The 144,179-nt window shown below is 41.5% G+C and overlaps 5 protein-coding genes across 8 annotated transcripts; 3 read left to right on the top strand and 2 right to left on the bottom strand.

Moving 5' to 3' along the window:
* Positions 1–31,812: 31,812 nt before the first annotated feature.
* On the bottom strand, positions 31,813–49,105 carry dnajc21 (DnaJ heat shock protein family (Hsp40) member C21). Of its 3 annotated transcripts, none has more exons than XM_015942877.3 (12): positions 48,803–49,105; positions 46,703–46,796; positions 46,499–46,622; positions 42,233–42,364; positions 41,776–42,080; positions 41,464–41,633; positions 37,500–37,593; positions 37,014–37,193; positions 36,865–36,934; positions 36,624–36,754; positions 32,641–32,722; positions 31,813–32,535 (listed from the first exon to the last, which is right to left on the bottom strand). In XM_015942877.3, the coding sequence occupies exons 1-12, from the start codon at positions 48,897–48,899 to the stop codon at positions 32,374–32,376; spliced, it is 1,641 nt and encodes a 546-aa protein (XP_015798363.3). In that variant the 5' UTR covers positions 48,900–49,105; the 3' UTR covers positions 31,813–32,373. The 3 variants fall into 3 exon arrangements, with proteins under 3 accessions (XP_015798363.3, XP_015798362.3, XP_015798364.3); XM_015942876.3 differs by having other exon boundaries at positions 32,214–32,535; positions 32,641–32,725; XM_015942878.3 differs by having other exon boundaries at positions 32,214–32,535; positions 32,641–32,725; positions 36,865–36,913.
* A 4,593-nt stretch (positions 49,106–53,698) lies between these two features.
* Positions 53,699–58,576, top strand: bxdc2 (brix domain containing 2). Its single transcript, XM_015942873.3, has 10 exons — positions 53,699–53,888; positions 54,628–54,739; positions 54,846–54,889; positions 54,970–55,040; positions 55,115–55,164; positions 55,247–55,320; positions 55,421–55,471; positions 56,402–56,503; positions 56,630–56,758; positions 58,091–58,576. The coding sequence occupies exons 1-10, from the start codon at positions 53,739–53,741 to the stop codon at positions 58,337–58,339; spliced, it is 1,032 nt and encodes a 343-aa protein (XP_015798359.1). The 5' UTR covers positions 53,699–53,738; the 3' UTR covers positions 58,340–58,576.
* rad1 (RAD1 homolog (S. pombe)) lies at positions 58,481–61,877 on the bottom strand. 2 transcript variants are annotated; one of them, XM_015942874.3, is made up of 7 exons: positions 61,788–61,877; positions 60,925–61,126; positions 60,697–60,805; positions 60,457–60,614; positions 60,216–60,316; positions 59,955–60,053; positions 58,481–59,091 (listed from the first exon to the last, which is right to left on the bottom strand). In XM_015942874.3, the coding sequence occupies exons 2-7, from the start codon at positions 61,117–61,119 to the stop codon at positions 58,911–58,913; spliced, it is 843 nt and encodes a 280-aa protein (XP_015798360.3). In that variant the 5' UTR covers positions 61,120–61,126; positions 61,788–61,877; the 3' UTR covers positions 58,481–58,910. The 2 variants fall into 2 exon arrangements, with proteins under 2 accessions (XP_015798360.3, XP_054600396.2); XM_054744421.2 differs by having other exon boundaries at positions 61,801–61,872.
* On the top strand, positions 61,860–65,534 carry LOC107374693 (UPF0729 protein C18orf32 homolog). Its single transcript, XM_015942875.3, has 3 exons — positions 61,860–62,001; positions 63,949–64,146; positions 65,404–65,534. The coding sequence occupies exons 2-3, from the start codon at positions 63,967–63,969 to the stop codon at positions 65,464–65,466; spliced, it is 243 nt and encodes an 80-aa protein (XP_015798361.1). The 5' UTR covers positions 61,860–62,001; positions 63,949–63,966; the 3' UTR covers positions 65,467–65,534.
* Positions 65,535–68,909: 3,375 nt separating this feature from the next.
* On the top strand, positions 68,910–138,790 carry dym (dymeclin). The gene is made up of 17 exons (XM_015942872.3): positions 68,910–69,112; positions 69,790–69,995; positions 72,889–72,941; positions 73,093–73,186; positions 74,539–74,675; positions 75,049–75,121; positions 78,319–78,444; positions 80,671–80,807; positions 95,755–95,940; positions 96,054–96,232; positions 97,228–97,353; positions 97,483–97,596; positions 97,718–97,812; positions 101,643–101,742; positions 119,194–119,376; positions 128,370–128,483; positions 138,432–138,790. The coding sequence occupies exons 2-17, from the start codon at positions 69,856–69,858 to the stop codon at positions 138,579–138,581; spliced, it is 2,007 nt and encodes a 668-aa protein (XP_015798358.3). The 5' UTR covers positions 68,910–69,112; positions 69,790–69,855; the 3' UTR covers positions 138,582–138,790.
* Positions 138,791–144,179: the final 5,389 nt, after the last annotated feature.

Raw genomic sequence — 144,179 nt, 5'->3', positions numbered from 1 at the left:
CAAAAATCCAAGAATCAAAACCTTGGGAATATCAAAAAACAAGAGACCTAGAGAAATTCCAAATACCTAGAGAGGGTGCGAGACAACGCTGACACAAACAATGGACCAACAACCACACTGTGATGCAGACAGGGTTATATACACAACGGCTGTGTAATTAGGGAATTGTGCACAGGTGAGACTAATAAACACAGGAGGAGCACAACGGAGCAGGGGAGGAAAACCAGACCTAAAAATGGGGAAGGGAGCAAAACGAACTAGAGGGAGAAAACAGACTAGATAATACACTTAACAGAAGACTAATGATAAAAAGTGTCTAAGGAAAAACGTAAGGGAAATCTAGAGAGCCTGGAGGGGGTTGGGGACACACAGGGATGCTGAAACCTGGGGGAAACACCTAAGGGGATAAAACCTGGAGTGGCCTGGGGAACACAAGGAGGCACATGAGGAGGGATGCAGACAAGGAGACACATGAGGAACACAAGGAGACACATGAGGGAAACCTAGAGAGGGATGGAGAACACAAGGAGACACGTGAGGGAGACGCAGACCATGACATGCTTGTGCTGTCCCCATCCTCATATGAAGGCTAAAGGGAGACTTTAGCCTTTATCAAAGATTGTTTTAAATAGCAATAAAAACACAAAACTACTTATTCTGCTGGTGTCCAGAAAGATTAAAAGGAACATTTTTTCAGTGCAGAATAGTTTAAATGTGAGCCTTTCCTCCTTTGCCTATGTAACCACATTGTAATTCCCCACCTAACTAAACACAAACACCCTCCACAATGAACCGGTCCCACACACCTCCCCTATTGCAATAGTTCTTCCAAGAGCAAGGTGGACATTTATTTATATGTATGCATATTAATTTTCTGTTTTTATTATCATATTAATACATAGAAAATGTTCTTTTAATACTTTGCTAATAAATCTCCAGGCCAATGACACTCATCCAGCTCTCATAGTCCAGGGTCAGACCTGCCTCCTCTGAGACCTTGAGCAGGCGAGAACCAACCAATAACCTGAGCTCGAATCGTACCGGGGTCGTCTGTCCACCCACTGTCTTTAGAAGAAAAGGCTGGCGGGTGTGTGTGTGTGTGTGTGCGTGCGTGCGTGCGTGCGTGCGTGTGTATGCGTGTGTGTGTGTGTGTGTGTGTGTGTGTGTGTGTGTGTGTGTGTGTGTGTGTGTGTGGTTGTGGTGAGGGTGTTCATACCTACAGTAGAAGGTAACAGGAGTGCAGTTTACTCATCTGATGAATTGCAAGTTAACATGGAGATCCAATGCTATTATTTTAATGGTAATATACGGTTTAATGGTAATGGTAATATATTGAAACGACAAAATTATTAAATCTGCAACAATTTTACAGATGCTATAACCCAGAAATCATTCTTCAAATACAGCCTGACAGATCTCCCAGACACCTTAATGCAGTTTTAACCCAGAGAAATACAAGAAGATAGTGATGAAACATACAGTGGGATTTACTCTGCAGGCCTTTGTGTCCACTCAACTAGCTCATTTATTTAGGCTGCAAAAAGACTGAAATGTTTATTTTTACAACTTCATTTACAGAAACTCACTTTTCATTTTCAAACACAAGGATGACCCGAGGCAGGGATAAAGTGGAGATCCAATACGCTGAGAGCAACTAAAGCTTTTTCATTTGCACTCATGTTTTATAGAGTTTACACTGAATATTTCAACAAATCTAGTCTAGGTAGTTTACCTAAAACCTAAAAGAAGTCAAATATACTAAACAAAAATCTATAGTAAGGTTTCCTGGGAGTTGTTGAGCATGAAAACCTGGAAGCTGCTGCAACATCTTAGTTATGACTCTGAGAACGTTCGTTGCAGAAGACCTGAGACGTCTGAATGATTCATGATTAGGCATCAGAGTAGAACTGAATTTCAGCTCTGACCCTTTTTGGTGTTTCATTACCCGAACTCAACCAGAAGACTTTTGTGCTGACACCAGAGCTGCATTTAGCTGGTCTTTTCTGGAGGTAAGGAGCTACAACAAAACAAAAATATTCATAATTCATAATTTCCCTCTGGGATTAATAAAGTGAATTTGAATTTGCGTAAATACCAGTAAACACACAAAACATCTCCATATCCTGCAGAGTCTTGTTGATCTGTTCCTCAGCCAGCTGAATGGTGCTCTCTGTAACAACTTTTAGATTTTTTAGCGTGATGTTGTTGACCGGTTAAACGTAGACAAACCTCCATGTAGAGTCAGGTCTGATTATTCCCTCCTTTCTCAATAAGTACTGAATATATGTTTTTCAGAAAAAAATGTTTGTTCGTTTTTATAAAGAGGTAAGTGAAGAAGAGGCAGGATTTCAAATGCTGAACAGAACCCTCCAGAATTGAATGAGTGATCAGAGAGATCGATATGTTTCATTTTTACTGGCTTTAGAAAGAAGCAAAGGCAGCACCGACCTTTAATGTAATTTTCTCTAATTCTTTTTCTCTGGTTGTATCAGGGTCTCATTTTCCTACAATCATCTTTCATTGCTGCAATCAGCATCTCTGTGGGAGTAATGACATTATTAATAATGCTTCTTTTTACTATGAGTTTAATAATAACTTCCTGTTGAATCAGATGGGCATTGATGGAAAAGAAACAAAGTTATAAATATATATTGATGTTTATAAGCTGATTTCTGATTATATCTCATCCGAACAATAATGTGGAAAAAATATTATCGCTACAAAGGAAACATAATAAACGATTTCTTTTGTAAGCTGCATCTGTGTTTGGAACATGTTTGCAGGGTTATCCTTGAAATGTGAAACCGTGGGGAAGAAAGCCATTTCATTAAATGCTATACACATATGTAAATTGGGCACTGATGTGGTAGATCTCTGTTGCTTTGGTGTTCAGGGCCTGTTCCTCTGCAGCCATGATGAGTGCCTCTGTATGCTATATGCTGCACATGACAGATGGATATATATAAATATATATATATATATATATATATATATATATATATATATATATATATATAGGAACAATACCAGAGGTTTATTTTAAACTAAAATCTTCAAGAACTAGAGAACATAACTCAAGAAACTGGCATTGAAATATACATTTTCAATATAAATATAGATTTTATTTTAGAATATGCAATAAAAAAAGAAATATCAAGAGATTAAAAAAAAGATTATGTCATTGAAAGTTTTCAAAGAAGAAAGTCCAAAAAATGCAATAGACACCATGCAGGGATTGATTTGTTTAGTCTGCTGAGATCTGTGTGTCTTTGGTTTTGACTTTCTCTTCTGGTTCTGGAGCACGTATTAAAAAGAAGTGAATGGGGAGCCTGTTACGTGCATATACATCGGGACCACGTCCGATTAAAGTTCTTTTCTTATTCCGTTTATTATGTGTCATGGATTTAAAATATGATGTCTGTGGATTTTAAAGAGACATTTTGATACGAAGAAAGCGCTTATTTTCGAATGGCAGCAAAAGTTATTTTAGATCTTTGTGATAAGATGTAACGGACTACAAATGTTCGTCTCACGAAATTTATGTCATCAAACCAGATACAGTGAAGAAGAAAATGGCTCTGAGTTTAGCGAGCTTCACATCCTTTTTCCAGGATGACAGAAGGAGCATTAAATGTGGGGGAAACCGCTATAAATCTAACCACGTGGTAAGTAGCAGCTATAATGAGGGAGAAGCGATTCTGCTGTCATGCAACGTTAGCCTAGTGAACTAGACCAAATTCTTACTTTGCAAATAATAAATAATACATTTATTTAGTCTGGCTTGCCAGGCTAATGCAACGTCTGATTAATTCCGAATTACAAACTCTGGTTCAGAATCTCACACAGATCGGTTGGCTTAATGACAAATAGGACAGAAGCTTCAGAAAGTACTGAAAGGTGGATACTGAAGGCTCAGACCCATACAGTCTTCAACACTTGATCATGTTCAGTTACATGCACAACCATTATTGGCTTTGCTTTCAAGAGGAAACCTAAGAACATTTTAGTGGTGCTCAAAGGCCCAAGGCTTAGACAAAGCCTTAAGACTTTAAAGAAATGCCTGTGTGCGCCTTGAATTTTAAGTGGATTTTCAAGTTTGTTGTTTTGCATTGATTCAAATTCTACTCCAATAAAAACGAAGAAATAATCCTTTTAGGAAATAGTTAATAGAGATTAAAAAACACACAAAATATTTGAACTATCCTTTTTTATATCAAATTCTGCTGTGTGAAAGCTTAATTAGTTAACTGCTTAAAACGTTCATAAAGCTTCGGTTGTTTCTTGTCTCCGTTATGGAGGTCGCCGGCAGACTCTTGGCCTTACATACAAATGCTCCTTTGTAACAAGTTTGAACGCACGTATAAATCTGAAGGAAATAAAATGCTTTGAAGAAACAAAAGTGTTGTTAAACAGAATGAATTCAGTAAAACTTAGTAATTAAACATGAGCTCAATGCAGGGTTCTCTAAACATCCTCATATTCATTCTGAGTCATAATCGTCTTTTTGTTTTGTGCATGTAAAAGGTCAGAGATGTTAAACTTTACAGCCTCTCCCATAGAAACGTTTCTAACAAATTCCCTGAACTGTTTTGTTCTTGTTGTATTGCTCCGCGTTATCTGTATTTTACATGCATCATAAAATCAAGATAAAGGTCCTTGAAACTTTGGGTATTTACAGCCAGTTAAGCTGAAAACAGTTTTTTTATGTATTTTTCTGTATATTCTGGTAAAAAAAAAAAAAATAATAATAAGATGTACACAAAGATCCTTTAGGATAATTTTATGTGGAGTTTTGTATTTGAAGTCAAAGTGAGGCTCAGCTTAAAACTTTCATAACCATTTAGCAAAGTGAGCTTGTTTACACCATTTGACTTGGCAGAAACCAGCTGCACTCTGAGCCTTCGAATGACAGATGAAGGAACTAGCTCAGCAATGAAAAAACATCAGTGAACTTCATTAATGGGGCCATATCACAAAAAAATCAAAGTTATGGATTTACAGAGAATGGTCCGAAAAAGGGAAAACATCCAGTGAGCGTCAGTTCTGTGGGCGAAATGTCTTGTTGATGCCAGAGGTAGGAGGAGAATGGCCAGACTGGTTTGAGTTTGACCACAGTATTCCCTTCTTCTGATGTCTTCTTCCAGCAGGATAATGCTCCATGTCATAAAGATTGACTCATCTCAGACTGGTTTCTAGAACATGATAATTGGTTCAATGCACTCAAAAGGCCTCCACAGTCACCAGATCTCAATCCAATAGAGCATCTTTGGGATGTGGTGGAACGGGAGATTCATACCGTGGATGTGCATCCGACAAATCTGCAGCAACTGCGTGATGCTATCGTATCCATATGGACCAAAATCTGAGCAATGTTTCCAGTACCTTGTTGAATTTTAAGCACGAAGGATGAAGGTAATTCTGAAGGTAAAGGGGGATCCAACCTGGCACTAGCAAGGTGTACCCAATAAAGTGGCCAGTGAGAGTAAATATATTGGGACGGCAGTAGCTCAGGCAATGAGCGAGTTGTACAGTAATTGTAAGGTTGCAGGTTCAATCCCGACTCTGGGCCAGAGAATGCTGCTGTTGTGTCCTTGGGCAAGACACATAACCCACCTGACCTGCTGGTGGTGGTCCGAAGGACCAGTGGTGCCAGAGTTCAGCAGCCTCGCCTCTGTCAGTGCGCCCCAGGGAAGCTGTGGCTACGTAGTAGCTCATCCCCACCAGCGTGTTAATGCGTGTGTGAATGACTAATTGTGTTGTGAAGCGCCTTGGGGGGGTTGTAAAACCCTAAGAAGGCGCTGTACAAATGCAGGCCCTTTACCTGTCACGGTTTGCCTCTGCAGTAACCCATTTGCAGGAATAAAGATCCTTTATCCAGAGTTCAAAAAAGATTTAATAAACAAAACTTCCTCCACTGACTGTGGGAACCAAAAACCAAAACCAAACTCAATCCATACAAGTACAACTCAGCAAAGACAACTCCACACTGATGACTGGCAGCAGTGGCCTGAAATAGGGTGAGGGCAATCAAGATGATGTGGTTCAGCTGCAGCACTCCAGGAGGTTCACAGGGAAGGGGAGGATTCCTGAGAGGAGCTGCAGCTGACCTGAACAAAAACAACAGAGAAAAAGTTAAACACAAACACAAAAAGGGGCGAATCATAACATAACCCCCCTCACAAAGTCCGGCTCCCAGACAGACGTCTCGGCTGGGTGGGGTGTTCCCGGTGAAACTGATCGATCAGATCACGGCTGAGGATGTGGCGTTCTGGGACCCATTGCCTGTCCGCCGGGCCGTAACCCACCCAGTCCACGAGGTATTGGACACCCCTGCCCACTCTCCTCGAGGCCAAGAGCTTATTCACGCTGTAGACAGGACCGCCATCCACAATGCGGGGAGCTGGAGGGACCGCAGGTGGCGTCTGCAGGGGACAGAGTTTCTCAGGCTTCAGCTTGCTCACATGGAACACAGGGTGGACTCCCAGTGCCCGAGGGAGCTCCAACCTGACAGCTACTGGGTTGATGACCTTGGTGATGGGGAAGGGTCCGATGAATCGGGGCCGCATCTTCCTGGCACCCCCCTTCAGTGGCAGATCAGCCGAAGAGAGCCAAACCCTGTCACCCACCTTGTACTCCGGAGCAGCAGACCTCCGGCGGTTAGCCACGGAGGTGAACCGTTCCTGGTTCCGAACCAGTCGGGAATGGTACTCAGTCCATGTACGACGGCAGCGCCTCACGAATGCTGCAGGACCGGAGGTGGAAGCCGACCTCTCCTGATGGGGGAAGAGAGGCGGTTGGTACCCGTAGGCAGCCTGGAAGGGGGAGAAGCCAGTAGAATTAACCAGGGTGTTGTGCGAATACTCAGCCCAGGGGAGTTGAGAGGACCAAGTCTGGGGGTTCTTCAGGCACATAGCACGCAGGGTGGTCTCCAGATCCTGGTTAAAGCGCTCTACTTGACCATTTGTCTGAGGGTGGAAACCAGAGCTCAGACTGACCGTTATTCCAAGGAGTCTGCAGAACTCCTTCCAAAAAGCTGCAACAAACTGGGGTCCTCGATCCGAGGTGATGTTCTCCGGAAGTCCGTGCAGCCGAAAAACATGCCGCACCACCACCTCCGCCAGTTGCTGAGCCGATGGCAATCTCTGCAGGGGTATAGCATGCACCATCTTTGAGAACCTGTCCACTACAGTCAGGATCACAGTCTTACCCTTAGAGTTGGGTAGTCCAGTGATGAAGTCCATTGCAATGTGGGACCAAGGTCTGGAGGGAACAGGTAGAGGTTGCAGGAGTCCAGCCGGAAGAGTTCTGGGTGACTTGACGCTGGCACACACTGGGCAAGAGGAGACAAAAGCTCGAACGTCAGACGACACCGTAGGCCACCAGAACCGCTGCGCTACCAGGAAGGCAGTCCTGGTTACCCCAGGATGGCAGGCCAGGCGTGATGAATGCCCCCATTTCAACACCGCCGGGCGAAAACCTGGGGGAACAAACAAACAGTGCGGGGGGCATCCAGACGGAATGGTAGTGGGGTCTCGGACTGCAGCATTGATCCTGCGCTCCAAGGACCAACGAGAGACCCCAAGGACCAAGTTGGGCGGCACGATGAACGTGGACACTGACTCCAAAGCCTCACCCTCCTGCTGGTACTGGCGGGACAGGGCATCAGGTTTAATGTTCTTACTGCCCGGACGGAAGGAGAGGTTGAAGTTAAACCTGTCAAAAAACAGAGCCCACCGTGCTTGGCGGGGGTTAAGGCGCTTGGCAGTCCGTACATACTCCAAGTTCTTATGGTCGGTCCACACCAAAAACGGCTGCTCAGCACCCTCCAACCAGTGGCGCCATTCTTCGAGTGCTAGCTTAACAGCTAGCAACTCTCTGTTCCCTATGTCGTAATTTCTCTCTGCAGGAGTGAGCTTGCAGGAGAAATACGCGCAGGGATGTACTTTATTATCAGATGCTCTCTGTGACAGCACAGCACCCACCCCTGACTCAGACGCATCAACCTCCACAATGAATTGCTTGGAGGTGTCAGGCTGGGTCAGGATAGGGGCCGCAGAGAACCGTCTTTTGAGCTTGGCAAAGGCCATGTCGGCAGCAGTGTCCCAGACAAAACGTACCTTAGCCGAGGTGAGTCTGTGGAGGGGTGCAGCCACGCCACTGAAACCTCTGATGAAGCGCCTGTAGAAGTTGGCGAACCCCAGGAAGCGTTGAAGCTGCTTCCGACCAGTAGGTGTAGGCCACTCGAGAACCGCTTTGACCTTGTCATAGTCCATCTGTACCTCTCCAGGCGTGATCACATGCCCCAAGAACTTAGTCTTGGTGGTGTGAAACTCACACTTTTCAGCCTTACAGAAGAGCTGGTTCTCAAGTAGGCGCTGCAGAACGGCCCTGACGTGCTGCACATGTGTTTTACGGTCTGGGGAGAAAATTTAAATATCATCCAGATAGACGTACACAAATCTGTTAATCATGTCCTTCAACACATCATTAATAAAACACTGAAAAACAGCTGGTGCGTTTGTCAGTCCAAAAGGCATCACCAGGTATTCAAAATGGCCGCACGGGGTGTTGAAGGCAGTTTTCCACTCATCCCCCTCCCGTATGCGCACCAGATGATAAGCGTTCCGTAGATCCAGCTTAGTGAACACCCGAGCCCCTCTAATCTGGTCAAAGGCAGACTGCAAGAGAGGCAGGGGGTAAGTGTTACGAACCGTGACGCTATTCAGACCCCTGTAGTCAATACACGGCCGTAAACCCCCATCCTTCTTGCCCACAAAGAAAAACCCTGCCCCCGCAGGTGATGAGGATGGCCGAATAATGCCTGCCTGTAAGCCCTCCTGAATGTATTCCTCCATGGCTGTTGTCTCAGGGATGGACAGAGGATAGAGACGGCCTTTAGGAGGTTGAGCACCAGGAAGGAGGTCCACAGCACAGTCGTAAGGACGGTGAGGGGGCAGGTTCTTAGCATGAACCTTACTGAACACCGCAGCCAAGTCTGTATATTCGGGGGGAACATTACTGATGTCAGGTGGTTCCAAGGGAGGCTGGCTAGAAACAGGGCGAACAGGAGCAGCAGACAAACAGTTCAATAAACAAAAAGGACTCCACGTCAACACGCGGCCAGAAACCCAGTCAATATGGGGACAGTGTTTGCTTAGCCAGGGGTAACCCAGGATCACATGAGGCACTAAAGAGTCAACCACAAAAAAACACATCCGCTCTGTGTGGTTCCCAGAGACCGTCACAGTGACAGGAACAGTGCGTGCAGTCACCTTGTGGATAAGGGAACCATTTACAGCATGGATGGACAATGCAGGAAACACCTCCTCGACTGGAATCAAAAGTTCGCTTACCACTGCCTGGGACATCAGATCCCCATCAGAGCCGGAGTCAATAAGGGTGTCATATTCACCGTGTTTCGTCCCATATGTCAACCGCACACTGGTGGGCGGTCGTGAGGGCGGAGAAAAGGATGACACCCGACCCGCTAGCTGCATGGGCTCCGAGGGCGGGGCGTCACTGCCCAGGTGAGAAACACTCACAGAAATCGGGTGAGGACAAGGTGAAGAAGTCAGTGGGCGGAGTTCATCATGAAGGCGCTCCATCCTCCGCCGATCGATGCGTACAGCCAGATCGATAAGATCCTCCAGCTCCTCAGGAACCTCCCTCGCGGCTAGCTCGTCCTTGAGCTCGCTGGAGAGCCCCTGAAGGAAGACGTCGACCAGTGCATCATCAGGCCAGCGGGAGCTTGCCGCCAGCGTCCGGAACTGTACTGCATAGGACGCCACGCTGTCATCTCCTTGTTTGAGCCGGAGCAGCTCAGAAGCAGCCGCGCGGTGCGGTGTTGAGGGATCAAACACCACGAGGAGTTGAGTGGAAAAGGCCCGGAAGGAACGAACCACCTCCGCTCCACGATCCCACTCAGCCAGCCCCCACCTCTTGGCTCTGCCCGTCAGGAAACTCAAGGCAAAAGCCACCTTGCTCTGCTCCGAGGGGAATTCGCTTGGATTAAAGTCAAAATGGAGCCGGCAGGAGGTGAGGAATGGTCGACAATCCTCTGCGGTACCAGAAAAAGTTTCAGGACGACCCAAACGAACCTGTCGAGGGGGAGCAGGCGCTTGCTCCAGTCTGGCTACACGTCCATGCAACTGCTGCAACCCTGACATGCAGCTGCGGAGCTCCTGGGTCAGAACAGGAAGGCTGGCTTCTCCTGCAGCACCCTCACCAGAGGCAGGTAAGGAAGGGTCTTGTCTCTGGGTTCTTCCTGCTGGGTCAGACATCTTGGTGGAGTTGTAATGTCACGGTTTGCCTCTGCAGTAACCCATTTGCAGGAATAAAGATCCTTTATCCAGAGTTCAAAAAAGATTTAATAAACAAAACTTCCTCCACTGACTGTGGGAACCAAAAACCAAAACCAAACTCAATCCATACAAGTACAACTCAGCAAAGACAACTCCACACTGATGACTGGCAGCAGTGGCCTGAAATAGGGTGAGGGCAATCAAGATGATGTGGTTCAGCTGCAGCACTCCAGGAGGTTCACAGGGAAGGGGAGGATTCCTGAGAGGAGCTGCAGCTGACCTGAACAAAAACAACAGAGAAAAAGTTAAACACAAACACAAAAAGGGGCGAATCATAACATTACCATGTTGTGGAGATTGAAGAAAAATTTATTAAGTGGTTCTTTTTCCTCGGAGGACTAAATGCCATTCCAAAAGCTTTTTGTCGTCCATGACTTCAAATGGTGTTTTTTATTTTTATTTTTTGGGTACTCTGGTAGTTTGTCCTATAGGTGAAGTGGTAGCAGCTGGCTGTTTCTCCTTCTCTGATATTAATCAGCGATAAACTTCTCAGACCACTGCTGTTCTGTTGCCAAATGCACAAGTGCGTAATGAGTGGACGACCCAGGGAAGTGTGGTGGTTTGGTGAGACCAAAAACCAGACTTTCAGTCCGAGCCGTGTTATGTTATGCCCTGAGAACCACTTAGTTCAATTTTCTTTAATTTAAACAACATATTTATAGCTATACTGTTAGACTGTTGTTGAGAGACATGAAACAAAAAGCTATAGCTTGCTTTCGAGATTTGCTATTGGAACTTTAAATATCAACTTTTGTCATTTGTAATACATTTGCAGTGGTCTCTAGTAGGAATGAATACCTTGTAAGTTGTAGTCTGTGTAAAAAAGCTCCAGTATACCTGTTTCAGGAAGTAGAAGTGAGCCAAATCAGAGTTGGCTTCAGATGTGAACTTTTATTTCCATATATTTGGACATCTTGCCTCTGACTGGATAACAGCAATGAGCCTCTACCACTGACTTCATTTGCTCTGCAACATTGATATTTTATTGCCATAAACAACACAAGCCTGAAGGAGTTATGCTGTGTGGTGGAGTTGCTAATGCTAATGGTTAGCTTCTACTAGCTGAGACCCTCTGCTGTTTTCTGCACGCTAGACCAGGGATTCCCCAAGTGTGGTGCGCGCACCCCTGGGGGTGCGCAAGCTGCCGCTAGGGGGTGCGCGAGGTGAAAAGTGTAATGGCTGTGGAGCTCAGAGAAGTCTGTCATATGTCACCATTAGCGTAGCCAGAAACTCATTTGTGGGCGGGCCTAAGAAAAAGTAGGTGGGCCCAATAAATGTAATTGAAAACAAGTATATTTTGCTTGTGTATGTGTGTGTGTGTGTCCTCCGCATGTGCCCTAGCTTCATAATAATAATGCGCCGAGCTTCAGCGCTCTGGCCTGCGCACGCCGATATGTTCCGTATTTGATCATTTTTATCGGTGTTGGAGAAATCTGAAGGTGGTGAGTCATTCTGGCAGATTGTAATTAACACCCTGTCTCATGCAGGTGTTCTGACGTTGTAAACCTCACACACAGAACATTATGGATGTAACAAAATAAATGAAATGATTCCCATCTGAGCATTTTAGCATTATTATATTATTATGTTAGCACACTGACTGTGGGGCAGCATTCTAAACGTGTCAGGCTATTAACAGCGCGCTGGAGAGCTGAAGTTCAGAGTGCGTCTGTCAGAGGTCAGACGCGTTCCAGCGGAACCACGGCTCACGGGTGCACATGTGAGCACATCTGGGCTGGGCAGAAGTAGTTTTACAACATTGGTTTAAATAGTGCCAATAACGAGACGCGGTGACTGGAGCGGCTCATGGAGCTGTCCCACACACACACACATACACACACACACACACACACACACACACACACACACACACATACTGATTCAACAAGCGCACGCTGCGCTGTGCCGTCAGACTGAAGGCAGAGATGAGCGCTGCCTCCTCCGTGATAAAAACTTTTAAGAGGTTTTATAACATTTTTCATTCAAGATCAAATTAAGATATTAGCTTCTATTTTGGGATGACGTATGAAATTCGAGTCCGCTCCAGCCAGTGATTCCTCATGAACCTGACCACGACTCATGTTACTGCAGCATTTGTTATTCCAGTCTGCGTGGCAGCGGATCGCTGATTCAGCCACACCATAAAACAGCAATAAGTCGGTCTGAGGCAAAAGTGAACCTCATGGCTATATCTTTTCCATATTTTCCCCTATCGACATTTGATTACGCACAAGTAGGTGATCAGCTCAGGTTTACGCAGAACAGAAGGAAGGAGAGCGCTCTGGCCACAGGGTAAACGTTCCTAAAGAAAACCGTTAGACTGCATTGTTTATGTGCTACCTGGGCACTCTAAATATTGATTAAAAATTAAATCAAAGGAAATTGTAATGGTATTGAATGTTTATAAATTACTATTTCAAAAATACATAATACATAAACATAAAAATGAAAGTGATGGGGAAAAAGGTCGATCATATTTTTTTAACCCTGTCTGTCGAGTGACTGTTTAGCGTGACGTCTGATATATATATTTATATATATGGCTATAGGGATATATATATATATATATATATATATATATATATATATATATATATATATATATATATATATATATAGCCATGTCCTGATGTGGGGCTGGGGGGTGCATTGACATGGTCGGGACACAGAAGGGGGTGCGCGGCTAAATAAGTTTGGGAACCACTGCGCTAGACCAACAACAACCTTTCCCGTTACCAGTCAAGATGGTCCATGAATGTTAAGTGACATGGATCTGTCAGGATTTTCAATTCCCGGAGTTTCTCTATCTATTTCTATCAGAAGCTAATGTAGGAGACTATTTTAATGTTCAGTCTGCATGACAAACTCATAGTGACTGATTATTTTCAGAAATCAAAATTAAAAAAGGTTTTTCAGTGAAGCTGACCTTTAAACCTGCAACTTTCTTGTGGAGGGGCTACAGTGCTACTGCGCCACCCTGCAGCCAACTTCTTACATATTTTTCTTACTTTTTGAAGCTGACGCAGGTTGACACCCGAGGAAACACAGCTATAATACTGGGGAAGTCACATAGAGAATAAATGAATGCCTGAATCACCTTCAGAGCTAATAAGTCTAGCTGAGATGAAATAAAATTAGTCTCCACTTCCTAATCAAATGTGCAATTATTCTGTCTCAGTTTTATTTCAGAGAGAAGTTTCTGGAAATCATAATGATAATCGTCTTTGGTCTCATGGGTCATGGCACTGGACAATCCACAGGGGACGTGTGCAGGTTTGTGTGGAGCACCCATTCAGGTACTGAAGTCTTATAAAGATGAGAGATCATGCAGTTTAGTTTTCACATGCTCAGGTTTACTGCTTGTGTTAATTAAGATGGGATCATGGGAAATTAAATGTTTCTTTCTTTTTACACGGGGAAGGTGGGGCTACGCAGTACCCCTAAAACCTACATCAGAGGCCATGATGAAGTCCATCCAAAAGTTAATCTCTGATATGTTCTCAGATGCAATTCAGTCAGGGACTGAACTGCTTATTAAAGAACTTTAAATGCAAGAAATCAGAGAGAATTTTGAAGGAATAAGAAGATATTTTGGGGAATTCTAAGGACATGTTTTAATTCCTGACAAATGAAAACCTGGATTTAAAAAATGTCCAGCGGGTGAAACCCTTTTTGAGACTTTGTCATTGTTTATTACACACATATCTTCTTTTTGGTTACATGTTTATTTAATGTAATGTCCACATCTCAGTAATTTTTAGTTTCAGAGGGTTACGTAAATACCGTAGCTTTTATGATAAAACACGAAGGACCTCTAGACATTAGTGGACCATCAAACATATCTCTACACAGCCATCAAATAGGTTTGAGTGAGTGGGCATTTGACTGAAGGCTGATTTGTGTTATGTTGTACATGACTGACATCTCCCACTTTTGCACCTGCTGAGAGGCATTTATGTGACAGCAAGACTCTTGTTTGATGTATTTAAAAACAATATGCAATACAATAGATGTGAGGAATAGAATATGGCTGGGGTTTTAATTTGAGACCAATGAGTGAAGAAATCTGCATGTTTATTAATGATTCTTTCAGAATTTCATGCATATACTGCAACGCCCCTTATTTATCTAATCTAATTATTCAAAATTTCAAATATTTAATTACACTTAAACAGAAGAGTTACAAAACATTCACCCCAGTCATGACTGTAAGTCTATTAAACCTAAAATATAAATTTTAAACAGGCTGTAAATATCTTTGTTTCTGCTGGGAAGTTGGCATTTTTAACATAAGCGTCAATAAGAATCTGCTCGTGTCTGGTGCCACTGCCAGCTCCTAGTGGATGTTGTTGCAAATGCAAATTTGTCACTTCCATGTTTGTTCAGGTCTGGGTCTGTAGGGTTCCCCCTTGGGTGAGACAGACGTCTTCGGGCCGACCCACGTTATCAAGGTTTTTAGACAATGTCGAGAGGACCACTTAGTTTATTTTCTCCACAATATATTTATAACTATACTATGTTGCAATGTTGTTAAGAGGCATGAAAAAAAGTTTAGAACTCGCGTCTTTAGCAGATTTGTAATTATAGCTTTACATGTCTTGCCCAAGGACACTACAATTGCAACAGTGGGCTGGGCTTGAACCTGCAATTCTCTAGTTATGGGGTGGGCGCTTAACTCCTCTGTCATCGTCGCCCCATCCTGCAAGACTGACACCAGTGGTTAACGGCAAAAGATTTGAGCAAAGATGTTGCTAAGTTTTAGACACATGATTTATAATTTGGGGATGAATATTTGGTATTAAAACCACAAACATTTAGTTTAACATCTGTAGAAAAGATGGAGTTATAGCCATTCTGTAACTACAGAAAAAGACTATGAAAGAATAACTGTGGTTGAACAGGTTTGGTTTCTTTATTTCTCCTTTATTTGTCATTGTCATAAAAGTACAGCAAAAAGGAAGGGCCCTACAGTCGGTGGCTCATCCATTTACTAATACAATATTAATAATAAAATACACAAATAAAAACTAAAAAATTTGATAATTAAAGCAGTAATAAATACTTAAAAACAATAATGAAACACAAAACCACACATATTCCAACCGAATTTCACATGATCCGTTCATTTCTAGCAGCATTTAGGCATGTTACTGCAGTAAGCTGTGTTTGATGTGTCCACATGTCAAAAGTCGATACGTTTCGAGATTTTTGGACATTTAGTTAAACTTCAGAATAATTTGCTGACTCATACCTTTTTTGTGTTTGCTATGGTCCATTGATTGTGATGACCATTTTGTTTTGGGTTTATGCCAGAGCTAATCAGAGGCAGATATGCATCCATTTCCTGTGGTTCAGGAGATATTTTGCTGCACACATACATCTTTTGTATGTTCGTTCTGTTCGTTCAAGTGAAGAGAGATAATTTCCAAGTGAAAAATGCTGAGGGCAGTTACAAAGCTTCCCAGGAGTGAACGTCCCACATAGTTTAACCTGAAGTCAGATCATGAGAGGTATTATCATAAATCAAACTCGACTTTACAAGCCTTAGTTATCGTGTTGAAAATCCATTAGAAATTCATGAGTGACAAAGTCAGGCTTGTGCTGGAGTGTTGACACTCTCACACCCGACAAGCTAAATATCTGATACTGAAATGTTAATTAGGACATATTTGATAAATTGTCATGAGCTGGGGTGAGTACTCCTTCTCACCAACCTATCTCTGAGTGTGTGTTTGCAGGAGAGGGAGCTACAGCTGCACCTGGTCAGCAATCAGCAGGTCTACTGTTTAAGATGGATGGATAACACAGCTCGACGCCGGATGGTTGCTACTGTTTGGTAGTGTCCAGCCCTCGTCTTGACATCAGGTCTTTTGGATACTCTCGTACTCTTTGGATTTGTGTGATTTTGTATTTTTGCTCACTCACCTCAGGTCTTGACACATCAGGATTTTTCTCACCACAACTCCATAGGACTCCGGATTCGCTCTGCTACGTTCGTCCATTCATCCTGACTGACCCGCTCTCTCTCTCGCTCACTCCCATGCTCCCTCTCCAGCTCTGGAACTCCCTTTGGATACACCCGGCTCACTACCTTCCCCTCAGCCCTATTCCCACACAACCCAGTAAGGCTTTACTCTGCCCCTTCCAGTTTAGACTTACTCCTCAGGACTCACCTCATTCTGCTCTCCCCTCCAGATTCCCGTTCCCGTTCCGCTGGAAATTCCAGTGCGCCTTTAGTTCTCGTTTTCAAAATAAAATCTTATTTTTTCTCATCCTTCTGTGTCTCAGGTTTGATTCAGCATGTCTTGGGTTAGACACCTCCCCCCAGAACATGGCATAAATGTTATGGCATGGTTATTTGAACACTGGATTTCATTCTGTCTTGATAAGTGAAATATGTATGTATAACCGAGAGCTACTTTCTGGTAACTACAGAAGTAGCTCAGGAGGCAGAGCGGGTTGTCCAGCAATCGGAAGGTTGCAGGTTTGATCCCGGCTCCCATCAGAGAATGCTGCTGTTGGGTCCTTGGGCAAGACACTAAAGTCACCTTGCCTGCTGGTGGTGGTTAGCAGGGCTGGTGGCACCAGTGTATGGTAGGTCTCGCCTCTGTCACTGCATCCCAGGGAAGCTGTGGCTACATCGTAGCTCATCTCCACCAGAGTATGAATGAGTGAGTGACTGATTGTGTTGTGAAGCGCCTTGGGGGTTGTAGAAGATGTGCGAATGCAGGCCATTTACCATTACTAGAAATAAATTTCACAGAACAACACAGTCCCTCGGAGAAAAAGTCTGGAACACTTCAGTACTTTAGGAAGGATGTTGTCCTCCCATCTCATGAATGGAGGTTTGACCCTTCACTCCTAAGTCTCCATAGTGTTTTTTGGCCAAAACAATTGACCACAAATGACCTAAAATGTCTCGTAATGTTTTGAACAAGACTTTTCAGTCATATCTTTGCTGAACAAAAAGAAAACATTAAAGAAGAATGTTAAAGCCATCATGGTCCAGGATGCACTGAGAATACCCAGACTAGGAATGATTGCCAGATAGATCCACAGTTTGCTGTCCTTGTCCTCTTCCTTGTTTGTCTGCAAACCCCAGCTCCACAGCGCACCAGACAGTCACTTTGTTCAAAGGACAGTTTCCAGTCATAAAAGCTACTCTTTATTAGAGGCCTGTAACGTTAGGTTATTTGTTTCCTAGCCTTTCGAAGGAGTGTGTGTGTGTGTGTGTGTGTGTGTGTGTGTGTGTGTGTGTGTGTGTGTGTGTGTGTGTGTGTGTGTGTGTGTGTGCATGTGGGGGTCTTGTTCTGTGTGAAAACGAAGCAGTACAAGTGATAATGTGAAAAAAGTGATTTCATAATTTTATCTTTCTCAGCAGCAGCACTGCAGGTGCTCTCCATGTCCAAAATGTGTGTAAGCAAGGTCCTTAGTCAACTTAAAGTTGCACACATTTTTCTGAAAAGTTTTCTTTCATAAATCCCAAAGTTTGCGTGGAAAATTGCTTATGCAGTTTTCCGACCCCGTTTTGTGCGTAAGCAAGCTTGATAAATGAGGCCCCAGGAACCCTTTACAGGCCTTTTGGATAAATTAGCTGATTAGAGAGACACTTTAAGCCCAGAATTGAATTAGATCTTAAATTTGGGGTTTTCATAAACTGTAAGCCATAATCATCACAGTTATAACTGTAGGGTTAAATATTGTTGCTTTTAAGCTTAATGTATTACCTTTACTTATTAAAGATGTGATATTCTATATAAATGTCATGGTCTGCGTCTGCGTCTCCCACATGTGTCTCCTTGTGTTCTCCATCCCCCTCTAGGATCCCCTTGTGTGTCTCCTTGTGTTCCTCATGTTTCCCCTTGTTTGCAGCCCTTAGGTCATGTTATTTTCCCCTCCTCAGCTCACTTTCCTCTCCCTGATTAGTAAATTGATTTCACTAGGTTTCTCTCCCCACACACCTGCAGCTCATCTCCCAATCATCCTGCCCCAGTGTATTTAGCTCTGGCTGCGTCCCAGTGTGGTGTTGGTTAATTGTTTCATGTCAGTGTTGTTTGGTCCTCCCCCCATAGGTCGCTAGGATTTTTGGCTTCGGCCCTACTAGGTTTTTGTTGGCCCTGCCCTCCTAGAAATGTTTGGCTTTGTGCCCTATTTGGTTTTTTTTTTTTTTTTTTTGGACTCATCATCTTAATAAAGATGTCTAATGTTACATCCTCTTCTGCTCCGAGTCGTTCTGAGTATCTGCATTTTGGGTCCTACTCCTCCTCCTCCAACCCTCAGCATGACAATAAATATAGAATATCAACCTGCTTGGTCTTTGGATGTTTAATCCGAAGATTCTAGGATTCTTTGCTTTTTCAGGGATCAAACACACTTCGTATCAGTTCAGACAGAGTCAAGTTTATAAAAAGTAAGAATTTTTTTCTAAACAATTAAAAACATGACAAGTTAACTAAGACGACTGTGATGGATGAATCTAAGTGGATGGGATGTGATGTATGGTGATTGAATGGTGTGTGTTCATCAGAACCTTGTATCTAGAAGAACCGAGTTCTGGGTGTGAAATTAATTTGGTTTGCATTAAACTATGAAGTTGGTTCTTCTCAAAACAGCATCAGACACAATCATGTGTCTACCTCACCCTTTCTTTTGAGACCCTCTTTGCGGATCCGGAGGTCAGGAAGGTCGGATGACCTCTGGGCACCGAGGTTCAGTAGATTAACCGCAGCACCGACGCTCCAGTCCAGAGATGTCGCCAGGCACACGGGTCGGAACTAGTTTGCGTCTGGAGCAACTGTTTCTGAATAGCTGAAGGAGCCGTTTTGCTGTGTCAGCTGTAGGCAGCTTTTAGCTTGTCGATAGCTTGCCAAGAGATGCGGTGGTTATAGAGTTTCCTCTGGTGGGCAGTCCGGAGTTCTGCTCAAACTAACAGAATGCTGAATCTCACAGAATGCTTAAAACAAGTGACCCTGTTTTAATATTCTCATATTATGATTTACTTGGCCAAGCGGGGCGTGCCATGTTAAGAGGTGTTAACAAAGAAACCTCAGAACATCACGCCTTTTTTCAGCTACAGGATGCTCTGATTTGTGGGTAAGAAAATATCTATGTGCAGTGATGTTAACTTTAATTTATATATTGTGTGTGAGGGTAGATAATGATTCACTTGTTTAATCAAACATTACTATCATAATATCAAAATGCTTCATTGTAATAATAAAATTCATTTCAACCACAGTAATTTAAGCACAGATTAATCAAAACATTTCATTAGTATTCATATAACACTTGTTAATTCAACCATATTATTATTTAATGATTAACTCATATGAGCTGAAAATGTTCACTTTATTCAGAGGCATGAGGAATCCTGTAGAAGCGATAAGGGAAGCTTAGGCCCTGAAACGGGAACAGTTTGTTGACAATATGTTATCATGTGTTCAGAGCTGCCGAATCTTCTGGGCTTGCTGGAAGATAGAATGTAAAATCCACCTTAGAGAAAGGAATTTATGTCTGCAGATGACCGGTGGCATGTAGGTCAATATGTAGGTGAAAACTGACCATTTCCAGACGTTACATAACAAATAAAGGCTTGAAATATCTAACTTTGCATGTAATAAATTTATCGCATAGATTAGATTCACCTTTTTAAGTTGAATTACTGAAATGAATTAACTTTTGAATGCTATTCTAATTTTTCCCCAGTTTCCTCAGTATGTTTCAAGATGAGTCTGACCATATCTAGAGGCAGCTCGTGCTGCTCTACCTTTTCCACAAGCTCCAACGCTACCAGAAAAGTGACATTCCATATCCTAGATGCTACTTTTTGTCCACATTCCACAATCCACATTCTCCTCCTGCAGATGGTGGGTCTACAGGTCTTTGAGCCCATGCAACTAATGTGAGCTGGGCCCCTTGGAGAAAAGCCTCACCAACAGGTGCTTGTACATGGGCCTCTGACCCTTGGCCCCAGGTGTCCCTCTGGGCTGGGTACTCGGATACTCTGTCGACACACCCATGAAGGGTCTTCTAAACTGGTCTCACCTTTTACCAGTTTACTATGAAAGGTGCTACCAGGGGCAAAGTACTTCAGACAACATAGCTCATTCAAGGTTTAAACTATAATTTCAGAAATGAGCTCAATTTTTATAACTACAAACGTCACAGTCACAACGACCTTGTATGAAGTAGTTTGATGCTGCTGGTGAGGTTCACTTTTTGTTGCTGTTTCTTTCAATCTGTGCTGTTCAGTATCTTCTTTTCACCACTCTACTGCTCTCATTCAAAACTTCTCAATAGTTCAGCATTTTCTGACCAGGTGTTTTAGCTGCAGCCAAGTTTTTTGTGTGTGTTTGTGTTCATCTTGACACCTTTGGTGAAAGGCCTGCATTTGTATAGTGCTTTATCTTCTGGTTGTCCGTCATGACTCGCACTCATGGAGAGGCATCTTTCTAGTATTACCTCTGGAACAGGCTGCAGGAGGACCTCAGGGCCACAGAGAACATTCACGTTTTCAAGGGCAGGCTCAAGACCCACCTTTTTAACTTAGCTTTAAACTGATTATTATTTTTCATAGTCTGTTTTAATTGCTTGCATAATTTTACCTGATTACATTTTATCAGAGTTTTTATATTTATGTCTATGTTTTTATATTATTTTCTATATAATTTACTCATTACTGTTTATTTCACTAATTATCTTATTTAATATTTTGATTTATTTTAATCTTTCCAGTGTTTCCTCTGTGGGAGCCTCTACCTCGGGGGTGGCGGTGGTGGCCTGGGTGCTCTTCTGGGTGGCCCCTGGGTGGAGGTGGCGATCTCAGACCTAAGTAGTTTGGGCACCCTGTGTCGGCACAAAGGCTGCTGCGTTTCTGCTGCTGTCGAGATAGATGGCACTCCTCGTGGCGTCTCCTTATCCTAGCTGGAACATCTGAGCTCAGCTGAGTGTTATGTTCTTAATTGTGTATGTGTGTGTGTGTGTGTGCGTGTTTGGGAGAGGGGTTTGGGGAAGGGGGCCATATTAGTTTTATTGCTTTTTTTATCGGGGGAAAATTATATGAATGTGGGAATGCAAGGTCATCTTATTCTGTAAAGCACTCCGAGTCACATTTTATGTATGAAAAGCACTTTATAAATAAAGTTTTTATTGATAAAGTTAACAGCTGAAATAACAGGAAATAATGCAACTGGAGAGTAGTGGTAGAAGGAGGTAGCAGAGGGTGGAAAGTGGTTGATTTGTCTTCCAGCAGTCTAAAGCCTAAATGCGACAGAGGCAGTCCAGTTTTCCGGTGGCTTACGGGCTGACTGGCACTGGGGTTAACCATTGCTAAATAAAAAAGATTTATCTATTACTTTATTATTATTTCCTCTCATATTTACACATTTCTGGCTGCGCAGTGCTTAGAGCTGTTGCCTTGCAGCGAGTGTGTCCTGGGTTCGCTTCCCAGCCTGAGGTCTTTCTGCATGGAGTTTGCGTGTTCTCCCTGTGCATGCATGGGTTCTCTCCGGGTACTCCGGCTTCCTCCCACAGTCCAAAAACATGACTGTTAGGTTAATTAGTCTGTCTAAATTGTCCTTAGGTGTGTGTGCGTGTGTGTGTGCGTGTGCGTGTGTGTGTGTGTGTGTGTGTGTGTGTGTGCGTGTGTGTGTGTGTGTGTGTGTGTGTGTGTGTGTGTGTGTGTGCATGATTGTTTGTCCAGTGTGCCTCTGTGTTGCCCTGCGATGGACTGGCTCTCTGTCCAGGGTGTACCCCGCCTGATTGGCCATTGACCCCAGGAGATAGGCACCAGAACCTCCCCACCACCACCACCACCACCTGACAACGACACAACAGTGACAATTTTAGGCAGAAAATTTAAATTTTAACTAAAATGCACTAAAGTGCAAAACCATTGCCTACACATGTCGGCAACACGATTAGACACGCATTTACAAAGTTTATCAGAAAAAATTTGTTGATTTGGAGGTGACTTGCTCTTTAAGTTCGCATGTCTTTTTAAAGTCTGTAGATTTGTGTGTGAGATCTATGTGTAAATGTAGATTTGTTTACCTTTGAATTTCTAGCTGTCATTTTCCTTCTGACTTCTTTTAAAATGTCTTTAAGATTTTTCTGTTTTCTAAGTGAAAGTAGATTTACAACTAGACAGTTATATAATACATACGCTTTTAGACATCAAATCTGATTTCAAGAGGACTAAGAGAGTACTTTGTCTGGATTCATTAAAAACTCTTTTTGTTACCATTGCTGAATAGAGCTTGTTGAGGGGAGTACAGTACATTTACAATAACCCTGCACATTTTAGCTATAGTTCACTAATAGCTGAAAATCCTTTGTATCTAACCCTGGAATTCAGTTCCTTACAGCTTCTTGTGGCCTTGCAAACATCTAAATGCAGTCTCTCTTAAGCCATTAAACATAAGTGGTTAGTTGCTTGGACACAGACAGATCTTCAGCATTTTTCTTCTTGATTTTTTTGCTTGATACAATAGATTATAGATAAGATTGGACATGGCAGTGGATTTGTGGCCTACAATTATTAAGATGCTACATTGTTTTTAAAATTTCATTTAGCAAACATTTATTTTACAGCCCAGCGAGGATTGGATGTAGCAATACATGAACCCATTAAAAATATAAAAATCCATGTAGGAAAAGGACGACATGGACACGAAATTAGTTTATACAGTCACAATAATAAACTCCTCACAGTGTGGCTGGATAACGTGACTTGGTTTTGTGCTTTTATGCTACTTTTACATTTTGTATGTTGCTTTTATCTCCTTTTTATTGCCATCTGTTTTTTGTGTATTTTATGTTCAGCACCTTGGGCTCCCGCAAAGGCAGTGGAAGGTGCAATAAATAAAGATTGATTGATTGATTCAATAAATTAAATAAAGATTGATTGATTGAACATTGTTTGTCTTGTTGCAGGAAACCTGTGTTTGTGTGACATTTTGGAGCTAAAGTGCTAGTTGTGTTACTTGCTCCTTCTCAGCATCAGGTACACACACATTACAGCACTAATTATAGATTAGTGCAAACACACTTATTAAGCACAGCAGGATTAAGCAATTAATACTTTATTAGTGTTTCATCACACTGGACAAACTTATGCAGACAGCAGAAAGTGACATGTTTCTATTTTCTCTGAGTGAGCTGTATGTCTGCCTGTCGTGGCGGCAACCCCCGAATCAGCTGGTGGACACCAACAGTTACGGATGCTGTCAAGCTGAAGAAAGAGTCCTATCGGGTCTTTTTAGCCTATGGGACTCCAGAGGCAGCTGATAGGTACCGGAAGTCCAAGCGGAATGTGGCTCGGGTGGTCATGGAGGAAAAAACTTGGGCGTGGTGGGAGCAGTTCGGTGGGACCATGGAGAAAGACTTCCGTATGGCTTCGAGGAGATTCTGGTCCAACATCCAGCATCTCGGGCAAAGCATTGCACTACCAACACTGTTTACAGTGGGAACGGTGTGCTGGAACTTGTGGATCGGTGGACATACAGTGTATCCGGAAAGTATTCATAGCGCTTCACTTATTCCACTTTTTTGTTTGTTACAGCCTCATTTCAAAATTGATTAAATTCATTTAGCCCATAAAATTCAACACACAACACCCCATAATGATAAAGTGAAAAAAATGTCTTTGAAGTTGTTGCAAATGTATTAAAAATAAAAAACTTGAGAAATCACAGGAACATAAGTATTCACAGCCTTTACTCAGTACTTTGTTGATGCATGAACGGCAGAATTCAAAGGAAAACTCAGATTCCTTAAAAATGAAAAATAATGTTTCAGGAAAACTTTTTGCACAAAGTTGGATCTTCCTTTTGTTCCTAAACAGCAGCTTGAATAGTGTTGAGAAGCTGCATTCAAAGAAAACTTTGATATTTCAAAGAAAAATGTTTGAAGAGCTTAAAGGATGTAACAAATAAAAGCAAAGGTCAACAGAACGCACAAATAACAAAAACATTTACTCTATTCAGAGCTCAACATTTTTACCATCTGGTGTTCATCTCACAAAAGATGCCATCTCGTTTTCTACTGTCCAAACCTGTTCGCCTTAAATCAGTTATTTTCTTTTTGAAGCAGATCCTCGCTGACATGTTTGTTTTTTATCAGAATTGCATATTTCATAATCCTCCTCAGCCATTATTAATAAAAGTTTCTGTTGCCATTCGATGTCCTTGACAAATTTCTGACTGAATAAAGAAAAAAAACTACTTAATTCAATTCAATTCAATTCAAAAATACCTTATTAATCCCAGAGGGAAATTGATTGCTACTAGTAGCTCTAAATGATAATAATAATCAAAACATCAAAGAGTTGTTGTATATTACAATGGCTGTTGGCAGGAAGGATCTCCAGTAGCGGTCCGTGTTGCAGCGAAACTGAAGAAACCTCTGACTGAAGACACTCTTCCGTTGTCGGACAGTCTTGTGAAGAGAATGTTCAGGGTTGTCCATAATTTTCATGATTCTCTGGAGAATCCTTCTTTGCATTATCTCCTCCAGTGGTTCCACAGTCGTCCCCAGAACAGAACCAGCCTTTTTTATTAGGCTGTTGAGCCTTTTCAGGTCCCTGCTTCTGATGCTGCTACCCCAACAGGCGATGGCTGAAGATATTACACTCTCAACAACAGACTTGTAGAAGATCTGCAGCATTTTGCTACAGACACTGAAGGACCTAAGCGTCCTCAAGAAGTGCAGTCTGCTGTGTCCCTTCTTGTAAACGGCTTCGCTGTTCTTTCTCCAGTCCAGTCTGTTGTCCAGGTGAACTCCAAGGTATTTGTATTCCTCAACCACCTCCACTTCTTCTCCCATGATGTAAACGGTGTTTGACTCCACCCTGTTTCTTCTGAAGTCTAAAATCATCTCCTTTGTTTTGTTCACGTTCAAGGTCAGATGATTGTTTCCACACCATGCCACAAAGCGCTCCACCAGCTCTCTGTACTCAGCTTCCTGTCCATCTCTGATACACCCGACAACTGCAGAGTCATCTGAGTATTTCTGTAGATGACAGGTCTCTGATTTGTACTGGAAGTCTGAGGTGTACAGGGTGAAAAGGAATGGTGAGAGTACAGTCCCCTGTGGTGCTCCAGTGTCACTGATCGCCTGGTTTGATGTGCAGTTCTTCAGCCTCACAAACTGTGGTCTGTTTGTCAGGTAGTCTTTAATCCAGGCGATAGTTGAGGCCCCCACCTGTGTCTTCTGGAGTTTCTGGCAAAGTACATCAGGCTGGATTGTGTTAAATGCACTGGAGAAATCAAAGAACATGACCCTCACAGTGCTGCCTGCTTTGTCCAGATGACAGTGGATTGGTTGAAGCAGCTGGATGATGGCATCTTCAACTCCAACTCCAAGGCGATAAGCAAACTGCAGCGGATCCTGATATATTCTAGTTTGCTTATTCAGGTGGACCAACAAGAGTCTCTCCAGGACCTTCATGATGTGGGATGTCAGGGCAACCAGTCTGTAGTCGTCATTGACTGATGGGCGAGTTTTCTTTGGAACTGGAACAAGGCAGGATGTCTTCCACAGGACTGGAACCTTCTCCTGGGCCAGGCTGAGGTTGAAGAGGTGCTTCAGAATCCCATAGAGCTGCTCTGCACAGGCCTTCAGTACTCTGGGGCTGACACCATCTGGACCTGCAGCCTTGTTCCTGTTCAGTCCCTCCAGCTGACTCTTCACCTGACTTCTAGAGACAGATAGGTGGGAGGGGGAGGTAAATGGGGCAGCAGCATCTCCTGACTTGGTTGAAGACAGATTTATAGAACCAGAAGAGTCCATGACTGTGTTAGAGGACAAAAGAGTTGGCATGTGACAGGAAAATGTTGGATAAGAGGAGGGTGGGATGTCTGATTGGCTGGGGACAGGCGAGGAGGATGCTGGGTTTGTTCCTGAACTGAACCTATTGAAGAACTTGTTCCGTTCATTGGCTGTGTTCAGGCTGCCATCTGTGTAATCCTTCCTCTGCTTGAAGCCTGTGATATTCTTCATCCCTGACCAGACATCTCTGATATTGTTCCTCTGTAGTTTGTTCTCCAGCTTCTTCCTGTATGCCTCCTTGCTGTCTCTGATCTTGATCTTCAAATGCTTCTGTATACTCCTCAATAATTCCCTGTCTCCCTCCTTGAAGGCTCTTTTTTCTCATTTAGCAGAATCTTCGGTTCACTGATGATCCAGGGTTTGTTGTTAACGAAGCATCTCACTGTTCTGGTGGGTATGATGTTGTCCACACAGAAGTTTATATAGTCAGTGACACATCCATTGATGTCCTCTTCATATCCTTGGCAGAGAGTCATCCAATCTGTGGTCTCAAAACAACTCTGCAGGGCTTCTTCAGTGTCCTGTGACCATTTTCTCACAGTTCTTCTTGTCACAGGTTGCCTCTGAACAAGTGGTTTGTATTCTGAGCAGAGAAAAACAAGATTATGATCTGATTGTCCCAGATGAGGTCTTGTTTTGGACATGAATGCATTCTTTACATTTGCATAACACAAATCCAATGTCTTGTTTTCTCTGGTGGAGCAGCTGACAAACTGTTGAAATGTTGGAAGTGTAGCAGAGAGCGAGACATGATTAAAATCAACAGATATAGCCACAAATGCATTGGGGTGCTGGGTTTGTAGCTTAGTGACAACGGAACTGATGGCATCACATGCACTTTCAGCAATGGCTGAAGGTGGGATATAAATGGTTGCCAAGAAAACACTGGTGAACTCTCTTGGCAAATAACTTAAGCTGTTTATCTTTCCTGTTGCACATTAAAAAATAGAGAAAGTTTGAAGCAGAAGTTTTTTTAAGTATTCTTTGTCAAAATAACAGACCGAAACCCAGAGAAATGTATTACCTTCACCAAAAAATGATCAAAAAGCTAACTTTGTTTGAAAGTTGTTTAAAACTTTTTTCATCACGTTGTCGGCCTTGTTGCCTAGCACATCCTCTTCTGTGGATTTTATTATTCATTATTTTTTAATAAGCTATTGAATGAGAAAATAAAAAACACCCCCAGGGGCCAATGTTACATTTCAACATCTCCTCCATCCCAGCTTCCTTTTGAGTTTTGCAGTAAAAAATTACTTTACAAAAAATCATTTATTTTTTAATTATATATATATTTCTTTATTTTTTTAAAGGTCTTATTCAACAATTCTTGATAATTCAAAGCTTCCGGCTTTGATGAGGACAGGGGTCTTTAGGATAGTAATTCCTGTCAAAGAAAAGAGAAGAGAAGGCATTTGGCCTTTGACACGGGTAATGTGAAATCTGATTGCACATGTAAAGTGGGAAATTAAAATAATGGTCAATGGCAAAGATTCACCCTGAAAAAGTTATTTCTAAGCTCCTGGATAAAAAAAATTACAGAATTTTTATATCAGACAAAGATAACCTTAACCTGAATAAGGCTGTTTTCACAAAATGATGAAATTCTTTTAAATGAAAAAAAAAAACCAACAACAACCGTGTTTGTTTGAAAAAGTAAATGCTTCCAAAATCTAAAAACAATACTGGCGCTGTGCTCTAGTTGTTTTGGGTTCTTTTTTTGAATATCAGGCCATGATATATTGCTTTTTGAGATCGTCTAGCCTACTTTTAAAGGATTTCTTAATTCTACAGGTCTGGTAGTAATCAGGTCTGACTGTGTTAGGGCTGCTCGATTATGGCAAAAACAATAATCACGATTATTGGGACTAAAATTGAGATCACGATTATTTAGGACGATTTTTCTATTTATGTTGATTTTATTTGTTTTTATTCAGTCATAAAATTGCTCAGGACACAATCAGGACAAAAGTAAATAAGAAACAAGATGATCACTAAAATAACTCCTGATTCCCAGTATAAAAAGACAAATATACTTATAGCTCATAGTCTATGACCCAAGGGCTATAGACCTTGGTTTAACTCATTTAAATCTAACTAGTACAGACCCAAATACCAATATCTTTCAAATACTGACAGCAAGAATTACACAGTGGCATTTATAACAAATAAATGCAAATAAATTGATGTTCACAAAATGTTGCATAACATTTATTGAGTCGTGTCAAGGTGCTGTAGGAGACTGCACTAGCACCTTGTCCTCAGAGAGATTAGTTATTAGTTATCAGCGTGAGGAAGTTATTTCTACCTTATTTATAAACTATTTATTTACAGGTCCATCAGTTAATGTAATAATTGTCCCAACCACAGCTGTACCCCCCACCCCCCAACCTGGTCTCACAGCAATCGGGGCAAGCTGCACGCATGTTTAGCGCGCCGCACGCGCACATTTAGCCATTTTTATCGGCTCAGGAGTCCGCAGGTACGGTGTGTGTCACTCACCCTGGTTACTCCAACAGGGAGCCGGCTCCGAGAGCTGTTTCTTTAGTGACTGACACATCACTACATCATTCCCTTTCCTAATGTCCTGAAGAACGGTCCGGAGTGCAGGCGGAGTGTTTAGCTAACCTGCAGGAAACGTCGACGACAGTTATCCAGAAAGTAGCTAAGGGTTACCAGAGATGGTTCTGAGATGTTCGCTTGGTACTTTTAAGATTTAAAAAGTCAAGAAGGGGGTCTGAGAAGCTGCTAGAAATAGCGTCAAAGTCGCCAAGTTGGCAACACTGTGGAGGAGCGCTTCATTTGTAACTCAGGGCAGTGCAACTGGGAGGAGCAAATAATCGGCTTGTTTTGTTTTTTATAATCATTCAAAACTCAGATCGTAATCGTGATTAAAATTCGATTAATTGAGCAGCCCTAGACTGTGTTCAGTAAAACTGAACATCTGCTCTGTCTTCTCGATCCCCAGTGAGTCGTGGTGGGTGGCTGCTTATACCGAGCCAGGATCCTCTGAGTCTGGAGGTTTCTTCCTGTTAAAAAGGAGTTTTCCTCTCCACTGTCGCTAAATTATTGCTTAGTATGAGGATTGCTGTAAAGTCACTGACTAGCGACTTGATGCAATTTGCTGGGTTCCTTATATAGGAAACTTTTCTGACTGGCTTAATGAACTGACATGTATTGGAATGTTTACTATGTGAAGTGCCTTGAGACGACTCTTGTCGTGATTTGGCGTTATATCAATAAACTTGAATTGAATTGAACTGAACCAATGAGGTGGTTTACCTTGGTAATTCATGGTTTGTAAAGAGTAAATTTTTTTTCACACATCCACATTGGTTTTTGAAAGCTTGATTTGGAAAGAAAAAGGTGGAAGAAGTAGTTTTTTTATACTGCAGCACATCTCAAATTATAAATCACAAGGCACTTCAGAATTGCAATAAACATCTTAAAAATAATTTTAAAAGGATAAAAAAAACATGAAGATAAAAGAAAAAACCTGGGGCCCAAAAAATTACAGAAAGAACCAACACCGGCATGAAAAGATGCCAGTGAGGAAAAAGAGGAAAGATAAGGGTGGGCAATGAAAGGGGATGTATCATTTGTGTTGTGGAGCTATGTGTTTATGTATTTAGCACATGCTTCTGTCCAAAGCAACTTACAGGTGATAATGAAGCCAGCAGGTTGCCCTTGAGTCCAACAACAAACACTATTCAGTCAATCCTAGGTGGCAGCGAAGCAGCATAATTAATCATAGAGGGAAACAAACATGGAGTGTGCAGTAGAGTGGGGGACGGGTGCAGGGAGCTGGGTCTTTAGGAGTCAGAGGTGTACCCAGGGAGTGGCCAAGGGTAGCACATGCCACCCTTGGAATCTGATTGGCCACCATAGATACCAACACACCAATTTACCTTTAAATAGGCTTTTCATTGTCCACAAAAGGCTTGGGGGTAAAACAAAAGAAGCATAACCATTGGTGCCACCCATGCACAAAGTTGTGCCTCACCTGAGCCACCCCATTTTAAAAGATCTGGGCACGCCACTGCCAGGAGTTTCTTGAAAATCGACAAGGAAGCTGCTGTTCTGGTAGTGTTTGGTAGGTCATTCCACATCTGTGGAACGAAGAGTCTGGATTGTCCTGAGTATGGTGTAGGCACTGCTAGCCAAGGATCCTTCGATGACCGGAGCGGCCGGACGTAAGCCTTTGCAAGAGGATTGATTCGAGTATCATTCAACCTTGCGCTACAATGGACTATTGATGTAGCCTGTTGTAGCATTAGCAAGGGTGTGCTAGCATTTCGAGTGTTGGACTCCTGCCGATTGTTGGGGTTTCCCTCCTTGAAGACTGTAGATTTGATTAATATGAGTGATCAGCAGCTTCTGGTGAGGACATAAGCCCAGAAACTAAACATGAACTTGAAATGACCAGAACCCAGCTCTCCAGACATCACATACAAAACTCGCTTTCTGTTTCTTGTTAGTGTGTCGATCAGGCGCGACCTTTGGGCCAGCCACACACAGGTCCATCTTTCTCTCGTCTGAGCCCGATTCAATCTGCCCACTTAATTTAATTATTGTAAAATTATCAGGAGAAACCTAGAAGGTTTGCTCATTTATTTTGTGCATTTTCTCAGGAAAATAAACGCGTATCTCGCTCATTGCCTGAGGCTTGACAGCTCTACATCCGGGTGGGATTCTGGGCTCAAGTCTGTCAGGTCAGTTTGGGTTAGAGTTGAATTTTTGAACCTGTTGAGAACCCTCATCCACGTAGACATATCTGCACGTGTGCAGAGCAAAGCAGGGTATTTTCGGAGGTTCTGAGTTTTGGATCTGTTGCTCAGATTTTGTCCCCGTTATTGGTGATGCTGCAGCTGGGTTAAACATAAACAAATGCCTCATTTTCCACCATAAAACTCCACAATATTGAAGAGAATAAATGCGGTCGGGCTGGCATGTTGATACTGACATGAATTCACCTGCAACCAAATCTTTTATAGCTACTGCACCCAGTACTGGTCACATTCTAATGTCAGCAAAGTTTACTGAACACGCTTAATTTTACTTACTGGGATATTTATTATTCTTTTTTTGCACAAAACTGAGTTCTGCCCCCATCTGACTCTCCTTCCTAGGCCAATGTGGATTGAGTGAATGACCTGATGTGTTGTTGTGAAGCACCTTGGGAGGCTGCAGAACCCAGAGGGTGCTGTATCAACAAGCTCCCTAAACTTACCACCTTAACTTGGTGGAGAACTAGGAGTCACCTTATTCGGGGGCATTTTGCCAGATCTGCAATTGCAAATTGGTCCTAGGTGAAGAGTGAGAGAAAGGAAAATTCAAAATACCTTTTTATGAGTACCAGAGCATCTGGCATGGGGGAAGCTACCTTCCAGGGTCCTACCCTGGACACAGACCTGGGGTGGGGACCTGTGTGCGAGCGCCTGGTGGCCAGGCTTTTGTCTACAAGGCCTGCCTGGTTCCAGCCTGAACCGGTAACATGGCTTTGTCCACCTTAGGACCCACCACCTGCAGGAGGAACATCAAAGGTTGCAGACCAAGGCACAGGCCCACTGTCAACTTCACAGAATCTACATATGAAGCATGCTTGTTAAATAATTTCATAGAAATATTCTGAATTTTATAAAATCTTCATTTATTCTTCTACAGTGACTCAGTCACTCAGCACACCGAACAATCAATGTTAAGACGAGGATAGCATTTCTGAATGAACGAGTTTTGCAGTCACACCACACCGAACACATCGGCTCACTTTGGGTTTGACAAACAGCTCATGACTCAACAAGTTCCATCATTTCCATGGTTACTGTTTCAACAATAAAAACATAATATAGGAGCAGAGGGTTTCCTACAGACACACCGAAATAACTTAAGCCATCTTTGTTGGATGGCTCTCATCATCCAAGGACATGGCTCCAAGGTTGTATAGATACCATAAATATCAGTGTGATGGCTTATTTTTATTATAGTAATAAAAATAAACTATCACATGTCTGACAAAAGGGATAATCCTTTCACTTGGTTGATCATTTATTCCACAGAAAAGAGCTGAAGAGCTGCTCTTTTTACACATTTCAGTCTGTTAAAAAAATCCCTCTCCTGCAGGAATCCTCAAAGCAATGCTTCCCTTTTTCCTGCAGAGTCCAACTCTTCAGGCTTAGACGAAGTTTTGTTATCTGTTCTTCTTCTTCTCTTTTTTGTTTTTGCTCGTGGAGCTGTGAGAAGCGCTTGAATAGAGCGCTGTGGCGTGACCGCTGGTCTTCAGGTGGTCAAACAGCTTGTTTCGGGTGGGAAACTCAAAGTCACAGGTAACGCAGCGAAGGTTTGCCTCCTTCTAGAAGTGGAAATGGGAAGGTGTCATTCAACAGGAGGAGAGATGCAGAAAAGGGCAAATTATTAGAAGTAATTGTACGGTATGGGCTCTTTTTGTTGTACAGACCTCTGGAATCTGTTCAGTGTGTGGCTTGGCGCTCTTCGGTTTATCTTTTCCTCCTCCTTTCTTTCCTGTCGTCTTTCCGGAGCTGCTGAGAGGATCCAAAAGTTAAACCGCTAATCGCACCGAATACACCAAACATCAGGAATGAACCAAGCAAGCCTCTCGAGTCCTTCTACTCTCCATCATTATTCAGAATAATGAGCAGACTTTAGTAACCGTCTGCTTCCGGTTTGTTTTTTACTTGCTGCTTTGCTCTAATTCACATTTTTCTTTTTAATATCAAGAATCAAACATCAGCATTTGGCGTTTTTAAAAATAAAGGTTGCACAGCCCAATTTTTTATCTTCCTCTTTGTTGGGAAACAGGATCTTATCTTGGAATGGCATTTGATTTTTACTTCTCAGGATCATTTCACTCAAATAAAAAAAGCCAAAGCCCTAAAAGCATGTATGGACAGGAGCATGCAACCACAGGTGATTTCACTCAGAGCACACGCTCTCCATCAGAGATAACCATCACTGGTATGTCAACAAGACAGAGCAACAGCTCTGCAGGTGTTCAAACTGCCAGACGAAGAGCCTCGAGAGCCCCGTGCTAAAAGTTACACAACATGGAAGCTTAGAATCAAAAATGTGCAAAGAAGAAATGCCTGATTCAAAAGGAAATGGAGTTTCAGTCGTATTCTGTGTTGCAACACAGCCTTCAGCTGTGTGCACTGGTGGTCTGTGTTCATGACCCATGTCAAAGTTTCTGTGCTGGCGAGAGTGACACCAAGTGTGCCGGGGCTGTTACAGAAAACAATGGATATGAACTAGATTTTGGCGACTAGCGCTCCATATGGCCTCAGGTCCTGTAGGACGCACGACATCACAACTGATAAACGATCACAGTCATGCAAATTTCTTTGACAGATAACAGCTACACAGGAGCACAATGATCCTCAACCAAGGGGCCATTTTGGTCTGCATTTTTTGAAGGAGTGACTAAATTGCAGTTCCACCCTCATCCGCTAGGGGCTGGCACCAGAAGTGAGCAAATCTTCAATAACTCCCATGTTAACTCATTAACTGCCAATGACAACTAAAGTCATCATTTGCGATGGAACATTGCTGTTCCACCGAGGTGAAAGATCTACGAGTCCGCCGTTGTCGATGCTCGCAGCTCTGTGTCGACACAGCGCTGGCAGCTGAATTCACACTCACGTCTACAGTCGAGTGCAACGACAATGGCGGACTTGCAGATCTTTGGCCGTGGTGGACCAGCAAAGCCCAATATCCTCGGACAGCTTACCTAGTTATGATTTCATCACTAAGCAGGCCAGAGGTGCCTTTACTTCGGAGTCACTCTACAGCGTTTTTCTTGCTAAAAATGCCCGTAAAAACTCTTAGCTTTAGGTTAGAATGCAGCTAATGTCCCATTGATCTCAGCTCGTGGAGCATCAGCTAATGTAAAAGGCCAGGGCGCCCAGCTACGATCGCAGCGGTCTGAGGCTCTGCTTGTAATTGAACAGTTCCAGTCCATATTACATCTCCACAGGCGACCAGCATGACTACAGCCTCACAAGGAAGCCAGTCGGCCATGCGGGTGGGATACCCCGGTCCCCTCCTTAGCTTCTTGGGTTAGCTAAGTTAGCTAGTAGCTACATTGGTTCATTTGTTCCAAATGTAAGAGCCCCACCCTCAGCTCTGTTTCTTTTCCCGATTTTCTGGGCGTGACGAGTCATGTGAGACGGTCAAGAAAAATCGAAGGTGGGAACCTCCCATTTTTGGCTTCAACCTGCCCCCCGCAGAGCAATGAGATGTTATGTCCATCCTATGTCAATGTTCTCAACTAGAAAACTGAGGAAAACTCCCTTCAGCCTGGGAGTGATGGCTTAAGTGGTCGACTTTAATATCTTGCTCATGAGCATTGGAAGCATGGAGGGAGAGACGGACAGACTGATTATGGTTTTCCTCTGCAGTAATGAGGATGGCGCTTCAGTCCATCATGGAAGAGAAGAACCTGAGCCCCCCAAAAAATCTTCCATTAACTGGCTCATCTTTGTTCTTACCCTAAGATGAGATTTTGAGTTTGACTGAAAAAACGAGACCCTGGTTTCAAGTGGTTGACTTGAGCTTCCTCTACACGGTTCAGCCATGGAGATAAGGTGAGGAAGATCAGAGAAGAGCTGCTCTGGTTTCAAACACAGGGAAACCCGTGAACTGGATATTTTGGCATCACTTCTGAACAGAGCAGCTATCTGGCGACTCCATGTCTCCGCAATATTTATCATTTTTAAGCCGGAATTTAACTTGAAAACTCAGGTCAGAAACTTCCAAGTCACATCCAGTTATCATGAGATCTTGTGATGATAAAAGTGATAAAAACTGCTGACACCTAGCAGTCGGAGTTTGAATTGCACCAAGCAAAAGACATTCGTTAAATGCTTGCATGTAAATTAAACATAAAAAATAAAAAATAAATCAATGCACTGCTTTTAAATATTGATTCTGTATCACGACACAAAATATTGCAACATTTCATGGTACCAACATTTTCTTACCCACCCAATTAGGACTCAATTTATCCAGACCCCTGGGAGGACTCGGGCTAGTTTCTCTTTCTTGCTTTCAGCACCCCCGTTAAAAATTCTCTGTGGTTAAACTGAAAATGAAACTTATCTCCTCGCTGTGCTTTTGTCTTTTTAACACCTTAATCTACCAGCTGAAACGTCTCCCCAGCCTTCCTTAGTGCCTACAGGAGTGATTCATCACTAAATTAAACAAATCATCTATACTCAACAAAAATATAAAAGCAACACTTTTATTTCTGCTCCGATTTTTCATGGGATGGACTTAAAGATCTAAAATTCATTCCAGATACACAATATTACCATTTCTCTCAAACATTGTTCACAAATCAGTCTAAATGTGTGATACTTGTGGCATCTGTGGCATTTTGCTGTGAGACAAAACTGCACATTCCAGGGTGGCCTTTTATTGTGGGCAGTATATGGTACACCTGTGAACTACTCATGATGTCGGATCAGCATCTTGATGTGGCACACCTGTGAGGTGGGATGGATTATCTCAGCAAAGCAGAAGTGCTCACTATCACACATTTAGACTGATTTGTGAACAATGTTTGAGAGAAATGGTAATATTGTGTATCTGGAATGAATTTTAGATCTTTAAGTCCATCTCATGAAAAATCGGAGCAGAAACAATGGTGTTGCGTTTATATTATTGTTGAGTATAAGTTCATGATCTCAAACATGCAGGAAACGCGCTGGAACCAGACTGCAGTGCTAGGTATGTCAGCTCAATTTTTTTCTAAGTCCACAAGTGGCCAGTCTGAAGTTGCGATATTCTGGCCACGGAGAGCGGTGGGGGTCTGAGTGACTGTTCATTAAACTTGTTAAGAGTATTTTAAGCACATACTGGCTCAAGAAAATGATTTAAAAATATGAAAAATTAGCAAAGACTGCCTTTAATTACTCTAAGAAGAAATTTGCACCCACACAATGATTTTGTCCTTTTGGAAACTCCCTTATTAATGCTGTGTGTAATTTACAGCAGGCAGCTCAGTGAGATGGCAGCTTAAGACAGACACTTCCAGTCTCTCTGATTTGTTTCCAAGTTTAAAATTTGGAGTTCAAAGTTTAAAGGTGACCACAAAATTATTCAACAATTAAACTATTACCCACAGGAAAAATTTTAAGACTTAGAAGCAACAAAAAACCAAAATGTTTTTTTTTTTTGGTGGTCTGGCTAGTTTTGATCAACTCAGATGATTTTCATTTCCTGATTAGTTTCATAACACCACCATACCTGCTGAGCAGCACAAGACACGAGTGACAAAAGCATCCTCGTGGCGACTAAATGATCACTGCTGCAAAAGAAACCTAAAACTAACATGTTCAGAAGCTCAGTCTAAAAATCCATAGCTAAAGAATCTGAGGAGGTTTTCTTGCTCTCCACTTGGTCAGAGGACACCGCTGAACTGACCTTTTGACCTCCACAGAAGGGAAATCCTCGTTTTTCTCAGGCTCTGCCGGTTTTTCTGATTTTTCAGGAAGATCTTCCTCACAGGAGGCCTGTGCAGGTTTCTCCTCATCATTCTCCTCTGCAGCACTTTGCTTTAGAAGAAGAGAGAGCAGAGAAGTTCATGAAGCTTTCGCCTCAGCAGACTGATGCTAGACTAAGGCCAGAACCGCTGAAACAGAGAGGAGAGGAAAAGGATGCTTACTTGTGCTACTTTTTGTTGTTTCTTTTTCCGCTTTTGTTTTTTCGAGAGCCTGAGGAAGTCGAGTGAAAAACTAAATTACATCAAATAACAGGTTGAGTCACCAAACTTAAACTACCTTAACAACTAGGTGTGTTTTAGTTTTATTTTACTTTTGCCTTGGCCTTTCTTCCTCCTCCTCTTCATCATCTTCCTCCTCCAGCTCATTTTCATTCTCGCCGTCCTCCTTTCCATCCACATTCAAGCCGAGCGAGTTCTCTTCTTCCTCCAGTTGTTGCCGTAGCAAGACCACCATCTCTCGGTGCCTTTTGGACTTCTCGTGGTTTTTCATACTGTGGCGAGGAAACAAAAGGAGCTTTATAATGTGGGTCAGGAGTGACGTTCAAATGAGTCACAGGCTAATAAATTGGGAAAAATGTTAATATATTTACATTGACACATTAGAAAATTAAAAATTATGTTTTGTACACAGATTTGGTTTTACAACCTATAAAAAGCTGGATTTAATCCTCTGAAACAGTTAGTTTAGTAACCTTAGTTACTTAATCTCACTGAAATGATTCATTTATTCATCGGCTGAATTAGCGTGCAGGTCCACAGAACAACAACAATCGAAGGGCCAGAGTGTGTGTACTCACGCCTTTTCTGATTTAAAGGATTTGTCACAAGCTGGGCAGTAGAGATCATCATAACACTCAGTTGTCAGGTCGCCTCCGTTGAGCTGCTCCGCGTCTGAGGATGAATATTCATGACCGAGAGAAAAGTACAAGAACTCAGTTAAGTATTCATTTGATTTCAAGCTTGAGGTTACAGTGATTGGTGAATGAAAAAAAAAGAAAAGGAAGCAGGCAAATGATCCATTTCAATGATGTTTTATGAGCGGTGGTGTGTTTCCCCTACAGAGACGCTCCATTATGCTCAGACTTCCCTTATTTGTTTGTTGTGTTTGTTTCTAGTGCCACAGCGTTTGGACAAAGGGTGTGTGGACACACTGGTCTAAGGCAGTAATCAGGTCCAGTCATCGTCTCTTCCCTGTCTGAATGGCACAAACGCATTCAGCTCAATAACCAGAAGAGGAACCGTCACATAAACTCATCTCATCCCTCATGTGGACGTTAGAGTAGAACTGCACCCTCATTTCTCTGATTTACCTTTTTTCCCACAGCTCATAAAAAGCCTCAGCAACTCAAAATGACGCCACTTGCAATGAGGAGCAGAGCAACCTGGGATGGATTTATACTCAATCCAGCAGGTTAGAGGGAGACTGACGCAGTCCGCGTGCTCAGAAAATCCCTGCTAGGAACGTAAAGAAGTTAAAAATCTGAGCATCTTCCACATTCTTTTGTTTGTTTATTTACTCTGCAGTAAATGCAGCCTTGGGAAAGGTCAAAAGTCCACCTATTTGTTTTATATAGAAAATGTGCCTTTTGTCCTGAAACACCATCAGGGAACCCTTGAATAAAGTAATCAACGTGTGTAAGCAGGAAAACTGTCTATAAAGCAGTCGTCGGCGGCGGCCCATTAACCTCCACCTACACCTTTTGGAAAAGTCCAGAAAATCAAAGCATGTGATTTTGAGGAAACATACAAAAAATAAACATTCTGCATTAATTTCCACATAGATGATAATGGAAGAATGAGAAAGTGGAGGAGTTTAAGTATCTTGGGGTTTTGTTCACGAGTGAGGGGAAAACGTAGAGTGAGATCGACAGGCGGATTGGTGCTGCGTCTGCAGCGATGCAGGCGTAGTACCGATCTGTCGTGGTGAAGAGAGAGCTGAGCCGAAGGGCAAAGCTCTCATTTTACTGGTTGATCTATGTTCCTACCCTCACCTATGGTCACGAGCTTTGGGTAGTGACCGAAAGAACGAGATCGCGGATACAAGCAGCCGAAATGCGTTTTCTCTGCAGGGTGACTGGGCTCTCCCTTAGAGGTAGGGTGAGAAGCTTGGTCATCCCGGAGGGGCTCGGAGTAGACCCGCAGCTCCTCCACGTCGAGAAGAGCCAGTTGAGGTGGCTCGGGCATCTAGTTAGGATGCCTCCGTCGTGAGGTTTTCTGGGCACGTCCAACCGGGAGAAGACCTAAAGGTAGACCCAGGACACGCTGGAGGGTCTATGTCTCTCGGCTGGCCAGGGAACACCATGGTATTCTACCGGAGGAGCTGGCCCAAGTGGCTGGGAAGAGGGAAGTCTGGGCCTGTCTGCTCAGACCGCTGCGCCCACGAACCGACTCCGAATAAACAGCTGAAAATGGATGGAAGGATGATGGAGGAATGAGAAAGCCCAGCCATGTTTGTAGCTCTCCAGCTCAGACAGGCCTCTCTAGAACCAGTTTAAACAGCTGGACGTTACATGACTGAACTCACGCTTCAATCTGTTCTGGAGTTTTACACGAGTGCAGTCCGAGTTAGGGCTGCTCGATTATGGCAAAAATAATAATCACGATTATGATGACTGAAATTGAGATCACGATTATTTAGGACGATTTTTCAATTTATGTTGATTTTATTTGTTTTTATTCAGTCATAAAACTGCTCAGGGCACAATCAGGACAAAAATAAGAAACAAGATGATCACTAAAATAACTCCTGATTCCCAGTATAAAAAGACCAATATACTTATAGCTCATAGTTTATGACCCAAGGGCTATAGACCTTGGTTTAACTCATTTAAGTCTAACCAGTACAGACCCAAATACCAATATCTTGCAAATACTGACAGCAAGAATTATACAGTGGCATTTATAACAAATAAATGCAAATAAATTGATGTTCACAAAATGTTGCGTAACATTTACTGAGTCGTGTCAAGGTGCTGTAGGAGCGTGCACTAGCACCGTGTCCTCAGAGAGATTAGTTATTAATTATCAGCGTGAGGAACTTATTTCTACCTTATTTATAAACTATTTACAAGTCCATCAGTTAATGTAATAATTGTCCCAACCACAGCTGCACCCCCCACCCCCCAACCCGGTCTCACAGCAATCGGGGCAAGCTGTACGTGTGTTTAGCACGCTGCACGCGCACATTTAGCTGTTTTTAGTGGCTCAGGAGTCCGCAGGTGCGGTGTGTGTGTCACTCACTCTGGTTACTCCAACAGGGAGCCGGCTCCGAGAGCTGTTTCTTTAGCGACCGACACATCACTGCATCATTCCCTTTCCTAATGTTGTGAAGAACGGTCCGGAGCACAGGCGGAGTGTTTAGCTAACTTGCAGGAAATGTCGACGACAGTTATCCAGAAAGTAGCCAAGCGTTACCAGAGATGTTTCTGAGATGTTCGCCAGGTACTTTTAGGATTAAAAAGTCAAGAAGGGGGTCTGAAATAGCGTCAAAGTCGCTAAGTTGGCAACACTGTGGAGGAGCGCTTCATTTGTAACTCAGGGCAGCGCAAGCGGGAGGAGCAAATAATCGGCTTGTTTTGTTTTTTATAATCGTCCAAAACTCAGATCGTAATCGTGATTAAAATTCGATTAATTGAGCAGCCCTAGTCCGAGTATTATGGGTTTTTACAGCAAAATGTTCAGCTGGGTGTGATGACTAAATGAAGCCTTTAACTGTGTTACCCGTCACCTCGCTAACTCAGAAGACCTGAAACACACCAACACTGACACTTTTCCTCGTCATCACTTTGAAGAAAGTTCCATCGTTTAAAACGACAATAAAGCCGATCAGGGTGTTAGAAAGTTTCCAGCTGCTCTACTTGTGAACACGGAAGCGCCTTCTTTTTTATTCCTTTTAATTAGGGATAGACGATATATCAGCATCAACGTCAGTATCCACTGATGTTGGTTCTTTTTTAAAACATCAGTCTGATATGTAAAATTGGGCAAGTAACAATGGAAATTTATTTGAGTTTTGTTTTCATTTGCATGTGTTTGAGGGACGTTTGTGGGGGTGGAGGGGTAGGTGTAGGTGGTGTGGTTGCTTTTACACAGAGGTGATGTACGAACATACATAATATTGGTTAATATCAGTTATCACCATAACAACATTAGTGTCCACATCGGTGCATCCCTAGTTTTAGTCTCCTTTAAAGCATCAGGAGCTTTTAAATGTGCTATAGACATCAAACTGGATTGGAAACAAATAAAGAGACGTTTGAAACGTCGTGTTAAATTAGTTTTTTAAAGACTGTATAAAAGATGGTGGTTAAAGAGCAAGTCACCCCCTACCAGAGTATTACTCCACTCCCACTTCCAGTTTGAAAAATGCAACAAATGCTGTTGCCTAGCAGACCAAGAGGGCGGAGCCACTAACAAATACACACACACACAGGCTCACAACAACATTGTGACATCATACGGTACCAGCTAACGATCTAGGGTACCTTTTAGCCAATAGCGATGGCAGATTTCAATTCAAATGCAGTGCAGAGTTTTTACCTGACAACGGCACAACACTGCCAGTTTTTGGCAGAAATTTTAAATTTTAACTAAAATGCAGTAAAGTGTACTCAACTATTGAGTACACGTGTCTGCAACACAATTAGACACGCATTTATATAGTTTATCAGTAAAAAAAAAAAGTTGATTTGGGGGTGACTTGCTCTTTAACGTTTGGTCCGTTGAATGCAAATACAGATGAAGCTTTGTTTTGTCTTTTACCTCCTCCCCCTTCGCTGTTTTTCTCCTGCGAGTCGACTTCCACCTCTTCCTCGTCTTCGCTCTCAGACGCATCTCCAAACTCCTCTCCATACTGAGCTTCGATCTGCTGCAGCTCCTTCTCCAGTTCAGACATGGCAGCCCAGCTCTGCTCCTTGTAGTCCTCTGCCAGTCTGGGATAGAAAATATTCCTTGACAGAGTCCGCACCACCCGCTGGCTTTCACCCTACACCTTTAAACTAATCATCTTAAGCTGAGAAACAATGGTAAAAATAAAAACCTAGCCTCTACCCCAACACTTAGCTCCAAACTCACTTTGCGTTTTTGAGCTTCTGCTGCCGCCTCATTTCCTCCATCTTCTTGATCTTCTCTGCATTCTGCTCCTCCACGAGCTTCCTGTGGGCCTGCACGCGGCGGTCGCGCTTACGGACAAAAGCCACCAGTTGTCGCACGAGGTCGTTGCGCTCTCTGCGACCCTTTTCTCTGGTCTTCTTGTTCTCCTTCTCCATGGCCCTTTTCTCCCAGCGGTTGGAGGCTTGTCTCGTGTCATATTCCTCCTTCCATGCAAAGTTTTTGCGTGTGCAGAAGCTCTGCCAGTGGGCGTAAAACTCATGCACGACCTGCAAAACAGACACAGGTATTAGTGAAAAAAATACAATATGTTGGCCTGATGGCAGTTTTTAAATGTCACTAAGTTACAGACTTCTATCAAGAGTTCATGAATCATCAGTGCAACGTGGAGACAGACGTTTTAAGTGTGGCCGTAGCTTACTGTATCGTAATCACTCCGAGAGTCTCCAAAGGGAGGAAACTCCTCTTCCTCTTCCTCGTTGTCCATCCTGCTGTGCTCCATCTCCTCCTTAACAATGGACTCGAAAAGATTCCTGTACACTGTGTAAAAGCCCTGGGGAGAGAAAATGAAAGGAACAGTAAATTAGAAAATCAGTGTTCTGAGAGGCACCAAGTATTTCCTTTCCCACAGTTTAATGGCGCTGCCAGCCTAAACAGCGGCTGATGCCGATGGAGCTGAGCGAACAGACCAGGGCCACCGCTTCGGTCAGACAGCATCAAATCAAAAACACAGATAAGCATCGTTTACATCTGAGAGAGAATTTTAAAAATTGTTTCAATTTGCTACATTTTCATCTTTGTTTTCTAACTCCTGAGGCTATGACTGAATGACCTAGTAAAGAAGGGGAGACGTGGGTGATTGCTGTTCTTAGTGTGTTCTTCCCGTGCCTCTGTGGATTTTCTCTAAACGTTCCTGCTTCCTCTCATGACAACAACAAAAGCAGGTGTGAGTGTGTTGTTGGTATTTGTCTCCGTGTTCAGACTAGCACCTTCTGTCCAAGAGGGGACTGAACAAGAAAGATGAACCATTTTACAACCCGACATAAGACTTGCCTCCCCCTGCTGGCCATTGTGCAGAATGCAGGTTGATTGCACTCCCATGTGCTAAATCAGGGGGTCACAACCTGGTGCCCCCTGGAGCCTTCTGAGGTGCCCACAGGCTTTTTCTCCAAATAGAACAAGTCTAAGATGAAATAAAAATGTTCTGCTGCCAACTTTTAATCACAAATGCATTCATTTAAATGTAAAAGCTGAAATATGTTTAGTTTAACTCTATCTTAGGTCAAAGGTCACTACTGTATCAACCTGGTTGCGTGGCTCAGTACCCATGAAGTAGCTCTCAGCTTCACAAACGTTGGTGACCCCTGAGCTAAACCCGACCAGACCTGGAAGCACATGAAAGGCTCGTGGCCTTCCTGTTGTATCTGCATCCCTTCCACATCCTCAGCATGGAGTTATATTTAGGTTTAGCTCTTCTGTAGCTGGATTTCATCCAGTTCAACACGAGCAGCTAAAAACAGCTTTCTAACTCATCAGCTGATGCTTTAACTGACTTTTGGCGCTCTGTTGATACGATTTTTATTCTCTTCCTTGTGCGGTGTTCTGACCAGGACAGATTTGTTCATACAGACGCGTGTCACAGCTCTGGCTACTGACACTCAGTAACTCTGTAACACCAACCAAAAACATTCAGCAGGTAACGGTTCATTTTTGGTGCTTTCCCAATAAAACATCGCTGCTGATGGGCCACACAGCTCCGTTCCTTCCACTGCTGTGTGTCCCGTGACTGGGGTCAGGCACGCTTGCGCACGCACACACACACACACACACACACACACACACACACACACACACACAGGCCGCCTCTCATTCACAACTCCTCTACGTTTTGGCTTCATCTGGTGAATGTAAACAACAACACAGCTAATGGAAACACCTGTGATGGGATTTGTGTTTCTAAATATAGAAAGACCAGAAATGTAATAAAGCACCTCGTCGTTCACAGCATCGACTTGGGAGATGAAGCTGAAGCATTCATCCTCTTCAATAGGGCTGGTCAATAAATCGAAAATAATAATAATAATAATACATTTTATTTGTAATCGCCTTTCAAGACTCTCAAGGTCACTGAACATAAAACATGAACACAAGTACCAGTTTAAAAACAATGCAAACAAATCAATTAAGAGATACAAGCAATACACATAAACAACTGAGCAAAACCTAAAATAAATAAGAGCAGGTTAAAAGTAAGGACAGATATAACAAAAAATAAATTATTTTTCGAATATTTATCGTTACCGATTGTTAATAAAAAAAAAATTAAAAGCCGTGTGTAGGTTGGCAGCCAGAAGCTGTACCACCTTGAGTCACGTAAATATGTGACTCATCATAATACACGTGACAGCCCCATCTAGTGGACACCTTTTGTTTCTGCACATACCTGTAGTTATCATCCATTTATTGTTATTAAGGAGAAATCCTCAATATATCGTGATACTGATTTTAGTCGCCCAGCCCTAGCTTCAACTGAAAAAAAAAGGCAGAGCCGAGTCAATGACCTTCCACCTCCGCTCCATCAGCAACACTGGAGAGGTCACTGGAGAGGTCACGCTCATTTTTTCTAAACTAAAATAGCTAGGTCTCGTGTTTACAATGTAAACAGTTGATTGCTCTTGTTTGTACAGATTTTTTAATTGATTCATTTGGTTTATTTGGAACATTTCAGACATTTAGAGGAGATGTTTCATATTTCTTGCACCAAATAACTGATAATAGTTTACACTTAAGCTTCATTCGGTTTATTTTGCACTAAAAAAAAATACAACTTTTTGATTTTTTTCGCACAAATATTTCAACTTTGTGTCTTATTCTTGCTCTAGGAATAAAAAGTTTTGTTAAATGATTATTTACTGTTTGCAACTAAAGTTTGTTGTGTTTGTGTTTTTTGTTTATTAATCTAAGCAAACACACAACAAACTTTAGCTGCAAACAGTAAAGTTTATTGTTTTAATGTTCTTTTTTTGTTTATTAATCTAAGCATTTAGGTACTTTTTTCATCTTACAATAAGTATTAAAAGTAGAATTACAATAAAAAGTATCGTTCAGAAGCCGGTACCGACACACAGCCCTGTTGTTATCTTTATCTGGAAGAGTTCCTGTTAGTTCAGCATTTAAGACTAAGTCAAATTTGCATCAGTCAAACTTTTTTGTTTTTCACCAACAAACTGAAGCAAAAAGCAATTACCGTAAATCCTCTAATATTGGCCTGTATTCAAAAAATGGCCGGGTATCATATTTTGGCCGGTGTCGGAGTCGGCGGAGGTGAATAATGGCCGGTTTTTTATTGTGGCCGGGTGGAATGTGGTAACAAGCAAGTAGGAGGGCGGTTGTGTCATTGTCTCACTTTTGATTTGCCAGTGATAGACTGCGAGGGTAACTTTAACCATGCGGAGATGAAGAGGAGGTGAAAATTTGATATCAAGTTCAAAGAGAACGTGCTGATTATGCTGCAGAACTTTCTGGGGAGCAGTAGGGGTTGTATGAACTAGTCACTAGTCGACTTCACCGCTCTATAGTGACTTTTTATGCCTGTCATCGACTAGTCACTGTCACGTGATAATGACCAGCAAGATGCAGTCCTCGGAAAAGACAGCAGCCTGCTGTCAGCAGGTGACAAACTCCTGCACGTCGGGAGGCGACGCGCTGTGCCAGAGCGTCGGTACTGACACCCGCCGTAAAACGGACATTTAACCAAATTGTGACCTTTACCCTCTTGCAATTTAACCTTCCCCTCACCCCCATCCTAACCTTAACCAGCTTGCGCATGCAAAGCTCTGATAGTTGACGCGCTCCAGACATCTGCGTCCTGAGCACGGCCACAGTAACATTATCAAATCAGGTGTCGCCACCTCAAAAACTAATTTAACACGCGATTGTTCATGTCGGCTCATTTCCTTTAATGTTTTCGGTCTTTTATTCTTTTATTTGTGCCTGATGCGTTTCGCTGCTGTGGAGCGGGGCGCATCACCTGTTTTGTTCTCGGTGATGCACCTAACTGATGCGGCCGGGAGCACTCCGCTGTTTTTGAGGTCGGTAGATCTTTTAGAACTGCAGTTCAAAGGTAACTCATGAGGTGAATATATATGAACCCAGGTAGCAGTTTCTCTTTAGGATTGAGAGGAGATGCAGGAAGATAATAAAGAGACAGGACAGAAAAATAGTCAAATAAAAACAAGTTAGTTTTTGTACCTGGTGGTTGCAACAAACAGACACCATTGAAGGTAATCAGAAGTGAGGAACAGAAAATGAAATAATTATTTTAACGTTTAGAGCAGCAGGAACTCCGAGAGGCTGCAGGCGCATCAGTGAGTTTGCGGCCGCTGCGCGGGGGGAGGGGAGAGAGGGCTGAAGCAGAAACTACCGTTGTTAAAAGAAATGAGTTTAACTTTGAAAATGTGGGCGCAATTTTAATTGTCAAAAACTCCAGCGAACCATTAGTTCATTTTGCTCAAATAGAAATTGAGGCCTGCCTCTAATTCTGGCCCTCCTTCCAATAAAGGCCTGGAGCTTGATGAGCTTGAGTGAAATACAGGCCCGGGCCTGTATTAGAGGATTTACGGTAAGCAGGTAAAACCTAACAAATACCCAGACGGAAAAAAACATCTTAAAAACTACTTCCACAAACCTTGTCATCATCTCCGTATCCAGAGTAGCAGGTGACCGTGAAGTACTGCAGAAGGTCGATGCTGTCGTCTTCATAATCCCCACTCAGGCCTCCTTTCAGCAGCGCCTCCCTGTGATTGTCATACCTGTCACACAGAAAACATCGATATAACTTAGAGAGCGCTGCTGATTAATGCCATTTCATCTAGAGGAGACGTGGACGCACCAGGCTCTCTCCTGCGGATCACTGAGGACATCGTAAGCTGCTTGAATCAGCTTAAACTGCTCCGCCGCCTCCTCGGCATTCTCTAGGTTTTTATCTGAGAATCAAAGAAAGAGAGGACACTAACGTAAGCAGGGAAACACAAAGCTCCGATCGATCAAAAACCCCTCAGAATGACGAAGAATCTAACACATAGCTACTACTAATATGGCTCTGGAGCCACAACGGCTCCTAATACTTATGGCTAAAAATTATTAAAAACTAACTCATGGTTTATATACAGATATAATTTTAAAAATGCAGAATTAAGCAGCTTTTTCTTTTGTTATATAATAGTTGCATTCAATTTCTATACAAAAAAATAAGCTAAAAGTAAAATTTTTTAGATCCTTTTTTTTTTTTACATCATCCATCCATCCATTCTCTTTCGCTAATTCGGGTTCGGGTTGCGGGGTTGGCAGCCTAAGCAGACAGGCCCAGACTTCCCTCTCCCCAGCCACTTGGGCCAGCTCCTCTGTGAGAATCCCAAGGCGTTCCCCGGCCATCCGAGAGGCATAGTCCCTCCAGCGTGTCCTGGGTCTTCCTTTAGGTCTCCTCCCAGTTGGACGTGCCTGGAAAACCTCACCAGGGAAACGTTCATGAGGCATCCTAATCAGATGCCCGAGCCACCTCCACTGGCTCCTCTCGACGTGGAGAAGCAGCAGATCTATTCCGAGCCCCTCCCGGATGACCGAGCTTCTCACCCTATCTCTAAGGGAGAGCCCAGCCACCCTGCGGAGAAAACTATTTTCTGCTGCTTGTATCCCTGATCTCGCTCTTTCGGTCACTACCCAAAGCTCATGACCATAGATGAGGGTTGGAACATTTTACATTGCTTTCTGAAAATATGAACATCCCAAAAAAATCCAGTCATTTAGCAAATGTTTTATCTTAAAAAAAATACTATAAAAATAAATAGCAATTAGAAACAAAACTGTGTTTAAGAATCATGATAAATCCATTACATCAGATATTTATGGAAGAGGGGCAAAAATGTCTGACTTTTTTCTTAGATTTTTTATATTATTGCTATAATTTCTAATACTTCAGACAGAGAAAAAATAACATTTTTAATCTCTTTGTAGATACTTCTCAAAAATTATCATTTTCCCACAAGGTCCTGTAACAGCTGCAGCTCTAAAGATGTATTCTGGTGGACTGAGGGGGGCAGACCACTGGTTTAGATCGTTACCGCTCGGTAGTTTTATTCAGCCTAGCTCAGCTGTCTGCAACATTAAAAAAACATCTCTCCTACAAAATAAAACCATTTTAAGCCACAAAATGTATGTTGCTCATATATTTAATAAAAAGGAGTAAAGCAAATCCTCTGATAAAAGATATTTGACTTATTTACTAAAACAGTTTATATATTAAGCTTCATTTGTTGGGCCTTTATTTGAATTTCTCTTTGTTGTGAGACTAACTAACTTGATTAATGTACTGTAAAATCTATAAAGATGTGCAAAAACCTCAGCTTTTACAGCAATTTGCCTCCAATGTGTAGAAACACTGTAAAATTAAAGTCTGCATGAAGACAAAAATGCTGTTAAATAAAAGGTAAAACACAAAATTGGGAAACCAAATTGTGGAACTGAATAGCTGTGAGGCTGTGTGAAGAATCAGTTAACAATAAATCTCAGGAAGACTATTTTCTATTAAAAACACTGAGCTCACACAATCAGTCTCCTTATTTTATTCTACCCTGAAACAAACATCCATGTATAGTTTGTAATAAATTTGGATTGAAAACATTCTAAAACTCCTTTTTAAGTTGTCTAGCTAAATTTAAATAAGTTCCAGGTTCATTTTGATTGAATTTACATCATTAAAAGACAAATGAGAGAAAGAGCAGCAAAAATATGTGGAAATCAAAGAGAAGACTAAATCAACAATAAAAAGCAGATTCTCGATCATCAGGTTTCCACAACGTTTCACATGAACAAACAAACCCCAGTAACAGTAATCAGTTAGTACAGAAATCAGTTAGTACAGAAATCTGTAACAATATTCCTGACACTCCGCTGTGCCTGAAGCCCACATGCTTAAGCTTGAACAACCACTCACCTGGGTGCCATTTCAGGGCTAATTTTCTATACGCTTTCTTCAGGTCATCATCTCCTGCGTCCCGTTTCACACCCAGCACTTCATAGTGACAATGCATCCTTTCACACCTACAGGGACTAAAAACTCAAATGTCACGTTTTCCCAGGCGAGGCTAGTTAGCGTTTAGCAGCTAACAACCAGGTAGTATCTCTTCTACGTTATAGAAACAGAATGACGTATTGTATTTTAATGCCCATAGCGTCATATTAGAGGTTTACATTTATAAATATATGTATGTATCTTATTCACTCAAAAATGACTATAAATACGGATAACTGCTATGAAATGTGGCTAGTAGAGCCGGCGCCGCTAAGTCTCGCGAGACTTCCTCTTGACAAATCAAATTCGGCCAACTTCGGAGTTGTCTTTTGTTGCCCTCTAGTGGTAAGATTTGGCCATCACATACATTTAGATTATGATACTTTTTTCCCGAAAATCCTGAATAAAATGTAATGTTTATAGGAAAACATTTAAACTTTGTAAACACTATCAAGAAGATGCCAGTTTACATGACATTCCAAACCAAGCAAATTTATAATCCATCTTCTTTTTCTTCAATAATCTATTAGATTAGTCGCTTCATTGGCTCCTTTACTTCACTAAACTGGTATTGGCAACATTTAGATTTTATAAATCATCACAATAATAGCTTAATTGTTTTGTTGTTGTTGTTCATCATTGATTTCTTAAAATAGAGGGGAAGTAATATCCAACACAGTATCACCCAGACTGTTGTTAAAATTTATTAGAGTGCAAACACTGCTTTGACGTTACCGTTTTAAGTTAGGAGATATTAACTGAAATCTTATCTCCTGAATCTGATGGTTTTCAGGTGGAGAGTGAGCTTCAATTGTGGAGGAGGATGCCGGTCAGACCTGGCAGGCCCAAACATATGTGAGGGTCAGCTGGGAACGTCTGGCAGAGTCTCCTGTCAGAAGAAGTTTCAATTCCCACCTCAGACAGAACTTCCAAAATGTTTCGGGGGAGAAGGGGGACACTGAGTCCGAGTGGCCCATGTTCCGTGCTTCCATTGTCGAGGCGGCCGACCTGAGCTGTGGCTGCAGGGTCACCAGTGCCTGTCGTGGTGGCAGTCCCTGAACCCGCTGGTGGACACCGACAGGGATGCCATCAATCTGGAGAAAGAGTCCTATCGGGTCGTTTTGACCTGTGGGACTCCAGAGGCAGCTGAGGGGTACTGGCAAGCCAAGCGGAATACGGCCCTGGTGGTCACAAAAACCCGGGCATGGGAGGAGTTCAGTGAAACCTTGGGACAAGACTTCCATACGGCTTTGAGGAGATTCTGGTCCAACATCCGGCACCTCAGGAGAAGAAAGCAGTGCACTACCAACACTGTTTATGGTGGGGACGGTGTGTTGCTGACCTCGACTCCGGACGTTGTGGATTGGTGGGAGGAGTACTTCTAAGACCTCCTCATTCCCATGTCTTCCAGTGAGAAAGCTGAGTCTGGGGACTTTTGTTGGGCTCTAATCTCTGGTGCTGAGGTCACTGAGGTTGTCAAAAAGCTCCTCTGTGGCAAGGCTCCAGGGGTGGATGAGATTCGACCAGAGTTCTTTAAAGCTCTGAGGCCTCATTTATCAAGCTTGCTTACGCACAAAACAGGGTTGGAAAACTGCGTAAGCAACTTTCTACACAAACTTTGGGATTTATGAAAGAAAACTTTGCAGAAAAATGTGCGCAACTTTAAGTTGACTAAGGACCTTGCTTACACACATTTTGGACATGGAGAGCACCTGCAGTGCTGCTGCTGAGAAGGATACAATTATGAAATCCTGGAGCATGATCACTTGTACTGCTTCGTTTTCACACAGAACAAACCCCCCCCCCACACACACACACGCACGCGTACACACATACACACACACACACACACAGGCGTACACACACACACACAGCCTGAAGCGCAGAATATGGAATGCTGAATATCAGTAGGGGGACAGACTGAGACAGAATGTCATGCTTCTGTGACAATGTGAGTGTCCTGTCACTGTGACCCGATTAATCATGCGCTCTGGCTACTTGTACAAGGGAGATCTCTGTTTGGGTGACTGGTTAGCACGCATGACTTTCACCCAGGAGTTTGGGGATTGAATCCTGATTGGACCATTTTTTATATCCGCCACAGATCTCTCTGAAGAATTCACAACATTGACGGCTTCAGCAACGTTGTGCCACTCCGTGGATTTTCTCTTATTTGTTTTGCAAAAGCCCTTCCTTTCATTTCGCCACCTCATCCACAAGTACCTCAATTTCTGCTTCTGTAAAATTGTGCATCCTTGATCTGCCTTGATCTACGGTCGCCATGTCATTGGCGGAGCGCTGCAACAGCCGGCTTACGTATATGCATGAGATCCACAAGGCACTTTGCATTGACAATTTATGGCAGTAAGTGGGCGTGGTGAGGGTGGGATGTGACTAAAATGCAGCTGAGAAACATTCTCATTAGTCTCCGATTTATGAAGCGGAGATTGCGTGAAGGCCCCCGGGTCGACCCAGGACACGTTGGAGAGGTTACATCTCCAATCTGGTCCGGGAACGCCTTGGGGTCCTGCTGGAGGAGCTGGTGGAGAAGGCCGGGGAGAGGACAGTCTGGAGCTCCGTAGTTGGGATGCTGCCCCCGCGACCCGTACCCGGATAAGCGGAGGAAGACGGCGATGATGACGACGACGACGACGAGATTGCGTGCAGCTGTGCGTTCTCCATGTTTGATAGATCACAAACCTACTTGGCGTAAGTACTTTTTTTTTTTGCTGAGCTTAAGTATGGTTTTAGTAAGGATTCTACGCAATGTTTGATAAATGAGACCCCTGGATGTTGTAGGGCTGTGTTGGCTGACACGGCTCTGCAATATCGCATGGACAATGTGGGCAGTTCCACTGGATTGACAGACCGGGGTGGGGGGGTCCCCCTATTTAAAAAGAGGGGCTGTAGGGTGTGTTCCAACTACAGAGGGATCACACTCCTGAGCCTCCATGGTAAGGTCTATTCTGTGGTTCTGGAGAGGAGGGTGTGGCATATTGTTGATCCTCTGATTCAGGAGGAGCAATGTGGTTTTCGTCCTGACCCTGAAACATTTGGACCAACTCTATACCCTAAGAGGGGTCGTGGATTTTGCCCAACCAATCTACATGTGTGTTGTGGATTTAGAGAAGGCTATCAACCTCGCCCTCTGGGGGGCTCTGGGGGTACTCTGGGAGTATGGGGTACCAGGCCCTTGATATGGGCTGTTAGGTCCCTGTATGACTGGTGCCAGAGCTTAGTCCGCACTGCCGGCAGTAAGTTTGGATTGTTCTCGGTGAGAGTTGGACTCCGCCAAGGCTGCCCGTTGTCACCGATTCTATTCATAACTTTTATGGACAAGATTTCTAGGTGCAGCTAAGATGGTAGCCTAGGGATTGACTTTCTGCTTTTTGCAGATGATGTGGTCCTGTTGGCTTCATCAGAACGTGATCTTCAGCTCTCACTGGAGCAGGTCACAGCTGAGTGAAGCAGCTGGGATGAGAGTTGGCTCATCTGATCCAAGAACATGGTCTTGAGTCGGAAAAGGGTGGAATGCCTTCTTCGGGTCAGGGATGAGGCCTGCCCCAAGTGGAGAAGTTTAAGTATCTCGGGATCTTGTTCACTAGTGAAGGAAGAATGGAGCACGAGATCAACCTACACCTTTTGGAAAAGTCCAATAAATCAAATCATGCAGCTAGATCAGGATTAGTGTGGCAGCTGTATTTTGTATGGTATGGAGGAAATATACAAAAAATAAACAATCTGCATTTATTTCCACATAGATGATAATGACAGAATGAGAAAGCGGAGGAGTTTAATTATCTTGGGGTCTTGTTCATGAGTGAGGGAAAAATTGAGCGTGAGATCAACTGGCGGATTGCTGTTGCGTCTGCAGTATTGCGGGCATTGTACCAATCTGCTGTGGTGAAGAGAGAGCTGGGCCGGAAGGCAAAGCTCTCGATTTACCGGTCGATCTACTTTCCAACCCTCACCTATGGTAGTGACTGAAAGAATGAGATCGCGGACACAAGCGGCTGAAAGGAGTTTTCTCCGCAGGGTGTCTGGGCTCTCTTTGAGACAGGATGAGAAGCGCAGTCATCCGGGAGGGGCTCAGAGTAGACCTGCTGCTCCTCCACATTGAGAGGAGCCAGTTGAGGTGGCTCGGGCATCTAGTTAGGATGTCTAATGGATGCTGGTGAGGTTTTCTGGGCACGTTCAACCGGGAGAAGACCTAAAGAAAGACCCAGGACACGCTGGAGGGACCATGTCTCATGGCTGGCCAGGGAACGCCTTAGGATTCCCCCAGAGGAGCTGGCCCAAGTGACTGGGAAGAGGGAAGTCTTGGCCTCCATGCTTAGGCTGCTGTCCCTGTGACCCGACCCTGGATAAGCTGGTGAAAATGGATGGATTGTCTCCTGAATCAATTTACAAACATTTATCAGTTCATGAAAAGCAATAAAATAAAATAAGCACTGCCATATTGTGCTGCAGATTGTGGAGTTAACTTTGCACCAGTTGTTTTTGACTGATATTTAATAAAATGAATGCTATTTTTAAAAGAAACGGCATGACATTTCACAAAGAAGAAATGGGATAGCTGAAAAGTAAAAAAAAAAAATACAACAAAAACCATGAAAAATGCATGTACAGCTGCAGGAGTAAATTTTTATGTTTGGGTGTGAGCAAATGATTTCATTAAATCAATACGGTTGGCATTTTTCTATATAACTTCTAATATTTTTCTGACTAATTTACATTTATGCCGTTCACTCTGCTCTGAACGCAATTTCTGTTGCAGTACCGCCTCGGGCCACTGGGAGTTCATCTCTGGGTGAACTTGCTGGACATTGTGTGGTTCTCGCGAGATTTGCATGGAAACATGGCAGCATCCAAAAGAAAACGTGGAGGACAGGGTCCCGTCAACAAGAAGGCTAAAAAGGGTAAATTTGTTGTAGACCAAAGAGAAAGTCAAGCTGAAGCTGAACCAGAGACGAAAAATGAAGTCACAGTCCCAGCACCGGTCTCAATGGTAAGTGTTGGGGTATGTTAGCTTGTTAGCCTGCAGTCTGCTAGTGAACACACGGACCTAAAGGTTCGTTTTTACTCGTTCTAAATTGTTTAACTACATAATTATTTTATACAAAAGTGAGTAAAGGTCAGTAAGGTCTACTAATGCTTCGCTAGCAGTCACATATTTGTGTTTAAAGGTGTTGAGTGTTAATTTAGAATGGACTGTTGATCCCACAATGGGGAAATTCACTTGCTACAGCTGCACAAACTCTTAATAACTCGAAGAAAAATAACAAAGGTGTATGTCTTTACGCATAGGCAGTAAGCTGTTATTGTAACCTTCGACCACTAAAAACTACAATTAAAAATGAAACTTGGGTTCCAGAACTATGCAGCATACTGTAAGGGACACAGTCATGCTATGTAAATCCACACACTGAATATTTTATGTGGAGCTAGGCTTTTCTTAAGTTACCAGTTGTATTAATCTGACATGTCATATTTTGTTTTCCTTTTGTTTTTGATTTCTTTAATTTCCACTCATTTGCTCCAGCCCATGAACACAATAGACAGTCAGACAAATAAGTTATTCAAGTGATTTTCTAATCTTTACCCTTTTGACAAAAGATGAAAAACCCATGAATTCTTCAGTTACTTTTATTGGTATTCAGATATTTAAAAAGCCTCAAGGGTGCCTAACAAGGTGTTTCACTTGGGTATTTATCCAATGCTATGATGTCATCATTACTTGTGAACAGGGCAAATGGACCAACAAGGAAAGAGTTCTAATCTTCTCCTCTAGAGGAATCAACTTCAGAACAAGACACTTGATGCAGGACCTGAGGACCATGATGCCTCATGCGAAAGCAGGTTGGTATGCAAATACGACCTTCTCAGCTCGATCTGCACTGACGACCAGAGTTAACCCTCTCCATGTTGAGCTGAACCCAAGTGACCAGACTATTTTTCTATCTAGATACAAAAATGGACCGGAAGGACAAGTTGTTTGTCATCAATGAGGTGAGTTTGCTTTAGAGTTTAGGACGTTTTGCACCATCGTATATTTTAAAGCAGTGTTTGAGATCAGTGTTGTTTTGCAGGTGTGTGAGATGAAAAACTGCAACAAGTGCCTGTTTTTTGAGGCTAAGAAAAAGCAGGACCTCTACATGTGGTGAGAGTTTGATCCACGCAGATTGTTAGCCTAGAATGCTGTCAGGTAAATGTAATGATGTTCTTTCTCTAAAGGATCTCGAACTGCCCGCACGGACCTTCAGCAAAGTTTTTGGTTCAGAACAGTAAGTTGCTTCTGTCTTATAAGTCTTGGGCACAGGTACCTGCTTTGCAAAGCATCAATAATTTATTCCATCGTCTTTACAGTTCATACACTGGCTGAACTCAAAATGACAGGAAACTGCCTGAAAGGATCCAGACCACTGCTATCGTTTGATCCTGTGAGTATCGAGCATCCTTAAGTGTTAAATGAATTTGCTCGTTTGCTGGATAAATGTTTTAGTCGACGCTCCAGAAGTATGAGTTTTATTTCTCGTGCAGAAATTTGACACGGAGCCCCACTACGCTGTACTTAAAGAGCTCTTCATTCAGGTATGTATTCATAGTGAAAATGGGGGGCTGCACATCATGCAAAATTCATAGCATTTTAAAATATACAAATCAAATCAAACTTTATTTATATAGCACTTTTCATGCATAGGATGCAACACAAAGTGCTTAACAGCTTAAAATGACCCATATAACCCACATTCCCTCCCTTTCCCACACTTAAAACAATTTTCACCCCAAATCCGCAAACCATTCCCAGGCGCGCACACACACATTAAGACACACACGCACACTCTCGTACACATAACACATTAAAAGACCACAGTAAACACTAGGCTGAGCTCAGATTGGACAGGTAATGAAAGACACGCCATCAAGGGAGCCATCTGCCTCGACAGCAGCAGATCGACGGCAGCAGCCAAGACACCAATCCAGGGCGCCCTGGGAGGGAGGGTGGCAACCCCCCACATTTACCTGGGCACTACCCAAGGAGCACCCCCAGCCACTGCCACCGGTCCCAAGGCAGAGGGCTCCACAGAGGAATCACTGGAAGGATTAAAATATGTGACGTAAAATAACAAGAATACAAGCGCAACAACAAGCTAATATGGAAAATATGTAAAATGTATGATGTAAAATATCCAATAAAATGTGATTATACAAATAAAACATAAATGTGTAACACAACAGTAATTAAAATAGGTAAAACAAGCAATGCAATAAATAGTAATCAGTTAAAAGCTAAACTAAAAAGGTGGGTCTTGAGCCTGTTCTTAACAACATGAATGTTCTCTGCAGCCCTGAGATCCTCCGGCAGCCCGTTCCAGAGGCGAGGGCTGTAAAAACTAAAACTAAACCTACCATTTAATGTAAAATTTAGCTAAATTTTGACGTTGCATTATCTGCAGCTTAAGCAAAAAATTAAGGCTGTAAAACATTGACTCGTGCATTCATTAAACTTCCTCCTTCTAGACGTTTTCTACTCCACGTTACCACCCTAGGAGTCAGCCATTTGTGGACCACGTCTTCACCTTCACCATTGTAGACAACAGGATTTGGTTTAGAAACTACCAGGTAACGTTTTACTGGGTCAAGGCTGCAGATTTAAGTTTCAGTACATTTTTTTTAGCTTCGTAAAGGCAATGATTTAAGTGTTCTAAATTTATTAATCATTTTTGCATCATTTCTTTCCCTGCTCAGATAATTGAGGAGAATGCCGCTCTGGTGGAGATCGGACCTCGATTTGTTCTCAACCTCATGAAAGTCTTTCAGGGAAGTTTTGGAGGACCCACGCTCTACGAAAACCCCGTCTTCCAGTCTCCTAACTTGGTAAAATCCTCCACACATTTATAAGATACATTTGAACTAGTCATGCTTAACTCATTCACTGCCAATGACGACTAAAGTCGTCATTTGCATCTTTTTACTGTGTGGGCGTCGGAACGAGCCCCCGCACCGTGACAACAAACATCCCAGCTCTAAAGCTGATCTTCATCCTTGTACGTCACGTGATCAGGAAGCAGAAAATCCATGTGTTAGGAGATCGTTTCGGGCCGCTGCTGTAAAAAAAAGTGAGGCGCAAACCGGAAAAGCTTCTGCCGATCACAATTCGACAACGGATTATGAAAGATAACGCTCAAAACGCGCTGATTCTCCCTGATTTAAGAGGTGAGTCTCCTCTTTGTTTTGTCAGTTTTGGCATCGACATCATCCTTGTGCGCAACGTTCTGTAACACTTTACAGCAGGAGTAGGGAACCCTGGTCCATTGAGGGCTGCTATCCAGCATATTTTGGTTTCAGCCCAGCATCATCACACCTGATTTCAATCAGCAGGTAACTAACAAGCTTCTGCAGAGCTTGATGAGCTGCTGAGCAGGTGAATCAACCACTGAATCATAAGTGTTTGTGCAAAGACATGCAGGATACCGGCCCTCGAGGACCAGGGTTCCCCACTCCTGCTTTGCAGGGTATCCGCAGAGTCTTGAAAAGTATTTAAAGGTGATAAATCAATTTTGGTAAAAGTAAGACCCTTAAAAAGTCTTATCACGGCTTTATAAAGTCTTAAATTTTGAATTTTTTTCTGAATTAACCGTCCAACAGTTTGAATCCCTAAAACATTGTAAAAGCGTGTGCGTTTAGTCATTTTTATTTAAAAAACGAACAGGGTATTGTGGGTGCTGTAGTAATTTTCCTCTCTGAGCACCAGGGTGGGCGGGGCGAAGGTTTAAAACCACAATGTACGCTCTGGTGTTCCCGGTGCGCATTACAGACGCACCGAAATGTTAAAAGTATCACTGATCACTGTGAATGGATACACCTTGAAATGGCGGTGAGGTATTAAAAAATACTGAGAAGGTCTTCAAAAAGTCTTGAAAAGGTAACCAAGATTCCTGCATATACCCTGCTTTAAAAAAAAACAGTGAAAAGCGCTGGCAACGAAGGGCTTTTCTGATCAGGTAACAGCTGGCAGTGAGTGAGTTAATGCCTCTGACATCTGGCTCTTCTGAGTTAGTAGTATCCATGATGTTGTTGTCTGCTGTCTGTGATTTTGCATTGGACAAGCACAGCTGTTTTTCATACTTAAGTATATTTATGGTGACCAAGTCAAAAATAACAGCAGAATTCAGCCATAATGGCAATCCTTTTGTTTTCTACCTACAGCACAGACAGCAGCTCCGCCTGGCTGCAGCAGCCAAAGTGCGCGAGAAGCAGGCGGTGAAGGACTTGCAGAAAGTCAAGAGGACCATGGCGAAGGAAACCCTGGACAAGGACGTCACGGACGACGTCTTCCTCACACCGGCCGAGAAGAAGCCTGTCCACATTCAGACAGAAGCGCCAGAGCCAAAAGTGGTGAAAAAGAACAAACACAAAGCTTTCAAAAGGCAAAGGATGCAGCGGCTACGCAGATAGACTGGATTCGTCTGAGTGGATGATGTCATGCTTTTCTCTTTTGTGTAATGCAAGTCTGGTTTTCAGCACGCAGTCTTCTGTTAATGCTCGTTAAAAGTTGTGGACTGACTTTGTGACGTAAATGCTGATGAAAGCTGGACACACGGCTGACCTGCTTTAATAACAAACAACTTTTTAAATAAAAACAGTTTCAGTTCAGTTTTTGTAATAAGAATAAAACTGTTCAACATATAACAACAGATGTGAACGTTTCTTAACATTCAACATAGAATTCTCTACTGTAACTGAATTGTCTAAATAAACTGACAACATCGACAGCGCAGGCATTTTGGTAAAATGAAAAATTTCTTTTCCCCAGAAATCAAACATCTTTTCCTCGTTTTGCTGTTAAAATAAATCTAGTTCCTTTATGAACTTGATGCTGACATAAGTTACCAAGTCAATCTGCTAACAGCTTTCAGGTATTAACTACCAACAGGAAAATATGATGAATCTAGACTCAATTTTTCTTTCCTGCAATCATCTGTGGTCCATTTTAACTTGATGGTGAAAAGCAGCTGAAATGAGGCTCCTACGAATCCTCCTCCACCTCCTCATCAGGGCAGCAGAAATACTCCACGAAGCAGATCTGTCCGTCATCGTTCCTGACGAGGTACTGCAGAGAGAGGAACCCCCTGCTGTCTGTCCTCACAGAGACTTTACAGGACAAAGTCAAGGCTTTGGTGGACGGCTTAAGCAAGGACATCTTGTATCTGCCACAGGAGGAGGAACATAGAGCAAGAAAACGTAACCAGATTTTTGTTGTCACACACAGATGCATGAAAGCAGCAAAGAAAGACAATGAACGTGGCTCTGCTGCAGCCACCATAAGGAAGCAGGAACTCTACAGGGTCTAATATCAGGAGCTGAGTAACATGGAAACGAACTTCCTCCTAAAGTGATGTGACAGTTTTTTTTTTCTTTTTTACGTGAAACAGTGATGTCTGATCCTGGTGCTGGACGGCCACCATCCTGCATGCTTCAGAGGCTTCTGCCTTACCACACCTGATTTTAATCGGGTGACTTACACCGGGTGTGGAACGGATGTAATCTGGTTTCCACACAGCCGCTGTACGGACCAAGTACACCAACAGCAGAACACCTCTGGAAATTTGCTCCAGCGAGAGCACCAAACCTCACGTAAGAAATCTGACACAATACATTCAAATGTATACCTGTAAATTTAACACGAGCTATTCTATACTGTGTACTGGTTTTCCTGTTGATAATAATAAAAACGCCATAAAACAATGCAACACACATTTTATTTTAAAATATACCAGATGCACTTTGTTCACCAACGTCTCACTTCCTGTCTGGCTAATGTAATTTCTTTAACTTCATGAAAATCTGTGTCATCTGGAAATAACTCCGTATCAGGATCTGGGTGGATCTGTAAATTTCCTGACAGGAATGCGTACAGCTCCCGTTCTGCACTCAGAGTAAATGAAGGATTAGTCATTCAACTAAGTGTGTTGGAGCTGGAAACAACTAAAACATGCTGGATAGTGTCTCACATGCACCGTGAGACACCACTGATGTAATAAAAGCACTTTTACAGCCTGACTGCGCTCACCTGTTGGTTTGTGTCTCCTTGCACCGGAACAGCTCCATCATATCTGAATCCTTAGAATAATCATAATGGGCACTTCCAGAACTCCCAAATGTAGACAGCCTGAAAAGTTGGACAAAAACAGATCATCCATTAGACAGAAAGAGGCATCTGTGATAAATGAAACTCAAGAGTCTAGTAGGGGCAAGGATGGAAGATGTGGATGGAATGCTGGCAAAAGATTGCTCCAGGAAGTAAATACTGAGTATAATTTGGACAGTCTACCTGAAGTACGGTTGGCTGGGGGACATGGTGATCTGCAGCATCTCACTGGTCAGATCCAGCTCAGAAAAGGCTTCCTTCAAACTCTCCGACTGCAGGATCACCTTTAAAATTACACCAGATTAAAAATGCTTTAGTGTTTTTACAGGTGTGATTTAATGAAGGATAGCACATTTCTTTACATAATGACTAATATATTATTTTCTTTATCTTATTTTTCAACAGATTTCACAGAGGATTGAACCTTGTTCGTGACATTGCTGCTGCAAAAATCAAAATCGATCGGTTCTTCTGGTTCTTCAGTGTTAATCTTGCAGACTGTGACTACACCACCCTCCTCCAGGAATAATGTCAGGGGGTATCCGTACCCTTTGTAACACATCCGCAAGGCTGTTGAAATTCCTGCAATTTTATAAAATGGTTAAATAAACATTTAAAACTGTACATCAGGTGTTTGGAATAGAGTTTCAGTTTCTGATTTGACCTGCTGAAGTGCTTCCCCCAAAGATGTTCAGGCAGTCGAGCAGAACTGTGAGGTTAACTTGGAAAGTGATCAAATCTTCTTTTATGGTGAACTCTTGGAAAATGTCTGCCTAAAGAGATACAACTTTTGTTTAGGGTTTCAAGCAAACTGTCATTTATTTGGGATTCATTCTAAAAGTAAAGATTTCTTTTAAAAATATACTAACTTTTTAAAAAGCACCAAACACACCTGAATGAAAGCATTTGCCTGCACACATTTGCAGTCCTCGACGGTGACTTTCAGGCCGTTGGGTGTTGTGGTGAAAACAGCATGGTCCTTAAAGCTGATCGCTTTCAGTAAATTGGAGAGATTGCGGGCATTATCTAAACTGGTCACTAAAATGTATTGCTCATCTTCACCTTGAGATTGTGTGGACAGAGGCATTGCAGAACTGAAATAAAAAGATAAGAGTTCAAAAAAACAGTTATATTATCATAAAATTATATTTTATTTATCAGAACTTGCCATGTCAACAAGCAAAAACAGGCCAGGCCATGCTACTTTCAGGACAGCAGGGGACACACACAGCTAATGTTACAGTTTGCAGGTGTTTTGCACCAGATTGTTTTTGTGTCTCCTGTGATGTCTGGTCATTTAGGGACACAAGTCATAATATTTTAATTTTCTTTGACTCTGTATTTTGTTCTGAATGTAGTATCTTTATAATAATTTGCCCATCTTATGTTTTTGAGTGTTTTTCTTTCAGCTGAGTCTTGTAAAGGAATACAGCTGAAAGAAAAACAAATTCCTGCCACTCTACTGTCTTTTGGCGTTTCCTGGCAGGTCTTTTCCATGTAAATACATAAACAGTTTTTTACATCGCGAATCAAAATGCAGACAAGTAACATGTAGGTTTCACTTCAAGTGTGTTAATTCCTGGGTGCTTTACAAAAGCATCTACGCACATAGAACGTAGCTAGCCGAGCAACAACAAAATTAACACGGAAGCTGTAAATAAAAGAGACGCTGCGACTTCCGGTAGATGTTTTTCACTATTAAGAGTTTTCCGTAAATGACATTTAAAACTATTACCAAAGATGTAAGTCACTCACAAAAATTAGATACCAAAGCAGATGGGGCGCTTTGAAGAAAAGCGCCGAGCTTCGAACAACTTCCGCTACGTCATCTACTTCCCCGGAAGTGGCATTAATGTTGGTTGGTACGTCTTGTTCCAGAGCTTTCGGAGTAAGGAAATAATCGGGAAAGGCAACATTCGCTAAGAAATTACGTGACAACACGGTTGTTTTGTCCGCTTGGTATCTTGAGGTAATATTTTGTAAATTAAATGTATTTGTCATAGTGATATTGCCGTGTAATATTTAGGTTTCTTATGTTTGCCGGTTAGCAAACGTTAACCGGAAGTTAGTGGTGGCTAATCAGTCTCAGGGCTGTATGTGTGTAATGGAAAACACTGACTTAACCCTAAATTAGTTGTTTAGTTGAATAGGTATAACTGATTATTTTGGTCTGGTTTTAGAAAATGATTGTCTGGTGGTTAAAGATTGTGCGCATGTCAGAAACTTACATGTGACTTTGCATTCTGCTCTTACTGTTACAAACATACATGTAACAAACCTAAAACTGCATAGAGGTTTATTTTTATTAGTATTTGTTTATTTTAGCCACATTGAATTGAAAGTTTCCCAGTATTTCAGTCTCAGTTGGTTTAATTTCAGGTATGTTCTGCAGATTTGTTGATAAAGTTTGCATCTTGGGAGTTTTGGTGATCCTTTATCTGAGCCCTATACCTACCCATTTGGAACTATAACATTTCACAAAGTGAACTAAAAGATATTTGAACAATGTAAAAAACAAAATAAATAAGTACAAATGAAGCACCCAGATTAAATGAGTTGGTACATTTAGAAAAAGCACCAGGTGAGTTTCAGTGGTGACATGATATTATAGTCGGTCAAAACGATGAATGAAAGTCAATGTACACAGCTATCTAGAACTTAACACAGCTGTTTGGGATCGCAATGTGTAGGATTGTGGTCAGCAAAGTGGTTATGGGCAGATACACGACATTTGAAGTCTACAGGTCAGAAGAAAATGAAGGAATAGTTTTATATAGCACCTCTCAAGATAAAAATCTTGATGCGTTTCACAAGAAAAAAAATAAAAAGATTTAAAAATATAGAAATGTGGACAAAAAAATGTGATTTCAAAACTATGAGGAAAAAGAAAATGAATAAGAAAGAGGTAATCAGTGGATCCCAGGAAAGGCAGAATTGGTAGAAAAAGTTGACTGAGGAGAAGGTAGTGATGAAGAATCAGCCCAAGGTCACGCCAAAGCAGCCTGAACAAATGCGTTTTCAGCTGCTGCTTAAATGAGACCACTTAGTCCACTGATCTCAGGCTCAGGGAGAGAGAGTTCCAGAGTCTGGGGGCCACAGCAGCAAATGATCTGTCACCTTTGGTCTTTAGCCTGGTGTGTTGCACAACCAGTAGGCTTTGGTCGCTGGACCTCAGGGACCTGCTGGGGGTGTAGGGAGCCTCCCCCAAACAAAGTTTTCCTCACCAATGGGGGATCAAAAGGCATTTTCACATCTGGCCCAGCCTTGCCCGGTCCTGGTTAGGTCGGCCCACCCCTGCGCAGCCAGGTTTTGTACACACCATAATGTCTGTGGTCCACGCAGCCTTCTCAGGAATGCGGATGCCTCCAAGCATATGGGCGGTGCAAAAGACTTGCGGAAAAGTCTGTGGCGTCATCCTTAAATTAATAAACAAAAGCGGCTGTGAGCAGTGTCGTTTTCAGGGACACTCTCACTGAGACTGCTGTGTGCTCCTTAAAGCAGTTTGTCCTCACATTGCTGGAGTGGTGATTCTGAGCTTCAGTTAGAGAAGAAACTACCACAATACCGGCTGATAATGAATTGTACATGCGAGAAGCTGCTGCTGGCTGATTCTACTCGGTCGGTTGTTGGGGTGTTGAGTCGGGTCTGCACGAAGCTGACCGCTGGGGAGCAGGTCAATAAAATCCGGTCAGCTGAGCACAGAAAACACATACATTAGCCAGATGTGAACCCACTTAGCTACCAGGGCTGGGCTGGAGAGAACAGCAGTCTCAGACAACTTGGTTTAGCCATTCTATGTGTGGACTGCCATTATCTCAAGAACAGGAAGAGCTGCATTTTTTTTTACTGATAACTGTTGTATATTTTTGTCATAAATTGTGCTTTCTTCCTTTGCTTCATGTTTCTTTCATGTTAGCCTGTCTGAGCCACAGCCATGGTGTGCATTCCCTGCATTGTGATACCTGTCCTGTTGTGGGTCTACAAGAGGTTCCTAGAACCCATCATTTATCCTTTCATTTCACCCATCATTAACACCTTCTGGACCAAAAGAGCAGTGCAGGATACAAGCACCAGTGACCAGAAAGCCAATGAAAAAAGTAATGGAGCTTGCAAGGTAAGCTAATAGCAAATAATTTTCATTGACATTTTGATTAAAAAACAGAGCTTTTGTAAGGTGCACACTTTAGGACATCCTCAGGTCTCAGGAGAACTCTGTCTGACATCAAATCTAATAGTTTCAGACATCAGACCATAGAGGAAAAAAGCATCAGCGTTCTTTCAAAAAATATCAGACTTCAAACTAAACATCATCAGAAAAAAAGGTTTCAGGAAAAACTGTAATTTTCTTTAGCCAGTATGTGCTAAAACAACCCTTTCCTGGGTTAATGAAAGGCCACCCAGCCCCTATCACCCCCTGTGGCCAGAATATTCCACTTGCAACTTCAGACTGGCGGGCCACTTTCTTAGGTCCTAGAGAAAATGGAACTGACATACCTGGCGCTGCAATCTGGTTCCAGCATGTTTTTAATCATGAACGCATCTGATATGTTTGATTTAATGATGAATCACTCCTGTAGGAACGCGTAGGAAGGCTGGGAGACATTTCAGCTGTTAGATTAAGGAACGAACATGGAGGAGATAGCTTTTGTTTTCTGTTCTACAAACGGACACGAGGGGGTGCTAAAAGCGAGGAAAAACTGCCTTGTTCCTCTTTAAGGGACAAAGTGAGACATTGATGCACTGTAGCAGATTATAGCTAGACTGCTAGTTTCCATATGTAGTCCCGATAGCAACAAATACTTAAACAAACGAAACAAAAACTTAAATAATAATAAAATAAAGCTTTCTCAAAAATCTATCGTGGTGCTGTTTTGAAGCCTGCGCATTATTTCGGGAGCAAAAACTGTGATGGGAACATCTCCTAGTGTTTGGAAAAGATCTGACGAGTTTTTAAATGAAAGCTGATTCTTTTTGTCTCTATGGTCTGACAATGTTTTCCTAGAACTGAGGATGTTCCAAAAGGTATTCCAATGGGTTTGGCTCTGAATTAGATTTGGGAAAATGATGGATTACATTCAGCTGTGTTTTCCAAACCAGAATTGTTTAGCGTAGTTTTCTTTAAACATCTTTGGTGTGTCCTTGCTGTATTGAAATTCTAAACGAAACGTTGCAGGTAAATAAAACCTTTCTGTGTTTTAAAAAGAACTAAAAGATGGAATCAGCAATGTTTAGGTTGTTTTAATTTTTTTCTCATGAAATACATCATCTTATGACTGTAACAGAATATGCATTTTAATACTGACACAATAGCATAAAGGTGTATAGTTGTTGGTAAATCTAACCCATTTGTGTGTTTTTTCTTGTCTTTCAGCCTGAAAGCAACGGTGAAATGGCTGTAAATGGAGCTACTATAGCAGCAAAGAAAACGGACTGAATGTTACAAACGCTTTAATCTCTGTAAATATTTCCATCATGAAATAAAAAATTAGTAGTTTTTTTAAAGCTTCTTTGCAGAGTATTTCTCTTATCTGATGGCACCATCTAGTGGCTGACAAGCATATCACACAAAAACTCTTGCTGTTTAAGATGGCGACTTCACGTTTCTGTTTATAAATGTGCTTCTGTAGCCGACAGAGCCAAAACACGCTGTTTTACGAGTAACATTCTCATGTCATGTTGTGTTCTCATATATTTATATTTTAGAGACTTACTTGTCCGTGAAAAGTTCATCAACTCTGCATCAGCCAAGGTATTCCTTAAATTTGAAGCAAGTAAGAGGTAGTCTAACGCTATTGGTTATTTCTGGTCAGCGCTCGGTTTCCTATTGCACAGAGCTCTGCGGGGCAGGGGGCGTGCTTAGCAAAAAAAAAAAGACGTATTGCTTACATTTTATCACAGTACATGATGAGATAATCACTTTTACGGATTTCTGAAAAATCATACATCATTTCTGAAAGGGGAAAACTCTGGAAAGCTGCTTTAAGCCAAGTTGTTTTCATAACAAAGTTTAATACATGTTTCAATTTTTTTACTTGTATTTGTATGATTCCTATCAGATTAATTTATTGCATTACTGTTGTCTTACTTAAAAACATTAACGGCTTTAATGAAACAATGTCAAAAGCTTCAAATAAATTAATTCTATTTCTGTTCTATTGAGACACTTTAGTGTGCGCCTCCAGAGAAAAATAACTTGTGGTCCTCCTAAAGGCAAAAATACTCCTTTAAAAAAAAAGAAGGTACAAAATATATCTTAATTCAAATTCTGTTAGTGATTTTTCATGAATAATTGGTAAAATTCCAATATAAAGTTTTATTTAAGATTGTAGTTTTAATGTCAGTTTCTAATGAATGTGATTTAAAAATCAGTCTGGAGTTCTGTCACTTTTGTCCTCTGATCCTAGATAAACATATTTACAGATTTTATGGATGAAACAAAGTTAATAAACATACATTGATTGTGTCTGCCACTTGGTGTCTCATGTCCAACTTGGTGTTTTACTACAGTTTTAGGCCTCATCTCCTGAAGACTGATTCATAACTTGCATTTAGGTCCTGTGCTCTTATAATTTTAAGTTGTGTGTACTTTATTCGTTGTGTTGCGGATGAAGGAAAGAAACGATGGATAAAAGAATGTACACCTTTAACTTACCAGAATAAAAATACTCTGGAAGGGAAGGTTTTGTCGCCTAAATATCTGCGATCCAAGTGAGCTGGCGAAACTTTGTGTCAGATACTTGGTGCACGTGGTTCTGCCTCCAAGCAGGAAAACAGTGAAAGGTTAGCTTGTTTTCCACCTTTTCCCCTGGCGATCACGTGTTGCACCCCACAACACAGCAACAATTCACCATGGTTGTGTAATATACTCAAATGAGTAGATTAAGCTGCGAGAACGAGACTGACGAGCTGTTTACAGAAGTAACGATGAACAAATAATGACTTGTCAGTGATGACGATCACAAGCCCCTAAAGGCAGGGCCAGTCTACGTAAATATGTCTGTGGCCGTAGGGCCCGAACACTCCAGCCCCAAGCCCAACCAACACATTAGGATAGCACACATGACTTTACATTTATTATTTTATTGGACAGCAACCAGCACCAATTCACATTCCAGATATCTAGCTACCTAAAGTGGACTTTTCAACAATAAAGGATTTAAACAATTTCGCAGAACAAAATGGGGCAACAAAGGTGCATTTTGTTCTGCAGTTTGTTCTTTATCTAAATAAACTTTTAATATATACTTGCAATCTGTCATTTTATTTGATTGATATCCAAATACTCTATAAGGGATTCATGTGTATTATTGAGGTCAACTGGATTAAGTTTAACCTTAAAGGCATGGAGTGCACTGTAATTGGCAATTATGATTTTTGGTTTAAATTTTGTCAAACATTAAAACAAAAGATGTTCCATCCAGTAACCCCAAAAATCTACGGAGCACACATAGTTTGGGGGGGGGGGGGGTCTAATTATTTAATTTTTGATTTATTTTTTTATTTATTAAAAAAAAATCTCAATACAGTATTGAGTTTGTCCTTAAATGTGATTTTAAAATAGAAAAACTGCCAATTTTTTAAAGTTGTCCTTTCACAAACAAGTTCTGTTATGCTCAAAACTCACAGTTTTACACCTCATCAAACATCAATATAGTATAAGAGATGTGTTCTGTGTAATGGTAAATCTCTACAGCACTGGGTGGATAAAGGGTCAGTTTTTCACATTTGAGATAATAAGGGAAACTGGTTGACATATGATATTGACAGCAAAAAAACTGAATCTAAAAATATGTGTAAGTCGATTCCCCAGCCAGTCAACGCTCTTAAGGAATATTTATCTCCACCCAACCTACCATCACTTAATATCACGGAACATGACTTTAAGAAAGAAATATCAAATAAAACTTTACGTAATAATTTGAATATTAATTTATACCCAGAACGTTTAAACATAAATTCTATTCTTCAGAAATTCTCTGAAGCAGAGGTTACAAAATGGAGAACCCAATATTTAAAATTCCCAGTAAGTTCGAAGGTAAAAAAAAAAACATTTTAAAGTTTTGAATGGGATATATCCATCCAGTGAATTGCTTAGAATAATGTTTAACATTGACTATAACAACTGCATCTTTTGTGACTTTAATGTTGAAACCACAAACCATATTTTATTTCACTGCATTTATACAAATATGTTTTAGGACTGGCTTTATTCTTAAATCTAGCTGCAAGACTCTTTCACTCTGGACAGCATCATATATGGAATCAACCTAAAGGAGTTACAAGCAGACTATGTTGTTAATGTACTAAAACTACTTTCAAAATATTGTATTCACTGCTCAAGGTGGAGGAAAGAAAAGCCTTTGTTCTCCGTATTTAAAAAGCAACTGATAGAAAACTATTTAACTGCTCTATATTACACAAAGAACAACAAAGCAGTGTTACTTCTGAATGCATTTGTTAACCTGAGAATATTTGAAGACCTCTAAGCTAATTATGCAAATATATGAATGGGGCTGACCCCTGTCCCCTGTACTCTAATGCTTAGACAATGAATGTATAAATGGGTATGCTTTAAAGTCTGTAATGTTGAAAATGTTCAATAAAATTTTTTACAAATGGTTATGGGGAAAATGCTGTTCAGCGCATGCGCACTGTTGCAATGTTTTGTGATACGCATGCGCATCAGTGCTGCTAGTTAGGTATGCTTTTTTTTGTCCGTAGTTTTGTTTGAACGCTAAATAAACAGGAAATATCTCTTCGTGGTGCACCAAAGCAGGACTGAACAGTACAGGCTTCGGGTTTTTATTTTCTTTTTAGGTCAACTCCACTCACAAATGCGCAACAACGTCACGTGTTCAGCGTGTCATCACTACGCAATGGATGGCGACGTGTAAAACATGATGGAGGAAAGGAGTATGTAGAGTAAACTTAGCTGGCTGAATTGAACCCGTTTCATTTATTTGCATCTTTTTGGGGGTTAAAATCGACAAAAACCTAAATAAACGCTACATTTGTGGGGAAATAGTCGCCTGTTGACGGTGCTGTGAACCAACGGAAACTACGAGAAGCTTAAATGACAGGTAAGTCAAATAGTCAGCTGATCGAAAACAAGCTGTGAAGGTGTTAGCATGTGTCTGGGTAAGAAGTAGTTAGCCTCCGGTTAACAGGCATTCCTACTGAATTTGAAATATGCTTTAATAAACGGTACAGCATTCTGGAGACAATCGGCTGACTGCCAAATTTGAATCAGAACGTGGATCACGTCATATTGGCTCAGATGTCATACTACGAGCAAAATAAATAAATAAACACCCTAGATGTTATGTTTCTGCTTGCTCCATCGTTGCGTAAAGGTCCCGTTAGTATGATTAAAGTAAGCTGTTTCCCTAGTTCACATAACGACCCCTGTTTGCAGAAGGTGTGTTATTTAAAGAAGAGGCCTCACATCCTGGTTGATATTAGGCTGTCCTGTTGTGAGCACTGCCATTTTATGAATGAACACCTACATTTCTTTCATAGAGTAAGCTCAAACATGAACACAAAGATAATTCTTAGGTTTCTAAAACCCAGAATGATTACTTTACTTTACTTTTTACACCCTTGAATTTAAGTGAGGAAGAGTAAAACACATTTAAAAATCACATTCTGGTTTCAAGGCTCTCATTAAGTCATGCACAAACTCTGAAGTTTGAATCAAGCCAATTCATTTGAAGGTAATTCACAATGTCACTGATTAATGTGTGTTCTCTGTACCAAGATTTGGTATAGGTCCAGTGAATCAGGAATGAGAAGTGGCAGTTCTGGCTGAAACGAGCCAGGAAATATGGGAGCCAACACCAGCCACGCCAGTGATCTGTCTGAGAACACCAGCCTGAAGGCCTTGGTGGGAACAGAGTCTATAACTGAAAACGACCCCTTCTGGAATCAGCTTATTTCCTTCACTTTCATCAGTCCTACTAACAGGTAAACCAACAATAGTAATGGTTATCTCAAATGCATTGCTTAAAAGTTGCAGCTTAAAAGTTTTAACCCTATTATTACATCTTTCACGCTACATTTTTCTGCATTTTTCTCGTAACGTTCAGTTCAACACCTGAACGTGAACGTTAAAGATACCTGATTAGTTCTGCTATTATTTATGTGGCGTTTCACTTCATTAAAATTAAATCAGTCATGTGGAAGTTATCAGTTACCCTTTTCTTTCAATGTAATTTTATGTTTTTCACAGGGATTTTAAAGCACCTGAAGATTTAGTAACTATGCATTTACTCACCCTGCATGTTAATTTGCATACTCAATAACTATTTAAATAGTTTACACAGCACAGACTACCAGAATCATGAATTAAAGCAACTTAAAAGAAAAACACAAGACCTTCCCCTGGAATTCACTAGATGTCAGTAAAAAATGGTAAATGGTATCTAATTACTTTTAAACAAACTCCTCTGGAGTGTTTTTTTTACCATCAGTCAAAGTGGAGGTGCTATTTTATCCCCAGAAAGAGTAAGAGCATTGTGCAGCAGCTAAGTACCAGGATGTGTTCCTGCACTCTGTGATGTATTAAAGTACTTATTCCGTCTATTTTTATATGAGCTACACTTTGAGTAAAAATGGCCAGTCTAGCTCCAAAAGGTAAAGGGTTAAGCTAAACGGCTAACAAAGAGAAAAGCTGTCCAAGTGTAAGATTTCTGTTTTAAATGTCAAATGTAAAAATGAAAAGACCCATTGATTAGTGAAGTCTCTGAGTTAGAAACTTGATGTTTTAGAGGACCTTAAATCTCCTGCAAATGCTTTTAGTTGTAGTAAGTGGCTAGTGAGTTCAGAAAGTGTAAGGGACACCTAATTCACTCTTCTGGTTTACAGCTCATCACGTTTTCAGTCGTGAGTTCAGAACTGGGGTCTTGACTCTTGAGTGAAAAGTGAGAACAGCCTTTAAGTCTTCTGACTAGACTAGAGCTTTGCTGAGTACTGATTTAACAGGGTTATTGTCCTGGTTGTATGAGGACTGTTAACGTGTAGATATTTCGTATATAAAAATGAGAAACCACTACATTGCATATTTCATTATATACTACATTATATGCACGAGAGATGGTTCTTTGTTAGGGGTGCTGTTAAGCATGCAATGCTGGGCACCCATTTATTATCAAACGTTCTTAGAAACTGGTCTATGTTCCATCATATGAATAAAATTATACATACGGCCAAAGTCCTTTTTTATGAACCAAGTAGTGTCGTACGCGCGTTCCTCTGAAATCGACCGTTGATAAATCCCACACGGGCATACCCAGGTCCTCGTGGCTGTTCAGTCATTTGCATACAGAAATTACTCCAATGAACCATATTTGGTCACACCACGTCCCCTAAATTTCATGTGGGAAAATGTGTGCCGAAGCTGAGGAGAACCAAAAATTGTTGTTCTGTCCTCTCAGCTCAACGGTAACCAGTAAAAGAAAGAATGTTGCCGGAGAGAAAGTGTCAGAGGTCCATGTTAGAAATTACGAAAAATTGGTTCTACGTCAAACTGAATACGAAAAAATATTAAAGTTGTCAATAAATTAAAATGGACTGGAATCAGATTCACATGGTTTGCCTGTTTCAAGGGGGGCCTAAATCATGGCATAGCTCCTCAGGAAGTGGTATCTGCTCAGGAGCTCTGTTTTCCCACCAAGCAGATCAGTGCACTCGCGAAAGACGCGTTCCCTCCAGGGTGCATTCTCCACCAAATCCTCCAATAACACAAGTTCGGCCATGCTACAATTTAAAATTCCTGTATATTACAGGTGATTTTATGTAACAAATCAGTTTATCCACAGACATAATTACTCATTGGTTAAAAATTATTTGTGGATAAGCAACACTCTGGAATACTGCACCCTTCAGTATGGTGGTTCCATCGTTTTACCACTAGATTTATTTATTTCCCTTTATTTAACCAGACAAGTTGAGAACTCATTCTCATTTACGACGGCAGTCTGGCCAAGAGGCAGCAGCAACAGACAAAGAATTAGCTTTTCACCAAGAACAACAGATAGACAAGATAAAAATAAACAAGATAAAAATCAGACATTTAGACAAATGACTGTTCTCATATAAAATATGTACAAGCAACCAAAACAGACTTAAAACAATCTAAGACCTCAGAAGCAGGTGCAGTGATCAGAAACTATTGATTGCAATGAATTAGTGAAGGTAGATAATGGAATGTATGTAGTGAGCTTCAATTATTTTTGCAGCTCATTCCAGTCGATGGAAGCAGCAAACTGGAATGAGGAGCGGCCAAAGGAGGTGCAAGCTTTAGGAATAACCATAGAGATTAACACATGAAATACACACAGATCTGTGCATTATGGGCCGTCAAGATTCTTTGCACAAACTAGCTCATTCCAGAAGTGAGATGGACACCATGAGGACTGCCTCTTGTCTTGCATCCTGTTTGTGCTGCACATGGACAGAATCTTAGGGCAAAGTCTTGACCAAGAAGCTGTCTGGTTTAGAAAACCCTCTTTTGGACCTCCTCGGACCATGACCTTCAGTGTTTAGTTTGTGGTAGCTTGGATTAAAAGGAGGAAGGTGGCACCCCCCCCCCCCCCCCCCCCCCCCCCAGCTGTGAGCGAGTCTTTGCCAAACTGTGAGGAGTTGAAATATTTTGGTATCTTGGTCACCACTGGGACAGAGCGAGGAATGGACCAAGGGATTTGGGCTTCTTCCATCATGTTGATGTCATCGAGCTGTAGATGAAGCAGCTGAAATGGGGATCTTCTGAGGGATACCCATCTGGCTTTTATTCCTTTCTGTGGTTCTTTTGCACATCAGTGATTAAAATAATAATAATTTATTTTTGTCTGTTTCACAGTGCTGACTCCAAGTTACTAGAAGAGGCTGTCATTCCCCTGGCCAAGGCTTTCAGTATGTTGGTTATTTCCTTCAAAATTTGTCTCTTAGTTATTGTATAATCATGATTACAATTATTTGCTGCTAAAAATACCCCTTTGAGAATTCTGTTTTTTTTTTATCTTGATTACAATTTAATCTTTCAATTTTTTATTTGTTTCTCAAGTTGAAAACAATCCTAGAACGGGGAACTTTGGTGCTCTTGTGAGGATTTTTCTGGGAAGAACCAAAGAACTGAAAATTTCTACAGAATGTAAAGAGTGAGTATATTGCATAGTACAAAGAAATCGCTAAATTTAAATGTAAATATCTAGTTTTCTTTCGATCAGTTTCATGTGAGCACAAAATCACTTTTCGTATCTTAGAGACAGTATGTAGTTTTTACTATTAATCTCTGGAAATATCCATCAAAATGTTGAAAATGCAATGATGACCAGATGTGGAGAAATATTGGCCGCTTCGTAACATAACTATAAAAATTGGGTCTAAAATACATAAGTCTTGTTGCCAGGACACAACAGTTCTGTTGCAAATGCCATCCTCATCCTCCCTTACTCGGTAGAACGGGCTTTCTGCTGTACTTGCCTAGAGCGTACTTGTCAAGTACACAAAAACATACTAGTGTCCTTGTGTATTCAGAAACGACCTACATTTTTCCTTCATCAAAAAAATAAATCTTGATTACTTTTTATCCATCTAACAAAGACAACCAACATGGCAGCTGACTACCATCCCTTAGAATGGGAACTTGCGTCACTTGTGTTGTGTAAAGATTTTATCTGGATCATCAGGGATAGGGACTGTGGTGTTCATGGCTTTCTGTTGAGAGCGATTTACGCATGCGCACTTTTATTTAGGTGATCATTATAAAACAAACACTGCTGGGCTGACCCCATATCCAGATCTTCATGAGAATTTAACCTACTGAGCTTGACAGTTATCTTTTTAACAAAAACATTGTTTTAATTTAGTTTCACATATAACCACAAAATGTTTACATGACTTGATTATTCAATTATTCTTATTTATTTATTTAGTTATAGCCATCCATGACTATGCTTGACTTGTATTCGGACATAAACCTAGATATACTTACACCAATGCTTGGTGACGGAATAGATTTTTCTGTAATTTTACTCTAAAACAACAGATTCTGTTTCATGGATTATTTTAAGTGCTCGTAGAGCTCCACAGCATCATCTGGTGGGGCCTGGCTCCAAATGCAGACACGTCTCATGTACATAGTTTGAAAACTTCTTATACCGAAGAAGCACAAACGAGGTAGGACTTTAGTTGTAAATCTTAGTAAAAGCTGCTTCTTTATGTTCTTTTCAGTCACCTAGCATCTCCAATTTCTTAGCTTATTGACCTAATTGGTTCCGAACAACCACTTCATCATTAGCTGAGCTTGTTTGCAAACATTCCACATTTCAGGTCAAAGAATAGAAATGATCACTGAAACCTGTTTTTTTTAAATACTATTTCAGGTTAAATAAGATATAATAGTACTTTTACAGTGTTTTAGTGCAAACACAAACATCACACACACTCAAGGCCAGTTTTTAGCAGCAGAGTGTTTTTGATTTTTCTGCTTTTGTTTCTTTTCCTCCAGTCAGTTATTCATCTGGCAGGCCCACAACGCTCTGTTCATGATTCGCTGTTTGCTCAAGGTGTTCATCAGAGAGCTGAGTGAGGAGGAGCTGCACCAACAGTTCTGCTACCAGGAGAGGGCGCCAGGCTGCTGTGAAGGTGAGCTGGTGTGTGTCTGTCAGGCTCAGCCAGGCCTCAGTTAGAAATTTCTGACTGAAGATTTCAAACATCTGAGGGTCTTTGTTTTATTGAGGTAATTCAGAACATTTTTGTATACTGCTGGACTAAATCTTTTTCTTACCACAATGAATAACATTTAAAAGCATTGTTTTACCTGCTTAAAAATGTTCTGATAAAAATTTCAGATCACTCTCGTTTCTCTGCCAATGGGAATGTTAATCAGCTAATGAGGACATTATGTAATTATTAGATAGCGCATAGCTTCTTAACTAAGGTCATTTACTATTGCTCTTGTGAAGAGTTACCATGAAAAATGTGTCTGGTATAAAAGCTGCCCCTTTCACACCTGTAGAAACTGGGAGCGAGGACCTCCTAGAAGAGCTGTTGTTGAACCTTGTTCACCTGATTGTTGAAGTGCCCCTGCTGTAAGTACCTGCAGTGTCTGTGTTTGTGCTGAGGTGAATGTGACTGAATTTTAAACACCCCTCGCTCTCTTTTACTGAAATCACACTTGCTTGTTTTGTTGCTTTTTTAGTGGGTTTAAGCCATACTGTTGTCAAAGGTTACCAATAAAGTAAATTGAAGTTTTTTACCCAACACCCCCATTTTGTTGTGTTTGAATTCTAGCAGTTGAATCAACAGGATTTCCTGTTTGATTCTCTCATCTGAGGAGCTTTATATAATAAAGCTTCTATAGCAAATCTGGAAAACCAAATTGGCTTCAAACATTTTCATGCCTCTTAACCTTCAGAGTATAGTAATAAATATATTGTGGGTGTAAAATAAATAAAATAAAGTGGTTATCTCGCATTTGTCTAAAAACCTCCACCAATAACATGGTGCAGCCCTTGGGCCATCCGGTTGTCTGTCTCGCTGAACCGCCACACTTCCCTGGGTCCTCCATTTTTACACACTTGCGTATTTAGCAACAGACCACTGGTGTCAGAGGTTAACCGCTCAATAACATCATAGAAGAAGAAACAGCTGGCTGCTATAGGACAAACTACCAGAGTCCGTCTCCCCCCCCCAAAAAAGAAAAAAAAAAAACACGAGGGGCGACGGTGGCACAGGAGTTAAGTGCTCACCCCGTAATCGGATGGTTGCAGGTTCAAGCCCTGCTCAGTTTGTCGCTGTCTGCTTAACCCACCTTGCCTGCTGGTGGTGGTAGGAGGGACCGGTGGCGCCTGCGTACGTCAGCCTCGTCTCCGTCAGTGCGCTCCAGGGCAGTTAATGTAGCTAGTCTCCACCAGGGTGTGAATGTGTGTGTGAATGACTGATTGTGTTGTAAAGTACTTTGGGGGGTTATATCAAATACGGGCCGTTTACCATTTGAAGTAGCAGAAAGCAAAAGATGTTAGAACATAAAAAGTGGCGACTGATGTTTAGCACTATCTCGTTTCCTCTGGCAATGTGGGTCTCCAGTTCCTGCAGCAGCGTTTCAGGGAAGATGCCTTGGGGAGGGGTGAGTTTTCCGTGACCGTGTTTGCATTCAAAACCTAGCTTGTTCTGTAAATTCTCTATAGCGGCTTTAAGAATCAACCAAAAGGTCTTCAAGAGTCACCGACCTCTAGTTTAAATTCCTTGTCTTTACGTTGTCTGTACCTTGGATGCCAGTGGTCAGCTAACAAAAAGCAGTCTCCAAAGTCAGAATTCTCACCCGCTTTGATCTCAGAATTTAAAACTGCTGCTTTGAGCATGACTAGTCTTAATGGTTGCATTAATAAAGTTTTTATTTATATTTTTTTAAGTATTCATGTCAGTTTGTATTTCATACAATCGGTCGCAAGCATAGTCTGTAAAACCTTCATTTGTTACAGGGTTTGAATGTATAAAGAGCAAATAAAAAAATCCTGTTGATCTGCTGGTGTTGCTAGCTGCAATTTGTCTGATCACTGAGCACAACATGGAGCAGGTCCCACTGGATTCCCAGCCTTTGACTAGAGAACTGTTAAGCCAGGAGTGGCATCATTCCCAGTTTCTGGTTCAGAGTTGTGGGTTAAAGGAAATGGATCATTCCACATTTGCTTCTTAATTTACTACTCAAGAAAGATGGAAAAGATGCCAATGGGTTAAACATACAGAGAAGTTAAAGTGTACTAGGTCTTTATGTGTAGGAAATAAGAAATTATAACACTGAGTGGTACACACCCTAACACTGAATTAATGAGGAAAATGTGGGTGTGGGGCTGATCAGCTGAGGAATTATCTGACTGACCGCCTGTTAGCATGAAAAATCCTTTGGATTCTACTCAGGCTTGCAGTGTGGAACGGTGTCAGACAAGTTCATGTAAACTAACTGACATTTGCTGCTTTGTCCCCCTTTTCCTGTCTGTTTCATATGTCTGGACGGTGTCATTTTTGACATTCTCTTCTGTCTACTAAAGTCTACACTATTTTTCTTCCATCTTCTTCATGTTTTTCTCTTTCCTGCGGACATCAAAACCTGGCTATTGTCTAAATGCATTCGCATTCCAACATTATTCATTGTTTCAAGCTTGAAGCCTCCCTGTTTTTTTTCCTTAACCTCTTTGTAGCTGGAAGCCCATTTCCTCTGTACGTGCTCCTGCTTTGGGAATCTGGCCACTCTTGGCGTAGCTTCCACAAACCTCAAGCAGACATTTGCACCTTTTGTGTCTTTGTTTCACATGAAAGATCAGTGCTTATTTTTTCAGTCACAGGTGTAGGTCTGCAAAAACCTATCTAGTGGGCGTCTGGTTGACAGAAAAATGTTCTGCCAGTTTATTTATTTTTAAACGTTTTTAACTGGATTGTTGGGAAGTTTGCATTTCAAGGGCAAAGAAATGTTTATATATTTTTTAAAATTTTTCCAAATTTATTTGGTTCTATTAGGAGGGATATATCTCTGAGATGAGCAAAAAAGAAAATGCTAATTTAATACCAGAAATGGAGACTGGTGTTTAGTACTTAAAAAACTAGAAACAATTATTTGTAGTCAATTTTACATTTATTTTAATTTTTATTTTGTTAAAGGACAAGTGTTTTTATCTTTGTGTTAGACATTAGGTAGACATTTTAGTATAAAATATTGAATACTTAAAGTAAAAAAATAATACATTTTCTATTAGTGATGCACCGATATGAAATTTTCTTGGCCGATACCGATATCAAGATCACTGTTATGGCCGATAACCGATATTTGCCGATACCGATATACTGACATTAATGCTTCTAAAATCAGCAGATTTTGTATAGAATGAAAATTATTAAAGCTGAATTTGTTATTATGTACACACAACACACACATTTACTGAAACAGGCAAACAAAGGGAGATGAAATGGAAAAAATATTGGTTGTTAATATCTGCCTGGTTTTATTTGTCGAACCGATACCGATATGTTGAAAAATGACTAACATCGGCCGATACCGATATTGATGCCGATATATTGTCCATCCCTGTTTTCTATTCTAAGCTAAGTGTTTGTATGTAGGTTTGAAAGTCACATCGTGGTGTCACTGTCCACGTTGCAGTTCATTTGTTTCCAGGAATAAAGTCATTTATACACCAGTACAGATGAGACATGGCAGAATAAATTCTCTTTAAAAAACTAATGATTAATGATAATTGATCTAATGGAAATATTGACTCAACTTTTCCTGCAGAGATATCACCTACAGCATCCTGTTCGAAGCAGTGACCACGTTGCTGGTCTTCTTCTCCAATCAGCTCCTCCACAAAGACATCCTCAGGGATGGATTAATCTGCCAGCACATCATGAAGGGACGATGGTGAGAAAACACACTCGGTCATTGTCATTTAACCTGAAGGGGGTCCTAAGATTTAAAAACCACATTCATGTTAATTTAGCGCACTAAAAGCCTGCACCGTCTTTGACTTGCTTTCCTGTATAAATGAATAATGTTGTTATGGCTACGGAGACACGATTCATTCACAGAAAAGCTCGTTTAACACATCACAAGCTTCGACACGCCACCTTGCATTGCATGTGCCAACCCACCTCTGTGTCAGAGTACATAAAGGTTGGTGGCAGTTATGCTAACTTTGCTCCTGCTAACACTAGCCTGAGCTACTGCCAGCGCTAGCTTCAGCTACTGCTAACTGCTAAGAATGTTGGAGTACCGCCCATGTCCCAGGATGTACTGGGAACATCCAGATTTTGAATGACTGCCAGATAGATCCACATCTTGCGGTTATTGTATTCCTGTTCAATATATCGTCTAGCCCGACACTCACTTCAGCCCCCTTCCACGAAAGCACCCAGAACACAGAGTTACTACCTGACATAGAGCCCTCTGGGGAAAATTGGCCAATATGCATGCAGCTCATTTAATATTCCTTTTCTGGCTGAGTGGGCGGGGAAAGTCTGCTTTTTCATGGAAGGGCTTTATTATGCACCATTAATCAGGGCCCCTGGGACGTTGTGAGCCAACAAATTTAAAATGCTATATAGGAGCTCAAAGAACAGTTTCCAACTGTATAAAATCCTTTTTGTTGGACATATTTTATTCTAAATACAACGGAGAGCCCCAATTAAACACTGGAAGAATTGCTTACAATCAGAAAACCCCAGCGCTTGTGTTTTAAAAATGATGTTCCACTTTCCGATTGTGCTGATGGGTTTTATTTTGAGAGGGTGCTCGCTGCAGAACTACAAAGGCGGAGCTGCACCATAAGGTGGAGCTGCACCAGAGTCAGCCCCGCCCATTCACGCAAACTCAGCCTAGCCCACTGACTTCCGTTTTTGTTTTCAACTTTATCGCAAACTGACCTGACCCACATGAATTACGGCTGTTACTAGTTTACAGTCGTTAATGCTATTTTCTATGCTCCAATTAAACAAGATAAATATAACTTGCTACATGACAAAGTCTGAATATATCCCGAAATAAAAAGGTTTCTCTTAGCGAATATCTGCCCACAGCCGCTCTAACAAAACTTCTGTACAACAGCATGTACCACCACCATGTGGTTTCTGGTAGTCCAGTGGCAAGATTGTCTAACCTAAGTTTTGCTTTCTCCTCAGCTGATGCTGGTTCGATTCTCGGTGGGGTCGGCAACAATCTATTTAGCCAGCTGAAACATTTAATTTGTTCATATTTTAGTTCTAATGTTCATTTTCAGAAAAATATTTATGTCTCTACAAGTTCTTTGAATTTGGTCGTTCCTAAACAGCATTTTAGTTGAAACTCTGCTCACAGATGGACTCACACTGGCTAAATAAACGAATGAATAAATAAAAAAACACATTAGTCATTATATGTTAAATGGCATACCAATAAATTGTTGTAAACATAGTACTGCCAAGTGTAGCTAGAAATGAGGAAAAGAGATTATAGAATATTTCCACTGCTGGGATGCAAACCTGCACAAAACTGCATGTCAACCTGACACCATCACCACTACACCACCACATTTGATAAAAACTTAGGTGGCGTTACATTTGATTATGCTATTCGGTGTGTCTTTGTAGATGGGATGTACGATTTTTCTGGCGGTGTCTCAGTAGAAGTCATTTCAGAAATATTTTGTCAGAAAATTCACAGAATATCCAGATTTGAGAACCAAGACCAGACCCGCTTCGGGGGAGGAGACCAAATTGAAGCTGAGATGGGAAGAAAATGCATGAATGAGGCCAAAAATGGCTTTGGCGTGTTTCTTATGAGGAAATGACAATATAACATGATTAAAAGTTCAAAAAGTTAGATTTTTAAATATATGGAACCTTTACAAAAACTGTTCAATTCACTTCTCAACTCCATCCTCAATCTTGCATTTTTTAGCTATAACACCCTCTTTGGTTCCAGAATGCTATAAAGTCTGACAACTGGAAGGAATTGGACTGACTCTGATAGAATGGGCGGGGCTGACTCTGGTGCAGCTCCACCTTCTGGTGCAGCTCCGCCTTTGTGGTTCTGCAGCGAGCACCACTTGTTTATTTTGGTATTCTACTGACAAAAATATTTACCCATTTTAATTTGGCTCTTGGTCCACAGTTTATGCTTGACAAGTCGACTGGTGAAGACCCTGCTCTACAATTTCATCAGACAGGAGAAGTGTCCTCCAGCAACCCACATTTTTGAGCCCAAAGCTGAGGGGGGTCTGCTTTACGGCCTTGCATCTGGGGTGGCAAGTAAGAGAACTCACCTGAACACATATAAACCAGAGAAAAGAATAAAGAGCTTTTTGTCAAATTTGCAAACTTCCATCTTAATGTGGTATTTGAATTACAACTCAATTCAATTCAAAAATACTTTATTAATCCCAGAGGGAAATTGATTGCTGTAGTAGCTCAGATCAATCGTATTAAATTGAAAAATTAAAAGGGAAACATTTTTCTCTCCTTCCTTTACTTTATTTAAAAACATAAAATTATTAGAAAACAGTTCAATAGTGTGCAAAACAACATGCTATCTCCTCAACTGGATTTTCCTACGCGTAACTGGACGCCTTTTCAGCCCCCTTCCCGAGGCGAACAGGGCCGACGCACCCACTGCCAGCACACGAGAGCAAACTGCTGAGCAAACGGCCTCGAATGACCGTTTGCTCAGCAGATACCTCGCTGTGCGCGCCTGATTTTCACTGAGTTTTCTGCCTCACGAGACGCTGAGGTGAATATCTCACCAGTTAGATATTTTCCGCCTCACGGGGGGGTAAAAACTCGCCGTGTGCGCACTACTGAGCTGCTGGCTGAGCTGAAATATTGTATTAGCCAATCAAAGCGCGTTCTCCGCTCACATGACCCCAAGATGGCAGCCCCCTGTCTGCATGTCAGAAAATAAACAAAATGGAGACAGAGCTGGAAACGGAAGAAATGCCTCTACTTTTTTTGTTGATGAAGCGTCGCCCTCACCGGCGTTAGGAAAGTTTGTGTACGGTGGCTGGAAAGAAGGGCCAGGCAAGGAGTTTAGGCCAATCTACTCCAAGAGATGCGCCTGGAAGACCCAGAATCCTTCCGACAGTACCGCCACCTGGATCCTTCGAGAGGTTAGTGGAAACAGTGGGCCCATCGATCCGCAAGGTACTATTTTGTTTATTTTTCCTGACAAGCACACAGGGCATCTGAATACATCTTGGGGTCATGTGAGCAGTTATGTTGTTGTTGCAGATGCTAAGTCAACACTGTTCTTGTGCTGTTTGTGGGCTTCTGTCCTCATGATTATATTTTTGGTATTAGAGTTGGAATAGACTTTATTGAACCCACAGTAGGGAAATGCACTTGCTATAGCAGCACATACACTTAGAGATAAGAAAGAAGAAAAACAATAAGATTACAGGCAAACGCATAAAGGCAATAGTCCATTGAAATGTGTTACTAGCAGAGGTTTTTAGACAAATGTGAGAGAACCACTTTATTAATGTTTTATTTTTGTCTCCACAATATATTTATATCTATATTACAATGTTGTTAAAGTGACAGTGTGTAGTTTCCCTGGCGATAGGGGGCAGTATATACCTAAATGATTGCAAGCAAGCATTACTTTTGTGTTCAAGTAAGACCTTACCAACTGATGGCCATTAGGGTAAAAAATGCCTGGGAGTGCAACCTCCAGCAAAGTAACAAGAACATCAGATTCCCTTTCATCACTGGCAATAAGTGAAGAGGTAAATGTGTAAAACAACAATGTTTATTAATGCCGAAAGAGGCATGAAATAATGTTTTAAGCAAATTTTTTTCCAAATTTGACATTGCAGCTTTAATGCTTCTCTAAAAATCTGTGTTTATTTTATATTGTTTTTGTACAATGCACTACTTCATTCAGAAGCTAACTCGCAAACAAAAATCTGATCTCTTTAGATCTAAATTGTGATAAATTAAATTAGGCTGATGAAGTGGACAGAAAAGTGAAGAGGAATGATGATGAGTCACAAATAAACTGAGCTGTTTGTGTTGGAGGCTGGTGAAGCTTTTGTGTGTTTGTTTGAGTGTGAGAATAGGGCTGGGTTTCCCCTGTGGATAAATGCTTTTTGTTGGTTGTTGGTGGCAGATTTCTATCAGTGAGCAATCACCATTCAGCCCAGTCAGTCTGTCTGTGGCCACTGATCGGCTTGATGAGTTATGGTCTCCCGTCCTGTTCTGTAATCCCCTAGAGCCTGTTTGTCTGCAGCCGCCTCCCTTACACACACACACACACACACACACACACACACACACACACACACACACACACACACACACACACACACACACACACACACGCACTGTTGAACAACGACCTCAACAGCAACTCTTGATTTCTTTCTTTGTCCCAAAGCTGTATAAATGACATAATCCACAACAAATTAATGCAAACATTGGATCTGTTTATGCAAAGGTCTGGATCACTGAGAAACTGTAATTTTTGTTCTGTTTGAAATACGATCGGTCACTCTGAGTTGCACATGCATGCTGCACAAATAAAATAGTTTTTTACCCCATCACCTACATTAGCTGCAGAAAGGGAATAGACGGGAAATTGATTGTGTCATAAAAAGCCGGTCTCTTGCACGGCACAACTTTGCTTGCAACCCTCAACTGGAAGGCTGTGTTGATTCTGTGGCCAGGAGAGCGCAGAGTGCATGAATGCTAGCAGAAGCTCACCTTTAGCATTAGCAACTCCACAACATGGTGGAACACGTTCAGACTTGTGTTATTTTTGGCGATAACACATCAACGAACAAAGGCAGTGGAAGAGTCACATTTCTGTTGGCCAATCAAAGCTGATATGTCATGAATATTGAGTAAGACTTGTAGTCTTGTTGTTTTCTGCCCTTGCTTCTCTGACTCACTTCTGCCTACTCAAACAGGAGCGCTGGAGCTCATTCATACCAGAGACCACAGCAAATTTATCCCTAACCCTAACCCATGAAGCAGTGGATGAATTCAACAAATATTTTGTAAACATAGGATCTAAATTGGAGGAAAAAATAATAGTTGATGAGATACAAACGGATGCCACAGAGTATGTTGAAAGAAATAAAAAGTCTGTTTTTTTAAGAGCAGTTGATGAGAAGGAGATTTATGAGATAGTTAGAAATATGAAGAATAAAACCAGTACAGACTGGAACGATATTGACATGAAAACACTGAAATATGTGATTGAGGGCATTGTAAAACCATTAACACACATTTGTAATCTTTCTTTTCAAAAGGGGTTTTTTCCAAATAACATGAAAGTAGCAAGGGTAATTCCTATTTACAAGACAGGAGATAAGCATCAATTTACAAATTATAGACCTGTGTCAATACTATCACAATTTTCCAAAATATTAGAAAAACTGTTTGTTAAAAGATTCGATAATTTTGTTGATCAATGTGAGTTGCTGACGGAATGCCAGTATGGCTTCAGGAATAATAGGTCAACAGTCCAGGCACTGATTGATCTTAATGAGGAAATAACAGAATGCATTGACAAAAAGAAGCATGCAATAGGGTTGTTTTTAGATCTGAAGAAAGCTTTCGATACAGTAAACCATGATGTATTGATGAGAAAAATGGAAAAATATGGTTTCAGGGGTATAGTATTGGACTGGATAAAAAGTTATTTATCAAATAGACAACAATACGTGCAAATAAATCAACATAAATCAGGACTAAGACAGATACAATGTGGGGTGCCTCAAGGATCAGTCTTAGGACCTAAACTATTCATAATGTACATAAATGACATTTGTAGGGTTTCACAAGTTTTGAAGTTTGTATTGTTTGCAGATGACACAAATGTTTTTTGCTCGGGGGTGGAATTGCAACAGGTCCTGGATGTGGTCACACAGGAAATAAATAAATTAAAAAAATGGTTTGATGTAAATAAACTGTCACTAAATTTAGAGAAAACAAAATTTATGTTGTTTGGTAATGAAAGAAGACACAATGAATTAGATATAGTAATTAATAATGTAAAAATTGAGAGAGTATATGAAATAAAATTTCTTGGGGTGGTCATAGACAGCAGAATCTGTTGGAAGCCACACATCAAATATGTTAGGGGGAAGCTTGCACGGGGCATTGCTTTATTGGGGAAAGCTAAGTATATTTTTAATCAGAAAGCACTTTATATGTTATACAATACGATGCTACTGCCATATTTGAGCTATTGTGTAGAGGTCTGGGGAAACACGTACAAAAGTCATTTACAGACATTAACAACAATGCAGAAAAGGGCTATCAGATTAATAACAAATGCAGGATATTTGGATCACACAAATGAACTTTTATTAAAACACGGATAATGAAGTTCCAGGACTTGGTTAAATACAAAACAGCACAAATAATGTATAAAGTAAGAAATAAATTAATGCCTGATAAAATACAGAAACTGTTCACAGAGAGAGAAGGAGGATATAACCTGAGAGGAACACTAAACTTAAAGATACATAAGTTTAGAACAACATTAAAACAGATGTGTATCACAATAATTGGGGTTAAATTATGGAACAATTTAGAAGAAGAAATTAAAGTAAGTACAAATATAAATGTGTTTAAAATGAATTATAAAAAACATATTCTGAACAAGTATATAGTAGAAAATAGATGATTTATGTGAGTGTCCTTTATTCTAAGGAAAAGTAAATTGTATCAATTGTAAAAAGATGTTTTTTTTTTCTTTTGTTGTTTTTTTTCCATATAATTTGGTGGTTTTTGGTGACTTGTACCATTTTGTTTGTTTTAATGTCGGTTTTGTGTTAGATTTAGTAAACAAGTAAAAATTACTTGTATAAAGGGGTAGGGACATATAAGTTTCCACTTCAGCCTACTCCTTTTCAAACACAGAAGAAGGGATGATATGTATTTTTTCTGTTTGTGGTATTTTTTTAAAAAAATGTATGTTTTCTTTGTTTGAAATAAACTAAACTAAATTATAAAAAAAAAAAAAAAATTAAAAAAAGTGAGTGGGACCTTTAAAGTTTTGATATTAGTTTATGTTCAGTTAATAACAAATGTTTCTTTAAGCATATTCTAGTGGAGGACTGAGGATACTAGATCAGTGGTGTCCAATCATAGCCCTGCAGGATGCAGGTTTCGTGGCCCTCAAGGACCAGGATTGGACACCACTGGATGATAAGTAGATCAGTTAATTAGTCGACCGATTTAATCATCAGATATTTGCCACATTTTTTGATAGTCTACAATAAACTAATGACTGAGCATTAAAAAAAAGATAAAACAGCAGCTGCTCCAACCACAATTTTGTTTTGTTAAAAAGAAAAAACTAATCTTGTATTAAGTTTGTGTCCAAATTGGTGCATGCAGAAAACCGTACTCGACCTGTTAACCTCTTTCAAGTGTAATGGAGAGCTCGTAGTTTGTTTAAAGCCCAGTTTATACTTCTCCATCTGCGTCGGTGTGGACCCACGCAACGCTATAGGGCTTTCCGTCAGGATTGGAGAGGGTGACAGAGACATGCCCAGAATGACAGAGGCCGCATGCTTGTGATTGGTCAGGACGCCGCTTCCTATAAATTGATCAACAGCATCGCCTTTTCCCCGTCGAAAAGTAAAAAGGTGTTTAGCGACAGACACGAAACAGATTGAAGAATGCCTCGTGGAAAAAGTCCGAAAATATGACTGTTTATTCACCTGTGACTGAAGGAGTACAAAAATACGAAGCAAACGTTTCATTCATGGACGGAAATGACGGGAAACGTGAGTTTAGGGGTGGCGACCGCATGGAAACATAGAGGAGAATGAAGGATGCTGAAAACCATTGTCCGTGTTATAAAGTCTCTGAAATATATAAACACATCAGTAAATATACTATCGCTACGCCCTCTGATGTCCTGGTGGGGAATAGCTTTGCAACACTCCCCAGACTGATGCGGGCTGTTAGCTTCCTATATGACCAGTGCCAGAGTTTGTTCCGCATTGCCAGCAGTAAGTCGGGCTTGTTTCTGGTGAGAGTTTGACAAGACTGCCCTTTTGTCGCCAATTCTCTTCATAACTTTTATGGACCAGATTTCTAGGCGCAGCCAAGGTATTGAGGGGATTCGTTTTGGTGGCCTGAGGATCAGGTCTCTGCTTTTTGCAGATAATGTGGTCCTGTTGGCTTCATCAGACCGTGATCTCCGGCTCTCACTGGAGCAGTTCGCAAAAGTGTGAAGCAGCTGGGACGAGAATCAGCCCCACTAAATCTGAGACCATGGTCTTGATTTGGAAAAGGGTAGAATGCCTTCTCCGGGTCAGGGCTGAGGTCCTGCCACAAGTGGAGGAGTATAAGTATCTTGGGGTCTTGTTCATGAGTGAGGGAAAGATGGAGCACGAAATCGACAAGTGGATTAGTGCTGCGTCTGCATTGATGCGGGTGTTGTACCAGTCTGTTTGTTGAAGAGAGAGCTGAGCCAGAAGGCAAAGCTTACCGGTTGAGCTACGTTCCTACCCTCACCTATGGTCACAAGCTTTGGGTAGTGACCAAAAGAATGAGATAATTGATGCAAGCGGCCAAAATAAATTTCCGCACAGGGTGGCTGGGCTCTCCCTTAGAGATGAGGTGAGAAGCTCGGTCATCTGGGAGGGGCTCGAAGTAGAACCAGTTGAAGTGGCTCAAGCATCTTGTTAGAATACCTACTGGACGCCTCCCTGGTAAGTTTTTATGGGTACATTAAACCAGGACAAAACCTAAAAGAACACCTAGGACACGCTGGAGGGACTATGTCTCTTGGCTGGTCAGGGAATGCCTTGAGATTCCCCTAGAGGAGCTGGCCCAAGTGGCTGTTGGGAGGGAAGTCTGGGCCTCTCTGCTTAAGCTTGGTTTATGCTTGACGCAGTTACTTTCCGCTTGGTGATGCGGCTCGCGGATGGAACGCGCTTTACAACTTGCAGCGTTTATGGTTCGTGCGGCTCGTCTCTGCGGTGAGCCAATATTTTCCCAAACTGAACGGGGCAGCATGGAGCTCTACGGCATGCATCCAACACTACACCACAGTAGAAGTAAAAATTACTGTTGTTTACAACATGGCATTCCAGCAATTTTTAACAGCGTCCTCGTCTTTTCCGACAGTGCGAGCTATTTCTCTCCAAGAATTATTAACAACATGTTGATCACGGTGATCTCTGAGAGCTGAATCATACAAATGTCTGTATTTACGAACCTCTGCCATACTAGTTCTTGCCGGTCCGCCATGTTTTTCTGCATCCGACCGTCCGCGTGGTTAGAAAATTTCCTAGGTGTGCGGTGCGGAAAGTTTGGGCCGTGAGGAGGCGCGGTGGAGGGGCGTGGTTGTTAAAATGACGCAATTTCGCCACGCGGAGCCGTTGGGACAAAGGGCTGAGGAGGGTGTCTGCTTAGTTATGCATTACATAATATGGTTAGGCAGTTGTTAATACTTAAGTTTATTATTGTTTAATAATGCACTAAGTAACATTAAAGAATGGACCTTTGTTATAAAGTGTTACCAAAGTTTCTGGGTGGTTTTATAACTTCATTTTGGGTGATTTATTTTGTAAATTAGTATTTTAAAGGCAACATATAATAAGTTAAATGTTTTTTCAGTTTTTCTAAAGAAAACGTTTAGCTATAAAATTAAATAAAAACAGTGTTTCAGTGTTGTGTCTCATTTTGTTCTTGTTTTTGTTAGTAAAAGAACAGCCTACAGCATTAATGTAAAAACACTATTTTCATGGGTTTTGAGCATCACTAGTTTCTAAATGAATCTTGGACTTACACCTATCGTGTTAGCGTATAAGATGACTAACACCTAAACATTTTTAGCACAAGTTGTTTTCTCCTTGTCAGTACACTGGCCTTTGGTAGAATTCGCCAGATTTAAATTTCCTCATGACAGTTTAATGTTTGAAGGGCAGGATTTGAGTCAAGTGACTGGTTTCATTATCCCCAAAGCACCGCTGCTAGCTGGGTTTCCACAGAAGTACAAAACTGTTGCTAACTTGTAAAGCGCTAAATAACATCTATGTCTCACATTGATGTCTTAGTCACTATTCTCCTTGGCTCTGCTGTTTATTTTAAAATCTGTTTTTGTGTGTAACACATTCACACACATCAGGTCACAGTCTTCTCATATTCTAAACTGCTTTACATTTTGAGTCGTTTTAACAATGATTTTATATTTTTTATTGTACTTGTTAGAAGGTAATTAAAAATCTGCAAAATGCTACACTAGACATCTTGACAAACTGTAGTAATAACAAACTATTTAGCTATGCAGGCCGGTCTAGCCACGCTCCATTGTAGGCTCCGCAGGTCAACTATTGGACCAAACAGTTTTAGGTCCAGCCAATCACAGTGCTCTATGCTTGTTGGGAGACTTTGGGTGGGCTTAGTACCAGAGCTGCACTGGAGAGAAACTACAAAGATGGCATCGGCTCAGGAATGACACTTGTTTGAAACATCTTTGGCATCAACTTTAGACGATTTAAACTTTTTCTGAGACATTTGAGCAGATGGGGTATAGTCCTTTTATTTCTTAAAAGGATTTCTTTACTTCTTCAACGGTGTATGGTGGACTAACTCGTTGACGTATATGTGTAGCGAGGAATGTGTCATGTTGTTTGTTACTGTAATTTGTCTTGGCGTGCTGAGACATTTTGTACTTATGGGCTCCTGTAGAAGTAAACATGGTGTGTAATATGGCATCATCCAGAGACGTAGACCTGCTCCCATGTATTTTAGACCCAACTTTTATGGTTGGATGTTACGAAGACGTGTATAATTTTCAACAGGGCATCATTTAATTCTTTTTAACAACATTTCCATGGATATCCATTGCATAGATTAACAGTGAAAAATACACAAGGTCAACTTAACTGAAAAAATGTTTTTAATGTGGGCTACCGTGGTGATCCTGATGAGCCACTGGCTTTAGGTCTGCTGTTTTTTTTAACACTTTTATAGTTTATGCATCAAAACATAAGCACTTTTCCTTGGCTTAGATTATTACAACATCAGAATTTTGGCAGCTTTCAAAGTCAGAAATGTTCTAGTTTCTATTCTTCAGATGGTTGTTTATTATCTGATGAGCAGATGTAATTTTAGATAATCATTACTTCCGTGGAATATTGCGTGTCTGCTCTGCAGCTTATCTTCATGCTTTGGCCTAAAGCTGATTCATCTACAGTTATGCAAGTAGAGAATTGGGACATTGTGTTTGTCCACCAGCCTTTTGCATCTCTGACTGAGATTCTGTTTGTGTTCTCAGGAGTATTTTATCATATTTTACTCAGTTTTTATCTTCTTTTCTTTTTCTTTTTTTTTTTGCTGAACCCATTGTTGCATATTTTGAATAGAAGCAAAGACCTTCCTAATCCATCCATTAAGTAATATTAGCCAAGTTGAAGTATTAGTGCGTTAACCACTGAATCATTAAATAAAGGCCCTTGTGTGTGTGTGTAGTCTGTGTGACCCTTGATGAGTAGATGTCATTGAGCAGATTTTATTTCATTTGGCAGTCTGCTTCGTGTTTCTGGGACTTCGTGTCCTTGTGTCCTAAAACCAATGCTTCTTAGCATCAAAGCCCCGTGTTGTATTCAGTGTTTTGGTCTGTTTTTTATTTTATTTTATTTTTTGACACATTGAGTTTCAGGCCAAACAGACTCATAAAAATGTGTAGACCATAAAGAGTTTTCAGAGAAGAGACTGTTTGTGAAAATGAACGTTTTCATCGGAGGAAGCCTTCACTGCCTCAAGACCTGATGTCTAGTATACCAGCCTCTGTGTACTAGTGTGACCTTTTCTTTACTTTCCCCTTCCTCGTCTTCATGTCCTCCTCCTCTTTTTCCACTGGCCAGGCCCGGAACAGCCTAAGCAATGTAACATTATTGGGTTTATGTGGCGGACAGGCGGAGGGGCACCAAGCCAGACGATAACAAATGGCACCCACGAAGGTAAAACAACATTCTGTGTATTTGTGCAGGAAATGTGCCTGCCAGACCGGGCTCCGTGACACTGCTGGTCCAGCCTCTGTGGTGCCAGTGATGTGATGAACAGGGCTCCCTCGTAGCTCTCACTGGGTCTTCTCTTCTCTCGCTCCTGTTTTTGGCCAGCTTAGACAAAAGAGGTCTATCGCATGTGCAGACAGTCACAGACTGGAAATTATATCAGTCCTCTCCATTTTCTTATTTGTTTTGAAAGAAGTTTGTTGATTATTTTCCCCTGAGACTGTACAAACTAATTCTATTTCCTGCACACTGAAATTACAAACCCTCTTGATCGCATTAGTGTGTCAGCACAGCTTTTTGCTCCCACTCATCAGATTTTAGAGGAGATCCAGGAGAGAAACTGGTTGCAAAAATATATTTTAGTTACATTTTTGTAAAATTGTCACCATTCCTAAGTTGATCTCTTCCTTTTTTTTCCTGGAGAATGACATCTGGCATTCTTTCCTTTGAGCTTTGTGTTTGTTTGGCGATTATCCTATACAGTAGAAGCATATTTATGTATTAATTTATTTTTTAACTTATATTTTAGGAGGATTAAACCACTTGAGATGAAACGTCTCATTTTTGCAGGGCGTTTATGTTCACTGAGATGTGTTTTGTTGATTTTCACCACTAGATGGCACAAATCTACTTAGATTTGTCTCTTGATGGGTAGTTTGATCAGTGGGACTTTCTGACAAACTCACAGTTTCATTGAGTTGTGCATTCATTTTGGCTAGACGTGGAGGAGCCAGAGACCGTCGTCAGTGTGCCTGGTGTACCTGATGTGATGCCTGAAAGGGTCAGCACTACAGAGGCTCTGAAAGAAATGTTCTCATCTGTGTCTCTAATCCTTACTTCACTCCAGCTGGCCTATGGTTCCAGCGTCTCTTTGTTCAGTGGCGCCGTCTATGTTGTTTCAGATTTCAGGTGCTGCAAAGCTTTCTGTGTGACCCTATTGTGCTCGTGTTAGCCGTGATTACATCAGTCTGAGTGCACATAATTGTTTTCACTTCTTTATTTGGAGAATTATTTATCAGGTGAAAAAATGGGAGGCTTGTCATTTATAGCCTGCCTCTATATTTATGTGTTTACTGAATCCACTTGAGAGCCTCATTTTCTCACCCATCTTTCAAATAGTTTTATTCTAATATTAAAGCCAGTAATGCTTTGATGGTGACAAACTGAAAGTAAAATTTGAGATAGTTTTCAAAATGTCTTGAAACGTTTGCAAGGAGGCCTAATTTCTACAGGTTTGGTGCAGGGGATCGTTTTTGTATCATTTTTGAACAAGCTCAAAAAGGATTGATGGTAATATTACTGCAATACTGAACTTTAAATGAAGATCACGCCCTCATGCAACAGAGGGCGATGTCATGATGATGTTTGAAATATCCACTGAACCCAGGCCGGTGTCGGTACAAGATCTGCTCGGGGACCGTCGACTGCCGATGACGTCAAAGTAGTTGATTGGCTGAACATGAACCTTACGGAATTACGTAATCACGTTACGTTGTTGTCACGTTACGTTGGTCCAGGCAAATCTTTCTGTTGGAAAGATAGACAACGTTTACAAAGAAATCCATCATTACCTCTTTGAAAATACACTTTTAGCATAGAGTTGCATGTATATTAGGGCTGAACGATTAACTGCATGTGCAATTAAATTGCGATGTGACAAAATGAGATTTTCTAATCGCAAAGGCTGCAATTTGGCAGCCAGTGGTTAGCGCAATGCTAATATACTTGAAAAACCCATAGGAATGCTAATGCTAATATCACCGATTACATTCTTGCAAATTATGAATTAGAAACGTGCCAAATGATTACATTTGGAGTCTAATAGAAAGTAAAACTACCATCAATCAAATAAGGACAGACAGGTATTTTAGTAAAGCCAGAAAACTTTTAACTCCAGAGTTTTGGCTAGCAGCTATGAGCGTAACTGAACTACGCATGGACAAGACATCAAAAACTAAACACAAAATACTTCAATAAACGGGACACATTTCTTTCATGCAAATACAATTTCACAGGTGTTGCTAATACCTATGATTCTTCAAGGGATGTGCTCAAAGAGGAGTTCAACATTATGAATAAGATATATAAGATATAGTGTTTTATTTTACAAATACCATTATAAACACAAACTTACATCTTAAGAAACATTATTTTAATAATGACACTGCTAAATTCTTTCCAACAGTATAGATGTGTAGTGTATTTTGTCCGAGTGGGTTTGCCGTACTTTGACGTCATCGGCAGTCGAAGGACCCCGAGCCGATCTTGCAACCGAGCAGATCTTGTACCGACACCGGCAACTCAAGCTAGCATTAGCAGTAGCTTGGGCTAGCGTTTTTCTGGCGTTAGCATCACCACCACTGTCTGTATATGGTCAATGTTGGGTTGGAACCAACATGCAAATGTAAAAGTGATGTGTCTTGCTTACGATATTTTAAACCCAGTTTTCTCAGAATGAAACATTTCTTTGTGGCCGTTAAAGACCAAGTACACTGCGAAACATTTTCACTTGTTTTTGAAATACGATCGGTCATTATGAGTTTAACAGGCAGCATGAATGGGAAATAGTCTTCTACACCTATTTCTTGCATTAGCATCAGATAGAAAATAGATGGGGAAAAGCTCAGAATAAAGTCCTGTTAGTGATCATCACACACTGGTGAAATTACATCTCCGCTTTTGACCCATTCCCATGGAAAGTGGTGAGCTACAGCAGTCGCCGCACTGTGGAACCATTTGGTGGTTTAACCCCCCCAATCCAACCCCTTAATGCTGTGTCAAGCGATTGATGAGGCATTGGGTCCCATTTTTAAAGTCTTTGGTATGACTCGACTGTGGATTTGAACCCACAATCTCCCAGTCTCAGGGCAGACACTCATACCAATAGACCACTGAGAAGGTAGATTAGAATTATATAATTAGAAAAGCCAGTCAGATCTATGTCACACTGAAAATTAGTATTCATGGACTTACCCATCTTGGCTCATGAAGGGGAAGGCTGTTGTTTTGCCGTCAATGAGAGCAGAGAATGTCTCAGCAAGTAGAAGCTAACTGTTAGCATTAGCGACTCCACAACACAGCTGGACTCCTTCAGGCTTGTGTTATTTGTGGAGATAAAACATCAACGTTGTGGTGTCAGCGGTAGTCACGTTGCTGTTAACCAATCAGAGGCGAGATGGAAATAAATCTCCAAAACCTGCCGTCTTGTGTTCCCCTCTCCTCCAGCTAACTTCTAGTTCCTGAAACGGCAGCTTTTGTCCCCACGGAGATTGACTCACACGACATTCTAATACTAAAGACCGTAGGAACACTGTACGTAGGAAAAGTTAGTTAGTACAGACTTTCTGGTACATCAGACACCCCAAGCTGCATAACAACAAGGTAAATGTGGATTTGAATTCTAAAACCACTTCACAGAAACGATTTTTGATTGCAAAATGTTTATGCAATCTTTTGTCTCCAGCAGTTGTGGCCCACTGAGATGAACTTTGCAGAAGATTACAGTGAAATGAGTCTGTTCCACTTGTATTTACTTGTCTTCACAGTGAGTTTCAATAGCTGTCTGGATCTTAACTTCACTGTTAAGAATCATGCCATCATTTCTAGCTCCTACAGGGATCTTCAGATCAAAATGTATCTCCAGAAGCCAACACACTCTAGTAAAAGCGGCCACAGTTTGTCTGCATATGGAGCAAAACACATTTTACAGGAAGTCAGATTTTCCTTCAGGCAAAAACAAATTAGTGTAAATATTGGATTGAAATCTGTCCGCTGGAGTGAAATATGAGTGAATGAATTCTGATGTTGCTCTGAAATTGCCGGATGTGAAAAGAAGAATTTTAGCTGATATGTTGTTTGGTGCGCAGTCGGATGAAGATCAGATTATTCTGAAAGACGGATTTTCTTTTGATCCTGTTATTGAACTGATATCCCACGTCTGTGTGTCACATTGGTGTAGACGCTGTGCGTGACATCTCCTGTAGTTCTCTACTTCTGTCTAAACCGGTCCTGAAGCCTCATTCATCAAATGTTCATAGAAATATTCCCAAAGTCGTTCCGAACGAAATTTAGAATGTTCGTACAAACAGTCAAAATCCTGATTTATGAAACATGCGGTGGGCTCTCGTACGGGTGTTCCTTCGCACTCGTCTGATGATAAATCCCACCTGTGGGTACCCAGGTACTCGTGTGCGTTCTCTGACATTTACATACAAGAACGCCCTCAATTAACCATATTTGGTCATGCTACGTTCTCAGCACGTGAGGGGATACCTTGCGTTCTACCCGGAAAAAGAAAACTTGCGAGATCAAGACACTGGCTGCCGAAGTGCAAAAGAATCAAACACTTTGCAAAGGTTATAAGTGCGGTTGGGACTGAAGAGAGGTTCCTTGCAGCAATAAATATAAACTTTAATATGATAAATTGTAGAGTAATGGGTTGTCATTTACATTTAACCCTCCCACTGTCCTAATGGCTGTGACCCCGCGAGGAAAGTTGACCATTGAGTAGGGTTGATGGTTTATTCTTTGGGTCCATGTGGCAGGGGTGAGGAGTGAGCACCACCTCACCCCTGCCACGTGGAGCTCAAGGGGTAAACCATCAATCCTGCTCAATGGTCAACGTTCCTCGCGGGGTCACCCATAAAGAGCGGGAGGGTTAAGGAGTCGTTCTGGTTGGAGTTGGTGTTATTTGGAAATTTCTGAGTGCAGCCTCTTCAAAGCTGTCATTCAGTCTGGTTACCTTGACAATGTTTAACAATAATGTTTGTCTTTGTAAATTGGAGAGAGTTATATAAAAATGATCAATGTTGCATGGTGGCACACTTAAGAGCATATAAATTCATTCAAATTTAAAAGGCAGCTTCATTTTAAGGTTCGGCTTGCTGAAGCACAAAGAGGCTAATGACTTGACCTCAGTCCCATCTGGTGGTTTGCTTCATCTTGTGTTAGTGATGAGCTGAGAAGGTGGCTCATCATTTGGTTACCAAGGGAACGCCATTGTTAAATGAAATGGGCATCACATTTTCCACTAAAACACAATCTTACTTCAGCATAAAGTTTCTCCTGACTGTCGGAAGATTCTTTAAATATACTTTGACTCTGTTGCAGTTATTAATTATTTGATTTTAAAGGAACACGAAAGTCATAAAATTGCTTAATTCTTTTGTGTGATCATACCTGTATCTGTGTCCTACTTTTTCCTCTCCGTGCAGGTGGGCTGTGGAGTGTTTTTACTTTGGGTGGAGCGGGCAGCAGAGCTGGAATAGACCAAGAAGACAACCCTTTACCTTTGTCCAATCAGAGTCTTCTGTTACTGCTGGTATTAGCCAATCTGACAGATGGGCCGGACTGGCCGAACCCTTACCGCCAGGCTATTACTTGTTTCAGAAACACTCAAGGTAAGGATCAGTGCACAAGAAGATGTATTAAAGTAGTTCCAGACATTTTATTTACAGCCTATGTATAAGTTGTACCAGGTGCTAATACATCAGCGTTGGTTGTCTCCATGCAGACACGTCGTCCCTGACTGTGGAGCCACCTCACACCTTCCAGATCAACTTCAACAGTCTGTACACGGCCCTGTGCGAGCAGCAGCGCTCGGACCAAGCCACGTTACTGCTTTACACCCTGCTGCACCAGAACGCCAACATGAGGACGTACATTCTATCAAGAACTGACATGGACAACCTGGTGGGTGGGCGTGGGCACTACTCTGATTTTACTGCTGTTGCTGTAGGCCATTTTCACTGTTAATAATTAGTCTTTGTGGTTGGGTAATGATTAATTTAATTATGCAGGCTGTAATTTACTCAAAGATTCTGAGACTATACTTCTAATAAATTCTGTCTGACTTGTTTTCAACATACCATCGTTACCAGATTTAGGTGAGGTTTGCTATGTTAATGGTAACAGCTATGGAGTCTAGCTTCAGGCCTAAAACATCTGAGCGTTAGATGAACTGGAAGCAAAATGTTAAGAAATGAGGGATGTTTAAGACATTATCTGATCAATGGCTGATTCATCTTCGGTTCTGTGTTTTAACACACCATGTCAGGGACTTGCACAAACCAGCCAGAGAAGCACTGCTCATGAGACTCAAAACTCCATTTTATTTTGGAGCAGCTTCAAAGTTAACAGGAACTTTCACCTAATCACAGCACAAGACACTATCCAGAAAAACAAAAGACATTTCAGACACACCAGGTTCAACTTAAATAGTGGCTGATCAGACCACTCTACATACAAGAGGGGAACAATTAACATACAATTAACACACACATCCTCACACACACAAACTAACCAGTCTAATCAATTCAAGTAACTCAAATAACTAAATCATAATTACAAACTTCCTATCCATAACAGAAAACATCTACATTAAATTAAACACAAGCATAAACATGAATCTCCCCTCCCTTGGGAGTTGGTAGATCCCAGGAGTGCCTAGGCTTCCAGAGGAGATGAGCTGCAGGTGTGAGACTCCATGGGAAACTCCAAGTCACTGGTAACTCAAAATAGAAGTACAAAATTAACACATGCATTCATAAACAGAAGACTGATTGTGTGCGCATCAACCAGTCATCCTGGACAGAACACAGAAAACACTACCAGCAGACCATGTCCATGAGGTGACAGACACTGCTGTCACACACCGGTGCTGATCCTAATCCTGCTTTCTCTGTCAGGTGTTGCCTATACTCGAGATTCTTTACCATGTAGAGGAAAGAAATTCTCATCATGTCTACATGGCTCTCATTATCCTACTCATCCTCACGGAGGACGACGCCTTCAATCGCTCTATCCATGAGGTGGTAAGTAGGCACACCGATCAGCTCCCGTGAGAGAAACGATTCGTTATTTCCAGTTGCTGAGATTCGAGTCAATCATTCCTGACGTTTTCAGCAGGCATGTGTCACTTACTCTCCCTCTTTGTCTCCCAGCTGTTGAAGAACATTTCATGGTACACAGAGAGGTCATTGACAGAGATCTCACTTGGCAGTTTGCTCATCCTGGTCGTCATCCGTACCATCCAGTTCAACATGACACGAACAAGGGTAAAGCGAGCGCTCATGCATGCGTTCGGCTTATTGATTCACAGATGATACAGCTGTGAGTTGGTAGTAGTTAGCATTCAGCTTTCCTTTTTGTGTTCTTGCCTTCTGTGCAATCTCTTAGGATAAATACCTCCACACCAACTGTCTGGCTGCGCTTGCCAACATGTCGGCTCAGTTTCGATACCTCCACCAGTATGCTGCCCAGCGCATCATCAGGTAAGGACACACTGGGAGTTACAAATGTCCGAGCAGAACAAACAGTGACCCAATATGCTGAGTGATCATATTCTATGCAACCTATCCCAGAACATTCTCGCAAATATAATATGTGAACACCAAAATGCAAAGTTAAATACAAGGGCAGCTAGCTAAAATCCATTGTTGTTGTGTACATTATCTTTTTGACATTCAAACTGCATCTTTGCTGTTTTGAATTACTTTACAGACTTTGTCCTTTTCTGTGTTTTTTATGATCATATTTCAAGTTTCATTCTGTTAGCGATGTTCAAAGGATAAAAAAAGTTAAATAAAAATTATTGTTTTTCTTTTATTCTCTTACACCTCTGTCAGTGTTGTATTGCTTGGTTCTTTATTTAGAGTTCTATGGGGGTTTCACCACCAGTTGTAATGAAGCATTTCCTTTTCATCTTGGGGCAAAGTCTTCTTAAAATGTGTTTATTAACTAGTATTGCAAAAAAGGCTGACGTAAAGGTTTATAAAATAACATTTGTATTAATTGTTAGAGCTGTGCTTGGGCTACCCACTAGCTCATAATTCACGAGAGATAACTATTTTTAAGTTTTACTTGAAAACTTGTTTCAAAATAGTCAAAAGTTGCTCATTTTGGGACACATCTTGTATTTAAATAAAAATTAGCTTATATTGGAAAAACGATCAAAGTAAACAGGAAATAAAGTGTCTTTATTAAAAATGTTGAATAAAAATAATATAGAGACCAAACGGAGGCTGAGAAGTGTATCTCCAGTGAAAACCATTACATTTTGTGTTGGAAATTAACAGACCCCCCCCCCCCCCCCCCCCCCCCAATAAAAACACACACAGCAAGAAATTATGTTTACTTCTTTGAAGACGTTAGCACATTTAATATCTTCTCATCTCACTGCCTGTGTCTCTGTCTATAACTCTGCTGTTTACAGTTAGAGAAGAACACAGCCTCTGTCTGCGTGGTGGACTTTCCTGTCCAGTAATCGTGCAGAGCAGCTGACTCTGTCTGCTCATAATGATGATGATGGTGATGATGATGGCGGTCAGGGCAGGGCTGAATTAGTTGTCTCGCTGCAAGATAAAGGGAATTTCCTGCCAGGGATTTCCAAATGTCAGCTGAGCAGCTCTGAACTCTGGCTGACAGCTGACTCAGATTGTTATGGGTTCTGGTGGTTTACAGGCACCAGTGGGTACATTTAAATGCCTCCATCACAAGTCCTTCTGATTATTTAATATCCATCCTTATTCTCCCAACTATGTTTATGATCTTTGTTCACATATAATTGTGAAGTTTAAGTGTGATATTTTAAAAGAATCCTTAATGCTCATTCACACATTCAGTTTTTTTATTGCACTTTTTTCTCCTTTTACCTAATATTCCTTCGATACCTTTAGCTTTTTTGCCATTGTAACTTCTATCTGAGAAAGAGCTCCCAAAACACCCAGTCTGTTAATCATCTGCTGAAGGCACATTATGTAAAGTGTACTAAGATTGTACTAAGGTGTGCAAAATTGCACTAGAGGTGTACTAAGTTGTACTAAGGTGCAGTAGAGGTCTACTAAGGTGTACTGAGGTTCAATAGAGGTGTACTAAGATGTACCGAGGTGTGCTAAGGTGCACTAGAGGTGCAGTAGAGGTGTACTTAGGTGCACTAGAGGTGTACTAAGATGTACTAGTCTTGATGCAAATTTATCACAATCTGAGGATAAAATTTTTTGTCTCTTACAAAGTGTTTCATGAGGAGTCCAAGCGGTGTGTTCTGTGGAAGGAAGTGGCTTCCTTTTGTGCTGACTTATAGTTTCTTTTTGCTTTTGTACATTGATCAAGTCGTTGAACAAAACATCAAATCCAAATGCCGTCGTCGTTGTCGTCTTCCTCCGCTTATCCGGCTCCGGGTCGCGGGGGCAGCATCCCAACTAGGGAGCCCCAGACCGTCCTCTCCCCAGCCTTCTCCACCAGCTCCTCCGGCAGGTCCCCAAGGCGTTCCCGGACCAGATTGGAGATGTAACCTCTCCAACGTGTCCTGGGTCGACCCGGGGGCCTCCTGCTGGCAGGTCATGCCCGAAACACCTCCCCGGGGAGGCGTCCAGGAGGCATCCTGACCAGTCCAAACCACCTCAATTGGCTCCTTTCGATCCGGAGGAGCAGCGGTTCTACTCCGAGTCCCTCCCGAATGTCCGAGCTCCTCACCCTATCTCTAAGGCTGAGCCCGGCCACCCTACGAAGGAAACTCATTTCGGCCGCTTGTATCCGCGATCTCGTTCTTTCTGTCATTACCCAAAGCTCATGACCATAGGTGAGGATTGGGACGTAGATCGACCGGTAAATCGAGAGCCTGGCTTTCTGGCTCAGCTCCCTCTTCACCACGACAGATCGGCTCAGCGTCCGCATCACTGCAGACGCTGAACCAATCCGCCTGTCGATCTCCCACTCCCTCCTACCCTCACTCGTGAACAAGACCCCGAGATACTTAAACTCCTCCACTTGAGGTAGGACCTCTCCCCCAACCCGGAGTTGGCAAGCCACCCTTTTCCGGTCGAGAACCATGGTCTCAGATTTGGAGGTGCTGATCCTCATCCCAGCCGCTTCCCACTCGGCCGCGAAATCCAAATGCATATGAGCAAAACAGAGAACGAATAAACCACACCTTTAAAAATATTACTGGAAAATCATATGGATCTCTTCTGTTTTGTTATAGATACACGTTAACTGAAATAAAAATACCATATGAATGTAAACGTTGGCGTTTTAAACAAGAACTCAAGATGAAACATAACTGGTGGAGGGAAATCATTCAGCTCTATTAGAAAGGTCAAAACCAAATAAGCTGCACCAAGACCAATCCCTTTATCTTAAACAAGTTAAACAGGACACACGTTTCTAACAACAATAAAGTATGTTCTAGTTTTTTTACATCCTGTTCATTACTAATGGCTATTTCAACCTCCTTCTCTATACTTTATAAAACTTCAGAATCCCTCTCCGAGCTGGAGTCCCTTAAAAACTGAAACATAATTTATTTTATAGGCATAACTTTTTAAAAGTAAAAAGACATGACAACTTTTTGAGCAGAACCTCATCTGTCTTTAGTCGTGACTGACTTTCGGATCTTAGCAGCTCCTCCCAGATCTGTAGAGTATCTGTTACCTGGACTGAGTCCATCGTTGCCTCAGCATAGATCACAGATAATACACTCCAGCTAGTCACACTGCTTTATTGTGTTAACATCCCAGGTGGACCATGGTTGGTGGTCTTTCACCTGAGGTAGAAAACAAATTAAACGTTCAAAATTAGATTTGAGTTGACAGGCAGACCTCAGCGTAGCTGTTCTGATCCCTCCTCTTGGACACTCACTCTAAATCAGGAAAGCTTTAGAATTCCAGTCCTGACAGAAGAGAATATGAAGAAGTTGAAATGATGTGCACAAAAAACAAATCAGCAGAAAATAAAAAATGGCTTCTTTTATAAATACTAATTAAAAAATACAAAAAGCTCATTAAAACGTCTGATATGAGAACTGGGCATTTATTAACAACAACTTGAGTATTTTGTCAATGGAAAACAGACTAATTTGTGTGATTTTATCATTAATTAGTATTCATTATTATTCAAAGCTTCATTTAGAAAGCAAAACGGCTCAGTTTGCAACAATTTTCTGTCTAATATGAATTTTTATTTTTGTTAAGTGTTTAGTACAAGTCATTATTTTCAGGGATAATTTGACATTAATTGCAGCATTTAAGTTTTTTTTTTTATCTTCACTAAAGTCTGATTTATCAGTAGTTGCAGCTCAGTTCTCTCATCTGTGCTTCTCTTCCAGTTTATTTGCTTTGCTTTCTAAAAAGCATAACAAGGTTTTGGAGCAAGCAACACAGTCTCTAAGAGGCAGACAGGCAGACAACACAGCCTTGCCTGACTATGTGAGTACCACACACACACACACACACACACACACACACACACACACACACACACACACACACACACACACACACACACACACACACACACACACACACACACACACACACACACAAAAACTTGCTCTCGATGTGCAATATGTTTATTGATAGCTGCCAAATGATGTCTACATGGAGAGGGAACAGGAATTTGACATGGGTATTTGTGAAACTTCAATTAGAGCAAGGTTAGATGCAGTTAAATTTCAGACAGTTAGTTCTTTTTTTAAGTAAATAAAAGCTTTAAAAATTATTTTCACTCGCAGCTTAATGAGAAAGCACCATTGTGTTATCAAATAGTTTGATCCTGCTTTTTTGTCGACTTAAAGCTGAACAATGTCTTGTGACATTTTACAGGAGAGGAAAAAATATTTTGTTTGATGTTTGAATATCATAAATATTAATGAGTAAGAATCCAAATTCCACCACCTCTCCTCCCACTAACTTGTGCTTCCTGAAACAGGAGCGTGAGAATTTTTTTTCCCAGAGATTGACTCACAAGACACTATTGCAGACACATTTGTGGAAATATCAAGCCCAGGCTCACTTTAAATCTCCTAACTTTCCTAGTTGTTCATTGATTTTTTTTCTTCTTTTTTGTTAGAGTTTGTGTTAGCTGGTTGTAAATATCAACATCAGGTAAATATAACATTTCTAGGGCTTCCTGGTGTCACGCCTGGAGGGAATTTAATATTTATTCCTAAATAAACTCATACAAAATGATGATGAAGGTCTTTTAAGATGGCTGTGATACTTTGGTCTTGGCTGCATTTGGACTAGCCGTTAGCTCATCAGTACTGCTGGACAAAAATGTAAAATCTCTGAAAAGATCATTTGGGATGCTACTTAAAAAGGACAAGATAGTAACTATTTTCCAAACTGTATCCTTCTGACTCGTCTTTTTTCATTTTAGGAAACATCTCATTTATGTTGTTTCCGACTTTCTCAAATGGCTAGTTTTATTAGTAAACAAGGGAAAATCAACACCACTGACCAGTTCCCCAAATACCTCTAGAACACATAAATGCATAGATGCATGCGGTTTTTCAGGTCACTCCGCTCATGAAGGACTCCAGCAGATGAGAACATTCTCTTGACCATAGACGGATATGATTGTATTTCCTGCCTTCAGGTTTTTCTGCCTCTTGTCTCATTGCATTTGCAAGGACCTATTTGTCTGTATTTGCTAGTGTGTTTGCTCAAAGCCTTTCTAAATGCCTTCAGGTGTTATGGAAACATGAGTGTATGTGAGTGCTCCTTCAACTGTGCAGTGAGCATCTGATGAGGCCCTCCTACAAACAGATATGTGCACAGACATAAACACACTGGCAGAAAACACAGAAATTCAATTAGTCAGTTTTGTTTTGATGCCTCGTCCCTTTAGGGCTGATTTTGATGCTCTGTTTTATTTACATGCATGCTTTACTGCACGCTGAAAATGGAGAAGAATATTTCTCCCAGTTATTGAGTTTTTCTCCAACCGAGATATCAGTTCAGCTGTCTCTTCCCACAGAAAAGGGACAACGTGAATCCATGTCAAGGAAGCAAGAAGTCAAAGTGCAGGGTCACACGTACAGTGACGCCTCATGCATTTGTCAGAGATTCAACGTGTTGCTCAAGGGCATGTGGCACATTTTCAGCATATTACACGGGAGTTTTGTAAGGGTTTTCTTTTCCTTGAAAAGTGTCTGACATCCAGTCTGGGTCACAGACGTTTGAGACGGAGCTGATCGAGTTTTCCGATACAGCTGTTATCCTTCAGCTTAGACTACACTAACCATACGTGGCATTGGTTCCCATGTCTACTATCCACATCCAGAGGCAAACTTTCAGCTTTATTGACATCTTTTGATGAAAAAGAACATGCTGTGTTGTTTGCCCTTAGAGCTTGTGCACACAACCTTACACGCACGCACATGTTGATATATAAATTGACTTTAATTATGTCTCACTTTTAGTATGTTTAACGACATGACGCTTTTAGCTCCCCTAAATCCCAAAATGCATCCATCTTGTTATAATAAATCCTGATGATTTGGACCAAAGCTTCTGATCTGTTTACTTATTTCAAACACTGTGATTCTGTTTGGATAAAATCTGTTACTATATCCATCTAGCTCGTAGAGCTAACACTCTAACCAGTATTTTGCCCAGTCCTGCATTGTTTTCACAACTAACACTCTGTGTTCAGGCTCTGTTGGTTACACACATGTAACGCTAGTGTTTAGGATGGGGAAGGTGCGCTAACCCAACTGCTGCCAGTGGATGGGATGTCTGGCAATTAGAATTAAGTTTGGCTACGGAGTCAAGCAAGTGTGAATAAAAAAAGGACTGAACACAAGAGTGTATGCTTTAAAGAGTGTATTAAAAATATTAAACATGAAAAATATATACACATCACAAAACCTAAATAAAAAAATATGGACAATGGAAAAAGTCATGTACTATATGCAAATAAATCTAAATGTCACTCAAATCCCTCCTTCCTTTAAGTCTCAGTCCACCATTCACGAATCAGTTCGGCATCACAGGGTGCATCTCCTTTAGAATCAGTTTAGATAAGTTCAGGTTCTCTTTGGGTGGCTCACCATCAAAGGGGGAATTGAGATGGATCCAACCAGAGGAAGGGACTCTGGGAAGATAACTCAGGAAGGAACCAGAAATAAAACTACAAAAAATAAAACTGACCTAAAGTTAGAACAGAGAAAGACAATTAGCATACACAATATTTACACGAATATATACAAAAGTGCAGCTTCAGTTTATCAATATGTAAACAGGTTCATTTAACCAGAATGACGTCATTTCTCATTATCTACATTTTTCTGATTATCAAATGTATGAATAAAGGACTTTTCAGTACACCACAAAGTTACTCAGCTGATTTTTATCATCAGAACGGGATTATATCAATTATCAAATTACGGTTTTAAACTTGGTCACCCAAAAACATCCCAACCCACTAATCAGCAGTCCGACTGAGGTGGTAAGTAGTGAGAAAAGAAAAAAAAAGTACTACCAAAGAGCAGGCACACAACAAAACACCTTTCAGGTTGAAAATGGCCGACTGAATCACACACACCTTATCTCAACAAGCAGTTGCATTCTTGGAACAATATTGGGATTACAGTCATGAGAGGATTCATCTCACTTAGCTCTAGGCTATTTGTTTCTGTCAAAAACAAAAATTCAGAACAATCAGGGGCCTGCACTGACAGCTGAAAGCAGGTTTAAAGTTTGACGGGACAACACTATCAGAGCAGCGTCTTGCCAATAAAAATCTGTTTTAATAGGAGCATTGATGCCAGAGATGCTCAGTCTCTTTGGCGCTGCATCCAAACCCTCACTCCCCTAACAGTCATGTGATGGTGACATCACACTACCCAACAGTCTAAATCACTTCTTTGGGCAGTTACACAAACAAGCAGACCAGTAAAAAAAGGCCACCTCTTCCTGGGTGAACAGGCCCTATGTCTAGTCCCAGCCGATGTAATGAGAACCTTCTCTAGGGTCAACCCACGAAAGGCACGAGACCAGACCATGTACCATGCTGAAGAGCTCAAAGATGTCCTACTGACATCCTAAACATCTCCCTGGTCTAAGTTGTTATTGTTCCCACACTCTTAAAACCACCACCATAATTCCCATCTCAAAAAGCTCCCTCCGTTCAGCTATAATGACCATCGGCCCCTAGCACTTAGTTCCACCAACATGAAATGTTTTGAGTAGCTGATCTTGCAGAACAATAAATCCACCCTCTACCCCACCCATGACCTGTTCCAGTCTGCATACAAGTCAAACAGGTCTATAGAAGACTGCATATCTGCTGCTATCCATCCAGCCCTCACACACCTGGACTCAGAGGACTCTTCTGTGCAAATGAAGTGCTTGGATTTTAGCTCAGCATTCAACAGTAAATCTCCAGCAGTTAGTGCAAAATCTCAACCAGTTGGGTCTCAGTACTTCTCTCTGCAAATGGGTGTAGGACTTTCTTACTCTGAGGCCACAAAACGTGCAAGTCAGCAATAACTCCTCCAAGAACTTGTGCTGAGAACCGGGGCTCTACAGGGATGTGTGCTCAGCACATTGCTTTTCTCCTTGCTGACCCATGACTGTGTGCCAACCTACTGCCCTGACCATATTATCAAGTCTGCTAATTATAGAATCGAACAGTTGTTGGTCTCCAAAAACGATGAGAAATGAATAATAAATTACCTGCACTTGTGTAGCACTTTTTTGAGTCAGATGACTCCAAAGCACTTTAGACTACAGTGACTCATTCACACACACACACACACACACACACACACACACACACACACACACACACAGAGAGAGAGAGAGAGATGGTGATGAGTTACACCATAGCCACAGCTGCTCTGTGGCACACTGACTGAAGCAAAGCTGCCATACACAAGTGCCACCGGTCCCTTTGATTACCACCAGCAGACAAGAAGGGGGAAGTGTCTTGCCCAAGGATACAACAGCACAATTCCCTGGAAGGGGCTGGGATCGATCTGGCAACCCTTAAATTTCTGGAAAACCCACTCTACCTCCTGAGCTACTGCTGCCCTGACAAAAATAACTACAGGAACGAGATGAACCACTAGCCCAGTGGTGTAAAGGTAGCAGTTTTTACCTGAACTTGGACAAGACATAAGAGCATATGATTGACTTCAGGAGAGGTCACTTATGGTACCCCCCACTGACTTATCGACAGAGCAGCTGTAAAGAGCGTAAGTAGCAACAAGTTCCTGGAGAAGTACGTCACATGGTTACATGCGTATCTAAGTCAAGCTAATACTTTAGAGTGAGAGCCTTTATCTTTGTTTACATGTCTGTTAGAAAACCGGATTATTGAAAGAAGTACACTCGACTTTGCAATGGTAGGTGTCAGATCTTTTCATGTAGGTAACCTTCTAGTTACCCAATAGCAATACACAAATGATAATGAAACACTGGCGGGACTGAAACTCACAGAGAAAAGCAGGATATGCACAATGGCTGAAGAAATGGATAACAAAAATGTTCCAGCACAGTACATTTGGTACATACTGTACTTTTTGATGGTGTTGCACTTCAGATTTACAGTCTTGTGGCAAATGTGTGTTATCAGAAGACTGTTTCTACAGCCTCGTCAGTTATGGAAGGGGAGGTGCTCAGGCTGGTCATAGCTCAGCTGAGCTGGGATGTCGTTTACTAGCATTTGTTAACATTTGTTTTTCAAACTGCACAGTCTGGGTACCTTAGCTCAAGAAGTAGTAGTACAGTTCGGTTTGACTTCAGTTGGACTAAGGTGTAAACATACAGTTTAAAATCTGACTTCAGTTGGACAAAGGCATTAATTTGGTTTTCTGACACTGCATGTAAACACGCTGACCGAGGACCTTTCCATGTCTGGTAAAGCCACATCATTGGCCGAGAAATCCCAAAATCCATCTTTGTAAACTGATGAGAGCACAATAAAAATATAATAATATAAATATAAGTAAAACATGAGATGGCTTGTTGTTTTTTCTTTAATTAGCGTTATTTGTAGTGAAATATTTCCTAACTGTGTATTCCTAATGGCCACATGCACTGGTTAAGGTTTAACTAATGTGACATCTGACGGAAGCCCTGCTGTCTCATTATTGCAGACTCCTTTCTTCCCTCCGTCCCTGGCTCTTCTCATCTGCTGGTAGCGGTTGTGGTGGAGTAATTGAAAACAGCCTGTTCTGGCCTTGTTCACAGAGCCCCACCTTAACTTGAGAGGTGTGGAAGTTTAGGGAACCATGGAGAGAGATAAAAAGGGTCAAAATGTGAAGAGAAAAGAACAATTGAAACAGAAGAAGCTGGCAGGAGGGGAGGAGAGGAAAGCATCGGGGGAGGGTTTGGGGTGGGTGTAAATGTGTTTTTGAGGCAGGCATCTGGAAACAATGTAATTTGGCCAAGCCAGGCTCTGTGGAGAGAACTAATGTTTGTTTAATGTGGGCTTGTCCTGGACATGTAATTGCTCTCTTTATGAGAGAGAGACTGAGAGGAGGATATGAAAAAACATGGTCAAATTCTCTAAGCTGCGGGTTAAAGCTAATGGTCTCCTCGTCTGATTTCTGCCCATTTGCTTGATGTCTGTCTCTTCGTCTCTTTCTCTCACTTATAAACACTCTTAACACACACACACGTCCCCGAGCGTGCTTTTGCTGCTGTTACTGGTTAATGCCCATACCTACAAGCAAGCACTTAAAGATGTATCTGCTGTGTTGGTATGCATTGTGTTTCAGTGTTTAGACTCCCAGCTAGTCATAATGGTTAAGTTACTTCTCTGCCTTTTCGTCTGTTTACTGTTGCGCATTTCTGGGAAGAGACTACAAGCACACAGACACAAACACACACTGCCTGGAGCATACTGGACCACCCTGCCTGTGTGTTTACATGTCCTGGTTGAGTCACAATCTGTGATCTCGTTTTAATAGCAAGAGTTGACGCATGTGTCAGCTTTGTAGCACCACTCCACTTGTTTAAAGGGGACAAGCGGAGCCAGAGGACATATCAACAGATAATAAAAATAATGCCTTTTGTTTATTGTCAGAGCTTTTAAGAATTTGATTCTTTTTCTACAAAGTTTCCGAAATCCACAGTCATTCATTAAGGTTACAATACCCTAGAAATTACTGGAAAGAGTTTGAAATCTGTCCGATTCAGACATTAGTGAGCAGTTTCTGTTTCTCAGGGAGAATTCATGTTATGTTGTAAGTAGTTTGTGGCATCTGGCATCAAGGCGTTTGTAGTTCCCACAGCCTGAAGTGTGTTTACATTGTCTGTTGACTCAGACACAGTTTTACCGGTAAATGTTATTAATTTCTACAGTAACCATAATTTTTAGTCGCTAACAAAATTATATGTTTTGGACTGTATTGTCTTTCCTTTCCATCTTGCTGGGATTGTACCAAAGTCTTCAATGTGTTTTAAATACCGACGACCCATTTGCAGTAAAGTAAGAACTAATGCCTGGTGTTCGTCAGCGTTACCATTGCAACGACTAACATTGAAATTGGAGCATAGTATTGAACAGTTTATCAGGTGTTTAATTAGGGATGTCCCAATACAACATTTTCCCTTCCGATGCGATACCGATATTGCAGCCTTCAGTATTGACCGATACCGATTGTAAGCACCATTTAAGGTTTAAATGTATTTAACTGTTTATCTAATGGTAGTTACATTTGTTTATGTGTCTACATAATGACTATTTAGTATTCATAAATATTCTTGGTTATTGCAACGAGAAACTGATACATTTACAACGTGTGAGCAATAGAGGACGCAGTTCATGTTTTTACCTGAAGAAGTCTGTCTCTTTTTGTGTTGTTTAAAATAAAGATGGATGGCGGAGCCACACGGTCGTTTTACCGTGTGTGGCGACATCTAATGTTGTCCAACGCATAAAACAGCTGTGTCTTTCATTCTTTCTAGAAGAGGTTAAAGGGACTTTTCGGACTTTTGAATTTTTATGTTCGCGATTACCCCCTCAGGCCAAAAGCGTAACGGCAGCTTCAATAGTAGGCTCGTGCACGAGGCGCGCATGCTGTACGTGCACACTCCTTAACGAAAATAACAGCTGAGACAGTCCTGTGTGTGTGTGTGGCCCAGAGGACAGAAGAACACAGCAAATTAATAAAAATAATGTGCCTCTGTCTCTGCAGCTGCACTTTCTCGTTGGCCGTCCGAATGTGCAGTGTGTGTGTGTGTGTGTGTGTGTGGGTGGGTGTTGGTGTGTGGGTGGCCCAGAGGACAGGAGAACACGCAACTAATTAATTAAATAATTTGGTTCTGTACCTTTCTCTTCAGCACAGCCGACAAAGGTTTATGATGGGTCAGTCCTCCTGCATGCTCAGATCGTTCCCTGCCCTTGCTTGAAAAATTGTTCCAAAATTAAAGTTGAACCCACATCTTTTTTATCTGTGAATTCAATGCCTTTCGGCGAGTCTCAAATAAAAATTTGGGCATCTTATTACTGTAAAAAAAATAAACCATTAATGTAAAAAAAAGAAACTCCAAATAAACTATGTTCACACCCGGGATCGAACCCAGGTCTACTGCATGAGTCAGACATCTTACTAGGTGAGCTACACGCCAGTAACTTTCAATGTATCTGTAACATTTATGTCCTTGATGATAGCTGAAACAACATCAATCCAAAAATGGTTCTGAGCGAAAATGGCTATTTTGTTGCTTATTTGCAGGAAATATCTAGAAGAAAGTTCTACAGAAAGTAGCTAAGGGTCCTCAGAAATGTAGCTAGGTTTGTCACTAGGCGTTAGGAACAGCAACAAAGTCGCTGAGTTGGCACTGCCTCTCTCTCTCTGCTGCTAAAGCTACTGATAGTAAATGCTACGGGCTATCCCTGAGCTTGAACGCGCATGAAGCAGCATGCTCGACCCGAGCATCTCTCTTTTTCAATGATTTTACATAAAAACAGGCAATCACAGTAAAAATGCCAGGGCTCATTCTACAGGACCAGGGCATTGCAGGAGAATGTATGTAGAAGAATTTTTTTTATTTCTATACATGTTTTGACTGTCAAACTTCCTTGTAGTCCCTTTAAAGCTTGAGAACTACAGGAACCAGCATAAACAAAGATTAACCTCTACAACGATATCAATCCGATACGATATCAGCACAAGTCATACATACTTTTACCTATATCGTAGTGTGGAATGTATGAAAGGCTTGATCAAGTGATATTACTCAATCAGAGAACAAGAGCCAATAAAAGTAGGTATGAAAAAATTACAATTTTTTTAACCATTGGTTACAAAAATGTGAAAATGAACAGACTGCTAATATCGGAGGTTTTTGATGGAGTCCGACAGAGGTGTGGACTAGAGTCACATGACTTATTATTTTAATGACTTCTGACTTGACTTAAGAACATCTATAAAGACTTACGACTTGAATCTGACTTGAACATCAATGACTTGCATCTGCTGACGTGATGATGACTTGAGCATATTTGATATTTTAGCACAAAAGTGGCACGACATGAGCAAAAATCATAAATCATTCTTCGTTCTGGGTTTGATTCACTGCTAAATGCAGCAGCACTTTGTTTGTAATCAGGTTCAGTTGCACTTCCTGCTTGTTGGAGCAAATAAATGAAGCTTTAAGAAGCTTTATTTCTGTAATTTATTTATTATCATTGTCATTAAATTGAAGTTAGACAGATGACTTGATTATGACTTGAAAATTCAAAGTTAAGAACTTGGACTTGACTAGGACTTCCAGATCATTGACTTTGGAGTCAACTTGGACTTGGTTGTCTTTGACTTGGACTTGACTCGCGACTTGACTGGAAAGACTTGTGACTTGCAAAGCAGTGACGTGGTCACAACTCTGGAGTCCAATAGCATCCGATACAGTGTTTTGGGGCCACTATCGAATTACTTTCAATATCGATATCAGAACAGGACATCCCTATGTTTAACCAATTTCTGGTGTTTTTGCCTGTTCCCACAACCTACCAGTTTCCTCTCTGTAAACTTTATGTAGCATTCCTTTAAAATGTCTGTTATTGTCGAAGCTTCTTTCTCAGCCTTTGAAATAGTACAACTCTGACTTTCTTTTATGTGCATTCATCTACTTTCAACAAGCCAACTCTGGTCACACATGATGTGCTAGGACAGAAATCTGTATCCCCTTTCATTTGTTGTTTATCTGACATGTGAAAGTTTTATCATCCTGTCACATTGTGGTTGATATTTGGACGTAAAGCCTCTCCTGCCACCGGCGTAATGATCCCACGGACGTTATCATTTTTGTCATTTGAAGCTGACTCTATCCCAATTATAAGCATCCAAGAGTTGAGGTTAAGAATGGAAGCATTTCAAAGTGCACTTTGTACAAAAATTTGATTTTAGTCAGTCTTGTATCAGATAGAGGGGCAGATCAACTTAGATTTGGCTGACTTTACTAGTGCAAAATTATTTTTCTACCAAAAAATGTTTCCAATAAACCAAAAGACCTAATTAGTCAATTATACTTTTCAAACAAAGACTATGTTGGTTTAGAAATATAACAAGATGGGCATCAACCTCAAATAAACATAAAAAACAGACCATCTTACTGTATTATTACTGTTATTAAATAATAATTTATTGCTTTAATTGTCTGGCAAACTCCTCACTTGAATCACCTTGTGGTATGCTGGAGCTACCACCAGGTACAAGAAGAGGCTTCTATTGGACACAGGAAAAGGGGTCCTTGTGGGGAAAAAAAAGGTTGGGAACCACTGTTATAGGCCTTGTAATGGACTGTTTGGCCATTTTAGCACTGAAACATTCTAAAAGAAATCCATTTTTACATGAGTGACTAAAACTAGACTGAATTATGATTAGACTTCTACACAAACAAAGATTTGTAACATACGAGATTGCAGTACATCTTCATTCATCTTACAGTTTGAAAACCAAGTTTTTATTATTTGTTTAGAATTTAGCTTGGGCTGTTTAAAGCTACCTATCTGTCAACCGGCAGGGCCTTCGCTGATGCTGGCAGTTTACACGTGCATGCATAAACAACATCACGTGTCATGGAAATAAATAAGTATCGGTACTGAAGTAGTGTGTTTTGTGTACACAACTATTTATTCTTCCATGCGCTGCAGGAAAAGTGACTATGTAAGTTTAGGGAAATAATATTTTAAACAATTAAACATCTTTTCTTTTATGTGAGATGGTTAGAAAAGCCACTGGACAAAAGGTGTTCATAATCTAAACAGACCAAGAATGTGAACATAAACAACCTATGAAATGCCTCATCAACTTGGATGTCAGCATCAACAAAGGAAAGCCTCATCTGCTTATCTTTTTGCATCCTAAGTTAGTTAGAAAATGTAGATTTTTGTCGGAACAACTTGGGCAAGAAGGGGAAATGCATGCATGCTTTCTTTCAAATAGTTGTTGTGATTTTTGCCCTTGTGTTTCTTTTATTTAGTGTTTTTGTTTCTGGAGTTTAAATGAGGAAGAGATGGATCAAACAAGAGCGTAGACTTGTCAAACTTAAAATTATTAGCTTTAGTGACAATATATGTATTCATGTTTATTGAGGTATTGTATCAGAAATATACTAAAATGTTGAAAATACTCATGAAAACATAACAATCTACCACTCTTTTTCATGGATGTCTTTATATGTATGAAAAGCCTTTCTAAAATCTACTCGGGCTATCTGCATCTATTTTTGTGCAGTAGAATGTCATCCATGCGACTCCATTGCTCTGTCTGGTGCTCTAAGGATTTTCTGCTTCCAAATGATAATTAGAGCAGCCCTGCTGTGTCCTGATCTTTTAGGATGGAGGCAAGGCAAACAGAGCGCTGATCTTTTCTGATCAATTAGCACTGCTCACCTTTTCATTAGCGTGCTGCTGCAGCTGTTGGCATCATCTTTTTGTCTTTATTGCAAATATAATCATCAACATTACAGCTGTTTTTTCCCCGTTTCCCTCCCACGGTCCTTGCTTTCCATCAAGCCTCCCGCTAGTTATTGTACTCATAAAAACTGATAATAAGGTGTCTCCTTGCAAATATGCTCAACCTTCCCACCACAGACACTGACTCAGAGCTGCTCTTAAATGGATCCTAGACCTGGAGTGGGAGGCAGCGCTCATGATGCTGTGGTTTCAGAGGCCAGACGTTGTATTTTGGCTCATTCTGCGAGTCTGAGCGACAAAGGGGTGATTTGTGTGCCATGTGTGAGACTATGGGGTAATGAGAGACTGACCTGGGCACAACGCTCTGTAAAATGGTGTGATTATGACACAGTCGTGTTGCCATAAAGCACGTCAGACAATGACCCATTTAACAAACTTTCAAAAGACGGGGCTTGGCCAGTTTGAGCCTTTCTCTCTGTCCATGTGGCAAGTTTTCTGTTTTTGTTGCTTCTTGGGCGACTTCTTCTATTCATTCAAACCTAATTAAATTACATCATATTTAGTAAAAGAATAAAAATACCTTTCAATGTTTTTAGTTATTTTTTCACAATTGTTTATATCCAATATTTTCTTAATTAGATGTTTTGGCAGACTTGCAAGGCGTTTGTCTATTTATGTGTTCCACAGATCTGTTTCTTAATACGTCTGGTTTGTCTGCCCTGCAACAGCTTGCAATGAGTGTAGCTAGCCAGGGAATCGCTAAGCTATTGGTTTAATGATGCCAGCTCCTACTTTACAGAGATTTACTTGTCTGTCTGTAAACACACAGAAACACAAACATTTGCATAGAGACATGCAGCGATGATAGAACCCACATGGGGATCGATTGCATCTGCACACTCCTGATAATTATCAGACCGTTAGCAAAGGTCAAATGTACCTGCAGACGACACATTTTGAGCCCAGCTTGTTGGAGAATTAGCTGCCGGATCACACAGTTGCAAAAGCTCCACACGCTCACAGCCTTCTGGTTACGTGTATGTGTGTATGTTTGTTTTTGTGTGTGTGTGTGTCAAGTGGAACTGGACGGGATCATTGAAAGTAACGATATGGGCTGATTTTTGAGAGCTACGTATGCTTTGGGGTGGAGAAAAGGCTACATGAATAGTAGTGTGAGTGGTTGTTATTAAACTGTGATGTTGCCAGGTTAGAAAATTTCACGTAAGCGCCGTAGGGAGAAAAGAAATGAGAGACAAACAGAAGCGGCCATAGTGGTATCCTTCAGTCAGTCAGAGGCGTCAGGTGTTTTCTGGAGGTTTGAGGAGAAAACGAGTGTAGAGAAAAATTGTTTGTGAAGCAGAAAAGGAGAAGGAGCAGCAGCCAACATATTTAAATCCTGTCTGGGTTTCAAGTAGACCATGGACCTCTTAATCTCATCCTCTTGACAAACATACACGCAGGGCTAGGCAGACGTCTAGCTAGCCTATTTTCCTGTGACCTGAATTCCCCGATGTGGGTTTTTTTCCCGCTGCCAGACTAATCTCATTAGGCTGGGTGCTGAGCTAGAGAACAGACACACTAGGCATCCCTCACTCCTGCTTCTGTCTCCTTCTCACCATATTCACTGTCTCCATCAACTCCATCCCCCCCTCCTCTCATCTTGTATGTTCCCATTTCTGTCGCCGTCTTCATTTCTTCTGCCTCCTCTTCCTCCTACTCAGTTGTCTCCCATATGTGTCCCTTCTTTCTGTCTAATTATGGCCTGCCACTGCAGAACAGAAGAAAGCAGGCCTAGCTAGGCAGTGGAGTTGAGGAGGAAGAGCCACCTCTCCCTCCAGACATACAATCAGCCCTCATAATTACTGGCTACCCCCCTCCCCACCCCTGCCTCTTCATGTCTGCATCTAAAACCTCCGCGATTTGGTTGAAATCCATGAAAGAAACTGTTTCATATGTTTTTGAGAGCGTGATTTATTGTCTGCACACAAAACGATTCGTTTATTTACAATTATTCTTGTCCTCTTGCCAATCTTGAGGAGGTGTGTGTGTGTGTGTGTGTGTGTGTGTGTGTGTGTGTGTGTGTGTGTGTGTGTGTGTGTGTGTGTGTGTGTGTGTGTGTGTGTGTGTGTGTGTGTGTGTGTGTGTGTGTGTGTGTGTGTGTGTGTGTGTGTGTGTGTGTGTGTGTGTGTGTGTGTGTGTGTGTGTGTGTGTGCGCGTGTGCGTGTGAGATGGAGAGGAAAAGCAACATTGCAAGCAGAGTTATTTATAAGATAAGGACTAGTTTCCAAACAGTTCACGGAAGATGGAAAATAAAATGCAACCACATGCTTCTCCTCTGCAGATGGATAGCCCAGATTGGAGGTGGAATCTCTGGACTCCCATCAGCTCATAGTCGCAGTCCCACAAGACTCCTGTTCTGAACGTGATGCTGTGAAAGTTTTAGTCCAGTATCACAACAATATGTGTCAGGAACCTGAATCTTTAAGCATAATTTGAAAATCTTATACAAAGTTAATTGAAAACTATGTTTGGATAATGACATTAAATGGTAAATGATAAATGGCCTGTATTTAATATAGCGCCTTCTAGAGTCCTGGAACCCCCCAAGGTGCTTTACAACACAATCCGTTATTCACCCATTCACACACACATTCACACACTGGTGGGGATGAGCTACGATGTAGCCACAGCTGCCCTGGGGCGCACTGACAGAGGCGAGGCTGCCGAGCACTGGCGCCACCGGTCCCTCCGACCACCACCAGCAGGCAACGTGGGTTAAGTGTCTTGCCCAAGGACACAACGACAGCGACAGACTGAGCGGGGCTTGAACCTGCAACCTTCCGATTACGGGGCGAGCACTTAACTCCTGTGCCACCGTTGTTAAAGCCCTGTTCCCCCCAAAGTAGTACAGTTTAACGTGTTAAAAGCAGTAAAGTCTTGCTTCTCGCTCGGACGCCACTGTTTGTGACAAATTGTGAACCACATTTGCAACAGTGTCCAGAATGTTTAGAAATATTTGTGAGCTTTCTCAATTTCTTTGAGTTGCAGGGCTTTGCACTTCTCTTGGAAGTTGTGAAAGGTTTAAAAAATTCAGAGCAACACATTTTCTCTAAAAATAGTTAGAGTTGTTGTGGGCATCTGGAACCTTCTCAATGTCCGCAAGAGAAATTTGAGGCTGCTTCTGAAAGGGGTTAGAGAGAAAATTTCACCAAATTAAGACTCTTTGTGTCTAAATTGAAACACAAACTTTTGCATGACTGTTGCAGTTTTGACATTATATGCCTAACGAGGCCTGATTATGATTCCAACTGACAGTTTGACTGGTTTGTTGGAGTTTTGCTCCGCCTCGTCCGTTGGGATATCGGCTCGTTGTTGATGTTTGGGATTTAGCTTCCTGTAAATGAAGTGTGATGGTTAAAGTATCCAGACACACTAGGTGACCACATTATGTACCAACATTGCTTAGTGCTGCATCATTTGAACATATTTCTTTCTTCATTTCGGAGTTCTTGTTGCAATAAGATCTGAGGTTGTAATCTCCTTATTTTGAAGCCGTTGATGCACAGTACAAGAATAACTTGGTATTTCCATGGGCTTTATGAGGTTGGATGACATTTTCACATGCCGCATTTGGAAAATCTCAGGTGTGAATAATTAATACGCTGTTGGCTGCCTCGGTTTTACGTTAGCTCAATGTCACAGCTAACTGAGACACTTGATTCTTAATCTAGGTTACATCTGCAGTCTTTTTAATCTTCTAACCACTTAGTCATTCACAGCAGTAAAATCAACTCCTTTTTTGCTGTACAAATCCAGGACCAGCGCTGAAACCGTTTGCATAATGTGAGTGGTGTTTGGTCGGCCATTAGACTGATTTCATGAATACTCCACTGCATTAGGCTAAGCTGCTTTGACTGTTCTTGACTCCTGTGATCTCGTCGTCTGTGTTTTGTTGTCTCAGCTTCTTCTTAGCTGTTGAGCGGTCAACAGTCCAAGACATTGGGTGCTGTTTGGGGATTTAGGCCAGTCCAGTATGTTCAGCCTCTAAGCAGCAAGTGGTACATTTTGTTCAGTCTCTTTTAATGTTTGTCAACTGCCTCTTCTAGTTTTTTTGTCTTGGAAAATATGTTTTTATTTTTAGCCCAAATGTGCAACACTGCTGGAAATCAAGTCATCACCTCTTCAACTGTAAACTGATCCGTTTTGTTTTTTCAATCTCCCAAATCATTATTCATTTTCCCATGGTCCCTGCCTTTTCTTTTTTCTGTTTGTGCCACCATGAGACACGCCAGACAGGACCTTATCTTGTCCTGGTGGCGTCTGTCTGGTCTGTAGACACTTTGTTATGAATACAGTAACTAAAGGGCGAGATACAATCTTTATTCCAAACCGTGGCTTCTACTTTTAGAGCAGCTTGTCAAATGTGCTGAAGCACAAAGATTAAAGCCAAGTTTCCCATAGGTAATCAAACCTGCCTGTTTGCTGTATTTTCACATGATGTCACTCATCATACTGAGTGGAAAAGTGTTTAAATGCAAATGCTTTGTAAGGGCCACTACTGGGTGCTAAAATGATTAGAAGTGTGCTTGATTTGGTTTAAAACGCTTAGATTATCAACTCACATAACTTTAGTAACTGACATTATTAGTTGTGTTTTCTAGTTGTTGTAAGTCTTCATTTTGATAAGCTCCGTTGAAGTCGATGTCAGAAAATCTCAAATAATAAAAGGAAGACGTGACTTGAACTAGAAACTTTGAGATAATTTCTTTATTTGAATTATTCTTCTGCTGCATTTTATTAGTTTATCATCATTGTCAAGTTCAATGTTTCTTGTTTGTCTAATTTATGTTCTTTAAAGGGAGACTAGGCAGTTCTTGCTTGCTTTTAGCACCCCCTAGTGTCTGTTTATTAAAACCAAAAGCAAAACTTATCTCCTCGCTGTGCATTCGACTTTTCAACACCTTAATCTGAAAGCTGAAGTGTCTCCCCAGCCTTTATTAGTGTCTACAGGAGTGATTCTTCACTAACATAAACAAATCAGTTGTGTTCATGATCTAAAACTTGCAGGAAACGTGCTGGAACCAGACTGCTGCGCCAGGTATATAAGCTAAGTCCAACAGACCGGGCCAGCACTCTGAAGTTGCAAATGTGGTATCCTGGCCACAGAGGGCAGTGGGGCTCTGAGTGACATTTCATTAACCCTGTAAAGGGTCGTTTTAGAACATACTGGCTCAGGAAAACGATTTAGAAATATGAAAAAGTTGCAAAGTATCCCTTTAACTTCCCTTCCTTTGTTACAAGTGAAAACGTACAACCTGGTTTCACAAGTTTCCAGATTTTAACATAAATGATATAAACAAGCACACCGGTGTTCCAAATACTGACGTCATTCCAAACAATATTCAGGATTTGCTGCTTATGTGTGTTTCATGACGGATATTCCATTCATACTCTATTTAATTACCGAGCATAGGTGGAGTTAGCAGTCACACCCAGGTTATGAAATCCGAAACCTGTGTGATGTTCGAATTTATCCAAGAAGAGATCATTTCTAATCTCACAGATCACAAGGGATTATCTGTTGGTAAAATGACATGCGAACGAAGACACTGTCCCATGACTTCTCAGTAGTCATTTATTTATTGCCTTATCTTGAAAGGTTCTCATCTGATTTTAACGAGCCTTGTCATAAATAATGTTCTGATGTCAGCCCCTTAACCACATGTATTTTTCTTACCTGTGTTCCCACTGTAACCATCGTCATTGGCAACATTGCCTCGAGACCAAAACACAGTGGCGTGAGCCGATCGGCTGCTTATAAGATCACCTCTCTGTTCTTACCCAAGACCAACTGTACTTCTTAGCTAATATCCCTCCTCTTTAATCTTCACTCATCTTTTCTCTTGCCATTTCTTCCACCTTCCCACCCAACAAGACACGATAATAAAAGAAACCTGTGTAGTTGCAAGCCATTTAACCTTTGCATCCTCCCTTCCCCCCAGGCCCAGGACCTGAATGTGATTGAGGAGGTCATTCGCATGATGCTGGAGATCATCAACTCTTGTCTGTGCAACTCTCTGCACCACAATCCCAACCTGGTCTACGCGCTGCTTTACAAGCGGGAGCTGTTTGAGCAGTTCAGGACGCACCCATCCTTCCAGGACATCATGCAGAACGTCGACACGGTCAGTCACTCCAGATATCATACAGGAGTCAAAGGAAGCTGAAGCTCCTCATTGACCAATTTGTTGAAATTGTGACATAGATCAATGCTTTATAGATTTTTCCTCAGTGTCATCTGTTTTCTGCTGGGTATAAGGTTCAAAAAGCCAGAAAAGACTGAAACATATGCCAGCTGCATCGTTAACACGGAGCCTGCGGCATGCAGGGGCCTGTGAAACTGAAGTATCAATGAATTAATCAGTCCCCTTGTGTCAAGATACTCGGTCTCAAAGAGTTATTGAAAGTGTGAGTTCATCGGGGAGGGGAGGCATAAGAGGAGGCTGTCATTTATGACTAGTAGGCATGTAGAACAGGAAGGAAAACATTGGTGTGTATGTAGGAAGGCCGCTGCATAGATCATGGGGTTTGCTTGTTATCCATAAGTATGAGGGAGGCGTGCTAGTTCGAAACCCTTGAATAAGGCAGCTTCCCTGAGGCTATTCTCTGAAGCTTTTCCTGCACACAAATCAATGCGTGTGAGCATGAGATCCAGGATGAGAGGCTGCTTCTCTGCTATTTTAAATTAGCTTCATACAAGAGGCCTTCAGATTTGATGAAAATATTAGTATTAGGTAGATGTAGACACAGACTACACCCGTGCTGCAGCGCGATTGAATTTTTTAAAGCAACCGTTGAGCATGAGCAGAGAAAACATTGCCTGAAGATGCTTTTTTTTGCTACTGATTTGATAAGGGGAAGAGAGCATTAAAAAGAATTTGTAATACGTAGGATTTCTTTTAAGTTTTCCCACATCAAACATGTCTCCTGGGAAGACTAACTCTGCAGTAGAAACACAAAACCCTGCTTTGCTTGATGTCTTCTTAGAGAAGAAGCCCAAAGGGCATCTCTCACTTTGTCTTAGTGGGAGTTTAAAAAAAATATCTCGTTTCCTTTAATAAAAGCAGCATTTGTGCAGTCTTGCGCTTTACTGTTTAAATTTGCAATAATTTCTATTAAAATAGCCATCATACATTTTTTATGCTCCTCTGCAGATCAGCATGGTATAAGATCGCTTTTATCAGCAAGACATGCTGTTGCTTGGAAACATTACATCCTATATATATTCAAACATTTTTGTTGGAAGCAGCAAACATTTGTCTTAAATCAAACTGTTTAAACGTTCGAGCTTTAGCGGTTTAACAGTATTTTTTTTAAATGCGGACAACTGGGAAAAGTCATCACTGATTGTTTAGAAGTTTAGGTCTTTATGGTCATATGAAGCAGCTTGATGTCATTTTGTTGTCAGACCTTTACATCCTTTCACTGGCTGTTAAAATATTAATGTGATGGCATCAAACAGCGAGAATAGAAGAGTCAAAGAGCTTCATTATGGGACCAGGCGATGACTAACTCTTAATGAGACAAATGTTCTGTGTGTTTAATAAACAGAAGTGGGATTATTTTTAGGGGGGATTTTTAGGGACTGGTCTGATGAGTCCAAATGGATCCTGTTCCAGAGTGATGGTGCATCAGGGTAAGAAGAGAGGTTGATAAAGTTATGCACCCATCATGCCTAGTGCCTACTGTACAAGCCTGTGGGGGCAGTATTATGATCTGGGGTTGCAGCAGGTGGTCAGGTCTAGGTTCAGCAACAGGATGTGCTACAAGAATGAGGTCAGCTGATTACCTGAATATACTGAATGACCAGTTTATTCCATCTTCCTTGATGGCACGGGCATATTCCAAGATGACGATGCCAGGATTCATCAGTCTCAGATAATGAAAGAGTGGTTCAGGGAGCATGAGACATCATTTTCACCCATGGATTGGCCACCACAGAGTCCAGACCTCAACCCCATTGAGAATCTTTGGGATGTGCTGCAGAAGGCTTTGTGCAGTGGTCAGACTCTACCATCATCAATGCAAGATCTTGGTGGAACCTTAATGCACCACTGGATGGAAATACATCTGGTGACATTGCTGAAGCTCTTCAAAACAATGCCACAGCGAATGTGTGTCGTAATCAAATCTAAAGGTGGTCCAATGAAAAATGTGTGTGTGTGTGTGTGTGACCTTAATTATTTTTTCACTGGGAAGTGTGTAATGTAAAAACAATGCTTGTGTGTTAACTCAACTCTGAGGATGATAAAAGCCTGTAACCTTGTTTATTTTATTTTAACACTACAAATCAGCAAGTGTCACACGCTATCAACTGGCGTTTTCAAGGATGTTTTAAAAATGTCTCAAATCATTTGCAAGGGTTCTCCATTTCCTTGCCTGAGTTGTAGCGTTTTACTGTTTTGGAGGAATATTAAACATTTTTTTCGATATTATTTGTACAGTAGAATTTTTCTCAGAGCATTAGTCATTACTAGGGCTGGGGTAAACGATTATTTTTAAAACGATTATTCTGACGATTATTTTATCGAATAATCGACTATTCTAATGACTATTTAGACAATTAATCTAATGATTATTTTTCTATTGCACAGTTAATAAAAACCAAAAAATCTCTAATAAATTCCTCAAAAAAATTGATAAATTGTTACTGTAAGAGAATAAACACTACAGGCCTTCCATTTTGTAAAACACTGCTTTTATTGTGTTGGTTGGTTATGTTCTGGTGACTTGTAGAACTTGGGAGTGCAGGCTGCTGCCTGAGAGGTGGTTGGAGACGGAGTGTCTCCATGCTGCTTGTTTTGGTCAGTAATGTGCGTGAGGCGAGTGGTGTTACGACTCTTCCTGGGGAGTTAGGCTCATGTGCAAAAAGGAAGGGACAATAACGGGATTTAAAAGTTAAAATGATGATCAGGTTTATTTACAACTACAAAAAAACATAAACCTTTCCATCCACAGGTTGGGAATAATAAAACTAATTCTGCCTGTGGGTAATTAAAACAAAAGTACAAATAAGTAGGGATGTCCCACTGGGCAAAGATTACAGGGTTCTGGACCAAAATAAGAATCTCCAAAGGCCCAGCTCTAAACTGGGTGGTTAAACCAAACTCAAGGTGATATCTTAAACGAAACCAAGAATCCACAACACTCTAAATGTAATAAAAGGGAGATCTACGCCACAAAAAAAGATGAACTCTAAACCAAAACGTAACAGCTTATCCAAACGCAAGAAGCTGTTAGCGAAAACGCTAACAGTAGCTTTACCAACGTTAAGTTCAAGTTTCCAAGTTTAAATAAACCAGAAACACCCAGCAGTAAACAGACCAGCACGGAGAAGAGACTGCTACCACCAAAACAGCTCTACTAATGTCTGAAAGAAGCTCCCTTATGAAGGGAGAAACGCTCCCGGTGATTTTCTACATCTGCGGTAAAGACGGAGCAGCGCATCTGACCCCGGAAGTTGTTGTCCGTTGCCGGGAGACGAAGGCGGGCAAAACAGGAAAGGAATCTAGTAGTGGACGGACACTGTTTCGGGTCTTCGTTATTTGGCGGAGATGTTAGTGAAAGCGGAGAAGAGGGCGAACTAGAGGAAAAACATGCAGATTCCTTTTCTATTTACAAACTCCTGGGGATGCAACAAGTGGGCGCGGTGCGTCGACTACCAGATCTGACGTCGACAAATTTTTAGAATTGAGCCATCGACGTCATCGAGGCGTCGCTACAGCCCTAGTCATTACAGATGTGGGAAACCCTCCTCAATTCTGTTTCTGTGAGTCAGATAGTGCAAGTAACATGGAACAGCTTTGGTAACTATATATATATATATATATATATATATATATATATATATATATATATATATATATACAGGTGCTGGCCAGTAAATTAGAATATCATCAAAAGGTTGAAAATATTTCAGTAATTCCATTCAAAACGTGAAACATGTACATTATATTCATGCAATGCACACAGACCAATGTATTTCCAATGTTCATTACATTTAAATTTGATATTCATAAGTGACAACTAATGAAAACTCCAAATTTGGTATCTCAAAAAATTAGAATATTCTGAAAAGGCTGAATATAGAAGACACCTGCTGCCACTCTAATCAGCTGATTTACTCAAAACACCTGCAAAGGCCTTTAAAAGGTCCCTCAGTCTTGTTTTGAAGGCACCACAATCATGGGGAAGACTTCTGACTTAACAGCTGTCCAAAAGACAATCATTGACACCTTGCACAAGGAGGGCAAGACACAAAAGGTGATTGCTAAAGAAGCTGGCTGTTCGCAGAGCTCTGTGTCCAAGCACATTAACAGACAGGCGAAGGGACGGAAAAAATGTGGTAGAAAAAAGTGTACAAGCTCTAGGGATAACCGCACCCTGCAGAGAATTGTGACGACAAACCCATTCAAAAATGTGGGGGAGATCCACAAAGAGTGGACTGCAGCTGGAGTCAGCGCTTCAAGAACCACCACGAGGAGACTCATGAAAGACATGGGATTCAGGTGTCGCATTCCGTGTGTCAAGCCACTCTTGAACAAGAAACAGCGCAAGAAGCGTCTCGCCTGGGCCAAGGACAAAAAGGACTGGACTGATGCTGAGTGGTCCAAAGTTATGTTTTCTGATGAAAGCAAGTTCTGCATTTCCTTTGGAAATCAAGGACCCAGAGTCTGGAGGAAGAGCGGAGAAGCACAGAATCCACGTTGCATGAGGTCCAGTGTAAAGTTTCCACCGTCAGTGATGGTGTGGGGTGCCATGTCATCTGCCGGTGTTGGCCCACTCTGTTTCCTGAGGTCCAGGGTCAATGCAGCCGTCTACCAGGAAGTTTTAGAGCACTTCATGCTTCCTGCTGCTGACCAACTTTATGGGGATGCAGACTTCACCTTTCAACAGGACTTGGCACCTGCACACAGTGCCAAAACCACCAGCACCTGGTTCAAGGACCATGGTATCCCTGTCCTTGATTGGCCAGCAAACTCGCCTGACCTTAACCCCATAGAAAATCTATGGGGTATTGTGAAGCGGAGGATGCAATACGCTAGACCCAACAATGCAGAGGAGCTGAAGACGACTATCAGAGCAGCCTGGGCTCTCATAACACCTGAGCAGTGCCACAGACTGATCGAGTCCATGCCACGCCGCATTACTGCAGTTATTGAGGCAAAAGGAGCCCCGACTAAGTATTGAGTGCTATACATGCACATTCTTTTCATGTTCATTCTTTTCAGTTGGCCAACATTAGAGAAACAAACATTTTTTCATTGGCCTTTAGAATATTCTAATTTTCTGAGATACCAGATTTGATGTTTTCATTGGTTGTCACCTATAAATATCAAATTTAAATGTAATAAACATCGGAAATACATTGGTCTGTGTGCATTGCATGAATATAATGTACAAGTTTCACGTTTTGAATGGAATTACTGAAATATTTTCAACCTTTTGATGATATTCTAATTTACTGGCCAGCACCTGTATACAGTGGGGCAAAAAAGTATTTAGTCAGCCACCAATTGTGCAAGTTCTCCCACTTAAAATGATGACAGAGGTCAGTAATTTTCATCATAGGTACACTTCAACTGTGAGAGACAGAATGTGAAACAAAATCCATGAATTCACATGGCAGGATTTTTAAAGAATTTATTTGTAAATAAGGGTGGAAAATAAGTATTTGGTCACTTAAAACAAGGAAAATCTCTGGCTCTCACAGACCTGTAACGTCTTCTTCAAGAAGCTTTTCTGTCCTCCACTCGTTACCTGTATTAATGGCACCTGTTTGAACACATTATCTGTATAAAAGACACCTGTCCACAGCCTCAAACAGTCAGACTCCAAACTCCACTATGGCCAAGACCAAAGAGCTTTCGAAGGACACCAGGAAAAGAATTGTAGACCTGCACCAGACTGGGAAGAGTGAATCTGCAATAGGCAAGCAGCTTGGTGTGAAAAAATCAACTGTGGGAGCAATTATCAGAAAATGGAAGACATACAAGACCACTGATAATCTCCCTTGATCTGGGGCTCCATGCAAGATCTCATCCCGTGGGGTCAAAATGATCATGAGAACGGTGAGCAAGAATCCCAGAACCACACGGGGGGACCTGGTGAATGACCTGCAGAGAGCTGGGACCACAGTAACAAAGGTCACCATCAGTAACACACTACAACGGCAGGGAATCAAATCCTGCAGTGCCAGACGTGTTCCGCTGCTGAAGCCAGTGCATGTCCAGGCCCGTCTGAAGTTTGCCAGAGAGCACATGGATGATACAGCAGAGGACTGGGAGAATGTCATGTGGTCAGATGAAACCAAAGTAGAAATTTTTGGTATAAACTCAACTCGTCGTGTTTGGAGGAAGAAGAATACTGAGTTGCATCCCAAGAACACCATACCTACTGTGAAGCATGGGGGTGGGAACATCATGCTTTGGGGCTGTTTTTCTGCTAAGGGGACAGGACGACTGATCCGTGTTAAGGACAGAATGAATGGGGCCATGTATCGTGAGATTCTGAGCCAAAACCTCCTTCCATCAGTGAGAGCTTTGAAGATGAAACGTGGCTGGGTCTTCCAACACGACAATGATCCCAAACACACCGCCCGGGCAACAAAGGAGTGGCTCCTGGCCTAGTGGAGTAGCCTAGCCAGTCTCCAGACCTCAACCCCATAGAAAATCTATGGAGGGAGTTGAAAGTCCGTGTTGCTCGGCGACAGCCCAAAAACATCACTGCTCTCGAGAAGATCTGCATGGAGGAATGGGCCAAAATACCAGCTACTGTGTGTGCAAACCTGGTAAAGACCTATATTAATTGTTTGACCTCTGTTATTGCCAACAAAGGTTATGTTACAAAGTATTGAGTTGAATTTTTGTTATTGACCAAATACTTATTTTCCTCCCTGATTTACAAATAAAGTCTTTAAAAATCCTGCCATGTGAATTCATGGATTTTTTTTTTCACATTCTGTCTCTCACAGTTGAAGTGTACCTATGATGTAAATTACTGACCTCTGTCATAATTTTAAGTGGGAGAACTTGCATAATCGGTGGCTGACTAAATACTTTTTTGCCCCACTGTAAATATACAGGTTTTCCCCCGGCACTTTATAAGCCTGGCAGCCTGCCAGGCTTTGCTTGGCCACCCACCAGGCTAAGCGTCATGCCCCGCCCCCCCTCCCCGACCCTACTGTGTCCGCTGACACGAACGGCGCAATGAAACTAAAGCCCTCCATCAGCTGATACTGGTGAGAAACGGCAGCGGAACGTGTGCGGAACGTGTGCAGAACGTGTGCAACACCCCCACCCCCGCACTCACGGAAGAGCGCTGTGGGACAGAGTGTGCGACCACTAGCGTCATAGCGGTCCAACGCATCGGGAGAGTCGTGGCCACAGAGCGGCTTCCTCACTGGACTTGCAAGATCACAAAATCCCTCGAGACTTCCACCATCCTCCTTGCTTAACTCACAAGATCCCTCAAGACTTTCAAAGATCACTGTTTGTTTATGTAATCCGCCTTTAAACCACAAGGAAGGATATCACATTTGATTTTGCTGTTTGATGATGTTCCTCTCCACTGCCAGGATTAAAGCTGTGAAAAACACACTGCTGCACTTTTCAAACAATGCATGGAGTAAACGAGCCGTTAGCTTACATGTAAGCTACATATGTATGAAATCGCATTGCTGCAGTACCTTTTTTTACCAGGGGGTTTAAGCTGAAACCGTTTGTGTCTAGCCCTATGTTAACTGCGGAAATTGACGTGTTCCAGAAGCGGCTTGTGGCAAAAATAGAACCCAGCCGGCTGCTTCTGGGACACGTCCGAAAGTTTCTGTGTTGCATCTGGTTTGAAACACCCTGTAGACTATAGTGGATTCCATTTGAAGCGGTGATGCTCCGCTGCCGTTCCGAGCCGCTGGTGCTTCCAGTGTGAAACGGGTAAGAGTTTGGGTTGGGGGGCCCTGTCTTGTCTAAGACACAAGAAAGGGGGTCCTTGTGAAGAAAGGTTGGGAAGCACTGTCCTACACCTATCTCCTGCATTAGCTTCTGATAGACAATAGTCTGTGAATATCTCTGTTTAGAAAATCCTCAAAGATCTACGTCACACTGTGAATTAGCATTCATGGACTTTCCGATTTTGACTTACGATGTGGAAGGCTGTTGTTGTTTTAACTTTTGTGAATCAGCAGTGCACGTCTTGGCTAGTTTAAGCTAAGCATTAGCAACATCACCACACAGCAGAGGCTTCTCCAAGCTTGTGTTATTTGTGGAGATAAAACATCCACGTTGCAAGTGAGTGATAGAGTTGGGTTCCTGTTATCAAATCCGGGACGAGATGTCAAAATATCATGAAATACGACTCCAAAACCTGCTGTCTGAAGCTCAATTCAATTCAAGTTTATTTATTGCTCCAAATCACGACAAGAGTTGTCTCAAGGCACTTCACATAATAAACATTCCAATTCAGGACAGTTCATTAGGTCAATCAGAAATAATTTTTCCTATATAAGGAACCCAGCAAATTGCATCAAGTCACTGACAAGCTCAGCTGTGATGTGGGTAACTTTAAATCAGGGTGGGTAACCCGGCATTCATTCTTACTAGAGAATACTGCAGAACCACAACCTCTACTCAAACATACAAAGCTACAGTACAAACACAAAATCTGCTATTCACACAAGACTTGGCTCTACATCAAGTGGTGATGTAGTGCTACACCACTGGCTGAGATCATGTCAGTGACAATTTACAGCTTGCTGTCCAGGTGGTGTGATGAATGAGTCCTAAAAGGCTCCGCATTTGAGATAAAAGAGCAGTCCACTTAATTGTGTTGTTTCCATTGGCTCTGTTGACCGGAGGAAAGCTTAGGTGGTGTAACCTTCTATTGTCCAGAAAAAGCATAGTCTCATTATTAGTATTACCCAGGCAGCACTTCCATTCATTTAATGACACGATTCAAAGAAACACAACTTGTGCATAAACACAAACTGGGACATTGATTTGGAAATGGGACAGAACTTCTCTGTTCAGATGTTATCTTTACCAGCCCAGTCTGTGATGAAAAGGATTCCTTTGGTTGCGTGTTTTTAAAGTCTCCTTCTTTTTCCTGTTTTTGTGAACTTTAGGTGATTGGATTCTTCAGTCAGCGTCTGGAGCAAGCTGGAAGTGACCTGTCAGTTGAGAGGGTTCAAGAGGTCATCATGAAAGGAGCTCAGGCCCTGCCAAAGGACAGGCTGAAGGTAATTTGTGCAAACAGTAAGACTGCAGATGTAATGTGAGCATGCACGTAAGTGGTCATGAAATGTCCACATGTCGATGTTGGACGGTTGCAGAGGAAGTGAGGAGTTCATCTGGGTTGTTGAGCAGGGAGAAGTATTGGAAGAGCATATTGAACAGACCATAAGATCTGCGGAAAGTTGGGACAAATGACCAAAACCCTGTTCTTATTAGCATCAAGGCTTATCTTCATTCTATGTCTGCTGGCCTGCTACAAGCCAACATGTAATGACATTTCAAGGAGATAGGGGAGGGAGGGGGAAGCTATGGACACCGAGGATTCAGGGAAAAGTGCGGGCGGGGACATAAATCTGCCACCCCGCCTCGTTACCCAGCACTCCTAGCGGGATCGCTAACCCCTCCCCTCCCAAAGCTCCTCTATTAATCAGTGAGGGAATATGTAACCAGGGGTCTCCACGCGCCACTCCCCACCAGCACAGGGGCTTTTAATTGCATGTTTCATCATGTGTTTCATGTTCTATACTTGGCGGTGAGCTGCAAGGCATTTGTCTTGCTGGCCGACGTGGAAGAGGGATGATGCATTGCCACAAGTTCGTGTGCGTTCTCTCCCTCTGCACCTCAAAGCGCTAATGTTGCACTCGGCCATAATGACACAGAATTACACACAACCCTGCCATGTCCTTCACCCGCACCTGGAGCACTCCCATGTAGTGATCTCAAATTCACATGCATGGGATGTATGCAGGTATCTAATTGACCGTGTGGGATTTGTATGAACTTTGCCAAGTTTTTACACACTAACAGTGTGTGTGTGTGCAGCAGGTCTGTGCAAAAGTGTTGTTGGTTTTCACATTGACTCTCCCAGCCATCTGAAAGCTTTCCAGTTCCACTGGGTGTTGCGAAGCAAAAGGAGTATCTGGGCAATGTCTCCTCTGGGAGAAGTCCGCACCGTCTGATGGTACCATCACTCAAACAAACAGCTGTCTCTCGTCCTCTCTTCCCTCCATCTTATGAGCTCATCCTGCTTTTCAGACCCTCAGGGTAAAAATCTATAGGTTAGATTAACGTTGTGCAGAATCGTCGATGATTACTCTGAAAAAGCAGTATTGGTTTCTCAATCAGAGGTGCCTTTTAAGGAGACGGCTGGCCAGAAACCAGTACAAAGATATTTGGTCCTCTCAAATAAAATAATAATGGGTTGAGTCTTGTTATCCTTGGTGTGTTATGCTGGTGTAATTTCCTCCACTATAACAAAACCAGAAGCCAGAATGGTGGAATGCGATTCTCAGTTTATGAGCATGGTTGTTTTTATACCAAGCCCAACTTTGTGAATAACATTCAGATCTTTCTGCTCTTCTAGCAGATATTTGTGTTTGTTTTTGACACGATGTCACAAAAAGTAATGTGGTCATCACAATAAGTCAGTGGATATACATTTTACACATATTTAATATTTTTAGCAGCTGGGATAAGAATCGGCTCCTCTAAATCCGAGGCCATGGTCTTGAGTCGGATATTGATAGAATGCTTTCTCCGGGTCAGGGACGAGGTCCGGCCTCAAGTGGAGGTATCTCAGGGTCTTGTTTATGAGTGAGGTAAAGATGGAGGGTGAGATCGACAGATAGATTGGTGCTGCGTCTGCAGTGATGTGGGCGTCGTACCGGTCTGTTGTGGTGAAGAGAGCTGAGCCAGAAAGCAAAGCTCTCGATTTACCAGTCGATACAAGCGGCCGGAATGAGTTTTCTCCACAGGGTGGCTGAGCTCTCCCTTAGAGACAGGGTGAGAAGTGTGGTCATCCGGGAGGGGCTCGGAGTAGACCCGCTGCTCCTCCACGGCAAGAGGAGCCAGTTGAGGTGGCTCGGGCATCTGGTCAGGATGCTTCCTGGACCCCTCCCTTGTGAGGTTTTCCAGGCACATCCAACCAGGAGAAGATCTAAAGGAAGACCCAGGACACGTTTGAGGGTCTATGTCTCTTGGCTGGCCAGGAAACGCCTTGGGATTCCCCCGGAGGAGCTGGCCTAAATGGCTGGGTAGAGGGAAGTCTGTCCTATCGACTTACGATAAGCGAAAGAAAATGGATGGATGAATATTTTATTAATATATATATATATATATATATATATATATATATATATATATATTGAAATATGGTTTTCATGTTGTCAGTTTATTTAAATTAAAAAGAAAAATAATTCCTTCTTGATAGTTAGGGTTAAAGATCTACAGCTTACCATTTTGAGTCAGTTCGATTAAGGATGGTAGTTTATTAGCGAAGAGTCATTCTCAACACGTACTCCGAGCTCTAAGTGATCGCACAAGACATTTGTTGAAAACAGTATGATTAACTACTACATTTGTTGGTCTATTAGCAAAATACAGAAACTTATAAACCACAGGAAGTAGTGGTCTTGATTCGGAAAAGGGTAGAATGCCTTCTCCGGGTCAGGGATGAGGTCCTGCCCCAAGTGGAGGAGATTAAGTATCTTGGGGTCTTGTTCCCGAGTAAGGGAAAGCTGGAGCGTGAGATCGAGGTGGATTGGTGCTGCATCTGCAGTGATGCGGGCGTTGTGCCGGTCTGTCGTGGTGAAGAGAGAGCTGAGCCAGAAGGTGAAGCTCTTGATTTACCGGTCAGTCTACGTTCCTCCCCTCTGCTATGGTCATGAGCTTTGGGTAGTGACCGAAAGAACGAGATTGCGGATACAAGCGGCCGAAATGAGTTTTCTCCGCGGCGTGGCTGGGCTCTCCCTTAGAGACAGGGTGAGAAGCTCGGTCACCCGGGAGGGGCTCGGAGTAGATTCGCTGCTCCTCCACATCAAGAGGAGCCAGTTGAGGTGGCTCGGGCATCTGGTCAGGATGCCTCCTGGGCGCCTCCCTGGTGAGGTTTTCCGGGCACGTCCAACCGGGAGGAGGCCTGAAGGGAGACCCAGGACACGCTGGAGGGACTATGAATCCCAAGGCGTTCCCTGGCCAGCTGAGAGACTCCCTTCAGGCCTCCTCCCGGTTGGACGTGCCCGGAAAACCTCACCAGGGAGGCGTCCAGGAGGCATCCTGACCAGATGCCCGAGCCACCTCAACTCAGAAACTAAATTATGGAAACACTTCAAATAAGTGTTGTTTGAAAGGATTGTGTGAAACTTTTTTCATTGACAATTTTGAGGGATAAAGGTGTGGAATTTCTGTATAATGAAAAGAATGTGTGAAAACAAAAAACGATTTTTCATATCTGTATGGATAATTGCATTTTTTAGTAAGACATTTAGTTGCTATGAACATTTTACTTTCATATTAAAATTTAGAATGTAAGGGTTGTATTGATGTGTAGCAAGTTAAAATACTCAAAAAAATGACACCACAGCATGTAAAAATGTAAATATAAGTCCTGGCGAACTTGTTCAATGGCAGGTCTTAAAGGGTTAACAGATATTGATTGGTTGTCACATTTTGAGACGTTTCATGAGATTGTGTTTAATGTTATTTTTGAGTTGTGACCAAAATGGTTCTTAACGTCTTTTCCCAACAAAAGATGATTTTAGTTTAAAACTCTTGACATACAAGGCAGTGGGTGATATGTGCTTCGTCAAGGCTTTTTAGATGGTGTTAATTTGTTAGGAACCGCTAACAGCTGTCAAATAAACCCATTTTGTTTTGACTTCACTGAAGAAACAGACTGATGTTGTTTTAACTGGGCTATCTTTGTGGAGAAGCTAGACTTCAGAGGGATCGTTCACTTGAAGGAATTAGAAGCATTTAGACACAGACATGCAGATTTGGGTTAAAAGAAGCAGTAAATACCCCAAAGATGACCCTTGTTGCCTCATCACTCAGCTGTCTCTTTCTCAGTCTCTGTGTGTGGGTCTGTGTGTGTGTTGTTATTTCAGGGTGTGTGAGGCTGAGTGGTTCTTGTAGGCCCTGTCTGGAATGAGCTGTTTAGCCCGTCCAGCTGAAATCCACTTTTATTGTGTAGTGATGGCCTACAGACTCTCTGGCTCCTTATGGGTGGGGTGGGGTCTAAAAGCTAGCATGTACTACTTTTCCACACATTCAACGTCCAGTATCTGATTGGGCTGTGACTGTTGGAGATACAAAAGTGGAAAAAAAACAGCAGATTTTTTGCAAGTTAGTTCATATGATACTTTTGTCACCATCATTCGCAGACCAGGGAGATTCTGGATAGACCGGTGGTGAAATCCCTTGATCTGGTCCTTGTGTGTAATTAAACACGTGACATTTGCCATTTTAGACTTTGAGTTACTTTGTTTATTATCTGTTTAATGGCCAGAGACATCGAGATCCGTGCTGGTGTGTTAGTGCCACAGAGGGGAAAAGAAGTGAAGCGCTGAGATTAAGTTAAGAAGCAAGTCCACATATTGTTACCAGAAGAAAGTGACCTGGTCATTCCACTGGATGTGTAATGTAATAGACACATTTTCACTTCAGCGGCGTTTCAGACGCACAGCAGCTGTGAAAGTGTTCACGCATCTGGTCCCTCGAGATCAGAAAATCATCAGAGAATTGCGAGGAAAGGCTTGAGTTTTCCAGTTCATGCAATAAGAAGCAAGGAGAAAGACTACATGTATCGAAAACTTATTTTTACCACTGTCTCAGAGGTGTCATAAGTAATGACTTTTTTTTTTAATTAGTTAAACAGGTGGACATTTACGCGTCTTTTATTTTGAAAGTTGCCAGATGCTTTCCACTGCTCTAGTGTTTGACTTCCTGTCTGTCCCAATCTGAACTGCTGAGTTTGACACGCTCTTACATCACAGCACGTAAAGCAAAACCCACAGAATAAATTTTGCAAAGCAACGCGGACCGGGAGAGCGGGGAAGGGGGTGACAGCGCGAGGAACGGGGGGAGGTTGCTTTCATGGCCATGGTGCAGCGCCACACCTGAGACTATGTAGGGGAAACACTGACTCCCTATCATGCTAGCTTCTGCTCTCCTCTGGCTCACTTTTACTTCCTGAAACAGGAGCGTGAGAGCTTTTGTCCTCAGAGATCGACTCACAAGGCATTGATATTTACTTACCACTGCTAATGTGTTGAAAAAATGAGTGAGCTTGGTCTGTTTTTTGTTTGTCTGTTTTTTTTTTTCTGAAAATAACATCCAGACACTTAGTATCAACACTCCCTCCTTGTTTGTTTATTCCCTCAGTGGCCCTAATACATCATGGGATCCTCACATTACACTCAAATACAAAAACAGCCTTTTCCTCTGCTTCAGAAGCTGAACCCTTCTGATGTTTTGCATTCGTGAAATATTTTCTGTGAACTTCCCCAACTTTTCTTGTTTTTTTGCAAATGGCTCCTCATTTTAAACCAAATAATTTCCAGTCAGCGCTTTATCACAGACTAATAAGACGATGGAAATCATTTTAAACATTAGCTTTCAGTGTTTGTGCGTTCCAAGTTTATATTAGCTCTGCAGCAGCATTCTTGTCTCCCTGGCTGAACTCTGGCAGCACAGCAGTGAGCAGAGGAGGATGAGAGAACACAGAGTCCTGAGATATGAGGCCAGCCAGTCAGTCTGTGTTTAGAGGGCGAGGGTCCGACCCACCAGGACCTATAACGAACTGATATGTTCCCAGGCCAAGTGGACCCAGACTCGAGAACAACACAGAGGAGGGAAGGGAGAGGGAAACAGCCGGAAAGCTGGAGCAGATGTACAGAGGGGAAATCACCGTGGAGACCGAATAAAGGACAGAGATAATATTAATGATGGGATGTAGTTCACTGGAGATGCTATTCTGTTCTCTGCTCAGAAAGCACTCAAGTCTGACTCTAGAAGGGATTTTTTTTTTTTTTTTTTTTTTTTTTTTTGCTGAAATGCAAGCAGTGATATCTAAGATTTCCTGTAGCACAAAATCCCCTGGTGGTTCTGTCCATTATAGAAGAAAGAGGGGGAAAATGGTGGCCATTGTGATTCAGGGATCATTTTTCCATTTTCTTATTATGGGTCTAGGAGAAGTAGCTTGATGTAGACGGGGGACTTTATATTTCTGCTGTGTAGTTCCTTTGTTTCCCTTTTGTCCAAAGCTGGCTTGGGAAACACTGATTCAAGGAAAGTGTTTGATTCTTTGGAAGCAGCAACCACGCCGGAGCACCCAAAGACTGCATCACCTAAAACACATGACCTGTGCCTGCGAAAGGGAGCTGCTCTGCATTTCAAACACTACTTGAGTGCAACATGATTCACAATTACGCACCAAGGTTTAGCAGTTAAGTGTTGCATCAGTAGACATTGGTTGGTTAAACCCACCACACCGAGCATCAGATGTGAATGATGGTTCCCTCTGACAGACTTAACACGGAGGCAGAGAAGCTAAGAGCCAGCTCGAGCCCCGCTCAGTCTGCCACAGTTGTCGTGTCCTTGGGCAAGACACTTCACCCGCCTTTTCTGCTGATGATCGGAGGGACCGTTGGCGCCATTGTACGGCAGCCTTGCCTCCGTCAGTGCGCTCCACGGCAGCTGTGGCTTCATATAGCTCATCACCACCAGTGTGTGTATGTGTGTGTGAGTTGAATGACTGTGTTGTGAAGTGCCTTGGGGAGTTGTAGAACCCAATATGGCTCTATACATTGAACATGTTTAAAAATAGACAAACATAAAGGTAAACTGAAGTTCAGATGTGAATTTGGTTCCAAATAACGAGCTAAAGGCCAAATCCTGCTGTTGACTAGATGCTCTTTAAAAGGATTGAGTTTGTAATTATTTTTATTGAAATCTAATGAACACTTTCCCTGAGAAACAACTAACACCTGATATTCTAACAGATCTTTCAGCATCGTTACACAAAGATGCATTTTTTCGTTTAGCTGTTTTTAAAATTTTAGTAAAAAAAATAGCCTCAATGTTTTTGCATCTCCTATCTTTAATTTAGATTTGCTTTGATGTTATGGAGAAATGTAGAATTACTATCTTGCTTGATGTAGATTTGTTCCTGAATGTCCTCAGATCTAGGCCTGATGAGCTAACGGACTGAGCGCAGCCAAGACCAAAGTGGATTGCCTGTCTGCTCAACCAACTGGTAGAGCATTTCTAAAGTCCCTATATCACGTTGAAGCATGAAATGAACTTAACATGGAATAAAAAAAATAGTAAAACAAGAAAATTCTAAAGAATGTGGAGTCATTTGAGGAAAAGGTGTAACATTATTACATTGCATTATTAATACCTTAATATTACAATTATTATATTATTTATTTATGTTAAACTAAAACCCCCACAACCAAAAATGCACAAGTGGAATGTTTTCGTTGCTTTTTTCTTGGTGCAGAAGTTAAAGGGTTAAAAGTCTTATGCAGCTGTTATTTTACCACCCTTTTCCCCACCTGCAGTTTTCCATTACTCCTTCAGTTCTCCCGAAACGTTGAAAAAGTCTCAGCTAGCATCACTTGCTCTTCATATACATGATTAGCTTATAGTGCAGCATTGGCTAATATTAACATATTAATCAGAGTAAATTTAATCTGTTAATGCTCTGACTGAAAGGTGTTAATGCTGCATGTTGACATAATGTTGATATAGTCATGTTTGCTGATTGATGCTTTTATTATCCTGATTAGCATATTAGCATAACTGTTGAGGATCTGTAAATAGACATTATTCTTCTTGCCAACCTTCCATTAATGCTTTTAATTTGATGAGTCTGTTTAAATAAAGGATCTCCAATTAAAATGAAAGATTGAAAACCATTTTCATCCCATAAGCTAACAAGTCGAAGCATGTCGTGCTGAGTAACTGTCACCATCGGTGTCACATGAACATTTGATGAGGCTATGAGACAAGTCACCTACACACAAATACCAGGAGGATAATACAGCTCCTGCATTGTGTCCAGCCTTCACAATGGCCGCGGTGTGTGTGGTGGAGTCTCGGTAGCCTGGCATATGGCCTGTGACCCCGTAGCCCCTCCGTCTGTGTCATTATGATACCGATAGTGTGGCTGTGAATGGAGCCAGTCAGGGCTCAATAGAGCAGACTGGGACCGTCGCATAAAGGCCGCAGCGTCTGTCTTTCACCGCAGACTGATTACTGGACTGCATGTGTGCCCGTGTAGACGGGAAGACATAATGAGACGTCCTTGTATTATTGATGCCGTTGCTGCCTACCTGCTGTTAGGTGGGCTGGCAGATGATGGCTTTGGTCTGGTTGGGGGACTTGGAAACAGATCCGTCTGCATTTCTTCTGAGAAAAGTTGTTTACAAACAAACAATACAGTTTCAGATGTGAACCAAAACCACCAGTAGATAATCTAACTTCAATTACTGATTTTAGTCAGAATATGAAATAAAAATCTTAGTTCCACTGTAACTTTTTATAACAAGCATATTTATATAATCAGCAAAGCATTTCATAATTTCAGCTTTTCATTTTGTTAGAATCCCCAGTAAACCAGTTCCGTGTGTAAATGCTGCAGCTTTGTGTTTGTATACTAGGATCTAACGCAAGATTACTGTCAGTGCATTTTGGTTTAGCACTAATCGAAATATTTCATTTTATGTGAATAAAAATAATCGAATACATTGTGCATAGTGGGCGACGGTGGCACAGGAGTTAAGTGCTCGCCCCATAATCGGAAGGTTGCAGGTTAAAGCCCCGCTCAGTCTGTTTTTGTTGTTGTGTCCTTGGACAAGACACTTAACCCACATTGCCTGCTGGTGGTGGTCGGAGGGACCGGTGGCGCCTGTGCTCAGCAGCCTCTCCTCTGTCAGTGCGCCCCAGGGCAGCTGTGGCTACATCGTAGCTCATCCCCACCAGTGTGTGAATGTGTGTGTGAATGGGTGAATGACTGATTGTGTTGTAAAGTGCCGTGGGGGGTTCCAGGACTCTAGAAAGCACTATATCCAATACAGGCCATTTACCATAGCAGAGTTTTAAAATCAGGATTGATGAGCTAACGGCTAGTCTGAGTATAGCTAATCCAAAGTGGATTCATCTGTCCCTAAAACAGCTCCAGTAGTCTAAATTTTGCAGCAGTTTGTCAAAATTTTGTTTGTAGCATTATTATTCAAATAAAAGTAAATCCTTATTGATCAGCTCCTGGGATGCACCAGGAGTGCTACACGTTCCTGCTACTGTTGATGTTAATCCTCATAAATAACCACAGACTTCCATGTAAATAACCGTGTAATTGATGGTAATGTAAAGCTTTGTAAAACATTTCCACTGTGGCGTTTTGAAGATCTGAGATGTTTTAAGATGGCTCCCAGATATTTTGGTCTCCATTGCATTTGGACTAGCCGTTAGCTCATCAGTCACATAGAAATTGTTCCTAAAGCGTTTGCACAGAAGCACGTGTCAGAATGACCGAATCATCCCTTGAATTCCACTTGCTTGTGGTTCAAACATTGTTTTTTAACAGGAATAAACAAAACTCACCAGATTTAGTGAGACATGATGGAAAGTGTGGATTGGTACACAAGTCACCTTCAAGTTACGTTCAGATCTTTGCTTGTTTTCTTTATCTAACAGATACAATAAAACCTGCATCTAAAGTTCTAGTCTGGAGGAAAATAATAATTTTTACAAACTTTCCGTTTGTTTTTAGTGTTTGCTGGCCGGGTTGCTTAAGTGGAACAAACGTACGGTACATTGGTTTTCATAACAAATGGTATTCTGGCAACGTACGCGAAACGCTGTCTAGCAGCAGCTACAATGAATCGCATGCCTGACTTTTTTCACACATTTTCACAAGATTTGAAGCTATTTGTTTGTGATTCAGTCAGTTTTGTTTCATGTTCCTCACGTGTGAGTCATGCATCACTGTCAGTGGGGAAAACATAAACAGCATTTGTTTTTTGTTTTTTTTCTGGAAGCAGAAACGATCCTGAAAGCTCTCTTCAGTGTTTAGTCATTTAACCAAGCAGACATTTGAAGCAGTGTTGGTGTATTTGATTGGGTTTCATGCATTTTTTCTTCTTCTCTACTTTTTTTGTGTCTTTGATTAGAAGTTCCCAGAGCTTAAATTTAAGTACGTGGAGGAAGATCAGCCGGAGGACTTCTTCATCCCCTATGTGTGGTCGCTGGTCTATAACGCCGCTGTTGGCCTCTACTGGAGCCCTCACGAGATCGAGCTCTTCAGCATGGACTCTGGCTGAAAACCCTGAGAATGAAAAGACTGATGACGTGTGTGAATGTGTTTTAGAGAGTGTGTGTGTGTGTGTTTGCATGTTATCCTTTGTAGAATGTGTGCGCTGCTTTGAAAGTGCCTCGACCCTGTTGTTCATGATGGTGTTCCTCTACGCAGAACAACCTCACCTTGTAATAGTAACATTAGTAATAATAATTCCTCTGCTTCTTCATTGTGAAGCTCCATCTGTGCTGCTTAACAGCACCCCGTAGCTTCCACTTCCTCCTTTACCGGATGCCCGTTTAACATAATATATTGACTCTATTTTTTTTAAGTGATCAGTTATGATGAGAAACTCAGGTCAGTTGCAGCGGATGATCTAATGTTTGTTTTCCCAAAAGGTTACTCAACAAAAACCAAGCAAAATGTTACACTTGTTGTAAAATATCACATTAACGTCATACATTTAGGTTTTATTTTGACCCTAGATGATTCTTTGAGCACAGCAGCTTTGTATAAAGTTATTTTTCTCGCTATGTCAGAGTTTGGTTTTTAGTAGAAACGCAGTGTTTCTGGTTGTTTAACGTCCCACAATGAAGGTGCCGCAGTTTAATTAAAGCCTAATTTCAGTCCCTGGGTGATACGAGCCTCCCCCATCACTCTGATTGATATGATTTCATCGTTGCTTACGGCTCATACAGTTCGACTCTCCTCAGTCTCTGGTATTAGCATCTTTCTTGATGGAAACCCAAGGCAAAATACATAAAGTGGGACAGACTATAAAGTCTTCTGTCTTTTTGTTCAAATTTTCAATTGTCTCCATTTGTTACTTCATTTGCATGTTAAACTAGAGATTTAATTTATTTATTTTCATGTATGTTTTTATATATCTATATATAAAAATTCAACAACCGCAAATGAAGTGGCAAAATGACTGCTGCTGGGAAAAAGAAGTCTGATTATTTCCAGATGGGGAAATTTGCTTTTTATTATTAGAACTTGACAACAACTGTAATTTTGTGGAACAATTTACTTTGAGAACAAGATTCTAAATAAATATATGAAAACATCTGCTTTTTGTCACCAAGTAATTAAGGAAATAAAATATAAAAGCAAATAAATAAATGAGTTCTCCCTGCCATAAAACATGTGCGAACACCAGATTTGACAGTTTATTTATCTACTTTTCTACTTACTGTGTATGACTCGTCTCTGCATGTAATCTAGAATCTTCTGGTGTTTATTCGCAGATGGCAGCCATGAATCTCACGGAACTGGAGGTACTGACTGCAGTACCCCAATGTGTCCACAGGATGTCATTCTTACACATTGCACCTTTAAGCTCCAGAGTGTCTCATTAGATGATTGGATCTGACAGTAGATGATCTTGTATATATCTGAGAATATTCTGTTCACGTTTAGACCTCGTCTTATAATTGTTTCTGTTCCTATTAATAGATTTTAAAAGACCTTTATCGTGTTATTTTAACACCTTCAACGGTAGGCACATTAAATGATCAAATATGTTGACGCTATTGAGATGCACTTTTTTTTGGAATAATTATTTTTTTACACAGCTTAGTGAAAAACATAATCGTTCTTTACCTGACATGTTTCAGCTAGTATCTCTAGCCATCATCAGAGTTCGCCAGCGTTAGTGGCGTCACTTCCGTTTATCCACAGGCAACAGAGGGCGTCGCCCTCTACTGCTCATGTTTTCTATGCTGATGACGCGGTCCCATGTGTGATCCAATATAAATACTCCATTCTGTCACTTCTTTGATGCATCTTGTATTTTTGTTCTGTGTTTATGATTCTTGTTCTGTCCCAGTCCATTACGTCATGACGCGGCTCCGGCAGTGGTCACGTGATGCAAGTCTGTTCCATTTAGCCATTTTCTTTGACCAAGGAAGGACGGTGTCCTCGTTGGCAACATTGAGAAACACCCTTAGACCCGCTTCCATTTATTTTCGACACTGATTTTTATGGATATGTTACAAAGCCGCCAGTGTTTTTCCACAACTGGGCATCATTTAATTCATTTTTAACAACATTTTGATGAATATTTCCAGAGATTAACCGTAAAAACTAGACAATGTCTCTTTAAGTCTGGCTTTTGAAATGCATGCCTTACCGAAGAATTTTGAAAACATCCCATTTCTCTTCTTCTTGTTATAATCTCATTAAAATATTGTCGCAATCATGAATGTAGCTTTGACTTTAGAAGTGGGGGGGGGGGGGGGGTACACAACCAGCATGAGGACCGGGGGGAGTCTTTACAGTAAGTATACAAAAAATATGTATAAACTACAGCCTAGAGGCTCTTTTATGCTATGTCAGGAATGCAGTACTGTCAAGTACACAAGTGGCAGGAGCGGCCTATCACACGTTGGCAAGTATCAGCAGAGCCCATAGATGAGCTTATAGACGATTCTAATGGAAAACAGGCTTCAACAAAAGTGGCTGTTGGTCCTAGTGCTCCACCAGTGTCTATTTAATAAAGCGTAATATTGTTTTTGGACAGTAAAGAGTGCAGGGGACTAAAATTGATTTTGGAAAAAGTGGGGGGGACATGCCCCCCACCCACCCACCCACCCACACACACACACACACAAAAACTACATCCATAGTTGCTCTTGATTGTTTTTCTATCCTAAAAGAATCATCACCCACACATTGTGTAATAATGTGTCCTGTATCTTGTCATGACTGCAGAGGCAGCAGAAAAAAAGGTGGGGGTACAAAATTGGAGGGTAAAAGTTTAAAACACAATGGATCCATCTGTGCTGCTGAAGCTCCCACTTCCTCAGAGAATTTCATGCCTTTTGGCTCAGTTGGAATGATTTTCATGCCTGAAAATTTTCTTTCAAGGACAACATAATGGATGTAATCTGATGTAAAGAATGGCTGGTGTTGGGCTTGGGGTTGACAGTAGGTGGCTGTGACATTGGACACTGAAGGAGAGACTACTGCTCTGCATGGAGCCAGATGGCTGAACTGAGGGTTTTCACAAAGTGGCATGGTTCTCCTTGTTCCTTCATGGGGCAGGGGTCGTCCTACTGTACGTTCTCATTTCAGGTAGCAGCAGGAAGATGGATGGAGCATGGGATTCTGGGAGAGGTTATTTGCAACTTCTCCTGTGTGACTCCAGAGCCAGAGGTCAGACCCAGATTTCCACAAAGAGAATTTAGGGCACCAGAGAACGGTTGGTTTGAGTACTGGTGGTGATCCTCTTGTGATTTGGATCTCATTAATATTGCCATGGTAACAGTGGGAGGTTCAGCAGTTTAAGTGTGAGGTCAGAGCAAAAAGTCTGATTGAAGCATGAGAGAAACTCTGAGATTAAAATATAAAAATAAACCACCTACTGCCCTACAAACCTTGGCTGGAAGGAAAACAGTCTCAGTGAGTTGGGCCATTAATTAAAACAGAAGATAAAGAAATGCACCAACAGAACTGCCAGACCGATGGACTGACGTGATCTTCATGTCTGCAAGATAAAAGTGAAACTTTGCGGCGAGTCGCAGGAAGTGAAAAACCTTTTCTCAACTCTCCTCGGGGCACACTTTGGTTTACAGATGCTATTATACATGTTTGTACTTTACACTAAAACCATTCCCCATACATGCCTAAACAGTCCGTTAGCATGTGTACATGAAGACATACATTGGTTTTTGTAGTTCATTGTGAAACACTGATCCGCTCCAGGGATTTCAGCAACTTCTAATGCTTCACATCTTCACCGAGTTTCATAAAAGTTTGTTGCGTAGCTTTTCTGAAGGCATAAACAAGACTGTCGAGGCTGAAATAGAAGCATTCCCAGGAAGCGGAGCTAGAAAAATAAAGAAGGGGTTATTTTTAACTGTTGCTTTCACAGATGACTTTTAACCTGTTTTTAAGCAATTTGGGATTTTTAAGTGAAGCATGATGAAAACTAATTTCTAGGAATCAGTGGCACTGACTGGAGTCATGTCACTTGGTCGCGAGTTAGACTAATCATTAATAGACTTCACTTGAAAAACATTTCTAAGACTTATTACTTGACTTGGACATTTACGCCAAAGACTTGACTTGGACTTTTTGAAATCATAGCAGCCTATTCTTATTAGCTTAGTTTGATTAAAACTTTACAACACAGAAGTTGGAGTTTTGAACAACTTTTTGTAATTTTTGTATTTCAATGGCACTTGTTTCATCAGGTGCTGTGATAGATACAGATTTTAAAGAGAACACGTGATGTGAACATGTTTGTATCATTTTTTCAATGACTTGAAATTTGAAGTTTGAGTCTTTGAAGTTGACTTGAAACCAGTGTCCTTATTTGAGACTTGACCCAGGACTTGACGATGCTTGCTAAATATGACTTGGCCCCACCTCAGACAGGGCCCGAACCCACCACGTGGTCAAACTTTCCCACTTTCAGATTTTCCAGTTTTCATCCAAAATAAAGCAAAATTTCTATGTTTATGTTTGAGAACCTGAAATGTGTTTCTATGCGTGGGCTTGGCTTCATGCTACACAATACAGTGACTGAAATAAATGTTCACAACATGAAAAAAAAAGTATTTTGTGGACATTTCTGCAAACATGAGCCCATTGCAAGGCAGACGATTTTCTCAGAAGTTCGCAAATTTCAAAGTTAAATTTTACAAAATTTCTCAAGACATTTTGAAAGGTCTGACATTTCAACATAAATCAACTTTATTAGTTATTTGAGACCTACTTTTGTAATACTTTTGATGTATTACCTTTGGAAATGTAACAAAAAGTTGACATTGCTGCTAGTGACTTATTAGGATCACCATGGTAACATACCTGTGTCTCTCGCTTATTTCGACTGCAGTCTTAATAAGGCAGACAAAATGGAGAGTAGAAATTTACTCAATATGCAAAAAGGAAGTTGAATTGAAAACAAATATTTTAGAAAATAAAACAATTTCACCACCAACATTCTCAGTTTTTCTCTGTTTTTCAATGCACGTTAGAATTTCAGGTCAAATGTGTGATTATCACCAAATGCAGCCATGACTTATGGGTCTTAGAACGTGAGAAAATGAATAAAGGTCCATCACAATCCATCAGTCTGACGTTGACCTATCTGAAAACGATTGTACCCAATTAAAGTAATTCTTGGACTCTGAGATTTAATGACACTGACCAATACTTCATGAAGCTTCTCTGTTGAATTGACACTTAAGATCTTCCTTGGATGTCCAGAAATGTGCTTTAGACGTCAGACTCCGCTCCTGGAGGCAGCTCATGAATCAGATTGCATTTAGCTCATTTTTAGTATGTCATTTTAAGAATAACACAAAAATGTTAGCGAGAAATGAAAAGCACCAGAAAATCTATTTATAATCACAAAATAAGTCATTATAAAACCTAACTTTGGCCTTACAACACAAAATGTACCTTTTTAAAGCATTTGCTTCTGAGTTTCTAAACCCTCGACTTCCTTAACAGGATTAGTACTTCTGTCAAAACCTGCTGTATTCCTCAACATATCACATGCGCTCTGGTGGAGGCTCTAGGTACTGCAGGACACAAACCCAACTTATTTTATTTTATTTTTTAAATATTCAAAAGACAGTTAGTTATAACATCCGCTAGAAAACAGTTTATGAAA

Source organism: Nothobranchius furzeri, chromosome 6 (assembly GCF_043380555.1).
Source record: "Nothobranchius furzeri strain GRZ-AD chromosome 6, NfurGRZ-RIMD1, whole genome shotgun sequence".
Lineage (NCBI taxonomy): Eukaryota > Metazoa > Chordata > Actinopteri > Cyprinodontiformes > Nothobranchiidae > Nothobranchius > Nothobranchius furzeri.
Note: the sequence above shows the minus strand (reverse complement) of the source record. Positions and strands in the feature narration are given on the sequence as shown.

Bases quoted from the DNA above. Each gene is read 5' to 3' on its own strand.
- dnajc21 (XM_015942876.3), bottom strand. From the start codon at position 48,899: ATGCATTGTCACTATGAAGTGCTGGGTGTGAAACGGGACGCAGGAGAT. The intron at 42,365-46,498 runs GTTTGTGGAAGT...TTCTCTCCCCAG, and splicing joins GATACGGAGATGATGACAAG to GGCTTTTACACAGTGTACAG. The intron at 37,194-37,499 runs GTGAGTACACAC...TCCTCGCCACAG, and splicing joins TCCTTTAAATCAGAAAAGGC to TATGAAAAACCACGAGAAGT.
- bxdc2 (XM_015942873.3), top strand. From the start codon at position 53,739: ATGGCAGCATCCAAAAGAAAACGTGGAGGACAGGGTCCCGTCAACAAG. The intron at 55,041-55,114 runs GTGAGAGTTTGA...CTTTCTCTAAAG, and splicing joins AAGCAGGACCTCTACATGTG to GATCTCGAACTGCCCGCACG. The intron at 55,165-55,246 runs GTAAGTTGCTTC...TCGTCTTTACAG, and splicing joins AAAGTTTTTGGTTCAGAACA to TTCATACACTGGCTGAACTC.
- rad1 (XM_015942874.3), bottom strand. From the start codon at position 61,119: ATGCCTCTGTCCACACAATCTCAAGGTGAAGATGAGCAATACATTTTA. The intron at 60,317-60,456 runs GTTCAATCCTCT...GTAATTTTAAAG, and splicing joins GCAGCAATGTCACGAACAAG to GTGATCCTGCAGTCGGAGAG. The intron at 59,092-59,954 runs GTGAGCGCAGTC...CTCCTGTGGCAG, and splicing joins AAGGAGACACAAACCAACAG to ATACAAGATGTCCTTGCTTA.
- LOC107374693 (XM_015942875.3), top strand. From the start codon at position 63,967: ATGGTGTGCATTCCCTGCATTGTGATACCTGTCCTGTTGTGGGTCTAC. The intron at 64,147-65,403 runs GTAAGCTAATAG...CTTGTCTTTCAG, and splicing joins AAAGTAATGGAGCTTGCAAG to CCTGAAAGCAACGGTGAAAT.
- dym (XM_015942872.3), top strand. From the start codon at position 69,856: ATGGGAGCCAACACCAGCCACGCCAGTGATCTGTCTGAGAACACCAGC. The intron at 80,808-95,754 runs GTAAGAGAACTC...CTCTCCGTGCAG, and splicing joins CCTTGCATCTGGGGTGGCAA to GTGGGCTGTGGAGTGTTTTT. The intron at 97,597-97,717 runs GTAAAGCGAGCG...GCAATCTCTTAG, and splicing joins TCAACATGACACGAACAAGG to GATAAATACCTCCACACCAA.